This window comes from Heterodontus francisci, chromosome 29, assembly GCF_036365525.1.
Source record: "Heterodontus francisci isolate sHetFra1 chromosome 29, sHetFra1.hap1, whole genome shotgun sequence".
Taxonomy (NCBI): domain Eukaryota; kingdom Metazoa; phylum Chordata; class Chondrichthyes; order Heterodontiformes; family Heterodontidae; genus Heterodontus; species Heterodontus francisci.
Window position 1 is genome coordinate 44,435,029 of NC_090399.1, and position 117,492 is coordinate 44,552,520.

The 117,492-nt window shown below is 46.9% G+C and overlaps 1 protein-coding gene across 7 annotated transcripts; it reads right to left on the reverse strand.

Annotated features, from left to right (window-relative positions):
• Positions 1 to 26,287: 26,287 nt before the first annotated feature.
• On the reverse strand, positions 26,288 to 94,929 carry rxrba (retinoid x receptor, beta a). 7 transcript variants are annotated; one of them, XM_068009707.1, is made up of 12 exons: positions 94,360 to 94,928; positions 75,829 to 75,874; positions 70,026 to 70,252; positions 66,374 to 66,530; positions 64,366 to 64,545; positions 62,949 to 63,112; positions 57,987 to 58,064; positions 41,124 to 41,253; positions 37,198 to 37,330; positions 35,862 to 35,953; positions 30,710 to 30,815; positions 26,288 to 29,738 (listed from the first exon to the last, which is right to left on the reverse strand). In XM_068009707.1, exons 1-12 carry the CDS (start codon positions 94,387 to 94,389, stop codon positions 29,591 to 29,593), a joined length of 1,491 nt encoding a protein of 496 aa, XP_067865808.1. In that variant the 5' UTR covers positions 94,390 to 94,928; the 3' UTR covers positions 26,288 to 29,590. The 7 variants fall into 7 exon arrangements, with proteins under 7 accessions (XP_067865808.1, XP_067865807.1, XP_067865813.1 ...); XM_068009706.1 differs by having other exon boundaries at positions 62,949 to 63,130; XM_068009712.1 differs by having other exon boundaries at positions 62,949 to 63,130; positions 94,371 to 94,927.
• Positions 94,930 to 117,492: the final 22,563 nt, after the last annotated feature.

Here is a 117,492-nt window from a genome sequence, read left to right on the forward strand (position 1 = left end):
CTTCAAACCTACCTCTTTGACAAAGCATTTGGTCAGCAGCCCTTTTATCTCCTTATTTGGCTCAGTGTCAAATTATGATTGATAAAAGCTGATGACCCTCACCACCACTTCTCTCGACTCTTCCACTGTTGCTGCTCTGATGACTGCTTATCCAACATCCAGGACTGAATGAGGAGAAATTTCCTCCAATTAAATATTGGGAAGACTGCAGCCATTGTTTTTGGTCCCCGCTCCAAACTCTATTCCCTAGCTACTGACTCCATCCCGCTCCCTGTCAACGTTCTGAGACTAAGAAAGACTTTTTGCAATCTTGGTATCATATTTGACACCAAGATGAGCTTCTGACCACATATTCGTGCCATCACTAAAACTGCCTATTTCACTTCAGTAACATCGCCTGACTTCGTCTCTGCCTCAGCTCATCTGCTGCTGAAACCTTCATTCATGCCTTTGTTACCTCTAGACTTGACTATTCCACTGCTCTCCTGGCTGGTCTCCACACACACTCACGAAAATATATATACAACAGTGGCATCTACCTGACAATGTGGAAAGTTGCTAAGGTATGTCCTGTTCTCAAAAAGCAGGATAAATCCAATTTGACCAATTACCATCCCATCAGTCGACTCTCAATCATCAGCAAAATGATGGAAGGCATCATTGACAGTGTTATCAAGCAGTACTTACTCAGCACCAGACCTCATTACAACCTTGGTCCAAACATGAACAAAAGAGCTGAATTCCAGAGGACAGGTGGGAGAGACTGCCCTTGACATCAAGGCAACATTTGACCGAATGTGGCGCCAAGGAGCCCCAGCAAAACTGAAGCCAATGGGAATTGGGAGGGAAACTCTCCACTGGTTGGAGTTATACTGAGCGCAAAGGAGGATGATTGTGGTTGTTAGAGGCCAATCAACCCAGCCCCAGGATATCGCTACGGAAGCTTCCCAAGGTAGTGTCCTAGGCCTGACCATCTTCAGCTACTTTATCATTGACCTTCCCTCCATCATAAGGACAGAACTGGGATGTTTGCTGATTGCACAGTGTTCCGCACCAGTCATAACTCCTCAGCATACAGCAAGACCTGGCTAACATTCAGAATTGATCTGATCGGTGGCAAGTAACATTCAGAATTGATCTGATCGGTGGCAAGTAACATTCATGCCAGGCAATGACCGTCTCCAACAAGTTCCCCTCCAAGTCACACACTATCCTGACTTTGGAAATAAATCTCCCTTGGCATTCAACAGCATTACCATCGCTGAATGCCTCACGATTAACATCATTGGCGTTACCATTGACAAAAAACTAAACTGAAGTAGCCATATAAATACCGTGGCTACAAGAACAGGTCAGAGGCTGGGAATCCTGCGGCGAGTCACTCACCTCCTGATTCCTCAAAGACTGTCCACCATCTACAAGGCACAAGTCAGGAGTGTGATGGAATACTCTCCACTTGCCTGGATGGGTGCGGCTCCAACAACACTCAGGAAGCTCGACACCATCCAGGCCAAAGCAGCCCGCTTGATCAGCACCCCTTCAACACCTTCAACATTCACTCCCTCCACCACCGACACACAGTGGCAGCAGTGTGTACCATCTACAAGATGCAGCAACTCACAAAGACTCCTTCGACTGCACCTTCCAAACCCGTGACCTCCACCACCTAGAAGGACAAGGGAAGCAGACGCATGGGAACACCACCACCTGCAAGTTCCCTTCCAAGCCACACACCATCCCGACTTGGAAATATATCGCCATTCCTTCACTGTCGCTGGGTCAAAATCCTGGAATTCCCTCCCTAACAGCACTGTGGGTGCACCTACACCACACGGCCTGCAGCAGTTCAAGGAGGTGGCTCACCACTCAAGGGCAATTAGAGATGGGCAACAAATGCTGACCTTGCAAGCGATGCTTATATCCCATGAATGAATAAAAAAGTACATATACACACACCCACCAACATATACATATACACACACAGAAACACTCACCCACCTAAACACACACATATACACACACCCACCAACATATACATATACACACACAGAAACACTCACCCACCTAAACACACACATATACACACACCCACCAACATATACATATACACACACAGAAACACTCACCCACCTAAACACACACATATACACACACCCACCAACATATACATATACACACACAGAAACACTCACCCACCTAAACACACACATATACACACACCCACCAACATATACATATACACACACAGAAACACTCACCCACCTAAACACACACATATACACACACCCACCAACATATACATATACACACACAGAAACACTCACCCACCTAAACACACACATATACACACACCCACCAACATATACATATACACACACAGAAACACTCACCCACCTAAACACACACATATACACACACCCACCAACATATACATATACACACAGAGACACAAGCACTCATCCACATACACACAAATAAACACACTCATATACACCCACCCACCAACACTACATATATACACACAGACACCAACACTCACCTACACAACACACACATATACACACACCCACCAACATATACATATACAAACATTCACCGACACATACACACGCATAAACACACACATATACACACATCCTCACCAACACATATAGACAACGCATATACACGCCCCTGCACATCCACACACACACACACACACATACACACATATAGGAACAAGAGGAAGCCATTCAGCCCCTCGAGCTTATTTCTTCACTTGATTCAGTCATGGCTGCTCTGTACCTTAACTCCATCTGCCCCCTTGGTTTGTAACCCTTGCCCAATAAAAATTTATCTAACCCATGTTTGAAATTTTCAACAGAAACGCCCCTGACCCCCGCTCACCCCCAGCCTCAACAGCATTTTGGTGGAGAGAGTTTCAGATACACATTACCCAATCTAATTCAGTCAACACATTACAGAGTCTGGTCTTAATGACTACCCTTCCAAACCAGCCTCACTGCCTTAAACACACATGCCTGGAAGTTAGGGTTGGAAATTGGGAGAGCTCTGGAACAAGACAATTCATGGGCGGGGGAGGGAGGAGGGGGGATTCCTGCCAATGTGCTACCACGAGGGAAGGGAGAATCCCTGCAGAATTCGTAGACAGTAGTGAGCACCAGATATATACACACGTGCACCAGGCCAGCCACCTACCCTACTCTTCGATGACTGATAAAGGCCCGTTTTACGAAGGCACATTTCCGACTCGGCGCCCCATCACCAGGAGATGATAGCGGGAACATTGTGTGCCCATTCACCATGATCCTTCATCCTCACGCCGGGCAATCTTTGCATGGAAAATGATTGATCTCCTACCCTGCATCAGGAGCATGACTTCCATCTTATGGTCTCTAGTCAGCGTTGGGTCTTCCTTTAACCCTACGCTTTCTTTGAGGGGTAGGGGGTTAAGTTATCGGAAAGCACTCCCACAGATGATCGCTCATTCTCTGGGGGCCAGAGGGTGCTTCCACCTGCCTAGGTCACAATGTAGTGTGCCCAGGGATCGAGCAGGTTCCCTGTTCTCAAGCTGACTGGGTTTGATCACAATCCCTCACAATCTTTTTTTACTTTATTAGACTGTGACATAGAGATGGAGTCCTACAACACAGCAAGCAGCCATTCGATCCATTGCACTTGGGTCAGTTCTGTGAAAGAGCTGTCCAGTTTAATCCCAAGCCCCTGTTCTTCCCTCATTGTACTTCAAGTTAAGTCCTCATCAAATACATGTCCAATTGCCTTTTGAAATTCCCTGTGGAACCTGATTCCACCACTCATTCAGCTAATGTCTTCCAGATCTGTGTGAAGAAATTTCCCCTCATTTCCTCTCTAGTTCTTTTGCCAATTATTTTAAATCTGTGACTTCTGGTTACCAACCCATTTGCCAAAGCAAATAATCTTTCCCGACATGCTCTATCAAAACCCCTTCATAATTGTGAACCCCACTATTAAATCTCTCCTTAACCTTCTCTGCTCTAAGGAGGACAGTCCCAGCTTCTCCAGTCTCTCCACATTAACTGAACTCCCTTATCCCTGGTCCCATTCCAGTAAACCTCCACTGCACCCTCTCCAAAGCCTTAGCGTAGACCTGAATTGCCAACCAAATTTGCTATGCAGTTAGAGAAGTGGTGCACTGTCTACTATACAACAATCTGTCTCAATTAATGGAAAACAAGTACAGAGAATTACTTTGAATATACAGCACAGAAACAGGCCACTCGGCCCAGTTAGTCCATGCTAGTGTTTCTGCTCCACACGGGCTTCCTCTCACTCCTCTTCATCTCACCCTATCAGCACATCCCTCTATTCCTTTCTCCCTCATGTATTTATCTAGCTTCCCCTGAAATGCAGCTGTGCTATTTGCTGCAACTACTCCTTGTAACAAGTTATTTTGTTCATTCACGGGATGTGAGGGCAGCTGGCAACATGAAGGAACAGCGATAAATTTCCAAGTCAGGGTGGTGTGTGACTTGGAGGGGAACTTGCAGGTGGTGGTGTTCCCATGCATTTGCTGCCCTTGTCCTTCTAGTTGGTAGAGGTTGCGGGTTTGGAAGGTGCTGTCTAAGGAGCCTTGGTGCATTGCTGCAGTGCATCTTGTAGATGGTACACACTGTTGCCACTGTGCATCGGTGATGGAGGAGTGAATGTTTAAGTTGGTGGATGGGGTGTTGTTCAAACTGGCTGCTTTGTCCTGAATTGTGCTGAGTTTCTTGAGTGTTGTTGGAGCTGCACCCATCCAGGCAAGTGGAGAGTATTCCATCACAGTCCTAACTTGTGCCTTGTAGATGGTGGACAGGCTTTGGGGAGTCAGGAGGTGATTTACTCGCCTCAGGATTCCCAGCCTCTGACCTGCTCTTGTAGCCACGGTATTTATGTGGCTGGTCCAGTTCATTTTCTTGTCAATAGTAACCCCCAGGATGTTGACAGTGGGGGATTCAGCAATGGTAACGTCATTGAATGTCAAGGGGAGATGGTTAGATTCTTTCTTGTCGGAGATGGTCATTGCCTGGCAGATGCATAGCACGAATGTTACTTGCCACTTGTCAGCCCACATTCTCACCATTGTCTGGGTGAAGCAGTCACTTTTTTATTCATGGAGGGGATGTGCGCGTCACTGGCACAGCCAGCATTTATTGACCATCCCTTATTGCCCACGGGAAGGTCATGGTGAGCTGCCTTCTTGGCAACTGTGTGGCTCGCTAGGCCATTTCAGAGGGCAGTTAAGAGTCAACCACATTGCTGTGGCTCTGGAGTCACATGCAGGCCAGATTTCCTTCCGCATAGGACATTAAAGAACCAGGTGGGCTTTTCCAGTAGTTTCATAGCCTCCATTACCGTACTAACGTTTTAAAGCAGATTTATTTAATTAACTGGATTTAAATAATATTCTTGCATCTCAACCCTTCTATTCCACAGAATCTCTCTTGTCTGACTATCGTCTTGCAATGGACTTATGCAAAGAGACAAGCCGAGAAATGCTTTCCAAAAAATAACATGACTAATCCAATTTAAATAACTGAGGGTTATTTAAAACTCTCAAAAGAGCAGTCAACCCTATATATATATTACAGAGAATCTACAGTGCAGAAATATCCCAACTAGTCTGTGCTGGTGTTTGTGCTGCACACAAACCTCCTCCCACCCTACTGCACCTAACCCCATAAACATATCCTTCTATTCCTTTCTCCTTCATGTGTTTATCCAGCTTCTCCTTAAATACGCCCACGCGATTCACCCTGTGGCACTGACTTCCACATGCTAACCACTCTCTGGTTCCAACCCAGACTCAATCATGTTATGTCCCTGAATGTTGTGATTGGTAATGAGCAATTAGACGATTAGCCGGAGGAGGAGGCTCCACGTACATCCTCATCCTCAATGATGGAGGAGCCCAGCACGTCAGTGAAAATGACATTCACAACCATCTTCGGCCAGAAGTGCCGATTGGATGATCCATCCCCGCCTCCACCTGAAGTCCCCAGCATCACAGACGCTAGCCAACTCGATTCACTCCGCGTGATATTAAGAAACGGCTGGGTGCACTAGGAGTTTCCCATCCTGGCTTGGAACTATATCGCCGTTTCTTCACTGTCGCTGGGTCAAATTCCTGGAACTCCCTTCCTAACAGCCCTGTGAGTGTACCTACCCCAGACGGACTGCAGCGGTTCAAGAAGGCAGCTCACTACCACCTTCTCGAGGGCAATGAGGGATGGGCAACAAATGCTGGCCCGGCCAGCAATGACCGTATCCCAAAAACGAATAAAAGAATGTCTCTGCTGGCATGAGCGACTGACTTGAAATGGGTTCAGGAAGTCTCAGCCCAAGGCCTAGTGGGAAAAGGGGTCACAGAAAAATAACTGACCTCGCTCAAACATCACAGGACACCTGTAGCAGGTAATAGCAAGTCAACTGTTGAAGTCAATGAGGTGCCAGTCATTGCGGCACTACACCATAAAGACTGAAAGGTCCACGAGTTAATCTCAATGAGTTAGACAAGTGCAAGCTGAGGGTCAGTGGGTAACACTCTCACCTCTCAGTCAGAAAACCGTGGGTTTAAATCCCACTCCACAAACTGGAGCACATAACCCAGGGGTGACACTTCCACTGCCAGGATGAGGGAGTACTGCACTGTCTGAGGTGCTGCCTTATTAGTGAGATGTTAATCTCAGGCCCACCTGTCCTCTCAGGTAAATGTTAAAGGTCCCACAGCATAAACTGAAGAGCAGAGGCCTAGTCCAGTATTTATCGCTCAACCAACATCACCGAAAACAGATGATCTGGTCATTATCATATTGCTTTTTTGAACGCATACTGTTTTTCCGACATGACAAGTGTCACTGCACTGTCATTGGCTGTTAAGTGATTTGGGATGCCCTGGGGTTGAGAAATATAAATCAAAGTCTTTCTGTAGGAGTATCCCAGCCCCTCTGCGACAGAAATCAATGGGAGTTAATGGATCTTGATTGAAACTGGATATTACGCGTGTTGGAGATTGAGTGAGGATGGGTTCAGATTCGGCTGTGACGTCCTCTATGCATCAAACAGGTTGTAGTGGCGTAACACTTGACCAACTGGAAATCACTGCGCCTCTCCCGCAACGTGACTCAATGTTCCAGAAGGCAGTTGAGGAGAAATTATTTAACACAGCGGGTTGTTATGACCTGGAATGCGTTGCCCGAAAAGGTTGTGCAAGCAGATTCAACAGTAACTTTCAAAAGGAATTGGATTAATACTCGAGCGCTATGGGGAAAGAGAGGTAGGGGGAGTGAGACTAATTGGATAGCTCTTTCAAAGATCTAGCACTGGTACGATGGGCCAAAGGAGCTCCTTTATTTTTATTCATTCATTCTCGGGACACAGGCAAGGGCAGCATTTATTCCCCCATCTCTAATTGCCCTTGAGAAGGTGGTGGTGAGCTGCCTTCTTGAGCCACTGCAGTCCATGTGAGGTAGATACACCCACAGTGCTGTTAGGAAGGGAGTTCCAGGATTTTGACCCAGCGACAGTGAAGGAACGGCGATAGAGTTCCAAGTCAGGATGGTGTGTGACCTGGAGGGGAACTTGCAGGTGGTGGTGTTCCCATGTATTTGCTGCCCTTGTCCTTCTAGGTGGCAGAGCTGTACGATTCTATGACTGTGAACCGGCTTACACCATGAGCAAGATTTGAACCAACACATGTGGATATAAGGCATTTCCAAATTACACGTTTATGTGAATTGTTCAGGATAAGTGCCAATGTCTGAAATAAAGTTGTTCTAAATTTATGAAAATTATGCTAAGCCACTAATTTGGAACACTGGGGAATTTTCATTGCACGACCTCAAAATGAGCAATTCCTTGGGTTTTAGTTGGTTGGATGTTGCTGACAGTTTAAAGTTTCCTGACTTTTAATCAGCTCACAAGCCTTGCCCCTTTGGGTTACTTACTGTGACTGCTTACTCCCTTCATGTTTCTCACCCAACCCTCCGGGCATTTGTGTTGTTCATATGCTGTGTTGTTTTTGTAGGCTTCCCTATCAGATGTCAGCTGTGGTTCAGTGGGTAACACTGGTTGTGGGTTTCAGTCCCCCTCTGGAAACTTGAGAACAAAATCCAGGCTGACACTCCGGGCGGAACCGCCCGCTCCCGAGCTCGCTCTGGCTGCCAGGGCGCCCGCCTGCAGGATCGTGCGGAGGCAGCCAGTTACAAGTCTGCTTCCGGGCCCGCCACACAATCAGGAAGGGCGGGCGGGTTCCTGAGGCTGCAGACCCAATCGGACGGGCCTGTCGCCTTGGAGGGATGGCAGCAACCCTCCCCCTGGCAAAGGTGGGCGCTGCCGCTGTCGGGGGAAGGGCAACATGATGGAGGAGCCCTCGGAATAGGTGCCATCTTTAATCAAATAAACGGTGGGCACGGCTGTGAAGCCAGCCCGTGGAGTGGGAAACCCCACCACGGGAATGGCTGCCGCCCACAGCCGCGGCCCGTTACTGGAGGCTTCATGGCCCTCCCAGGCCAACTGCCGGAAAACGGCCTCCAGGCACCTCCCAGGCTTGGTGCTGAGTGGTGGTGGGGGGATGCCCATCCACCACTGGGAAGGTGTGCCCAATCGGTGCACAAATGGACATTTAATTTTGCAGGTTGGCAACCCGCTGCTGCCAGGTGAGTAGCAATGGCCGGTGTTGACCCACCTCCGGGAAAGATCGCCCAGAGACGGGAACGTGTCCGGCCTGCTGGCACGACGCATTTTTCTGGGAATTTTCCTCCCAGTCCTGCCTTGAAGCCTGCACCCCCGCACCCCACCCCCCCACCCCCCCACTCACCCACCCCGCAGTCCCCCTGCCACCCTGTGCAGGATCCGGTAGATTCTGCCCTCACAGTGCAGTATCAAGGGAGTGCTGCACTGTCAGAGGTGCTTGCTGTTTGTGGGAGCTTGCTGTGCATAACCTGACTGCCACGATTGCCACATTATAACAGTGACTACACTTCAAAAGTACATCATTGGCGGTAAAGCACTTTCCCAGTGAGTGACGGGATAATTACCCAACGATTTCCACTCCGGCCGGGACTGGTGACGTCATTATATTCTGCCCCTCAGCATCATTAAACCACCTGAAAGTGACGGCTAGGAATTGTGCAAATAGGTTGCCTTAAACCACGGTGGGGGCTCCCATCTCGGCACGGACCCCTTCCTGAGGGGCAGCGTTAAAAGTGCCAGGCATCCTCTGGTATTTCACCCAACTCACATGTGAACCCAGAGGGTGGGGCCATCAGGCTATTTGACCATGGACAGCTGCATGACTGATCTGACACCACCCTCGTGTGACAACTCCACGTGCACAATCTCCAGCTGGTTATCAGTATATAATGATTGGTGGGGAGGCAGGAAGGGAGCCCAAGCAAAATATTCTTCACCCTAATGGCAGGAAGCACTCGAGCCAGATTCAGCACTCTCCACTGCAATCCTGGCTGAGGTCAATGACTCAGTACAAAGCCAAGGCTCAACCCAGACTCACTGCTCTGTAGCATCATCTTCATTTGCCCATCGAGGAACCACACCCCACTCCACCAAAGAGAATTTGCAACGAAACAGCATCTTTCACACCCCAAGTGACTTCACAGGAGAAAAATGGACATTGACACAAAGAAGGAGCAATTAGCGCACGTGTGATTTCAGTCCCTGTGTTCAGTGGATGTGATTTCAGTCCTTGTGTGCAGTGAGTGTGATTTCAGTTGCTGTGTTCAGTGCATGTGATTTCAGTCCCTGTGTTCAGTGCGTGTGATTTCAGTCCTTGTGTTCAGTGAGTATGATTTCAGTCCTTGTGTTCAGTGGGTGTGATTTCAGTTCCTGTGTTCAGTGGATGTGATTTCAGTCCCTGTGTTCAGTGGGTGTGATTTCAGTCCTTGTGTTCAATGGGTGTGATTTCATTCCTTGTGTTCAGTGGTGTGATTTCAGTCCCTGTGTTCAATGGGTGTGATTTCAGTTCCTGTGTTCAGTGGGTGTGATTTCATTCCTTGTGTTCAGTGAGTGTGATTTCAGTCCCTGTGTTCAGTGAGTGTGATTTCAGTCCCTGTGTTCAGTGGGTGTGATTTCAGTCCCTGTGTTCAGTGAGTGTGATTTCAGTCATGTGTTCAGTGAGTGTGATTTCAGTCCCTGTGTTCGGAGGATGTGATTTCAGTCCCTGTGTTCAGTGGGTGTGATTTCAGTCCATATTAAGTGAGTGTGATTTCAGTCCGTATTCAGTGAGTGTGATTTAAGTACCTGTGTTCAGAGGATGTGATTTCACTCCCTGTATTCAGTGGGTGTGATTTCAGTCCCTGTGTTCGGAGGATGTGATTTCAGTCCCTGTGTTCAGTGGGTGTGATTTCAGTCCATATTAAGTGAGTGTGATTTCAGTCCGTATTCAGTGAGTGTGATTTCAGTCACTGTGTTCAGAGCATGTGATTTCAGTCCCTGTGCTCAGAGGGTGCGATTTCAGTCCTTGTGTGCAGTGAGTGTGATTTCAGTCCTTGTGTGCAATGGATGTGATTTCAGTCCTTGTGTGCAGTGAGTGTGATTTCAGTCCCTGTGTTCAGTGCGTGTGATTTCAGTCCTTGTGTTCAGTGAGTATGATTTCAGTCCTTGTGTTCAGTGGGTGTGATTTCAGTTCCTGTGTTCAGTGGATGTGATTTCAGTCCCTGTGTTCAGTGGGTGTGATTTCACTCCTTGTGTTCAGTGGGTGTGATTTCATTCCTTGTGTTCAATGGGTGTGATTTCAGTTCCTGTGTTCAGTGGGTGTGATTTCATTCCATATTAAGTGAGTGTGATTTCATCCGTATTCAGTGAGTGTGATTTAAGTCCCTGTGTTCAGAGGATGTGATTTCACTCCCTGTATTCAGTGGGTGTGATTTCAGTCCCTGTGTTCGGAGGATGTGATTTCAGTCCCTGTGTTCAGTGGGTGTGATTTCAGTCCATATTAAGTGAGTGTGATTTCAGTCCATATTCAGTCAATGTGATTTCAGTCCCTTTGTTCAGTGGGTTTGTTTTTTGGTCCCTGTGTTCAGTGGGTGTGATTTCAGTCCCTGTGTTCAGTGGGTGTGATTTCAGTCCGTATTCAGTGAGTGTGATTTAAGTCCCCGTGTTCAGAGGATGTGATTTCACTCCCTGTATTCAGTGGGTGTGATTTCAGTCCATATTCAGTCAATGTGATTTCAGTCCCTTTATTCAGTGGGTGTGATTTCAGTCCCTGTGTTCATTGGGTTTGTTTTTTGGTCCCTGTGTTCAGTGGGTGTGATTTCAGTCCCTGTGTTCAGTGGGTGTGATTTCAGTCACTGTGTTCAGAGCGTGTGATTTCAGTCCCTGTGTTCAGTGGGTGTGATTTCAGTCCCTGTGTTCAGTGGGTGTGATTTCAGTCACTGTGTTCAGAGCGTGTGATTTCAGTCCCTGTGCTCAGAGGGTGTGATTTCAGTCCTTGTGTGCAGTGAGTGTGATTTCAGTCCGTATTCAGTGAGTGTGCTTTCAGCCACTGTGTTCTGAGTAAAGCCTGGGTCGGGTATAAAATTAAAACCCGACCCGACAACAGCCAACCCGAACCCGACTCGGGCCCCAGTCCATTAATTTTATTAAGTGCCCGACCCGACCCCGACTCATGTAGTCGGGTTTGGCCGGGTAGCCAGCCTTTATTGCAGAGTGCGGAGTCCGTATGGCACGTTTTCGACCTTGATGTCCTGAATGTTCATTTGAAGATTACTTTCTGGAGCAAAGCAGCACTGTCCATGTCCAGGCCAACCTGAACTGAGCCTGAATGCTGGGCCCGGAAGAGAACCTCTGTCCCAACGCGAACTCGACACTTGTTGTTGGGTCTGGTTGGGTGGCCACACTTTAGTTCAGTGGGTGTGATTTCAGTCTTTGTTCAGTGGGTGTGATTTCAGTCCCTGTGTTAAGGGGATGTGATTTCAGTCCCTGTGTTCAGTGGGTGTGATTTCAGTCGCTGTGTTCAATGGGTGTGATTTCAGTCGCTGTGTTCAATGGGTGTGATTTCAGTTGCTGTGTTCGTGGGAAAATTCCAGTCCCTATGTTCTGTGAGTGTGATTTCAGTCCCTGTGTTAAGGGGATGTGATTTCAGTCCCTGTGTTCAGTGGGTGTGATTTCAGTCCCTGCGTTCTGAGAGTATGATTTCAGTCTTTGTTCAGTGGGTGTGATTTAAGTCCCTGTTTTCAGTGGGTGTGATTTCAGTCCCTGTGTTCAGAGGGTGTGATTTCAGTTGCTGTGTTCGGTGGGTATGATTTCAGTCCCTGTGTTCAGTGGGTGTGATTTCAGTCCCTATGATCAGAGTGTATGATTTCAGTCTTTGTTCATTGGGTGTGATTTCAGTCACTGTGTTCAGTGGGTGTGATTTCAGTCACTATGTACAGTAGGTGTGATTTCAGTCCTTTTGTTCAGTGGGTGTGATTTCAGTTCCTGTGTTCAATGGCTGTGATTTGAGTCGCTGTGTTCAGTGGACGTGAATTCAGTCCCTGTGTTCAGTGGGTGTGATTTTGGTTGCTGTGTTCAGTGGGTGTGATCTCAGTCCCTGTGTTCAGTGGGTGTGATTTTGGTTGCTGTGTTCAGTGGGTGTGATCTCAGTCCCTTTGTTTTGTGGGTATGATTTCAGTCACTGTGTTCAGTGGGTGTGATTTCGGTCACGGTGTGGCTGGGTATGATTTCAGTCCCTGTGTTCAGTTGGGTGCGATTTCAGTTGCTGTGTTCAGTGGGTGGGATTTCAGTCCCTGTGTTGAGTGGGTGTGATATCAGTCTCTGTGTTCCGTGGGTGTGATTTCAGTCTCTGTGTTCCGTGGGTGTGATTTCAGTCACTGTGTTCAATGGGTGTGATTTCAGTTGCTGTGTTCGTGGGAAAATTCCAGTCCCTATGTTCAGTGAGTGTGATTTCAGTCACTGTGTTCAATGGGTGTGATTTCAGTCGCTGTGTTCAATGGGTGTGATTTCAGTCGCTGTGTTCAATGGGTGTGATTTCAGTCGCTGTGTTCAATGGGTGTGATTTCAGTCGCTGTGTTCAATGGGTGTGATTTCAGTTGCTGTGTTCGTGGGAAAATTCCAGTCCCTATGTTCTGTGAGTGTGATTTCAGTCGCTGTGTTCAATGGGTGTGATTTCAGTCGCTGTGTTCAATGGGTGTGATTTCAGTCGCTGTGTTCAATGGGTGTGATTTCAGTCGCTGTGTTCAATGGGTGTGATTTCAGTCGCTGTGTTCAATGGGTGTGATTTCAGTTGCTGTGTTCGTGGGAAAATTCCAGTCCCTATGTTCAGTGAGTGTGATTTCAGTCGCTGTGTTCAGTGAGTGTGGTTTCACTCCCTGTGTCCAGTGAGTTTGATTTCAATCCGTGCGTTCTTTGGATGCGATTTCAGTCGGTGTGTTCAGTGGGTGCAATTTCAATGTCTGTGTTTAATTTGTTTGAGTTTAGTCAGTTAGATTCAGTAAGGCAGAATCACTTGGTGCAGCAGTGATCTGAAGTCAGATATATTTGCTTGCCTTATAGACATTGTGCTCTCAATCTCGCCCTAAGTCAGGTGATAGTATGTTTTAGTACTTTTGGCAAGCAGCTGATATGCACTGCAGGAGTTCAGTATTGTTACATGCATTTCAAGCCAGCTTGAATCTGCTGCTATAATGATTGTCTTGACTGCTTAGGGAGTAAGAGGTTGTTTCTTGTGTAAAGTGCTAAAACAGTTGGTGCCATTTCCTCTTAACTCATTTATAACCCCTTCTCAGCTGCCATCACTGCAACTTGGCCACTGCACAACACGGGCTCCCAACCGGCTCCCTCTCCATTAATGAAATACGCAGATCCCAGATCAAAGGGGGGATCAGCATCATTTACACTGACCTTTCACCTCTGGGATCCGAAACGGATTATGGGCTCTGGAAGTGATTGACGGTCTCCTTTCGCCGTTGGGACTTCTGTGACCTTCCATCTTTGGAATACGGTTTCAAAATCTAGCCCCAGCCACAGTGCACTGGCTGCAAGTAGCATTCGTGAAGTGATTTCGGGAGGACTGGGAATCCAAGCTGCACATAATTTGTGTGTGTGCGAAAAGGGAAGGTGATGTTTTGAGTGGAAGTGCTTCACTCGGTCACGCTTCCACCTTATGCCGAATGACTCAACAGCATTCAGTTCAGGAAAGTTGCATTTAATCTGAATAATCAATGAAAAGGTGGCTGCCTCACATCACCTCTCAGTAACATTGGAAGAAGCCTGTCCATAGGAAGAGAATTGTCAGTCAGAGCAGCCTGCTCCCAGACTGGCTCCCTGGTCTCAGCCGGGAGCAGCGGTGGGGACGTGACATTGACTCTCGAGGGCTTCAATGGGGAAAGGGAACATTCAGGCAGCCTGTGTCTCAGTGGTTAGCACTCTCAGCTCTGGGTCGAGTCCCAACTCCAGACACTTGGGCATATAATCCAGGCTGACAATTTATGGAGTGCTGCACTGTCCACAGTGGCATCTTTCGGATGAGACCTTAAAGCGAGACCCCGCCTGCCCTCTGAGGTGGACGTAGAAGATCCCACGATATTTGAAGGAGGGCAGGGGGTTTCTATTTATCCCTCTACCAACATCACTGAAACAGATTACCTTGGACACGATCACATTGCCGTTTGTGGGAGCTTGCTGTGCGCAGATTGGCTGCTGAGTTTCCTGCATCACATCAGCGCCCGCACTTCAAAAGTACTTCACTGGCCGCCTAGCGCTTTGGGACAGCCTGAAGGCGGGAAAGGCGCCATAGAAATACAAGTTGTTCAATCTTATCCAGCCAGCCCTGCTCGCAGGTACATGTGGCCGAATGGCGAGAGATGGAGGAGCAGATTTCTTTTTTTTTTATTCATTCATGGGATGTGGGCGACGCAGGTCAGGCCAGCATATATTGGCCATCCCTAATTGCTCAAGAAGGTGGTGGTGAGCTGCCTTCTTGAACCGCTGCAGTACATTTGGGGTAGGTATACCCACAGTGCTGTTAGGAAGGGAGTTCCAGGATTTTGACCCAGCGACAGTGAAGGAACGGCGATATAGTTCCAAGTCAGGATGGTGTGTGACTTGGACGGGAACTTGCTGGTGGTGGCGTTCCCATGTATTTGCTGCCCTTGTCCTTCTAGTTGGTAGAGGTCGCGGGTTTGGAAGGTGCTGTCTAAGGAGCCTTGGTGCTTTGCTGCAGTGCATCTTGTAGATGGTACACACTGCTGCCACCATGAGCAGGTGGTGGAAGGAGTGAATGTTTGTAGATGGGGTGCCAATCATGTGGGCTGCTTTGTCCTGGATGGTGTCGAGCTTCTTGAGTGTTGTTGGAGCTGCACCCATCCAGGCAAGTGGAGAGTATTTCATCACACTCCTGACTTGTGCCTTGTAGATGGTGGACAGGCTTTGGGGAGTCAGGAGGTGAGTTACTCGCCTCAGGATTCCTAGCCTCTGACCTGCTCTTGTAGCTATGGTATTTATATGGCCACTCCAGTTCAGTTTCTGGTCAATGGTAGCCCCTAGGATGTTGATAGTGGGGGAGTCAGCTATGGTAATGCCATTGAATGTCAAGGAGAGATGGCTAAATTCTCTCTTGTTGGAGATGGTCATTGCCTGGCACTTGTGTGGCACGAATGTTACTTGCCACTTATCAGCCCAAGCCTGGATATTGTCCAGGTCTTGCTGCATTTCTACACGGACTGCTTCAGTATCTGAGGAGTCACGAATGGTGCTGAACATTGTGCAACCATCAGCAAACATCCCTACTTCTGACCGTATGATTGAAGGAAGGTCATTGATGAAGCATATTTGACTGTGACATTCCTGACTGTGGATGAAGAGCCGGTTGTTGTTGAGGCTCATTGGCGAATGATGCACCAAACAGTAACCTGCACCCACAGGAATGTTACCCAGAGCATGGCGGGGGAGGGTCGCCACCAGCTCCTGGACGTGGCCAGTCCAGGGGCAGGAGGGGTGGTCGGAGATGGTGCTGGGGTTTTAAAAGAACAGGCAACGAGGCCCTGGAGCTCAAGGTACAGCAGGTGTCACCTGTCTTTCTAGTCCGAGCACCAACTCCATGTAATATGCAGCACAGGAGGCCATTTGGCCCAAAGTGCCTGTGCTAGCTCTTTGAAAGAGCTGTCCCATTAATCCCACTCTCCTGCTCTTTTCCCATAGCCCTGTAAATCTTCTCTCCTTCCAGTATTTACCCAATTACTGAATCTGCTTCCGCTGCCCTTTCAGGCCATGAGTTGCAGATCACAGCTCACCGTTTTTTTAAAAACTCCCCTCTCCTCTGAATCTTTTGCAAATGATCACATCTGTGTCCTCTGGTGCCTCTTGCCATTGGAAACAGTTTCTCCTTATGGATTATATCAAAGCCCTTCATAATTTTTAAAAACTGTTAAACCTCCCCTGCTCTAAGGTGAACAATCCCAGCTTCTCCAGTCCCTCATCACTGGTATCATTCCGATAAATCTCCAAAACTCTCTCCGTGGCCTTGACATCCGCCACAAAAGCACGGGGTGACCGAACTGCAAAATCACTAAACGAATAAAACACACACACACACACACACTTACAGGCAGCTTTAATAGGAGCCGAGAAGCTGCCAGCAGTGCGAATCTGAGACAGATTCCCCTTCCCCAGAACACACCGCTCACACCCTTATTTCATTTTTCCTTGCTTTGAAGCAAACGTGCAGAGGGTTAATGGAACGTTGTCAACAACCTGAGAAGATGCTGAGCTCAGCCACCAGTCGACCAGCCCCAGTCGCACTCAGCTCGGTCCGCTCCCATCCCATCCCATCCCATCGCTGGTGTTGTGCTGCAGCCTTGTGGGCATTGTGAGGATCTCAGCCTCAGTCCCTGTGCAGCGAGAACCCTGGGATCCAGACGGACTAGATGGTTATTCAGCAGGGCTGGAGCTCAGTTGCAGAGTCACTTATGGCACAGAAGGAGGTCATTCAGCCCATGGAGTCCATGTTGGCTCTCCATGGAGCTATCCAGTCCTGGGTGACGGTCAGATTGGAGGTGGGGGGGGGGGGGGGGGATTGCGGGGGTTGGCTGGGGGTCTGTGGAACAAGCTCACACACCGGTTGACGCAATGCCGAGGGCTGGCAGTCACTGGTCACGATTGCACGAGCTGCCCGACATCACAGACTCTCAAACTGACCCTTAAAATAGCAAAACCGTCCACAAATACTGCAGAAAGGGTGCAGAGAGGGTGCTGAGAGCACTTCTACACATTAAACATGTCACATTAAGACATGGTCATTTTCTCTCCCTTCTCTATACCACTCCCACCCCTCCTTCATAAAGCACCCTTTCACCCACTCTCTCCCATTTCCAGACAGACTCTGGGCAGCCTGATCCCAGAGAGGGGATTAACCCTTTCACCCACACTCTCCCAATTATAGACAGGTACCGGGCAGTCTGACCCCAGGAGAGATTAACCCTTTCTTGCTCTCCTCCCACATTGAGAGATACTGGGCAGCCCAACCCCAGCCGAGATTAACCCTTTCCTGACCATTTGCAGTTAAGGCTGCTGTGGGAAGCCAATTTGCGGAATCCATGGCCAACCTGCAAAGTAAACCCTCAAACCGTCATGAAGACTGTTAAACTCAGCTTTGTCAATAAAATGAAATAGATTGGTGAGGGTTGACCATATTAGAAACAAAGCAGGAATTGTGGGTCAGGAAAACAGGACAAGTTAAAGGTTTTTTTTTAAATTTATTTAAAAGTTTTAACATTTTACCGCTCTGGTTAATCAGGGCAATAAGCTTCCGACTGCCTTCCGGACAGTTTCAGACATCATCGTGAATGAGGCCATTCAGCCCATTGTGCCTGTGCCAGCTCTTTGAAAGAGCTACTCAATTAATCCCACTCACCTGCTCTTTCCCCATACCCTGTAAATATTTCCTTTTCGACTATTTATCCAATCCCTTTCTGAAAGTTATGATTGAATTTGATCCCACTGCCCTTTCAGGCAGCACGTTCCACATCATCACAACTCGCTGCGTTTTAAAAAGCTCATCGCCCCGCTGACTCTCTTGCCAATTACTGCCAATCTGTGTCCTCTGGTTACCGACCCTCCCACCAGAGGAAACAGTTTCTCCTTATTTACTCTATCAAAGCCCCCAGTCATTTCGAACACGTCTATTAAATCTCCCCTGAAAAGCCTCCTGAGGTCATGGCAAGCACTAAACACACACACACACGCCCACCCACGTCTTGTCTATACCTTTCTCAGTGAGATCCTCCTTTAAATCTTCTCAAGAATAGCGAGACTCTCAATCCTTCCTCTTTGGCCTTGAAACTTTATGAATTGTTCTCCCGTTCTTTGCAGATTCGCCAATGCACACATTGTCCTTTCTGGAGTGTGATGCCCGAGTGTGATAGCCTGATAGGACTAGAATACAAGGGAGCAGAAGTTGTGTGACAAATATTCAAAGCCCTGCTTAGGCCACACCTGGAGTACTGTGTTCAGTCCTGGAGACCACAGCTTAGGAAGGATATACTGGCCTTGCAGAGAGTGCAGCATAGCTTTAACAGAACGATGCCTGGACTCCAAGGGTTAAATTGCGAGGCACGATTACACAAACTAAGGTCATATTCCCTGGAATTTAGAAGGTTAAGGGACGATTTGATCAAAACTTTCAGGAGATTAAGGGGAGCAGATGGAGCAAAACTACTTCTGTTGGTTGGGGAGTCTAGGACGAGTGGACATAGTCTACAAACAGATCTGTCAGCAGTGAAGTTACAAAACACTTCTATACACAAAGAGTGGGAGCAGTTTGGAACTCTCCATCAAACAGCAGTTGATAATAGGTCACGTTAATTTGCATCTGAGATTGGCAGACTTCTGATCACCAAAGGTGTTAAGGGATATGGGACAAAGGTGGGGATATGCAGGTAAGTGACAGATCGTCCATGATCTCATTGATGGAACAGGCTCGAGGGGCTGAATGGTCTCCTGTTCCGATGTTGCAAGAGGTTGGAATGGTGCATTGGAAAGCTTCAATCGCTCTGGCTGTGTGCCTCACCCTCCCCATCTGGCTGTGTGTCTTCCACCAGCCTGCCTGTTGCATTAGATGCTTTCCCCCTCCCTCAGTTGCTGCACGGAGGTTGCTAAAGTCGAAAGGTGGGCTTGTGAAACGTAGACTGTGTGTTTTTACTCAGCCAACCTACAGTGCAATTATACATCGCCCGTCCAACCCGGAACAGAGCTACATATACAATTATTGCTTACAGCTCAACAACGGCTTGCATTCATATAGCGCCTTCAGGCATCAGCCCCGGCTCAGTGGGTAGAACTCACGCTTCAGAGTTGGAAGGTTGTGGGTTAAAATCATACTCCAGATACTTGAGCACAACATCTAGGCTGAAACGTCCAGTGCAGTACTGAGGGACCGCTGCACGGTTGGGAGGTGCCATCTTTCGATGAGACGTTAAAACGAGGCCCTGTCTGTACTTTCAGGCAGATATAAAAACAGGAACTTACCTACAATGATAGATTGGAGAAGTTTGGACTGTTTTCCTTGGAGAGAAGGCTGAGATAGAGGTGTTCAAAATCATGAGGGGTCTGGACAGAGTAGATAGAAAGAAACTGTTCCCACTTGTGAAAGGATCGAGAACGAGAGGGCACAGATTTAAAGTAATTGGTAACAGAAGCGAAAGTGACATGAGGAAAAACTTTTTCATGCAACGAGTGGTTAAGGTCTGGAATGCGCTGCCTGAGAACATGGTGGAAGCAGGTTCAATTGAAGCATTCAAAAAGGAAATTAGACTGTTATCTGAAAAGGAAGAATGTGCAGGTTCATGGGGAGAAGGCAGGGGAATGGAACTGAGTGAATTGCTCTTACAGAGAGCCAGTGCGGACACGATGGGCCGAATGGCCCCCTTCTGCGCTGTAACAATTCTGTGAGCCCTTGGTGCTACTTGAAGAGCAGGGAGTGCTTCCTGGTGTCCTGGCAAAGATTTATCCCGCAACCAACATCGTCCAAAACAAAAAGATGACCTGCTTTATCACATTGTTGTTTATGGGAGCTAGTTCTACCCAAATCGGCTGTCGCTTTTCCTACATTAGAGAAACACTTGAAAAGCTCATCAGCTGTAAAGTGCTTCGGGACGTCCTGACGTTGCCAAGGGTGCTATATAAATGCAAGTCTATCTTTCTCTAATGTAGTACGACATCCCAAGGTGCTTCACAAGAGCATTAGCAGACAGAATTTGACACCGAGCCACGTAAAGAGATATTAGGACAGGTGACAAAAAGCTCGGCCGAAGAGGTAGGTGCAAAGTGCGTCTTACAGGAGGAGAGCTAGGCAGAGAGGTTTAGGGAGGGAATTCCAGGGCTTGGGGCCTAGACAGCTGAAGGTACATGGCGGGGCAATTAAAACCAGGGATGAGCTTGAGGGCAGTGTTGGGGGAGCGCAGAGATCTCGGAGGGAAGAGGGTACAGAGATAGGGAGGGGGCGAGGCTTTGGAGGGATCTGAGCACAAGAAAACAAGGTCAGTCACCACTGGCAGCTATGCAGGTAGCAACTGCCCTGCAAGAAGCTCGTCACACAGTATGAACGGGCACTGGGTTTAAGGTCTTCTCGTCTCCTCTCACACTGGTCTGTAGTAGACTGACGACATCCTGTTGGAGTTCAGACAAGAGTCTCAGTACTGGCTGGCCTTTTTTCAGGGTGGCAGGGCCAGGTGGTGAGCCGGTTACCTCCGGCTTTGAGGGAAGACATGTCTGGGAGATGGGAGACAGGAACCAGGTCAACCTGCTTGGGATGCCACTCAAGGTGGCCATGCTGCTATGGTCGACCAGTTAGCCTGGCTCAGGACCGGAAGCAGGAGGGTTGTACTGACTCCACCCACTAGCCGCCCGATCACCCTGCAAGCCAATGCTGTAATGAAATCACTGACTCATCGCAGGCAGTGGCTACAGCGACCCCATTTTTAGCTGCGTCATTAATGTTTCCTAGCATTTTCAACACATACAGGAAAATGTCCTTGAAAAAAAAAAATTGCATTTCTATAGAGCCTTTCACAGAAGTGCTTTGCTTGCGAAGTGCACTGTTTTAGCGTGGGAAACGCGGCAGCCAACGCACACACAGCAAGATCCCACAAACAGCAACGGGATAATAACCTGATGATCTGCTTCTCGTGATGGTCGAGCGATAAATATTGGCCGGGGCACTGGGGAAGAACTCTCCTGCTCTTCTTTGAAATAGCGCCTCGGGAGCATTTGCGTCCACCGAGGGAACATAAGAAATAGGTGCAGCAGGAGGCCATTCGGCCCTTCGAGCCTGCTCTGCCACTCAATAAGATTATGACGGATCTTAATGAGGTCTTAGCTCCACTTTCCTGCACCCTCCCCCCACCCCCCCATAATCCCAGACTCCCTTGTAGTTCAAAAATCTGTAACTCAGCCTTGAATATATTCAATGACCCAACCTCTACTGCTCTCCAGGGAAAATAATTGCAAAGATTAACAACCCTTTGAGAGTAGAAATTCCTCCTCATCTCCATCTTAAATGGGAGACCCCTTATTTTGAAACTGTACCCCCTAGTTCTCCACAAGGGGAACCATTCTCTCAGCATCTACCCTGGCAAAACCCCTCAGAATCTGAGATGATTCAATAAGATCACCTCTCATTCTTCTAAACTCCAGTGAGTACAGGCCCAACTTGCTCAACCTTTCCTCATAAGATAACCCCTTCATCCCAGGAATAAGCCGAGTGAACCTCCTATGCAAGTAAGTCCCTCCTTAAGTAAGGCGACCAAAACTGTACACAGTACTCTAGGTGCAGCCTCACCAGTGCCCTGTACAGTTGTAGCAAGACTGCCCTACTTTTACACTCCATCCTTCTCGCAATAAATGGCAACATTTCATTTACCTTCATAATTACTTACTGTACCTGCATGTTATCTTTGTGTGATTCATGTACAAGGACACCCAGGTCCCTCTGTACCACAGCATTCTGCAGTCTCTCTCCATGTCAAAACATGCTGCTTTTCTATTCTTCCTGCAAAAATGGACAACCTCACATTTTCCCACATTATAGTCCATCTGGCAAATTTTTTACCAACTCACTTCGCCTACCTATATCCCTCTGTAGACTCTTTGTGTCCTCCTCACAACTTGCTTCCCCCCCTACCTTTGTATTGTTAGCAAATTTGGCTACAATACACTCGGTCCCTTCATCCAAGTCATTAATATAGATTGTCAGTAGTTGGGGTTCCAGCACTGATCCTTATGGAGCTCCACTGGTTATAGTTTACCATCCTGAAAAAGACCCATTTCACCCATCTCTCTGTTTTCTGTTAGCCAGTCCTCCATCCATAGAAAATAGGAGCAGGAGTAGGCGATTCGGCCCTTCGAGCCTGCTCCGCCATTCATTAAAATCATGGTTGATCAGCCAACTCAGTAACCTGTTCCCACTTTTCCCTCCATGTCCTTTGATCCCTTTAAACGCAAGAGCTATATCTAACTCCTTCTTGAAAAATACAATGTTTTGGCCTCAACTGCTTTCTGTGGTAGAGAATTCCACAGGCTCACCACTCTCTGGATGAAGAAATTTCTCCTCATCTCAGTCCTGAAAGGTTTACCCCGTATCCTTAGACTATGACCCCTGGTTCTGGACTCCCCCGCCATCAGGAACATCCTTCCTACATCTACCCTGTCAAGTCCTGTTAGAATTTTATAGGTTTCTATGAGATCCCCCTCACTCTTCTGAACTCCGGCAAATATAATCCTCAATCTCTCCTCATACGTCAGTCCCACCATCCCAGGAATCAGTCTGGTAAACCTTCGCTGCCACTCCTTCCTTCCATATTACCCCCAATACCATGAGCTCTTATCTTGCGTTGTAACCTTTTGTGTGGCGCCTTATCAAATTCCTTTTGGAAATCCAAATACACTACATCTATTGGTTCCCCTTTATCCATCCTGCTTGTTACATCCTCAAAGAACTCTAATAAATTTGTCAAACATGATTTACCTTTCACAAAATGGGTGGCACAGTGGCGCAGTGGTTAGCACCTCAGCCTCACAGCTCCAGGGACCCGGGTTCGATTCTGGATACTGCCTGTGCGGAGTTTGCAAGTTCTCCCTGTGACCGCGTGGGTTTTCGCCGGGTGCTCCGGTTTCCTCCCACAGCCAAAGACTTGCATGTTGGTAGGTAAATTGGCCGTTGTAAATTGCCCCTAGTGTAGGGAGTGATAGGGAATATGGGATTACTGTAGGGTTAGTATAAATGGGTGGTTGTTGGTCGGCACAGACTCGGTGGGCCGAAGGGCCTGTTTCAGTGCTGTATCTCTAAATAAAATAAAATAAATAAAACCATGTTGTCTCTGCCTGATTGTATTATGATTTTCTAAATGTCCTGCTGCTACCTCTTTAATAATGGATTAAAGCATCTTCCCAACAGATGTTAGGCTAACTGGCCTATAGTTTCCTGATTTCTGTGTCCCTCCTTTCTTGAGCAGAGATGTTGCATTTGCTGCTTTCCAATCCACTGGAACCTTTCCAGAATCTAGGGAAGATTACAACCAATGCATCCATTATCTCTGCAACCACTTCCTTTAAGACCCTCGGATGCAGGCCCACAGGTCCAGGGAATTTGTCAGCCTTTATTCCCATTACTTTTCCTCTCGGGATAGTGATTGTTTTAAGTTCCTCCCTCCCTTTTGATGAGACGTCAGTTAATGTTTCAGTGTATATTCCCCTAGCATCGATCACCATTCAGCAACCAAGGCAGTAAAAAATTGACAATGATCAAAAGAACACTCACACACTCTGCATTTCCTCTAACCATTTCACCAACAAACGCAGTGAACACGAGCATCAAGATCACAGATCCATTACCACCCATCGCTCATTCATTAATCACTGCAGTTCTCCACATCTGGATTCCCAATTCGCTGCCTCGGAATTCCCGGTTAGCCACATCTGAATTTTCAATTAGCTACAACTGGCCGGTGGCCAATGCAATGGACAACACTGGTGCAAGTGGAAAGAAGGCCACGGCTGGACACGAAGCAGGATGTCTACCAGGGCTCTACTTCAGTTGTTCACCTCTCAACACTTGCCAGTCTGGGACTTTGTGCGGGGGTGGGGGGAGGGGGGGGGTGGCGGTCAAGCAATTGGGGTGTGTCGGCTAGGATAACATGCACAATTCACACCAGACAAGCAGAACAACCCAGCTACGTGCATCCCCCCAATCAACCATTGTGATCTGTTAGTGCAATTGATGAGTTTTTTAAAAATCCCTTCATGGGATGTGGGTGTCGTTGGAAAGGCCAGCATTTATTGTCCTTGACAATTGAGTGGCTTGAACAAAGAACAGTACAGCACAGGAACAGGCCATTCGGCCCTCCAAGCCTGCGCCGATCTTGATGCCTGCCTAAACTAACAGCTTCTGCACTTCCGGAGCCCATATCCCTCTATTCCCTTCCTATTCATGTATTTGTCAAGATGTCTCTTAAACGTCGCTATCGTATCTGCTTCCACCACCTCCCCTGGCAGCAAGTTCCAGGCACTCACCACCCTCTGTGTAAAAAACTTGCCTCGCACATCCCCTCTAAACTTAGCCCCTCGCACCTTAAACCTATGTCCCCTAGTAACTGACTCTTCCACCCTGGGAAAAAGCTTCTGACTATCCACTCTGTCCATGCCACTCATAACTTTGTAAACCTCTATCATGTCGCCCCTCCACCTCCGCCGTTCCAGTGAAAACAATCCGCGTTTTTCCAACCTCTCCTAATAGCTAATGCCCTCCAGACCAGGCAACATCCTGGTAAACCTCCTCTGTACCCTCTCCAAAGCCTCCACGTCCTTCTGGTAGTGCGGCGACCAGAATTGCACGCAATATTCTAAGTGTGGCCTAACTAACGTTCTGTACAGCTGCAACATGACTTGCCAATTTTTATACTCTATGCCCCGACCGATGAAGGCAAGCATGCCGTATGCCTTCTTGACTACCTTATCCACCTGCGTTGCCACTTTGTGACCTGTGGACCTGTACGCCCAGATCTCTCTGCCTGTCAATACTCCTAAGGGTTCGGCCATTTACTGTATACCTCCAACCTGTATTAGACCTTCCAAAATGCATTACCTCACATTTGTCCGGATTAAACTCCATCTGCCATTTCTCCTCCCAAGTCTCCAACCGATCTATATCCTGCTGTATCCTCTGACAATCCTCATCATTATCCGCAACTCCACCAACCTTTGTGTCGTCCGCAAACTTACTCATCAGACCAGCTACATTTTCCTCCAAATCATTTATATATACTACAAACAGCAAAGGTCCCAGCACTGATCCCTGCGGAACAACACTAGTCACATCCCTCCATTCAGAAAAACACCCATCCACTGATACCCTCTGTCTTCTATGACCGAGCCAGTCCTGTATCCATCTTGCCAGCTCACCTCTGATCCTGTGTGACTTCACCTTTTGTATCAGTCTGCCATGCGGGACCTTGTTAAGCCATTTCAGAGGGCAACCACATTGCTGCGGGCCTGGAGTCACATCTAGGCCAGACCAGGAAAGGACGGCAGATTTCCTTCCCTAAAGGACATTAGTGAACCAGATGTGTTTTTACAACAGTCGGCAATAGTTTCGTGGCACAATTACTGAGACTAGCTTTCAATTCCAGATTTTTATTAATTAATTGAGTTTAAATTCCACCATCTGTCTCGGTGGGATTTGAACCCCTGTCCCCAAGACATTAGCCTAGACCTTGGGATTACTAGTCCAGTGACATTACCACTACGCCACTGTCTCCCCCGTTCAGCTTCAACAACATACACTTTGATGCCATCCAGAACAAAAGCTTGATCAACAAGCCATCAAACATTCACTCCCTCCACCAGTGGTGCTAAATGGCAGCAGTGCGTACCAGCTACAAGATGCACTGCAGTAACTCACCAAGGCTCCTTTGACAGCACCTCCCAAACCCGCGACCTCTACCACCTAGAAGAACAAGGGCAGTAGACGCTGGGAACACCGTTACCTCCAATTTTGCCTCTAAGTCAGACAGCGTCCTGACTTGGCAATATATCGCCGTTCCTTCAGTGCCGCTGTGTCAGAAACCTGGAACTCCCTTCCTAACAGCACTGTGGGTGTACCTACACCACATGGACTGCAGCGGTTCAAGAAGGCAGCTCACCACCACCTTCTCAAGAGATGGGCAACAAATGCGGTCATTCCAGTAAATCCTTCATCCTGAGGATGTATAACAAATAATCAGACACTCTTTGAGCTAATACTAATAATGCAGCATACAGGTCAGGCTACAATAGTTTTTTTTTAATGGGTTTGGTAGCAAAATACAAGTCGAGAAACATCACGATGTTATTATTTTGTAAAACATGCTGCAAATACACTCTGTGCCTTAGCAAATCAAAGCCCCCTGCAAAGAACAGCTGATATAATAGTTTGATTTATCAAAGAGATTTAAAGGAAAAGATAGCCCATTTCTTGCGAGTTCTTTACAGAAATAGAGGCCTTGTTATCAGTCACTAGCCTGAGTACGCAGGCTGCTGGATTTGTCCAGTCACTCTCCGGATTAAAGTTCATCAGATGTGGGATGTCAGTGTTGAGGAAAGGAATTCAACTCATTTCAGGCAGTCAGTGACAGCATCCAACAACACCGCGGTCAGGTACAGCATGGGTTAGATACAGAGTAAAGCTCCCTCTACACTGTCCCATCAAACACTCCCAGGACAAGTACAGCACGGGGTTAGATACAGAGTAAAGCTCCCTCTACACTGTCCCCATCAAACACTCCCAGGATAGATACAGCATGGGGTTAGATACAGAGTAAAGCACCCTCTACACTGTCCCCATCAAACACTCCCAGGATAGATACAGCATGGGGTTAGATACAGAGTAAAGCTCCCTCTACACTGTCCCATCAAACACTCCCAGGATAGATACAGCATGGGGTTAGATACAGAGTAAAGCTCCCTCTACACTGTCCCCATCAAACACTCCCAGGATAGATACAGCATGGGGTTAGATACAGAGTAAAGCTCCCTCTACACTGTCCCATCAAACACTCCCAGGATAGATACAGCATGGGGTTAGATACAGAGTAAAGCTCCCTCTACACTGTCCCCATCAAACACTCCCAGGATAGATACAGCATGGGGTTAGATACAGAGTAAAGCACCCTCTACACTGTCCCCATCAAACACTCCCAGGACAAGTACAGCACGGGGTTAGATACAGAGTAAAGCTCCCTCTACACTGTCACCATCAAACACCCCCAGGATAGATACAGCACGGGGTTAGATACAGAGCAAAGCTCCCTCTGCACCGGGGTTGCCCAACCTTTTCGGGCGGAGGGCTGCATTACGATTTTTGCTCGGCCCGGGGGGGCCAGTGAGCGAATTTCTAAAGGTAAAGGCATTAAAAATTTATCTAACCAATAAAAACAACAACAAATGTGCATTTATTTTTGTGAAGCTTAAATTAGAAGACTAATTTATTGACTTACTTTCTCGTCACTATACTGAAAACAGATTTCGTGACATATCTGGCATTGTTTTTAGTTGTATAAATAGTCAATCTTTGCTCGCACACTTGATGTAGCAATGCAGAGTATTCTAGACTGATGTCCATCTGTCAGGAGAGACCTTGATCTCTCTCCCCGCGCTTTGTTTGTGTGTGTGCGTGTGTGTCTCGTTCTCTCTTCCCTCCTCTCTTCTCTCTCGGACTAGGGGACACAGATTAAAAGTTTTGTGCAAAAGATGCAGGGGGAATATAAGGAAGCACGTTTTTACGCAGTGGGTGGTAATGACCTGGAACTTGCTGCCCACAAGGGTGGTGGAAGCAGAGACGATCAATGACTTCGAGAGGAAGTTGGATGGTCACCAGAGAGAAATAGACTTGCAGGGGATTGAGCCAGGGATTGATTTAGCTCCATGAAGAGCCGGCATGGACTCGATGGACAGAATGGCTTCCTTCTGTGCCGTTAGTAAATGATTCGACTCTCTCCTCTCTCTCTCTGTTCTCCCTTCTCTCGGTCTCCCTCACACAGTTGCAGAGAATGGAACGCTCCTCGTAAGTTCTTTTAAGAGTCAGTTCTTTTTAAAAAGATCGGCATCAGTTTCACAGCTGACAGCCGCTGACATCGGAACAGCTGTTTCCCAACGGACCAGGGTTTTCTGGCGGGCTTTTTAAAGAAAAAACAGAACCTGCCGGAAAACCCGGAGTCTGTTGGGAAACGGCTGTTCTTGATGTCAGCAGCTGCCACCTGTGAAACTGACAGTGATTTTTTTTTCAAAGAACTGATCTTTTAAAATAACTTTAAAAGAGTGTTCCACTTCTGCAACTCTGTGAATCAGTAGCTGTCACCTGTGAAACTGACAGTGCAACAGATTAAAGCCGGACTGACAAAGGGAAATTTCTCATCTCCAGTCACGGTGAGGCCCCGGGAACAGTTCAGACCCGCGGTCGGATTGAAAATTGTAACAGGCTGCATCATGGCCAACCCTGCTCCACACTGTCCCATCAAACACTCCAGGACAGGTACATTACGGGGTCAGATACAGGGGAAAGCTCCCCCGACACTATCCAATCAAACACTCCCAGAAAAAAAAGGGGAAAAAAGGGTTAGATACTGAGTAAAGCTCTATATTCTATCCCATCAATGTGCCTGAGCTCCAACCTCTGAGGTGTGCCGTTCACTGATAATGTCACTTCCTCATGCAATTAACGCTGCCCGCCTGTGGCCCTCTCAGGATTACGGCTGCAGCCTAATCGGACTGGTCCCCTCTGGGCCCCTCACAGCCACTGAAGATGTCTGCCCTCTTGCTCTGGATTTAAGCCCAGGTGCCAGATGCCAGCTCATGCAGACAGCTGCAGGTGCTAAGTATTATCAGCACTTACTTCCAAAATATACAGGCAGGTTGATATTCATCAATCAGCACCACGACCATCCCTGCTACCCACACCCCACCCCCGCACGATGCCCCCAGTTTGTGCAGTTCTGCAGTGAGAGCTAAGCAAGGCTCGGTTTGATTAAATAGAAAGAGGAGGTTGTCCCACGGAATCTGAAGAGCAGGAAGACACCCGGCCGCTGGACCTCCTCGGAGAGAATGAGCGACAGGGCGAACAATGTAATGGGGAGAGGGGAGTGTGGGTTAGCGGAAGCGGTAAGATCGGCAGTCCCGCGGGTACAGGTGGCGGGACGAGCGGGTCGATTCCCAGATCTAACAGCTGGCAACATGTCAATGTGGTTCCTGGGTAGCAGCCGCCCCTCTCCCGAAAGGAGCCACTCGGCCATCACTCCGTTTCCACTTCGCAGCACCCTCGTCGTGTTGCCGTGGTCGCCAGGTCAGGGCATGGCTGTCTTTACAAGATGGCAGATGGAGCGAGAGGTGATTGTCCCGCTCTCGGGAATTCACGGGGAGAGCGCAGACACGGCCAAACATCCAACAACGCTCTTCAGTACGTCTTGGAGGACGGGCGTCGGGCCTGGCTACTGGCTGGTTTCCTCCCAGTTCTGTCCTGTTTCGCTCCAGCATGAAACACCCCGCTCCACCCCGCCTCGCCACACCCTCCCCCTGCTCACGGGCAGGGGGCTCAGGACAGCTGGTGAGGAGCCTCCAGCATCTCCATGAGGAAGGTGTCGATGGGAGTGTCTCCAATCAGCTTGAAGAAGAAGAGGTGCTCCAGGCACTTGAGTCCGATGGAGCGCAGGGCGGGCAGGCGCAGGAGAAGCTTGGCGAACCTGGCAGGAGGGTGGGGAGACAGGAGATAGAGTACAGGCTCAAGGTTAGCACTCAGAGCAGGCCCAGCACACACATTCACATCCTGCAACCTGTACCACACTCACAGATACCTCAAGAGACCCACTGCCATCCTGTAGCCCGCCCAATCACCCACACCTCCCAATAAACCCACTGCCATCCTGCAACAACCCCAATAACCCACCCCACTCTATAAACCCACTGCCATCCTGCAACAACCCCAATAACACACCCCACTCGATAAACCCACTGCTGTCCTGCAACAACCCCAAGAACCCACCCCTCCCAACAGACACACTGCCATCGTGCAACAACCCCAATAACCCACCCCACTCTATAAACCCACTGCCATCCTGCAACAACCCCAATAACCCACCCCACTCTATAAACCCACTGCCATCCTGCAACAACCCCAATAACCCACCCCACTCTATAAACCCACTGCCATCCTGCAACAACCCCAATAACCCACCCCACCCCCGATAACCCCTCCCTGCCCCCACTCGATAACCCCTCCCGCCACCACTCCAGAGCATCTCCCAATCCCAACTCGATAACCTTTCCCCGCCCCTTCTCAATATCCCCTCCCCGCCCTCTCTCGATAATCCCTCCCCGCCCCGTCTCCATAACCCTTCCCCGCCCCCTCTCAAAATCCCCAGCCCCCCCCCCTCTCGATAACCCCTCACCACCACACTCGCCCTTGATAACCCCTTCCTCCACATTTTGTTGCTCCCTCAGCCCCACCTTGCACAGTGAAGCTTGCCGCAGCTGAACGTCAGGTGCCGAGGCTGTCGGGCAAATTCAGGCCCCTGGCTTCAGGTGGAAGAGAAGGCCTTTAGATGGCTGGATCCCAGCAGCTCCAGAAGGGGGATAAAGCTGCAGAAGCACACCGTGCACACAGCACCGTTGCGTGGGGAGCTGCTGGAGTGACTCAGCGCGGACTCTCACTCACCTGCCAAGCTGGTCTGGATATTTCTGTTTGCAGTAAGATTCGAGTGAAGCATAAACCTTCTCCCGGAGAATTTCCACCTCCACCGGATTAGACAGACCTTTCGCATCTACGTGACAAAAAGGAAGGCGTGGTTAGGAACAGACATCACGGATCCACAACCTTGCTATTATCTTTTAATGCAGCTGACTATTTGTATCTTCCTCCACAGGCTCAACCTCCCATATTCCACCTCTAGCCTGTGTCAACATAAATGATATCAGCCTTGGATCATAACTGGCTCCAGTGTCCCACACAAAGTTTGTGTTTTTCTTCATTCATGGGATGTGGGCACCATTGCCCATCCCTAATTGCCCTTGAGAAGATGGTGGTGAGCTGCCTTCTTGACAACTGAGTGGCTTGCTAGGCCATTTCAGAGGGCAGTTAAGAAATAACCATAAACAAGAAATGCTGGAAACACTCAGCAGGTCTGGCAGCATCTGTGGAGAGAGAAGCAGAGTTAACGTTTCAGGTCAGTGACCTTTCGTCAGAAGGGTCACTGACCTGAAACATTAACTCTGCTTCTCTCTCCACAGATGCTGCCAGACCTGCTGAGTATTTCCAGCATTTCTTGTTTGGGTTTCAGATTTCCAGCATCTGCAGTATTTTGCTTTTATTTCAGTAAGAAATAACCACTTTGCTGTGGATCTGGACTCACATGTAGGCCAGACCAGTTAAGGATGGCAGATTTCCTTCACTAAAAGGCACTGGTGAACCAGATGGGATTTCGCGATGACGGTAGCTTTATGGTCACCATTACAGAGACTGGCTTTATTCAATTAACTGAATTTAAACTCCCCAGCTGCAGTGGTGGGATGTGAACTCATGTCTCCAGATCTTTAGTCCAGGCCCCCGGATTACTAGTCCAGCAACATAACCACTATGCTACCGTTCCACTCACTCACCATCACCCCTGTGCTCGCTGATGTACCTTGGTTCTCAGTTCAGCAGCACCATGATGTTATCATTACTGAATCATAAAATATTACAGCACAGAAGGAGGCCATTTGGCCCATCACGCCATGTCAACTCTTTCGAAGAGCAATACATTTAGCTCCATTCACCCTCTCTTTCCCCATATCCTGATCAGCCATGATCATAATGAATGGCGGAGCAGGCTCGAGGGGCTGAATGGCCTACTCCTGCGCCTATTTTCTATGTATTCATTCCAAGTGTTTATCCAATTCCCTTTTGAAGGCTATTACTGAATCTGTATCCACCAATCCATCAGTCAGAGCCTTGTTTTCCAATCACTCCATGCCCTCTTCCCGATCTCTATATTCTCCTCCAGTACGACAGCCCTCCGACATAGATTAGAGAGTCATTATGGCACAGAAAGAGGCCATTTGGCCCATCGAGTCCATGCCGGCTTTTTGGTGAGCAATTCAGTCACTCCCACTCCGCTGCTCGATCCCCATAGCCCTGCAAGTTTATTTCCCTCAAGTGCCCATCCAATTCCCTTTTCAAATCATTGATCGTCTCTGCTTCTACCATCCTCGTGGGCTGCGAGTTCCAGATCATTACCAAACGCTGCGTAAAAACGTTCGTCCTCACATTCCTCCTCCTGCATCTCTTGCCCAAAACCTTAAATCTGTGTCCTTGTACCATCAGTTAACGGGAACTGCTTTTCCTTGCCTAACTTATCTTAACCGGTCATAACCTTGTACACCTCTCTCAAATATCCCTTCAATCTCCTTTGCTCCAAGAACAAGAAGCCCAGCTTTTCCAACCTAACCTTGTAGCTAAAATCGCTCATCGCTGGAACCATTCTAGTAAATCTCCTCTGCACCCTCTCAAGGACCCTCGCATCCTTCCTGAAGTGTGGTGACCAGAATTGGATGCAATACTCCAGTCGGGGCCTAACCAGACCTCTATAAAGGTTCAGCATAACTTCCCTGCTTTTGTACTAAATGCCTCTATTTCTGAAGCTCAAGATCCCATATGCTTTGCTATTTACTCTCCCAATATGTCCTGCCCCCTTCAAAGATCAATGCACGTGAACCCCAGGTCCCTCTGTCCCTGCACACTCTTTAGAACTGTACCCCATTAAGTCTATTTTGCCTCTCCCTATCCCTTCTGCCAAAATGCAAAACCTCACACTTCACTGTATTAAATTCTATCTGCCACTTGTCTGCTAGCCTATCTCTGTTCTGTTGCAGTTGATTTGTATTCTCCTCACTGTTTGTCACACCTCCAAGTTCGGTATCGTCAGTAAATTTTGAAATTCTACTGCGTATTCCAAGATCCAAGTCATTTACATATGGCAAAAAAGCAGTGGTCCCAGCACTGACCATTGGGGAACACCACTGTCTACCATCCTCCAGTCTGAAAAACAACCATTCACCACGGCTCGCTGTTTTTTGTCCTTAAGCCAATTTTTTTCCAAGCTGACACTGACCTCCCAACTCCATGAGCCTCAATTTTGTTAACCTGCCTTTTATGTGGTACTTCATCAAACACTTTCTTAAAATCCATATAAACAACATCCACCGCATCCCCTTCATCAACCTTCTCTGTTACTTGATCCAAAAATTCAATCTGATTAGTCAAGCATGATCTGTCTTTTACAAATCCATGCTGGCTCTCTTTAATTAACTCAAACCTCTCCAAGTGCCTGTTGATATTTTCCCGGATTACTGTTTATAAAACCTTAGCCAGCACTGGTTAAGTTGGCCTGCAGTTACCAGGACTGTCCTTACACCCTTTCTTGAATAAGGGTGTCACATTTGCCACTTTCCAAACCTCTGCCACCTCCCCAGTACCTAGGGAAGACTGGAAGATTATGGCAAGCCCTTCCGTTATCTCCCCAACTTTCTGGGATGCAAGCCTCCAGACCAGGTGACTTATCCACACTAAGCATACCCAGCATTTCCAGTACATCCTGCCTATCAATTTTCACCCCAGTCATTACCTCTACTATTTCCACTTCAACAGATACTTTGTCAGCATCCTCTTCCTCAGTAAACACCGATTCAAAGTACCCATTAAGTATATTAGCCTTGCCCTATGCCTCTAAGCATATACTAACCTCTTTGTCTCAAACAAGCTCCACTCCACCTCTTGCTACCCACTTACTATTTACATACCAGTAGAAGATCTTTGGGTTTTCTTTTATGTTGACTGCCATTCTACTTTCATATTCTCTCTTTGCCAGTCTTATTTTGCACTTCACCTCTCCTCTCAACTTACCTGGTTCTCACTTGAAGAATTCACCTGACATGCACCATACATCATAATCTCTACCTCCCTCGTCATCCAAGGAGCTCTGGCTTTGCTTCCCCTATCTTTCCCTCTTGTTGGAATGGTCGTAGCTTCTATATGCTGGCGCGCATCTTCCTGCTAATATAGTTTAAACTTTCCAATTCTGGCCTCTTCAGCGTTAGTGCTCATGGCTTCAGCTGCCAATGCCCGATCTCTGGATATTGCTCCCTAAACCTCTCTACCTCCCTTTCCTCCTTTTAGACTGTCCTTAAAACCTATCTCTTTCTTGTCCTAATATCTCATGTGGCTCAGTTCAAGATGCTATATAAATACAAGTTGTTGTACATATGTGGCATGTGTAAATATACGTAATATACACATGTACAGACACTGGGTGAGTATAACACAAGTATTGGCTGTGATGCCCTTCACACTTGGCCTGACAACACTGACTAATCGTGGACAAATCAATCCAAGGAGAGTCACGTATCAGGGGAGCAAGATTGACAACAGACAGACACTGCCCGGGGCAGAGAGAAAAACAGACAGAGCGAGATAGAGAGAGAGAAAGAGACAGACAGACAGACACAACCTGAGAGAGAGAGAGAGAGAGAGAGAGAGAGAGAGAGAGAGAGAGAGACACACACACACACACAAACAGGTAGATACAGCCCGGCACAGACAGAAAGAAACAGGCAGACACAGCCCAGGACAGACAGAGAGAAACAGGCAGACACAGCCCGGGACAGAGAGAAACAGGCAGACACAGCCCGGGACAGAGAGAAACAAGCAGACACAGCCCGGGACAGAGAGAAACAGGCAGACACAGCTCGGGACAGAGAGAAACAGGCAGACACAGCCCGGGACAGAGGGAAACAGGCAGAGACAGCCCGGGACAGAGGGAAACAGGCAGACACAGCCCGGGACAGAGGGAAACAGGCAGACACAGCCCGGGACAGAGGGAAACAGGCAGACACAGCCCGGGACAGAGGGAAACAGGCAGACACAGCCCGGGACAGAGGGAAACAGGCAGACACAGCCCGGGACAGAGGGAAACAGGCAGACACAGCCCGGGACAGAGGGAAACAGGCAGACACAGCCCGGGACAGAGGGAAACAGGCAGACACAGCCCGGGACAGAGGGAAACAGGCAGACACAGCCCGGGACAGAGGGAAACAGGCAGACACAGCCCGGGACAGAGGGAAACAGGCAGACACAGCCCGGGACAGAGGGAAACAGGCAGACACAGCCCGGGACAGAGGGAAACAGGCAGACACAGCCTGGGACAGAGGGAAACAGGCAGACACAACCCGGGACAGAGGGAAACAGGCAGACACAGCCAGGGAGGGAGCAAGAAACAGGCAGACATAGCCTGGGTCACAGAGAGAGCGAGAGAGAGCGAAAAGAGGCAGACACAGCCCGGGTCAGAGAAAGGAAGAGAGAAAGAAAAAAAACAGGCAGACCCAGATAGGCAGGAAGACACAGCCCAGGATACAGACAGACAGGCAAACACAGCCCGTGACACAGACAGACAGGCAAACACAGCCCGTGACACAGATAGACAGGCAAACACTGCCCGTGACACAGATAGACAAGCAAACACAGCCTCTGATACAGATAGACAGGCAAACACAGCCTGGGACACATGAGACAGGAAGACACAGCACGGGACAGACAGATACATTCGACCTGCTCGCATCCAGGTTCATTTCCACAGCCTCTGCCTGCACGGAGCAGTGAGCTGCCACTTAGTGACTGAGACAGATCTTCACACTCACTGCTCTGCTCTCCCTGCCAGCATGTTCTAACCCTACCTCCCACTGAAAGAGGAAATCATCGTCTGCTGCTCCATCACTAACACTGTGTACCCAAGTGCAGCTCGATTTGGCTTTGAGGGTTTGTGGGTTTCACGTACCGGGATTGAAAAGGATAATCGCTCGAAGGCAGCCTAGCTCCGTCTTGTCCATCTGCATGTCTCTCATCTTGGAGACCAACTCGGTCAGAACCCTGGGAGACGGCGAGAGGGGAGGAAATATATAACAGGTTATAAACTGTTGACCTGCAAATCTATGCACATGCCTCCTCTAACCCCACTTTAGCGACCTGCAGTCCATCACAAACAGTAAATGACCTATTCATCCCAGGTACAGTGAGCTTCTTGTCCTCAGGATGAGGGATGTTCGGGCTGGGGAATAATACATTTTCCCATGTCAGGCCCAGTGTCAATGCTGCGCTCCCACAGGGCAGGTGCAGCATGGGTTAGATAAAGAGTAAAGCTCCCTCTACACTGTCCCATCAAACACTTCCAGGCCACGTACAGCATGGGGGTTAGATACAGGGTAAAGCTCCCTCTACACTGTCCCATCAAACACCCCCAGGACAGGTACAGCACGGGGTTAGATACAGAGTAAAGCTCCCTCTACACTGTCCCATCAAACACTTCCAGGCCAGGTACAGCACGGGGTTAGATACAGAGTAAAGCTCCCTCTACACTGTCCCATCAAACACTTCCAGGCCAGGTACAGCACGGGGTTAGATACAGAGTAAAGCTCCCTCTACACTGTCCCATCAAACACTTCCAGGACAGATACAGCACGGGGTTAGATACAGAGTAAAGCTCCCTCGACACTGTCCCATCAAACACTCCCAGGACAGGTACAGCACAGGGTTAGATACAGAGTGTCCCATCAAACACTTCCAGGACAGATACAGCACGGGGTTAGATACAGAGTAAAGCTCCCTCGACACTGTCCCATCAAACACTCCCAGGACAGGTACAGCACAGGGTTAGATACAGAGTAAAGCTCCCGCTACACTGCCCCCATCAAACACTCCCAGGACAGTAACAGCACGGGTTAGATACAGAGTAAAACTCCCTCTGTATTTCTTCCCGAAAAACATGTTTTAATTCAAACCTCAGTTGAGCAGCCCCTTACTGTATAAATGCAAATTTAGCATTTCCCAGGTTCGGCAGTGTCTAGCTGAAACTTCCCAGTGAGATTGGTAATTATGGATAATAATGTTTTGTGTTCAGAGTGTGGAAATATATATATCCAGACAGGGAATTACAAAGCCATCAGTCCAGGCTGCATTATGATTTAGGTTCCAGAGATGAAAAGTCAGTGTTTGATTTACTGCATCCTGCAAGAACCTTGCACAGTTGCACCTAGCAGAACACACTGTAAAGCCCATGGTACCAGTTGCCACATCAAATGCACCCCCTCGCCCTCCACCCCACCCCACCACCGCACCTGTCGAAGATGGCTCCAACCCCTGCGCTGTGAGCACTGTTGCGATGCACGTGGAGTCCGGTGGCGAGCAGGATCCCATCCCTCACCGTTATTGATCGATGTGAGAACGAGGCGATCAGAAGCTCGTTCCAACCTGAAAGGATGAAACAAGACACAATATCAACAAGCTGCTGGACACCAAGAGGGAAAGGCAAGGACCGTAACTGCACGCAAGTCCAGATTCATTGCACCATCTGCTCCGAACATGACTCCGTCTTCCCCAGGACCTAAGAATGCTGCAACCTTCACCCTTTTTAAATTCAAATCTTGAATCGATCACTAACTCCTGATATACCTGCCCTACCCTGTCATTTCAACCTTGGTGCAGTGTCTAGAACTACAGACTGTAGGATTTTACCTAAGTTTCTCACGGGAAATATATCGGCCGTTCCATCATCGTCACTGGGTCACAATCCTGGAACTCCCTCCCTAACCACACTGTGGCAGAACCTTCACCACACGGACTGCAGTGGTTCAGGAAGAAGGCCCAGCACCACCCTCTCAGGGTAACATGGGATGGGGAATAAACGTCAGCCTTGCGAATAACGACCACACCCTAAATGAATAAATCAAAGCGACTGCCATTCAGTCCATCCTGCCGGTGTTGGCTCTGTGAAGCAGCTGCCCAATTAATCCCAATCCCCCAACTCTTTCTCCAGAGTCCTGCAAATTTTTCGACTTGATTTATTCGATTCTCTTTTGTGAATCTGCTTCCAGTGTCCTTTCAGGCAGCACATTTCAAATCAGAACAATCCAGGGTAATAGAAAACCCACTACTCCATCTGTCTCTGACACTATAACAGACTGAGACCCAGTACCCCAGGGGAAACCCCCTCCCACTACTCCATCTGTCTCAGACACTATAACAGACTGAGACCCAGTACCCCAAGGGAAACCCCCTCCCACTACTCCATCTGTCTCAGACACTATAACAGACTGAGACCCAGTACCACAGGGGAAACCCCCTCCCACTACTCCATCTGTCTCAGACACTATAACAGACTGAGACCCAGTACCCCAGGGGAAACCCCCCCCTACTACTCAATCTGTCTCAGACACAGTAACAGACTGAGACCCAGTACCCCAGGGGAAACCCCGTCCCACTACTCCATCTGTCTCAGACACTATAACAGAATGAGACCCAGTACCCCAGGGGAAACCCCCTCTCCCACTACTCGATCTGTCTCAGACACTGTCACAGACTCAGTACCCCAGGGGAAAACCCTCTCCCACTACTCGATCTGTCTCAGACAATGTAACAGACTTAGACCCAGTACCCCAGGGGAAACCCCCTCCCCCACTACTCGATCTGTCTCAGACACTATAACAGACTGAGACCCAGTACCCCAGGGGAAACCCCGTCCCACTACTCCATCTGTCTCAGACACTATAACAGAATGAGACCCAGTACCCCATGGGAAACCCCCCCCCCCCACTACCCGATCTGTCTCAGACACTATAACAGACTGAGACCCAGTACCCCAGGGGAAACCCCGTCCCACTACTCCATCTGTCTCAGACACTATAACAGAATGAGACCCAGTACCCCAGGGGAAACCCCCTCTCCCACTACTCGATCTGTCTCAGACACTGTCACAGACTCAGTACCCCAGGGGAAAACCCTCTCCCACTACTCGATCTGTCTCAGACACTATAACAGACTTAGACCCAGTACCCCAGGGGAAACCCCCTCCCCCACTACTCCATCTGCCTCAGACACTATAACAGACTGAGACTCAGTACCCCAGGGGAAACCCCTCCCCCACTACTCTATCTGTCTCAGACACTGTAACAGACTGAGACCCAGTGCCCCAGGGGAAACCCCCTCCCACTACTCTATCTGTCTCTGACACGATAACAGACTGAGACACAGTACCCCAGGGGAAACCCCTCCCCCACTACTCTATCTGTCTCTGACACTATAACAGACTGAGACCCAGTACCCCAGGGGAAACCCCTCCCCCACTACTCTATCTGTCTCTGACACTATAACAGACTGAGACCCAGTACCCCAGGGGAAACCCCACCCCACTACTCCATCTGTCTCAGACACTATAACAGACTGAGACCCAGTACCCCAGGATAAATTCCACCCCTCCATCACCCAAACCATCTTGGGTCAGACTGCAGCTGCCGGAGGCTCCCAAGTGTCATATTCAAAGCTCACTGCCCATCAGCTCGACTCGACATCTTGGAATTTAAAACAATTTCAAATCCCTCCATAGCCTCACCCGTCTCTATCTCTGTGATCTCCACCAGCCCCACAACCCTCAGATCTCTGCTTCCCCCAATTCTGGCCTGTGGAGCATCCATGATTTTAACTGTATCAGCCGCACCTTCAGCTGCCTGGGCCCTAAGCTCTGGAATTCCCTCTTTTAAGATACTGCTTGAAACTTCCCTCTTCGACAAGCCTTTTGGTCACCAGTCCGAATAACTCCTCGAGTAACCATTCTTCAAATTTTAATCGATAATCGCTCCTGGGGAGGGGTCTTGGAAAGTTTTCGCTGCATTAAAGGGCACTATATAAATTCAAGTTGTTTTTGTTACCATATCCCTGCAGGCGCATGGAATCGCCATACCGTCCAAGTCACACATCACCCATCACGGGAATAGATCTCTGTTCGTTCACTGTCGCTGAGTGAAACCACATGGACTGCAGCTGTTTAAGAAGGTGGATCACTACCACCTTCACAAGAGGCAACTGAGGATAAATGCAGGCCTCGTCTCTGACCCCGACAGCCCGTGAATCAATGAAGGAACAGTTAGAATTAGAATTAGAACATTACAGCGCAGTACAGGCCCTTCGGCCCTCGATGTTGCGCCGACCTGTGAAACCATCTGACCTACACTATTCCATTTTCATCCATATGTCTATCCAATGACCACTTAAATGCCCTTAAAGTTAGCGAGTCTACTACTGTTGCAGGCAGGGCATTCCACGCCCTTACTACTCTCTGAGTAAAGAAACTACCTCTGACATCTGTCCTATATCTATCACCCCTCAACTTAAGGCTATGTCCCCTCGTGTTTGCCATCACCATCCGAGGAAAAAGACTCTCACTATCCACCCTATCTAACCCTCTGATTATCTTATATGTCTCTATTAAGTCACCTCTCCTCCTTCTCTCTAACGAAAACAACCTCAAGTCCCTCAGCCTTTCCTCGTAAGACCTTCCCTCCATACCAGGCAACATCCTAGTAAATCTCCTCTGCACCCTTTCCATAGCTTCCACATCCTTCCTATAATGCGGTGACCAGAACTGCACGCAATACTCCAGGTGCGGTCTCACCAGAGTTTTGTAGAGCTGCAGCATGACCTCGTGGCTCCGAAACTCGATGCCCCTACTAATAAAAGCTAACACACCATATGCCTTCTTAACAGCCCTATTAACCTGGGTAGCAACCTTCAGGGATTTATGCACCTGGACACCAAGATCTCTCTGTTCATCTACACTACCAAGAATCTTCCCATTAGCCCAGTACTCTGCATTCCTGTTACTCCTTCCAAAGTGAATCACCTCTTTCCAGGACCTTGGTACAGTGGGCCCCGCCACCTGTTTCAATATTTCCTCCTTCCTAAAATCTTCAGTCTCTCAAAATGGACGTGTGGCATTACCCACGCACCATTTCCTTCTCTACATCTTGTCCTGACACTGCCCTTCCTGCACCGTGTACTGATGATGTCTGCTGGAGGACAGTGCATTGCGAACATTCCTGCACCCTCCACCCCCCCACCCACCCCGGTGGCCAGGACAGTGCGTGACACGAGCCAGCCGGTCGCACTGGCAGGTTATACTGAAGTGAAGCAGTAGGCCCCAGCAGGCTCCTTCCCCAGCGCTACTCACCGCCACCCCCCCCCCACCCCCCACACAGATCCAATTGCTCACCTGCCCTCAGCAGGATAACCTGATCGTCCAAAGGGAGCTCTGAGAAATGCGGGATCCGCTTTGCCCACTCCACCAGCGTGAAGAGCTGCTTGTCCGCAGCCTGGCAGATGTTTGTCACTGGGTCGTTGGGCTGTGGAAGGGAGTGAAAGACACGTGTGGTTAATACAGCGTCTCACAGCGCTTCGTGCAAGTGAGTCACCTTTAACCTCAGGACGCCCCGACATGATTTACAGCCAATTCAGTATTTCTTCTGAAGCACTGTCACTGCTGGACTGTCGGAAACGTGGCAGCCATCCTGTGCACACCTTGGTTACCACAAACAGCAAAGAGATCATGAGCAGATCGTGTTTTTTTTTAAAGTGATGTTGGTTGACATTGGCCAGGGCAGTGGTGGGGGGAGGGGGAACTCCCCCTCTGCTCTTCTTCAAAACAGTGGCCGTGGGATCTTTAACAGTCCCCCAACGGGGCGGGCAGTTTAATGTCTGCTCTGAGAAATGACATCTGCTGATTGTGCAGCGTTCCTTTAACACTGCACTGGGATTCTGTTCCTCACGCCTTGAACCTAAACCCACAACCTTCTGACTCAGGGAAAACTGCTACCCACTGAACCATGGCTGACAACCAGACAAAATAAGAACATATTACCCCCCGCCCCCATCTTTCTCTCGAGTCCGGCCAACCGACAGGACGATAGTCTGCGGGACTTGAACCTACAAACCTTCTGCTTCGGGGGCATGGGTGTTACACACTGAGCCACAGTTTGGAGTACGCCGACCCACTGGGACCAACACACCCAGGCATTCTGCACTGGCGACTTTCTACAAAGGCACGGAGGTGAACAACCGGACAATCCCCAGAGATGTTGGCTGAGGAATGAAGCAACGAATCTTACATCAGAGGAGGTTGCCATTCGGTCCATCAGGCCTGGTGACAGCTCTTTGGTACACCTACCCAATTAGTCCCACTGCCCGACTCTGTTTCCATAGTTCTGAAAATCCTTCCTGTTCGAGAATTTATCCAATTCCCTTTTGAAAGCTCCGACTGAATCTGCTTCCACAGCCCTTCCAAATCACTTAGTCTCCCTCTCTGGTCCTTCTGCCAATTATTTTAAATCTATGTTCTCTGGTTACTGACCCTCCTACTGCTCGGCCTCGGTGCAGCAGCAGGTATGCACTCGGCTCCATCGCAGAGAGAATGAAACATCACCACAGGACAAGATTCACCAGGAGGCAAACTCAGCCGCACAACTTCAAAACCAAGCAGCAATCTTCAAATTCGTTTAAACCCGTTACTGCTTGGTTACAATTATCTAACGGGGCAAAGACTGATGAAGCTTCCAGACTGGAGTACTGGCTACAAGAAGCTACTCAAGGGGTGAGAGAACTGAGTTGCTATCAGTAGATACACAGTGAGTAAAACTGGGTCAAAGGGGTGAGATTCCTGAGTGACAGCGTGACAAAGGGGTAGACTGACATCAGTAATATAGTCACTAACACAGGATACTGGGGAAGGTGTTACTGAGTGACAATGAGGAAGCTGGATCAATATCTCTGGAGATTAAGCCCATAACACAACGCACTAAAGGAGAGTGTAGAGGGAGCTTTACTCTGTCTCTAACTTTGCTGTACCTGTCCCAGGAGTGTTTGTTGGGACAGTGTAGAGGGAGCTTTACTCTGTCTCTAACCAGTGCTGTACCTGCCCTGGGAGTGTTTGTTGGGACAGTGTAGAGGGAGCTTTACTCTGTATCTAACTTTGCTGTACCTGTCCCAGGAGTGTTTGTTGGGACAGTGTAGAGACTCTGTACCTCACCCCGTGCTGAGAGAACCAGGTAGATTCTCAAGCTAGCTCGATGTGCTAAAAATGCACATCTAAGAAATATTAACATGGTGTAAAAAAAGTCCCCCCACCTGTCAAACATGCATAGAACAATAACCATGCCCAAATACGTGTTAGACCATCACCTAGTTAACAAACTTCCACTGCTGGTGCAACCTTCATGCAAGTAAAACCCAGAATAAGATGCAAACACTCTCTCTACCAGCTGGATGGGGCCTTTGCAAGTTGTAGTCTTCAACCTGTAGGGCAACAGCATAAAGCTGCCCACTGGTGAACACTCAACCATAGCCATGCTTGTTTTGGGGAGTGGAGAGACTTGCACTCACTGTAAGTGCTGCAGTGAGGAGAGGAGGAGAGCTAACGGAACACTATACTGCACTTGACCGTGCTGAACGAGTTGGCATTGCTTGATATTGACACTGAAGACATTAAATGAAGATGCTCCTTCATTGGCAGCAAAATGGTAAATCTGCCTTTTGTACATGGGTGTGCAACCCACCCAACTGCAAACAGAGACCAACCTATCTGCAGTCATCTTTGTGTTCACATTGGAAAATAGAAAGAGGAGGAGATTATTCAGCCCTTTCAGTCTGCTCTACCGTTAATCAATGAGATCTGATCTGCAGCTTCACTCCATCTACCCGCCTTGGCTCTATAAATCCATTTCTGTTGGGTGTCAATGAGAATGTGGGACGGTGACCCAATGACAGATCCCAATCAGACTCCACAGCATGCCGATGGCAAGTGGTGTCAGATCCATCCTGCAGTCTGGCTTTACACCTTCTGTCTGGGCTTGGCACCCAGTTCAGTTTGACGCAGGGTTTCAAACATGCGCAGCTAGCTGTCCGATGGCTTTGCAAGCACTTCATCAGCCTCACACCGAGTCTTCAATGTTACATGAAGCCAAACTCCAAACCCTGCTCACTAACTTCCAGTAAACATGACTGCGGGCCGGAGACACACAGCATGTGAGCAAATACCTGCACACTCAGAGAAAGGGTTCCTGGCTGGCAACGGTGGTCAGGCACAGCCTGCAGTATAACTGCAGCTACTCAGCTTGCTGTTAGTAGACCAGTAGAGAAGAAAAAAGGCACAAAGGAAGTTGCTGCAATCTCTGTCAGTACGAGTGAGTTGCCAGAGTTCATAACCTCAACTCTGTAACTCACTCCCGGGTATCCATTATTCTATATATAAACCATCTCAACCCCTCGATTAGATTCCAGTCTGTAACTCACACCTGGGTATCCATTATTCTATATATAAACCATCTGAACCCCTCGATTAGATTCCAGTCTGTAATCACTCCCGGGTATCCATTATTCTATATATAAACCATCTCAACCCCTCGATTAGATTCCAGTCTGTAACTCACTCCTGGGTATCCATTATTCTATATATAAACCATCTGAACCCCTCGATTAGATTCCAGTCTGTAACTCACTCCTGGGTATCCATTATTCTATATATAAACCATCTGAACCCCTCGATTAGATTCCAGTCTGTAACTCACTCCTGGGTATCCATTATTCTATATATAAACCATCTGAACCCCTCGATTAGATTCCAGTCTGTAACTCACTCCCGGGTATCCATTATTCTATATATAAACCATCTCAACCCCTCGATTAGATTCCAGTCTGTAACTCACTCCTGGGTATCCATTATTCTATATATAAACCATCTCAACCCCTCGATTAGATTCCAGTCTGTAACTCACTCCTGGGTATCCATTATTCTATATATAAACCATCTGAACCCCTCGATTAGATTCCAGTCTGTAATCACTCCCGGGTATCCATTATTCTATATATAAACCATCTCAACCCCTCGATTAGATTCCAGTCTGTAACTCACTCCCGGGTATCCATTATTCTATATATAAACCATCTCAACCCCTCGATTAGATTTCAGTCTGTAACTGACTCCTGGGTATCCATTATTCCATAGATAAACCATCTCAACCCCTCGATTAGATTCCAGTCTGTAACTCACTCCCGGGTATCCATTATTCTATATATAAACCATCTGAACCCCTCGATTAGATTCCAGTCTGTAACTGACTCCTGGGTATCCATTATTCTATATATAAACCATCTCAACCCCTCGATTAGATTTCAGTCTGTAACTGACTCCCGGGTATCCATTATTCCATAGATAAACCATCTGAACCCCTCGATTAGATTCCTGTCTGTAACTCACTCCTGGGTATCCATTATTCTATATATAAACCATCTGAACCCCTCGATTAGATTCCTGTCTGTAACTCACTCCTGGGTATCCATTATTCTATATATAAACCATCTCAACCCCTCGATTAGATTCCAGTCTGTAACTCACTCCCGGGTATCCATTATTCTATATATAAACCATCTGAACCCCTCGATTAGATTCCTGTCTGTAACTCACTCCTGGGTATCCATTATTCTATATATAAACCATCTCAACCCCTCGATTAGATTCCAGTCTGTAACTCACTCCCAGGTATCCATGATTCTATATATAAACCATCTCAACCCCTCCATTAGATTCCAGTCTGTAACTCACTCCTGGGTATCCATGATTTATAGATAAACCATCTGAACCCCTCGATTAGATTCCTGTCTGTAACTCACTCCTGGGTATCCATTATTCTATATATAAACCATCTGAACCCCTCGATTAGATTCCTGTCTGTAACTCACTCCTGGGTATCCATTATTCTATATATAAACCATCTCAACCCCTCCATTAGATTCCAGTCTGTAACTCACTCCTGGGTATCCATGATTTATAGATAAACCATCTCAACCCCTCCATTAGATTCCTGTCTGTAACTCACTCCTGGGTATCCATTATTCTATATATAAACCATCTCAACCCCTCCATTAGATTCCTGTCTGTAACTCACTCCTGGGTATCCATTATTCTATATATAAACCATCTGAACCCCTCGATTAGATTCCTGTCTGTAACTCACTCCTGGGTATCCATTATCCTATATATGAACCATCTGAACTCTTAAATAATCTCTCTTTGCGAATCTCACTGCCCAGACCATTCTGCTTAGTCTAAGACCCTATGACGTTTTGACAGGAGAGTTATAAATAATTTAATTGGTCAAGATGAAATGCTATGACACTTCACAGAAACCCTCAGACATGATGCACTTCAGATACAAAATGCAATAACATGCAAGTCAGAGAGAGAGAGCATGTGTGTGTGCGCGAGTGACAGTGAGTGAGAGAGCGTGCATGTGAACAAGCCAGAGGGAAAACAGTGCCAGTGACGCACAGATAAAAGTGGGAACCAGTAGGAGTCGGAGAGAGCGAGCCGGAGGGAAAACAATGCCCGCGGCCAACAGATAAAAGTAGCAGTGGGGAGTCAGTGGACAAGAGCGCAAGCTTGAGGGAGTCAGCTTGAGTCAAGCAGAGCACTGGGAGAGCAAATCGACAGGAAAAAAATCAAGGAGTGAAGTTACAGGACAGCAGATAGGTGATTAATTGTTCGGAGAGCCCAGAGGTGAAGAGCGCGCAGCTGATGGAGTTAGGGGACAGATCAGCAGAGCGAGCGTGAGCAACAGGGAGCAAGGTAAGAACAGTAAAAGCATCGTTAGTGCAAGGGAGGGTGCTAACTGGTGAGTTTTTTTTTAACAATTCTTCAGTTTATTTCTGCTAACTTAGTCTAATAAATTGAGGCACGGCGGGGTTCCTCAGTCCCATGGAGTGCACACCCTGCTCCACGTGGGAACTCCAGGACATTTTTCATCTCCTAGACAACTACATGTGGAGGAAGTGTCATCAGCTGGAGGAGCTCGAAATCCACGTTTTGGAGCTTGAGGAGCAGCTGGTGTTACTGCGGTGCATCTGTGATGCTGAGAGCTACGTGGATAGCATGTTTCTGGATGTGGTCACTCCACAGGTTGAGTGCGCAGACAGAGAGGGAGCTGGGCAATTGCCAGTCAGTCAAGGAGGACCAGGCAGGTAGTGCAGGAATCGTCTCAGTGCATCTCGCTGTGCAACCTGTTGTGAATACTAGTGAGAATGATTGTTCCTCTGGGGAGTGCAGTCTGAGCCAAGTCCACCGCACCATGGGTTCCTGAGCTGCATGGGGGGCAGGAGGAAAGCAATAGTGATAGGAGACGGTGGCCTAGTGCTAATGTCACTGGACTAGTAATCCAGAGGTCCAGGCTAAAGCCCTTGGGACCCGGGTTCAAATCCCACCACAGCAGCTGGTGGAATTTAAATTCAATTAACTAATAAAAATCTGGAACTGAAAGCTAGTCTCAGTAATACTGCCATGAAACTATCATCAATTGTCGTAAAAACCCATCTGGTTCACTAATGTCCTTTAGGGAAGGCAATCTGCTATCCTTACCTGGTCTGGCCTACATGGGACTCCACACCCATAGCAATGTGGTTGACTCTTAACTACCTTCAGAAATGGCCTAGAAAGCCATTCAGTTCAGGGGCAATTAGGGATGGGCAACAAATGCTAGCCGGCCAGCAATGCCCACATCCCATGGAAGAAAAAAAAAAGTTAGGGAAACATTCAGAATCCAGAATGGTATGTTGTCTCCCTGGTGCCAGGGTCAAGGATGTCACTGAGTGATGCTGCAGAGAACTCTGACAGGGGGAGGATGAACAGCCAGCAGTCATACCAATGACATAGGAAGAAAGAGAGATGAGGTGCTGCAGGCAGATTTTAAGGAGCAAGGAAGGAAACTAGATTGGGAGAGACAGATAACACTAGTGTAAGAAATAATAAGGTATTAGGTGGGGTCAGAATAAGAAGGAATGTAATAAGGCCTACATTAGATTTAATGTGATGTATGTGAATACACAGAGTGTGGTAAATAAGGTGAATGAGCTGAAGGTGCAGATAGCCATGTGGGACTATGACAACATGGTAATAATGAAGACTTGGCTCAAAAAAGGGCAGAACTGTGTACTAAATATTCCTGCGTACAAGGTGTGCAAAAACGATAGGGAAGGAAGGAAAGGAGGAGGGGTGGCAGTATTGATTAAGAATAATATTACAGTTCTGGAGAGAGAGGATGTCTTAGAGGAGTCAAGGACAGAATCTATTTGGTTAGAATTAACAATAGAGATACCATTACATTGCTGGGTATATTCGATAGGCCACCAACTAGTGGGAAAGAAACAGAGGAACAAATTTGCAAGAAAATTACAGACAGGTGCGAAAACTATAGAGTAGTTATAATCAGGGTCTTTAATTAACCCAACAGAGACTGGGATCATAATAGTATAAAGGGCAGAGAGGGATAGGGGTTTCTAAAGTGCATTCAGGAGACTTTTCTACATCAGTATGTTTCCAGTCTAATGAGGAAGGAGATATTGCTGGATCTGGTTCTGGGGAATGAGGTGGGTCAAGTAGATCAATTGTCAGTAGGGGAACATTTAGGGGACAATTGATCATAGGAGGTTCACTAGATTGATTCCAGAGATGAGTCAGTCTTATGAAGAGAGATTGAACAGTTTAGGCCTTTATTCTCTAGAGTTTAGAAGAATGAGAGGAGATCTAATTGAGATATATAAGATGATTAAGGGGATTGACAAAGTAGACGTAGAGAGGATGTTTCCTCTGGTGGGACAATCTAGAACGAGAGGCCATAGTTTTAGGATAAGGGGTAGCAGATTTAAAACAGAGATGAGGAGAAATTACTTCTCTCAAAGGGTCGTGAATCTGTGGAATTCACTACCCCAGAGTGCAATGGATGCTGGGACATTGAGTAAATTTGAGGAGGAGATAGACAGATTTTTAATTAGTAATGGGTTGAAGGGTTTATGGAAAATGGGCAGGAAAGTGGAGTTGAGGCCAAGATGAGATCAGCCATGATCGTATTGAATGGCGGAGCAGGCTCGAGGGGCTGAATTGCCTACTCCTGCTCCTAGTTCTTATGTTCTTAAGGTTGAGGTTAGCGATGAAAATGGACAAGGAGCAATCCAGAGGAAAAATAATTAATTGAGGGAGGGTCAACTTCATTGGGTTGAGAACGGGATCTGGCCCAGGTAAATTGGAATCAAAGATTGGCAGGAAAAACTGGAATTGAACGACGGCTGCCTTTAAAGAGGAGATAGCTTGGGTACAGTTGAGGTACATTCCACAAGGGAGAAAGATAGGACAAACAAAGCTAGAAATCCCTGGAATACAAAAGAAATAGAAAGTAAGGTGAAGCAAAAAAAGGGTGCATATGACAGATGTCAGGTTGAGAACCAGGCTGAATATGGAAAGAAAAGAATAAGAGCAACAGGGAGAGTATAAGAGACTGCAGCTAACATATAAGGGAATTCAAAGTCTTCTATAGGCATATAGAAAGGACAAGTAGGGTTGATTAGGGACCAAAAAGGGGATTTACACATGGAGGCAGAGAACATGACTGAGATACCAAGTAAGATGCTGCCATTGCAAGGTTCCCAGGTGGTCTGTATTAGGACACCTACAGTTCTAAAAGGAGTGCAGGAGCAGAGGGACCTAGGGATATATGTGCACAAATCATTCAAGGTGGCAGGGCAGATGAGAAAGTGGTTAATAATCCTAGGCTTTATAAATAGAGGCATAGAGTATGAAAGGAAGGTGAACCCTTATTAAATACACATTTAAAGAACAAAGAACAGTACAGCACAGGAACAGGCCATTCGGCCCTCCAAGCCTGCGCCGATCTTGATGCCTGCCGAAACTAACACCTTCTGCACTTCCGGGGCCCATATCCCTCTATTCCCTTCCTATTCATATAGCCTCAACTGAAGTATTGTGTCCAATTCTGGGCACCACACTTAAAAAGAGTGCAGAAAGGTTTACGAGAATGGTCCCATAAATGAGAAACTTCAGTTATATGGATAAATTGGAGAAGCTGGGGTTTTTCTCCTTAAAGAAGAGGAGGTTGAGAGAAGATTTGTTTGAGGTGTTCAAAATCATCAGGGGTCTGAACAGAGTAGATAAGGAGGAACTGTTCCCAATGGCAGAAGGGTCAAGAACCAGAGGCCGGATGGTTAGGATCTGCAATGCACTGCCTGAGTGTGTGGTGGAGGCAGATTCTATCGTGGCTTTCAAAAGGGAATTGGATAATTATCTAAAGGCTTCGGGGAAATGGTGGGGGAGTGGGACTAGATGAGTTGCGAGATGAGCTGAGTGGTCTCCTTCTGTATTGTAACTATTCGATGATTCTATTGCATAAAACCTTACATAATTGTTATTATGGACAGACACTCTCCTCTCCCCATTCATCTTTTCTGCTCATTTTCCAACCTCTCTGCGACCAGCTAACAGTCGAGGAGACTGACTCTTGAGAAACATCCTGCTGCCCATTTGCCAATGCTCCTTCTGTCCAAGCCACACCTCCGTAATCACAGCTAGCAGGAAATGGAAAGTTGCATCCTAAATACCCCCAAGCAATCTCCCACCACTGCTCCTTCCCACCCCTCTCCAACCCCACCCCCCCCCAACCTACTCATCAATCTCCTCTGTAACCCCTGCCCATGTCTAGCACAATGAGCTTTGCAGCTTCACTGAGGTTTCTCTAGCTGAAACCCAGTAACAATGGAGAGAGACAGTCACACACTCAACTCTGTTGGACAGAGCCCTGAAGTCAGATTATCTGAACCGAAGCATTAATCTTTTGATTGATAGCTATCCAGAACACACTAATTTCCCATTTCCTTGATGAAACAACTGTGCAATGTCAATGAATCCATGAGTTCAATCTATTGAGAAAGAGGAGAGAACAAAGAATCTCTCCCCTGCTTCCACCTTTGTGGATCCTGCACTTTGAAACCTCAGTGCTGCATTAATAAATTGTTCAGGGCATCTCCGCACTTGATGCGTTACAAAAGCATTAGCTCTGCTGGAAATCAGAAGGAACTGCTCTGAATCTAAAAGAACCTGAGCGCCCCTCATCCTAGGTGTGACTGACTACAGGACAGTGTGAAGAGATTTCACCTAGTTTGGGGCCTATCCACATTTCCCAGCCACAGTCCCAGGCCATGAAAGCCTTTGCATTGCTGGATTTTCCCCGTTTCCTCTGGTATTCTACTTTTCACATGTACACCTCCTCTGGACTCATCTTCTATTCTTTTACCTGCCCCATTACCACCCCCTTTTTGCCTTGTACCATCATCACTTTTGTCATTTAATCACTCCTGCCTTCCACCCTATCACAGACATTACCTTTTGTTCAAAATCATGAAGGATATGAGCAGAATAGACCAGGGAGAAACTGTTCCTGTTGACGGAAGGGTTGAGAACCAGAGACGACATGGGGGAATACGTTTTTTTACGCAGCGAGTGGCTAGGTTTAGAATGCACTTCCTGAGAGTGTGGTGGAGGCAGATTCAGTCATGGCTTTCAAAAGGTAATTGGATAGTTATCTGAAGAGAAAAAATTTGCAGGGCTACGGAGGAAAGGCAGGCGAGTGGGACGAGCCGAGTTGCTCTCACAGAGAGCCGGTATGGACATGATGGGCCAAACAGCCTCCCTCTGTATTGTAACCATTCTATCATTCTTTCTCCTCTTACTTTTCCCTGCCTCTGTACTTGCTTAAAACCTGTTACATCTCTAACATCTTCCAGTTCTGATGAAAGATCATTGACTGGAAACATTAACTGCTTCTCTCTCCACAGATGCCGCCAGACCTGCTGCATATTTCCAGCATTTTCTATTTTACTTCACCCAGTTGTTGAAACCTTAGGACAGGAGGTGGCCATTCGGCCTATCATCTCTGTGACAGCTTGTTGTTGTTGAATTAATTGACAATACCTTCCCTCACCCATCACACTGGCGACCACGCTGAGCAGATGAACAATATGCTCGAACAGGTTGATGTTAAGAGGGAGGATGTGCTGGAAACTTTGAAAGACATGAGGACAGATAAGTCCCCGGGGCCAGACGGGATAGACCCAAGGATATTACGGGAAGCGAGAGAAGAGATTGTCGCGCCTTTGGCGATGATCTTTGCGTCCTCAATGTCCACTGGAGTAAAACCAGATGATTGGAGGGTGGCAAATGTTGTTCCCTTGTTCAAGAAAGGGAATAGGGATAACCCTGGGAATTATAGACCAGTCAGTCTTACGACGGTAGTGGGCAAATTATTGGAGAGGATTCTGAGAGACAGGATTTATGATTACTTGGAAAAGCATGGTTTGATTAGAGACAGTCAGCATGGCTTTGTGAGGGGCAGGTCATGCCTCACAAGCCTTATTGAATTCTTTGAAGATGTGACAAAACACATTGATGAAGGAAGAGCAGTGGATGTGGTGTATATGGATTTTAGCAAGGCGTTTGATAAGGTTCCCCATGGTAGGCTCATTCAGAAAGTAAGGAGGCATGGGATTCAGGGAAAGTTGGCTGTCTGGATACAAAATTGGCTGGCCCATAGAAGTCAGAGGGTGGTAGTAGATGGTAAGTATTCAGCATGGAGCTCGGTGACCAGTGGTGTTCCACAAGGATCTGTTCTGGGACCTCTGCTCTTTGTGATTTTTATAAATGACTTGGATGAGGAAGTGGAAGGCTGGGTTAGCAAGTTTGCCGATGACACAAAGGTTGCTCGAGTTGTGGATAGTGTGGAAGGCTGTTGTAGGTTGCAACGGGACATTGACAGGATGCAGAGCTGGGCTGAGAAGTGGCAGATGGAGTTCAACCTGGAAAAGTGTGAAGTGATTCATTTTGGAAGGTCGAATTTGAATGCGGAATACAGGCTTAAAGACAGAATTCTTGGTAGTGTGGAGAAACAGAGGGATCTTGGGGTCCATATCCATAGATCGCTCAAAGTTGCCACCCAAGTTGATAGGGTTGTTAAGAAGGCGTATGGGGTGTTGGCTTTCATTAACAGGGGGATTGAGTTTAAGAGCCGCGAGGTTATGCTGCAGCTCTATAAGGCCCTAGTTCGACCACACTTGGAATATTGTGTTCAGTTCTGGTCGCCTCATTATAGGAAGGATGTGGAAGCTTTAGAGAGGGTGCAGAGGAGATTTACCAGGATGCTGCCTGGACTGGAGGGCATGTCATACGAAGAAAGATTGAGGGAGCTAGGGCTTTTCTCATTGGAGCGAAGAAGGATGAGAGGTGACTTGATAGAGGGGTACAAGATGATGAGAGGCATAGATAGAGTGGATAGCCAGTGACTTTTTCCCAGGGTGGAAAGGGCTATCACCAGGGGGCATAATTTTAAGGTGATTGGAGGAAGGTTTCGGGGAGATGTCAGAGGTAGGTTCTTTACACAGAGAGTGGTGGGTGCGTGGAATGCACTGCCAGCGGTGGTAGTAGAAGCAGATACATTAGGGGCATTTAAGCGACTCTTGGATAGGTACATGGATGATAGTAGAATGAAGGGTAGGTAGTTAGATTGATCTTCGAGTAGGTTAAAGGTTCGGCGCAACATCGTGGGCCAAAGGGCCTGTACTGTGCTGAAAAAAAAAAATATCCTCTGAGCCCTTGTTCCCACTGCAAGGTCTGTCAGTTGTGCATGTTATCTGGAGACTTCTCCCTTCAAGAATCCTCTGAGTGGAGGGATCATCATTCAGTTATAATTTACAACAACCTCTTCAACCACAACTAATATCCAAATAGCATTCTACTGAAGTTCAGAAATCTTCTTTCAAACTACGCACCCAGCACTAGCTGGTGTGCTAAAACAGATTAACGAGTGGGTTTAAACACCAGGCGTTCACTCAAACACTGGCGTACAATTAGATCTTAAAATTCTCATCCTTGTTTTCAAACCCCTCCGCAGTCTCACCCCTCCCTACCTCTGTAAGCTGCTCCAGCCCTACAACCTTCCGAGATCTTTGCCCTCCTTCACTTCCGACCTCTTGAGCATCCCCGATTTTAATCACACCACCACTGGCAGTCGTGCCTTATACTCTGGAAATCCCTCCCTAAACTTCTGCACCTCTCTAGCTCTCTTTCCTCCTTTAAGACATTCCTTAAAACCCACCTCACACCTCTCCTACTAGCCCATATGCTGCTCAAGGTCAAATTTTGTTTGATAATGCTCCTGTGAAACGCCTTCGGATGGTTTAAAGGTGCTGCATAAATAGAAGTTGCTATCACCATTAGACATCGGAATTTATTCAGACTCTAAAGCAGAATTACTAGGATATGTTAGTCCCAAGTAGTAAATAAGGAGCAAGAACTGGCTGCAGTGAATGATCATATCCTGGCTCCAAGAGTCCAACGAGTCCCCACTTAGGAAGTCTGCTTGAACAGATAGCACAGGCTCCATCTATGCAGTCATGGTTTCCACAGAATCAGACAGACCACGTCATTTTCTTTTCGCTTGTTCAACCTCAACATAGAAATGGCAGAGCAGTACAAAATATCGGATGTGACTCAGTGAGGAGGCCAGCTGGGAAATCCATAGTACCAAGACTTTCTCCCATCTCATTCTACTGGATCAAAAGATACTAATATTGGACAGTAGGCCCGTTTACTCATGTCATAGGATGGCGATTTCCAGGAAGGGCCGTCAAAGTCAGGACACTGGGCTTATTTGAGAAATATACGGTTACAGGAACAGGAGGGGGGTAGGGCTGGACATTCTGGAAGGACACATCAAATGGGCCCAATGGAGGACTTCATCTGAACCAGTCTTGCAATCCTACACTTCAAACGCACTTCAAAGGCAGTGTCCTGCTCAATATTTATCCCTCAATCAACATCACAAAAGCAGATTATCTGATCATTATCACGTCACTGTTTGTGGGAGCTTACTGTGCGCAAATTGGTTGCTGCGTTTCCTGCAATACAACAATGACTACACTTCAAAAAGTACTTCATTGGCTGTAAAGCGCTGTGAGATGTGCAGTGGCAGTGAAAGGCACTATATAAATGAAAGTCTTCCTTTCTTTTTATGTCCTTCGGTCATGAAAAATGCTGGCTAAATGCAAGATGAATATGAAAGGGTTTCTGGGGGAGGCCAGAACTCGGGACGACAAATATAATAGTCACTAATAAATCCAATCTGGGACTTAGGAGAAACCTCTTTACCCAGCGAGTGGTTAGTATACGGAACTCTCTGCCACACAGCATGGCTGAGGAGAGCAGCATACATGCATTTCAGGGGATGCTCGATAGCTACATGAAGGAGAAAGGAATGGTAAGATATATTGATGGGGTTAAGATGAAGAGGGGTGGAAGGAGGCTCGAATGGAGCATAGACACCAGAGTGTTGGGCTGAATGGCCTGTTTCTGTGCTGAAAATACAACATCATTCCATGGCAGACTTGCCCAGCAGATACAACCCCTTAAGTAGGGTGCATACCGTTAATGTGATGTGGCCATGCAAATGTGGAGCAAATGCTGATGTTTCTCAGTGGTCAGCTGCAGAACATATTAAGATACATTCTACCACCCGCCCTGGGCCGTGCCTAGAAATGGGTTTCTTCAACACTTTGTTACCAGGACATTACCGCTTCCACTGTCTCCCCTCTTCAGTTCTACTGCTATAAGACACCACTATCCTGTAGTCATCAACTGAGTCCCTCTCCCCAGAGGTGAGACTATGTCGCCTTGATCACTATAGACAAATAGAACTGGGCTACAGCTCAAGATGGAAACTTTAAACTGGGGTCTGAATGCTAAGCAGACAGAACCAAGATGCAATGCTGAAAGAGCAGCAAGGCCACCTCCCTTAAAATGTAACAAATATTGACGGAGATCAGATGAAATGAGAGGTTTGAAAGATGAGACACCAGCTTGTGCAAACACAGCTACTGGCCAATCTCATTTTACAGAAATCAGTCAGGAAGTTCTTTATTTAAATGAAATGGAGAAACTTTAGTGAAGGGTTCATGGCTGCAACGCAGGACCTTTTATCTTTGTTTCTCTCTCTAAGCCTCTGCTCTGTGTTTTTCACCCTTCCTTTCAGATGGGAGCTGGTGAGTGGGGCTGCGTGACCTGGACACAGGCCTACAGGCTACATTTTCCAGTGGAAAATGTGGCACTCTTGGGGCTTCCTGCCCAAACTCAACCATCAACGGTGCTTTCCCCCACTCCGTCACCCCAACCATCCCTCTCCTCCAACCCCCTTCTACCACCATTTTTAGTGAGAGGGACTCACTATTCCTACCTCCTCCTTTTGAACTACACACAGACCCTCTTCCACTTTGCTCTACCAAGCTTCCATCCACTCTTCCCTTGAATAACTGAATCACACCCGACGCACCACCCCCCCCGTCCCCCTTTCCAGGTTGCAGGGCGAGAGAAGAGAGGCCCACACATCCTCTTTTGCTGCTCTATTGCACCTCCCATTTCCACTCCGAGATATATTGATTACTTTCAAAATTCAAGCAGCCTGTTTTTTTTTCTTTTAAAATGGTAAATTAGCGTGAGGAAACACTATTTATCTGCATTTCTTCCTTTCTTTTCCTGCCTCAATGCTGGTTACAATTAGAACATTTAGAATTTCTGCACGGAGATAAGAAGACAATTTCTGTTTGCTCAAAATTCAACTTGTTCTTTTTGAAAACTGAACGAATAGTGACGAGGAAAGACGTCCCTCTCTCTCTCAGCTCATTACACTTTCTAAAGCTTATAGAAGGCAAGACAAAAGCTACAACAAGTGTACAATCATCAGCCTGTCATTTTGACTTTACACTGACAAAACACATTCCAAGAGAAACTTCACCTGAAAAAAGCTCTTGAAATTTAGCCTCAAGCTATTCCTCTAACATTTTTGAAAATGGAGTAGAAACCGCTTTAAGCTGAAGAAAAATATTCAGCATATTATGCAGCTGCATCCGGAGAAAATGGGTACCAAATGCACATGCGAAGGCTGGCCAATCTCCATTCAGCTAACAGAATTACAGCCAAGTGCCAAATCCAACCCCAGGCTTTTGAGGGAGGCTGAGGCCGACAATTTAAAAACTCCAATCAAGCTATTAAAATACACAAATGTCAATTCAATTAATAAATGTAGCAATCAGTGTGAAATATGTAATTTTCTTGGATATATTTGGAACATTAGAAATTTTGGCCATAAGAAAATGGCGGATTAAATTGTTTCCAGAAAGCGTTTGGAGTGATTCACTGGCAAAAGATAATGCAGCAGCAGCTGTAAACAGACCACTGTTAAATTAATGTTGGAAATATCATTAAAATGACAATTGGGGCGTGAACGTTTTGCCCTGGAATGAATTCCTCAAAGAAATATTTGCATAGCAGTTTTCACCAGATTGCAGTGCCCCAGTAGGAATGTTACGAAGGTAGATATATACTTACACAAAGACACTTTATTTATAAATCACAGTTATGTTAAATTCAGATACCTGCCTCTCACTGTCTGGTATGTAGGACCTCAAAAGCCTCAACGAATAAAACACTTATTTCGCTGTGTCATTAGCAGCCAGCTAATACAACATGCATTTTTTTTAATTATTGAGAAATGTGTGGCTTATCTTCCCTAAAAAAACAATTTAATTTGCTGCTGTTGGGAGGCGGGGGAGGGGGGAGGGAGGGGGAGGCGGGGAGCTGGGAGCGGGAAGCAGGAGGGGGAAGCGGGGACCTGGGAGGGGGGGACCTGGGAGGGGGGGGGGGGTGAAGTGGGACCAGGGAGGGTGAAGCGGGGACCTGGGAGGGGGAAGAGTGCGGGGGAAGAGGGCAGGGGAAGGGGGGACGTGGGAGGGGGAAGTGGGAGGGGGAAGCCGGTGAGACATAAGAGGGGGAGAGGAGTAGAGGGGAATTTGGGGGGGGTGAAAGAGAGCCGGGAGGTAGTGGAAGCGGGGGGAGGGGGAAGCCAGAGGGTCATAAGAGGGGGAGGTGAGTAGAGGGGAATTGGGAGGGGAGGGGTGAGAAGATGGGCGCGCTGTGGAGTTGGGCTGTTTGTCATCAGCAGGGGTCCTTGCGATTAACAGTTGGGCATAGAAATGGCCACCCATCCTGTAACGCCCCCACCAAACCTTTGCACATAGATTTGAAAACATAACTAGCTAGTTGAATAGACAACCCTACCTTGCAATGTAGTACTGAGAATCCAACCATCCCTGCCCTCCCCCTCAGTTACTGCAACAAAAAGAGCCATGCAAGAAAGGGAGTTACTTTTTTGGCTGTTATCACACGACGAATGACTGTGGCTTGGGGCTCGGCGTCAGCGAATACTTGAGAAATCGCATCGATCTGATGGCAGAGAGACGGAAGTTAGGAGCAGATCGGAAATGGGATTAAACACAAGTTAAAAGTCAGGACGAGCGGGCACATCGCGAACGGACTCCCGAGGGTAGCCCTTTGGGCGGGTGCTGCCAACCAGGGGGCAAGCTCCCAGCAAGAGTGGCAGGAAATGCTCCTTTGATCCGGTTCGACTCTCTATAAGACAGCGCAGTTCCCGACGGAACTGCCTCTGTCGGGCCTGGATGGGGGTGGGAGGGCAGATAGGAAGGGAGAGGAGGTGGGTGATCGAAATCAGAGGCCTTCCCTTTGAAATCAAATCCCGGGCACCCTCTTAGCTGATGGAAGCTGTGCTTTAGGAACGATGAAAATAGGGGCAGGGGTTAGGCCCTTTGAGTCTGCTCCGCCAGTCAATAAGATCACTGCTAAACTCCGCCCTCAATTCCACCTTCCTGCTCTATCTCCATACTCCTCCATTCCCTTAAGAGCCCAGAAATCAGTGCTGATTACACTCAATGACTGAGCATCCACAGCTCTCTGGGGTAGAGAATTCCAAAGATTCACAACCTTTGAATGAAGAAATTTCTCCTCATTTCAGTCTTAAATGGCCGACCCCTTATTCTGAGACTGTGACCCTGTGTTCTAGATTCCACAGCCAGGGGGAAATATTTTCGCATCATCTACCCTGTCAAGCACTCTCAGAATTTTGTACACTTCCATGAGATCACCGCCCAGTTTTCTAAACTCCAAAGAATATTCTACTCAGGTCTCTCCTCACAGGACAGCCCTCTCATCCAATGAATCAATCTGGTGAACCTTTGTTGCACGTCCTCCAAGGTAAGCATATCCTTCCTTTCGTACAGAGAGACCAAAACCATACATAGTACTTCAGGTGCGGTCTCATCAACAGCCTATACAACTACAGCAAGACTTCCTTACTCGTCACTCCAACAGCTCTGATGCTGCCCCATTGGCACCGTAACATGGGCAAGCCTTGCTACTGAAGGACATTCCACTTGGTGTACTGACTTGGGGACTGACAGTGGGGAGCTTGCTGTAGGAGGGATCCCTGTGTGTTAGACAGTCCAATCATTGGTGGAGACCTTTGGGGCTGGAGGAATGGGGTGGGGGTGGGGGGAGATGGAGGGGGGGGGGGGGTGGGGGAGAGAGAGGAATCAGAGGTGCCACATAGGCAGCAGCGGGAGGCATTGCAAACAGCAGGTAAAGCAAGCCTTCAGACGGGGGAAAAGTCAGGACGCTCGCAAGACAAAATCCGGGCGAGCAGGAAGTCGTGCTACTGACAAAGTGGGGAGGGGGCAGGGGTTGGTGGACAGGGGGTGATTTTTCTCCCAGGGTGCCGGGCAGCCTCATCAAAGATCGGGGTGAAAAGGAACCTCGCATCCAAGCACAGGAACACAGCAGGTGGGGCAGTGCAAGTCTGAGGGGTAGTCCTGCGAAATCAATGGGCTCGATGAACTACAATCTGCCTTGCTGGGAGATCAATGAAGTGGCCTGCTGGGAGCCAATGACAGATACATACACATATAAATAGTGAGATGGGTAAATGTTACCAGAAACAGACATTGCCGTGCAGCACTCCTGTTTTCAACAGTAACAGTATGTAGAGTGCAGATCAGCTGAAATCTAACCACATGGCACATCTGTCACTGTTTTGCCTCAGTGGGTATGTACACCTGCTCAGGGTGGTACTGAAGCACAGGGGTCAGAAAGCCTTGGGTTGAAATCCCATCCAGCAGCATGCACGCAAGTACATGTATGTAAGTGCTAGTGGGTGTGCAAGTGTGTAGGCACCAGTCAAGATTTCCTCTCGGATGAATAGTGATTGTGGAACAGGATGTGTTCCTAGTTCAGGTGGATGTAAGAGAGATCCCAGGACGCTATCAGAGCTGGGAGGCACTATTCCCCCTTCAACCAATAGCACCACCATTGATCTCAAGCCATTTGTGGGTTCTCGTTGTGCAAAAGTTGCCTAAGTACATTTGCCTGCCTAATAATATTCTCTGGACTTCCAACATAATTAACTGGCTGGGAATCCTGAGGCTAAGACAGGGGCATTTTAACGAAACTGCTTCCTTTTTATCTAATAGGTTGCCAAGAACTTTAAACAGTACTCGTTGAATATATTCAAGGCTGAGTTAGACAGATTTTTGATCTACAAGGGAGTTCAAGTGTTATGGGGAACAAGCAGGAAAGTGGAGTTAAGGCCACAATCAGATCAGCCATGACCTTACTGAATGGCACAGCAGGCTTGAGGGGCCAAATGGCCTACCCCTACTCCTATTTATGTTCTTATTATACTCCAAATCTGGCCAAATCTTGTACAGATTCAACATCACTTCCTTGCTTTTGTATTAACACCACTCCCTTCTATAAACATTAAGGTTTTTAATATCTACACTCGCACCATTAAATATTTAAGTATCTACATTCCTGCGTCTCCCTCATCCTCCACTCATTTAAGAATCTTACCATTCACAGTATACTTCCAATCATTTTTCTTCACCCCCGCCCCGCCCACAAATGATACACTGAACTGTCGCTGCCACCTGCCTGCCCACGCCAATCACCTGTCCATGTCAAGAATACAGAGCCTCTAGCTCAGTTTCAAAGCTCAACACATTTCCTGCCCTGACTGGATCCAAGTAATTGAAACAAATTGAAAATGAGAGGGTTCCAGCACAGATTCCTGGACAGTATTACTCACTATCCATATTTCACCAGCCCGGCCAGCTGAACTCTTCCCTTTCTGGCCTCTGTCTATCTACATTCCATTCTATGCCACCCACCTTCATTTTCATCAGTTTCTCATGTGGCATTATGGATTAACTGGCTGAGAGAGCACACACCCCAACTCCTCTACCCAAAAGCCTCAATTAAAGCAGTCCAGCAGATTGACAACCCCCTTTTTAACCCGAAACTTTCCCAGCGTAAACGGGCTTTTCAGAGTGTAACTCATACCTTTCCCAGCGACCACTGATTCTATCCCAGGTCACGGATCCAGGGCCTGGAGTTTCCACTCGATTGTGCTGGGTCTTTCAGGGCGATTCTCCCAATGTCGGCTTAACCAGCCCAAAAGATCACAAAATTTGTCGAGCGAATTGCATTCAGCGCAACTCGAGTTTCCACCATCTTTTGTGCTAGCTTTAAAAACATTATGTTGTCCACATCATTGGCCACACCCTCAGTTTCAATTAATCACAGTTGGGAATTTTGCTCCTTTGCAGGCCTTTGAGGAGCAAGGACACTTCATATGATTTGAACAGGTTTGAATTTTTTATTAAATTGAGAAAGGTACTGGCACCCCAACCTAGCTGGAAAATAGTTTTGTATATTTTTTTAAAAGTCACTTTTAGTAAGTTAAAACAGGAGTTCTCACAGGTCGTGGTGTACAGTGATTAAAAATGCTTACTTTTTGTGATAAACCCATTTTCAGCTGCATTAATCAAACTTCAAGTTATGCAGCAAGACTTGGACAATATCCAGGCTTGGGCTGATAAGTGGCAAGTAACACTCACACCACACAAGTGCCAGGCAATGACCATCTCCAACAGGAGAGAATCTAACCATCTCCCCTTGATATTCAATAGCATTATCATCAATGAATCGTCTACCATCAACATCCTGCGGGTTACCTTGACCAGAAACTTGACTGGACCAGCCATATAAGTACTGTAGCTACAAGAGCAGGTCAGAGGCTAGGAATCCTGCAGTGAGTAACTCACCTCCTGACTCCCCAAAGCCTGTCCACCATCTACAAGGCAGAAGTCAGGAGTGTGATGGAATACTCTCCACTTGCCTGGATGGGTGCAGCTCCAACAACACTCAAGAAGCTCGACACCATCCAGGACAAAGCAGCCCACTTGATTGGCACCCCGCCCACAAACATTCACTCCCTCCACCACCAACGCACAGCGGCAGCAGTGTGTACCAAATAGAAGATGCGCTGCAGCAACTCACCAAGCCTCCTTCAACAGCACCTTTCAAACTTGCAACCACTACCACCCAGAAGAGCAAGAGCAGCAGGTGCATGGGAACAACAGCACCCTCTCCCACCTGCCCCAATTCCCAATCTTTTCCTCTCCCATTCGGCCCAGTCACACTGCTTTCCCACTCCCACCCGACTGGCCACTTCGACAGACAGAGCTTGGTTGCTGTCTCGACTCAAATCCAACACCAAGTCTAAGGCCATGTGGACAGGACAGGTCAGAGCACTGGGACATAAGCAGCATTGAGGGGGTTCTGCTTTCATTCCCTGGTGGTGAGGGAGCCACAATCAACGGCTGTAACAATGCGTCAACGTACTTTAATAAAACCAAAAGACCGGTGACAGCACCCTGTGAAGTGTACCAGCACCACCAGCATTCTGACCAATGCGGAATGCAAGATTTTCAACCCTGGCATAAATGTCCTGGCCAGATTTGGACCAGACACACGACCACAGTCAACGTCGATAGGAGACAGTGCGGGATTCATTCTCGCCCTCCTAAAATCAAGACCAAGCCAAATGGCAAGCTTTTCCTTTCAATGGCCCTTGGAGCCATAAATTGACCACTCTCTGCAACTGAATCCTGTGAGGCAAACCAGGCGGAATGACAGTAATAACTAGAGGAACTGAGTGGTGCATGAGATCTGATACTGCTCTTCAACCTCAGGAAGCTAGCTTCCTATGTGCCGCAGGGACTCCCCCATCGGAATGGCACTATGGGCTGAGTACTGCTTTGTCCCTATGTGCTGACCTGCTGGTTTAGGTGGGACAGGCAAAAGCCTGATCTTTCAAGGGCAGATGCGAGTAGGATCACAGCCCAGAGGACACACAGTAAGCACAATCAGCCCCAGCCCTGGCCTTTGCCTCCATCCGCTCCACACCACTCTTACCGAGGTCACTTCACTCCCCGCCCCATCTGCCTGCAGCTCCAGTTTCTGCTCCACGGCAACCTCAGCTTCCAGAATTTTCTCCACCGGCATTTCGTCGTTGACCTCGCTCGTGGACTCCACCTCTTCGCCCCTCTCTCTGCTTCTCTGTCTCTCCTCCTGGACGGCTGGGGAAAGGAGCAGAGCTATTGAATTGGACAGGAATACACAGCGAATGAGTTAGGGCAACGTGTACATACTGGGGCAATGGGGGTGGGGGAGAGATGGGGAGAGGAAGGAGGGTTGGGGGAGGAAAGTGCAAATGTGTGACTATTGTGCGGAAACGACAGCGAGCTCGGTTCGTTGTGTTCAACATGGTCAGACAGCCTGTCAACATGCGGTGATCACACCTGAGCAACCAGCAACTGGGTAACGTACCAGCGGGCTCCCAGTGTCTGTGGAGCTACGCCCTAAACAGGGGGTCAACGCTTGTATGAAGACAGGGCAAAATAAACTTTCACATCGATGTAATTACATTAAAAAAATAGGCTCACAAGCTAAGCTAGAGATTTTAAAAAGGTGGATTAAGCCACAGCAGAAAGAAACGAAAGGCACAAATTCCTACAGTGCCATTAAGGGTGTGAAATGAAGGGTCAGCTCAGGGGAAAGAGCTCAATACAGCGTAGTTCAGGACATATCAGTGGGCCAGTGTTCTGACATCGCAAAGGCTTCATGACCACGTGAGCAAATGCATCCTTCTCAGGTGCTTGCAAGGTCCTGCCAAGGCACAAGGACCAGTTTTGCCTCGGAGTCTGAAGAACGTGGGTTCAAGTCTCACTCTCCAGGGACTTGAGTGCATAGTCCAGTCTGCGCACCCACTGCAGTACCAAGGCAGCCCTGCAACAGTCGGAGACGCCATCTTTCTGATGAGACACTAAACCCAACGGAGGTCCCATCTGCTCTTGCGGGTGAACATAAAAGAACCCCTGGCACTATTCCGAAGAGGAACATGAATAGTTCTCCCACAGTGTCCTGGGCTCATATAGATATACTCCAGTGATCAGGCAGTGTGCAGTTGGTGCAGTACAAGCATTGGGTTAAGAAAGGGGGTGGGTGGGAGTAGGGAAGTAGCCTGGTCCACCCGCCTGAACCCCGTGACCGACTGGCACCGCTGGAAAGGGGCGCAAGCGAGGACGCCGGTGAGGGCAGGGTTGACACTGAGGGCCTCCATGCCCAAGCAGCATGCTGATGCCCACTCACGGCAAACAGATACTTGAGTGGGCAACCGCAAATCGGAAAGATTGGCGACTTCAGGGAAAGGTCGGGGGAGGGAGGGGTGGGGGGGGGGGGGGGGGGAGGGAGGCAGGATAGGTAATAAAACAATTACACACACCCCCAGATCATTCCCCACCCCCTCCTCTCTCTCTGGAGCCCGGCCTACCTTCACGCTTCATGCCCGAGGCCAGACACTTCTGGTAGCGGCAGTACTGGCACCGGTTGCGCTGGCGCTTGTCAATATAGCAGTCCTTGCTGTCGCGGCAGGTGTAGGTGAGGTCCTTGCGCACTGTGCGCTTGAAGAAGCCCTTGCAGCCCTCGCAGCTGTACACTCCATAGTGTTTGCCTACAGACAACAGATAGGTCAAAAGTCGGGTTAGCCTCTCCAACGGGTTTTGGCCAGTGCCGTTAATTATTTTCTGGAGATAAGTGGTCCCAGTGCCTTAAATTTAGGAGTGAGCTTCCCAGTATTTAAATAATGGCATAACTCAGTAGTCTTAACAATCCCCTTGTGATCTGAACTGGATGTTGCATGTTTGCTTATTTAATCCCTTTGAGGAGCACACACTGCTGTGATGAGGCCAAATACAAACTATTATTTATTTCACAGCGAGGGAAAATATAGAACATAGTTATCACCGGATTTTCTTTGCTCATTCCGTACGACTTCTGATTTGTCTTAACGCAAAACACCAAACACGCCACGCTTCCCCAAAACAGTGGGATGTCTCCCTTGACGTAACATCTAACTGCTGCCCTGCAATCTAACTGTCTTGGCCCTTGAACTGATGCTTTTCTTTCTTGTCTCCCCCTGCTTACAGCTGCATGTGAAGTGAGGGTCTGTCACATTGCCTGTCAAATGCAGGGATGCAGTGGCTTTCCAACGCAATGGGTGTGAAATGTTCGTCAATTACTGAGAGAGGTTAACAAATTGGTCAGTTGCAGTCAGTGGGGAAACAAAGCTAGCTCGCGGGCATTTCAACCACTGTTGCCTCAGTGCCCTTTATTGTCAACTGTGTGAATACACGATAAAGGCCTGCTCGGGTATAAAATTGAAACCCGACCCGGGCCCAACCCGACCACAGCCAAGCGGAACCTGACCTGGGTCCGAGTCCTTGAATTGTTTCTCACACCCAACCCGACCCAACACGAATATCGTTCATCTGTTCCAGAAGCAGGCTATTCCTGCAGATGGAGTTGTGGGGAATCATGGGTGAGCCTGATCCCGTGAGTTCCCAGAGGCAGCACTGTGCAGCCCGACCTGACCCTGAATGCTGGACTCGAATTATATAGACCCGACCCCAACCTGACACATGTAGTCAGGTCTAGTCGGGTTCGGGTTGGGTAGCCAGGCTTTGATCGACGATTATTTTAAAAAAAAACAATATTTAAATTAACTTCCTTCCCCTCAAAAATCCATTGTGAAAAAATGCTGCAAAAATCTCGAAGGATTTCAATGTCGCTAACAACTCATCTCACAAACAATTATACTCCAAACATATGTACAACAGATCAAATATGTGTGACAGACAAAGTCATGGGGCAACGCACTTCCATTTTAACTAACACCCCCTCCGGTTTTCTTTCTCTCCCCTTCCCTTCACCTGAAGAGCCGTGACACCCCCGCCCTCCCGCAACCCCCTGCCCCCCACTGCCACTACACTGTCATTCTGAGTGTAGCTGAACTCTGGTACCTCAACTAAGTACTCAGACTTCATGCGGAGCCTACAGAATATTGGCAGGCTCTTCTACTACAGAATGCATCACGGTAAAGAACTAAAGGCCACAGTCATTTCCTGGGGGTTGCTAGAAAGCCAACCGGAGAAGGAACCCAGGTTGATTGACTGTGAATGTGGAACAAGGACACAGTGCTAATCGTGGTACTTGACTGTCACACTTGCTGAAATGAGTTAATTCAGCACAGACCAGAATCAAAAGTACCTTCAAGAAACTAGGTGGTGCCATTCAACACAGTACTTAATGGTAGGCAACCAACAGTGTTGATATAAACCATCTGAACCGCTCAATTAGATACCAGTCTGAACTCAGGCCCAGGTATTCATTATTCTATATATAAACCATCTGAACCCCTCGATGAGATTCCAGTCTGTTCCTCACTCCCAGGTACCTATTATCCTATATATAAACTGTGTGAATCCCCATACACACTTTACCTGAAGACCTGTCTCCACAAATGGCACAAATACGTCTCAAGGACAAGGTGGCAGAGCCAGCTGGGTAAGAAACAGCTTGGTTCATCCCCAATGACGACTGGACATCATCAGAGCTGCTGACAGCATGCAAACCCGACATATTCGCTGTGGAGTTGATCTGAAAACAAAGAAACAAATGTCAACATTACTCTTTTGTGCGAAGAGAATGGTGGAAAACTCTGCGTGAGACTATATTTTATGATTCTTTTTGTTGGTGGTAGTGGTGGAGGAGAGCGGAAGAGAGAGGTTGGCTGCTATCAATATCAGGTAGCATTTTGGAAACCACACAAGGACTAGTGTGGACCAGCACCTAAACAATAGCCTGGCTTTGATACAGTAACGTGCTTGACAAGCTTGTAGATGTTACAGATCAACAATGGAATTCCCCGAAACACAGGTTTCCAAATAGAATACCGCGACTCACTGTTTTCTGTCTTTAAGGCAACTTTTTTAATCCAATTGGACACTAACCCTCCTATTCCATGAGCCGTAATTTTGTCAATCAACCTTTTAGGCGATACTTTATCAAACGCTTTCTTACAATCCATATAAACACCATCCACCACCACATTCCCTTCATTAATCTTCTCTGTTACTTAATTAAAATATTCAATTAAATTAGTCAAGCATGATCTGCCTATTACAAATCTGTGCTGGCGATTCTTAATTAACTCAAATCTCTCCAAGTGCATGTTGATTTTTTTTTCCCCTAATTATTGTTTCTAAAACCTTACCCACCACTGATGTTAAACTGGCCTACAGTTGCTAGGACTGTTACACTCTTGCTTGAATAAGGGTGTCACATTTGCCACTCTCCAATCCTCTGGTACCTCCCCCAAGTCTAGAAGATTTTTTTTTATTCGTTTATGAGGAGATGGGCATCGCTGGCTAGGCCAGCATTTATTGCCCATCCCTAATTGCCCTTGAGAAGGTGGTGGTGAGATGCCTTCTTGAACTGCTGCAGTCCATGTGGGGTAGGTACACCCACAGTGCTGTTAGGAAGGGAGTTCCAGGATTTTGACCCAGTGACAGTGAAGGAACAGTGATATAGTTCCACGTCAGGATGGTGTGTGGCTTGGAGGGAAACTTGCAGGTGGTGGTGTTCCCTGCATCTGCTGCCCTTGTCCTTCTAGGTGGTAGAGGTTGCAGGTTTGGAAGGTGATCGACTTTGTAGAAGTTCGAAACAACTGAGTGGCTTGCTAGGCCATTTCAGAGGGCATTTAAGAGTCAACCACATTGCTGTGGGTCTGGAGTAACATGTAGGCCAGACTAGGTAAGGACAGCAGATTTCCTGGGACATTAGTGAACCAGATGGGTTTTTACAACAATAAACAATGGTTTCATGGCCACCATTAGACTAGCTTTTTAATTCCAGATTTATTAATTGAATTCAAATTCCACCTTCTGCTGCTGTGGGATTCGAACCCATGTCCCCAGAGCTATAGCCTATATATAGCTATAGAAATTAGCCCTCTTCCAATCTAGTTGTTCTACCTTATGTCGTTCCTTGCTTCTCTGCATTGCATGTCTAAACGTTATGATACAATGATCACTCTTACCCAAGTGCTCCCCCACAGTCACTTGGTCCACTTGGCCCACCTCATTTCCCAGGTTAATACCTATTCCTTACCCCAAGTTTGATCCATTTCTTCTGATCCCACAACCCTTGATATCCTGACCCCAACCAGGTAAGGTTACGCTGCCCCAACCTTATTGCACACAAGAATCCTACAGCTACCAACCAGAGAGGAAGCGTGCTTCAATTTGGGTTAAATAGGTGGATCTGCAACAGGAAGTGAAAGGACAGTGGTGCTTTAAACATGGTCACCCTCTTTTTCCCCAACCATGTGTTGAAATGGCTCCAGTGGGCTCGGGCATGCTCCAATACCATGCCCACGTAGCTATTCCATTGAGAGCTATGGTAGACTGTTGGCAGATAGATCGGTATGGGAGAGAGAGCAGAATACAGCTGACTCTAACCCTGCCCTCACAGGAATCCAAACACACGCGCAAACTTCCCAGTAGGGGGGAAAAGCGATCTGCAACACTGGCTGGCCAGTGACCGTCAGCCCCCACCCGCCAAGACAAGAAATATTGAGCCCAACCACGGTATCCCTCACTGCCAGATCAGATCAGCACAGGCCTGAGGAACCAAGCCTGGGCCCTACTCATCTGGCTCAATTTAGGTGGTGCTTAGCGAGGAATCCATAAAGACAACAGAGAGACAGGCCATGTTTCCCAACCAGTCCATGCCGTCCTTTGCCTTCCACATCTGCTTACCTTGTCTCCATATTCCTTCACCCACTGAACCAACCTCATCTTCAACACTGACATAGTTTCTGCCTCAACCACCTAACCCTGGAATTGAATTCCACAGCCCCACAACTGTGTGCGTGTCCGTGTGCGAAGAGGTTGCTCTGGCCCTCTAAACCTCAAATTTATTCTTAGATAAATAATTGAAGGAAAACCATCTACAGGACTGTGAGGAGTGGGACTAATTGGATAGCTCTTTCAAAGAGACAGCATGGGTACGGAGGGCCAAATGGCCTCCTTCAACCGCTTATCAACTGAGGCCATTGGGGTGTCTTGGGATAGCAGTCTATCCAATTAGTCCAACCAACATTGGGACTGGGGGAGGCCATTTAGCCCCTGGAGTCTGCTCCACCACCATTCAATAAGATCATGGTCGAGCTATATCCTAACTCTATATAACCGCCTTTGCACCACATCACCTTTGGTGAACAGAAATCTATCAATCTCAGCTTTGAAATTAACAACTGATCCAGCATCGATTGCCATTCGCAGAAGAGAGTTCCAAACATCGGCCATTGTGTGTGTGTAGAAATGTTTCCTAATTTCACTCCTGAAAGATCTGGCTCTAATCTTTAAACTATGTGCCCTAGCCCTAGACTCGCCAACCAACGGAAATAGGCAAGACAGAAAGAAACTATCAGTTCCCCCTCTATCTGGAGAGGCCACAAAAAAGATTTCCCGGAACTGTGAGGTTAAACCTTTCAAGAAAGGATAAACGGCCTGGGTCTCTTTTTCCTCTTGAAAATAAAAGATTGAGGGATGACTTACTACAGGTTAAAATTATGAAAGGTTTTGATAGAATAGACAGAGAGAGAGTGTTTCCATGTCAGGGGAAGAGCAAAACTAGAGGCCATCAATGTAAGATAGTTACCAGGAAATCAAATCGGGAATTTAGAAGAAACTTCTTTATCCAGACAGTGGTGAGAATGTGGAACCCGCTACCACTGGGAGTGGTTGAAGGAAACAGTACAGATGCATTTAAGGGGAAGTTAGATAAGCATATAAGTGAAGAGGAAATAGAGGGTTATGCCAGTAGAGTGGAGCATAAATACTGACATGGACTGGTTGGGCTCAATGGCCTGCTGCTGTGCTGTATATCCTGTGTAATTCTATGCAATCATAAAAAGCTCGATCAAATCGTTGCCTAATCTTGTAAATTCCAAGGAATACAATCCTAGCCTGTGTAATCGCTTTTCGTACTTTAAACCCCTACACAATCTGCAGTACTTTCAATATAGAACCACTCCTCGCCTGCTGGGTGGCTGGTGACAAGAGGGAGGAGGAGGCAACGCCCGCTCACCTGTGGGCTGCTAATTGGCCCATAGCCCAGGGAAGGGGTTGATGGGAGTGCGGGCGAGCCTAAGGAAGAGCTGATGACCGAGAAAGGTGAGCCAATGCTGCTGGCTGGCGAGTTCGCGGAAGACGAGGCTCCTGACCCGATTACGGAAGAATGCAGGGGCGGTGAGCTGTTCATCATCCGACGGTGCTGTGGAGAATTCACTGAAGAGCTATCAGGGCTCCCACAATCTGCAGAGCAAGAAAACGGGATCAACCTTCACAGTTGGGGAGCAATGCAAGAAACACCTCACCCTTTCATAGTCACACCACAGGTCCCCAACAAGCACAGCTCACCTCACAGCAGCAAAATACAGGACCCCCTTATAAGCATCAGCAACAATGACATACATTTATATAAAAAGCAAAAATGCCAGGAATACTCAGCATATCCGGCAACAACTGTGGAGAGAGAAAAACAGAATCAATGTTTCAGGTTGAAAGGTCATCCACCTGAAATGCTAATTCTGTTTTTCTCTCCTGTTATGATGGGGCTTCTGTATTTTTTGTTAGACCCATGTATTTTAGAATTATGGACATTGTTTTATTTAGGAAAAACAGAAAAGAATTCCATGGATTTTTTTCCACTGGGGTCATTGAAAGCACATTGAGGGGTCTTGTTTGAAAACAACATTTACTGGAAGTCACCTGTCTTCAGATAAATACCCAGTCGGGTTTTATTTTGACTTGGGTGAGATGTTTACGGAGAAGTGACACGTCAAGATTTATAGGGGTCAGGAGGCTTGACTCTTGAGGTATTGCCTTTGATTTCGCTTTGGACAGTGTGTTGGGGTGTGAACTGTTTTGAAGGTAGTTGGAGAAAACCAGCCAAGAGAGCCGTCACCGTCAGCTCACCCTCTTCCATCTTTTTGAGAACTCCCCGAGAATCAAGTGTGAGAAATAGAGAAATTGATGCCTCATTTCTCCTCAAAAGCCTGCCTGGAACCCCAGTTGCCACATTTCTCCTGGAAAGCCTACCAAACTGATCTTCAACGTCACCTGAAAAGATCTGTTCTAGAAAGATCTCAGTGACAGCCGTCGACGCGTATTTGGGACACCAAACCAAAAAGGAACAACTGACATCTTTCCATATCTTCTCTTTTTTCTTCAAGAACTAGCAAGTATTTTGCCAAATTTTTTTTTTGGCTTTTTTTAAAATAACAGAGCTCCAGAGAGAAAACCTCTATTTTTCAGTTAACCAGAGTATGTGTGTGTGTATGTGTGAGAGAGAGAGACAGAACAGCTAAGGTAAAAAGGGAGCTTTCAAATTTCAATGTGTGTGTTAACCAATAACGAAACAATGCCTTAAGTCTTATTTTATAATAAACTGATAATTTTGTTGTTTATTAAAGAAACCCTGGTTGGTGTATTTTATTCTGGGATAAAAAGAAAGAGTCTATGATTGACTGTATTGGTAACTGGGTAAACATTTAAATATATATTGTGACCTGTGGAGAAGTAGAACTGGGGAAAACAGTGCACTCCTCCCACCTTGACTCCACAGATGCTGCCAGACCTGCTGAGTATTTACAGCATTTTCTGCTTTTATTTTTCAGATTTCCAGCATTCGCAGTATTTTGCTTTTACATTTCCATATACCTTTTACATAGTTAAACTTCCCCAGGTGTTTCACAGGAGCATTTATCAAACAAAATTCAATATAATGAGATATTAGGAGAGGTGACCAAAAGCTTGGTCGGAGAGATAGGTTTTAAGGAGTGTCTTAAAAGAGGAAGTGGCAGAAAACTTTAGGGAGGGAAATTCAGAGCTAAGCGACTTGATGGTAGGAGAATTTGCAAACCCCTTCCAGTGGGGTGTTATTTATTGTGATTAGGGGCAGAAATGCAACACCTTGTCCCAGGACCATGTTTTTTTTTGGTGCTTACAGTCAAGGAGAACAAGTTACAGGCACGGGAGAGACAATCCATGAGTCTTTGTAGCTGAGTTTCCATGTGAGAGACTAGCACAGCATCATCAGCGGAGGAGTTCTCTGATCAGGAAGCGACGTGTTTTTGTCTTCACTTACAGCCTTGATAGATTTGTAGAACTTGCTGTCTGACCTAATGCACAAGTAGACTCCTTCCATATCTGCAGGAAAGGTGAAGGTCAGAAGCATGGAGAAGATGATGCCGAACAGAGTGGGAGCTAGGACACAACCCTGTTTCACTCCATTCTTCACTCCGAAAGTGTCAGAAGAGGACCAATCAAACTGTACAGTGCAGTGCATGTGGTCAAGGAAGGAGCAGATGAGACTGAGGAGCTTCGGTGGACAGCCAATTTTTCCCAAAATCTTGTCGAGCCCTGCTCTGCTGGTGATGTCAAATGTATCAGTGAGATCTATGAAAGTAATGTAAAGGGGTTTACTCTGTTCTCTACACTACTCTTGTAGCTGGCGCATGGAGAAGTTCATGTCCACAGTAGATCTGCTGGTACAGAAACTGCACTGTGCTTTCGGGTACACTCGCTCTTCTCGTAAATGGAGTCCTTTAAGTATGACCCTAGCGAAGGCCTTCCCCATGATGCTAAGGAATGAGATGCCCCTGCAGTTGTTGCTGTCTCCTCTGTCGCCTTTGTTTTTGTAGTGTGATGTTTTTGGCATCACACGTCTCCTGTGGAGCAGAGCCTACTTTCCAGCAGAGGAGGAGGTCATAAAGGTGTGGCAATAGATGGTATTTTATGTGCTTGAGCAGTTCGGCTGGGATTCCATCTGTTCGCTAGGCGGTCTATGGCCTTCTTGAGCTCCAGTGATGAGGGTTCTTCAACAAACTCATCCATGACAGAAAGTTGTGGGAGAGAATCGAGTGCAGACTGGGGGATGTCTGACTCACAGGAGTACAGCTCACAGTAGTGTTCGGCCCAGCGGGACATCTGTTGACTTCTGCTGGTGAGTATTTCACCATCTGCGATGACATGGCCAAACGCCCTCTTGATCCTTTCGTACATAGCTCGTAGATTTCTTTGTCACAGGCAGTCTGGATTTCTTGACAGAAGCTGATCCAGTGTTTGTTTGCACAGTATCTCCTTCTCCTTTGCATGGCTGTCTTGGCTACTTTCAGGTCATGTAATGTCTTAATTGTTGGGTTTATGTTGTGCATCATGTAAGCTTTGTTTGCTGAGAGTGGTTAGCAAATTCTGCTACCTTGGGTCCACGGTGACAGACAATCTGTCCCTTGATGCAGAGCTCGATACACACATAGGGAAAGCAGCTTCCAACTTTGGCCAACTTGCGAAACGCACATAACACCAAGCTGACCCTTAGGACCAAGCTGATGGTTTATAAGGCCTGTGTTCTCAGCACTTTGATGTATGGCTGTGAAACATGGGGAAAAAAAGCTCAATAATTTCCATCTTCGCTGTCTGCGGTGCATTGTGGGCATATCCTGGCAGGACAAAATCACAAATGCAGCAGTCCTCTCAAAGGCAGAGCTGCCAAGTGAGTTGGCACTAATCAAACAGAGGCGGCTTCGGTGAATTGGGCACGTCCGCAGGATGGAAGACAGTCGCATACCCAAGGACCTTCTGTATGCTGAGGTAGCCAGAGCCAGACAACCAGTGGGGAGCCCAAGGCTCCGCTTCAAGGATGCTTGCAAGCGTGACATGAAGGATCTAAATGTCGACTATCGCACCCGAGAGTCACTAGCTGGTGAAGGAGGGAAATGGCGACACATCCTGTGGACTGGTGTGCACTACCAAGATGACCAGTTGCTAAAGCAGCTTGGCAACAGATGCCAACATCAAAAACAACTCACAGTATCATTTGGCATTTTCAAGTAAGGGACTTGTGGCAGAACCTGCCTCTCAAGGATTGGCCTTCACAGCCATCAGCAAAGGTGCACTAATGGAAGACACCCCCACCTAAATGGATTGTTTGTTGCGTGTCCATCATCTTTCACAGATGGAAGGATGCCAACCTACTACAAATGCCTTGATGAGGAAGAAGACAGGAGTAGTGCACCAGTAGTGCAGAGATCTTTGGGTTGTAGGGCTGGAAGAGGTTACAGAGCTAGGGAGGGGCAAGATCACTGAGGGATTTACTTGCAAGGAAGAGAAACTTAAAACTTAGGCATTCCTGGAGCAGGAGCCAATGGAGGCCAGCAAGCACAGAGGTGACAGCTAATGGGACTTGGTGCAAGTTATTTACAGGCAGCAAAGTTTTGGGTGAGCTCAAGGTGGAAGACGCGACGCCAGACATCAGATTAGTCAAGTCTAGAGATAACAAAGGCATGCATGAGGGTTTTAGCAGCAGATAGACTGAGGCGGGGCAAAGACGAGTGATGTTACAGAGGCTGAAGCAGGCAGTCTTGGGGATGGAGTGGAAACATGGTGGGGAACTCATGTCAGGGACAAATAGGACGCCAAGGTAGCAAACATTCTGGTTCAGCCTCTGACAGTTACCAGGGAGCGGGATGGAGTCAGTGGCTAGAGAAGAGAGTTTGTGGCAGGGACTGAAGGCTATGCCTTTGATCTTCCCAATATTAAGATGGGGGAAATTTCTACCCATCCAGTCCTGGATGCTGGACAAGCAGCATGACAAATCAGAAGCACTGGAGGGCTGAGGGTGGCGGTGGTGAGGCAGAGCTTGATGTTACATATGTGGAAACTGACACCACGTTTATGGGAGATGTCGCCGAGGGGCACGTAAATCAGAAATAGGAGGAGGCCAAGGATACAGCCTTGGGTGGGGGACACCAGAGGTAACGGTGCAGGAATGGGAGAACAGTCATTGCAGGTGATTCTCTGACTATGACTGAACAGAAGGGAATGGAAACAGGTGAGACCAGTCCCACCCAGCTGGACGACAGTGCAGAGGCGTTGCAGGAGGATGGTGTGGTCAACCATGTCAAAGGCTGCCGACAGGTCGAGAAGGACAAAGAGGGAAAGTTTACCTTTGTCACAGTCACATAGGATATCATTTGCGACCTTGATAAGAGCTGTTTCAGTACAGTGACAGGGGCAGAAACCTGATTAGAGGATTCAAACGTGGTGTTCCAGGAAAGATGGTCACAGATTTGAGAGGTGACAGCAGGCTCTAGGACTTTGCAGAGGAAAGGAAGGTTGGAGATGGGGCTGAAATTTGCAAGGATGGAGGGGTCAAGGGTTGATTTTTTTTTGAGGAGAGTAGAGAAATTTGAAAGGGAGGGGTACAGCACTAGAGGTGAGAAAAGGATTAACAATATCAACTAACATGGGGACCAAGAAGGGAAGCCGGGAGATCAGTAGTTTAGTGGTAATGGTCAAGGGAACAGGAGGTGGGTTTTGTGTCTCCGAGTGAGAACGTTGTGGTTTGAAATTCCACTCCAGAGACTTGAGCACAAAATCTTCGCTAACGCTCCAGTGCAGTACTGAGTGAGGGCTGCACTGTCAGAGGTATTGTGCTTTGGAAGAAATTTTAAACTGAGGCCCTGTCTGCCTTCTCAGGTATACATAAAAGATCACATGGCAGTATTCAAGGAAGAACTGGGAGTGAGTATTCCCTGGTGTCCTGTGCCAATACTTATCCAGCACATAACATCACTAAAACAGATAATCTGGCCATTATGACATTGCTGTTTGTGGGAGCTTGTTGTGTCCTAATTGACTGCCAGGTTTCCTACATTACAACAGTAACTATATTTCAAAAGTAATTAATTAGCTGTAAAGCACTTCAGGATGTCCTGTGGCTGTGAAAGGCAGCTACAGAAACACAAGTCTCTCTCTCCCTCTCATATATGAACTCCCAATTTGACAAGTCAGAGAGGATATCAAAAGAACAGTATGCTATCACTTACTCGAGAAACGTGCAGAGCGTAAGAACTGGCTGAAAGAGGAACTTCCCTGGAAATCAGTAAATTATATGTTAAACTTCATCTGGTATACACACATACAGTATAGCGCACGGTCTAGCGTGGGCGCACGCGCACTGTACATTGCACAGTCTATTACGCACACTGTATATCACACAGTCTATTACACACACTACATCAGACAGTATTACACAGACACAGTACACCACATAGTATATTACATACACTGTACAACAGTCTGTCAGACACCATATCGCATAGTCTATCGCACAAGGTACCTCACAGTCTGTTACACAGTGTACCTCAGAGTCTGTTACACACACTACATCAGACAGTATTACACAGACATAGTACATCACACAGTATATTACATACACCGCATAACAGTCTCTCGCACACTGTATCTCGCAGTCTACCGCACACTGTATCTCGCAGTCTACCGCACACTGTATCTCACAGTCTACCGCACACTGTATCTCACAGTCTACCGCACACTGTATCTCACAGTCTACCGCACACTGTATCTCACAGTCTACCGCACACTGTATCTCACAGTCTACCGCACACTGTATATCACAGTCTACCGCACACTGTATATCACAGTCTACCGCACACTGTATATCACAGTCTACCGCACACTGTATATCACAGTCTACCGCACACTGTATATCACAGTCTACCGCACACTGTATATCACAGTCTACCGCACACTGTATATCACAGTCTACCGCACACTGTATATCACAGTCTACCGCACACTGTATATCACAGTCTACCGCACACTGTATATCACAGTCTACCGCACACTGTATATCACAGTCTACCGCACACTGTATATCACAGTCTACCGCACACTGTATATCACAGTCTACCGCACACTGTATATCACAGTCTATTTCACACACTATATCAGTCTATTATAAACATAGTATATCACACACACACAGTATGTCATTTAGTCTATTACACACTATATCACATAGTCTATTACACACAGATCACAGTCAATTACACACACTGTATATCACACAGTCTATTTCATACACACTGTTATCATGCAGCCTATTACACCAAGCACAGTATAGCAAATAATAAGTGCGAAGTTACCCACTTGGGTAGAAAAAACAGCAAGACAGAATATTTCTTAAATGGTGAGAGATTGGGAAGTGTTGGTGTCCAAAGGAACCTGGGTGTCCTTGTTCTTGTGTCACTAAAAGCTACTATGCAGTGCAGTAAGCAATTAGGAAGACAAATGGGATGTTGGCCTTCATCGCAAGCGGATTTGAGAACAGAAGTTTTGCTGCAATTGTATAGAGCCTTGGTGAGACTGTACCTGGAGTACTGTGTAGTGTTGGTCTCCTTATCTAAGGAAGGATATACTTGCCATAGAGGGAAATTCGCCAGACTAATCCCTGAGATGGCAGCATTGTCTTATGAGGAGAGATTGAGGAAACTGGATCTGTATTCTCGAGCACTTCGAAGAGTGAGAGGTGATCTCATTCAAACTTACAAAATTCTTGCAGGGCGTGACAGGGTAGATGTGGATATGATGTTTCCCTTGACCGCTGAGTCTAGAATCAGGGGACACAGTCTCAGAATAATAGGTAAGCCATTTAAGACTCAGAGGAGCAGTTTCTTCACTAAGAGGATGGTGAATCTTTGGAATTCTCTACCCCAGAGGGATGTGGAAGCTCATTCACTGAGCATGTTCAAGAAAGAAATTGATACATTTCTGGATACAAATAACATCAAGGGATATGGGGTAGTGCGGGAAAGGGTCATTGAGGTAGATGATCAGCCATCATCCAACTGAATGGCGGAGTAGGCTCGACGGGCTGAATGGCCTACTCGCGTTCCTATGTTCCCAGCTGAACATAGTTCTTCAAAGCAGGACACGAAATACGGTGCTAACCCTGGACAGGCACCAGATAGAGGAAAAGGCGTGTGATAACTAGATCCACTTGTGACCCATATTGCTGGCACCACAATTGCAGACAACCCGAGTGTGGAAACTTTTCTCCCTTTCTCAGCTGTTATCTGCTCGGGGTCACGTGCTTGTTTATCAGGGGAAGTGATTCGACTCACCACATTGCCCTGATTTAACAGCAGAATGGCTGCATGCTAACCAGTGCCTCCTCACCTCTTCCCACTTGTTAGTCGGTCTGTTACCACTGTTCTAAGTCATCCAGCAAATCAACATCTTGTGTAGAATTACATTTTCAATCGCACCAGTGGGAACTACTGACCGCAGTTCAACAGCCTCATAGGCAAATGCTTTGTGGGACAGTGTAGAGGGAGCTTTACTCTGTATCTAACCTGTGCTGGACCTGCCTTGGGAGTGTGTGATGGGGACAGTGTAAAGGGAGCTTTACTCTACATCTAACCTGTTTTTTATTTTTGAGAATGAGGGACCTGCCCATTGGGTGAGAATCTAGCCCTAAATCTTCCAGTCGCTCTGTTTCACTCTAGTTTCTCAATATAACAATGGTCAGCACACCTCTGAGCAACCCCCTTGATGCAGAGAGGGAGCTTTACTCTGTATCTAAGCTGCTGTACCTGTCTTGGGAGTGTTTGATGGGGACAGTGTAGAGGGAGCTTTACTCTGTATCTACCCAGTTTGCTTCTCTGAACATTTTCCCTTACCCCTGCTATTCTCCAGCAGTTCCACACGGGAATCCTCCTTCCTGCATCCTCAGTTCTGAATCCCTGACACTCCGGGCCCTCAGGCCTGCTGCAACACATTGCCTTCCTGGAGCTCTGGTGCTGCTCATCCCTCTTTCTCATCCCTCCTTCTCAAAACCTACTATCAGAGGGGATTGAAAAAGCGCAACCTGCATTTATATGGCACCTTTCATGACCTCAGGACGTCCCAAAGCACTTTACAGTCCACGAGGTACTTTTGAAGCGTAGTCACTGTAATAATGCAGTATGTGCGGCAGCCAATTTGCACTCAGCAAGGTTCCACAAACAGCAATTCAGGCGATGACCAGACATTCAGTTTTTAGGTGTTGGCTGAGGATTGTATATTGGCCAGGGCACTCTTCTTCAAATAGTGCCATGGGATCTTTTACATCTAGGGCAGCCAGGGCCTCGGGTTCATGTCTCATCTTAAAGACGGCACCCGTGACACTGCAGCACTCACTCAGAACTGCACTGGGCATGTCAGCCTAGAGTATGGGCTCCAGCCTCCGAGGCCAGAGTGCTGCTATCCACCGAGCCATGACCAGCCTCTTTAGCAGTGCACAAAGCACACAACAGGAGACCAAGGAGCATCATATTAACAGAGGGAAAGCTTGCCGAGAAAGAAAACATGCGGCTAGAGGTGAGGGAAGGATTTCCCAACAACGCGTGGAGCCATTTTGTGTGTACCAGCCAAGAGACCCAAGATACTGACGCGGGGTTGTGAGCTCGGTCACCATTTTCGTCCCACCAGCCCCGCGGATCCTGTTGTCAGTTATTATCCAATGACCAGTCAGAGAAGGATGGCTGGTCAAAGCTCACCCTATCTGAGGCAAACACCTGCAACCAGCAAAACCCTCCCCTTCTTCTCAAAGCAATTTAAATTCATGGCTGAGTAACTTCATACCATAAATTTAACAGGGTAGCTTGATGAGGATACAGCATACCTTACTTCTCGTCCTCATTCCTAGGCGATGTTTAAGTGGTCTGCCCAGCTCACATCTATTGCTTTTCAGTATCACAAAGAGCGAAAGGCATTCATTTCATGTTGGTTCCTTACATGGAAGCCCCAATTTATAAGCAACCGCCAATCTACAAACCATCCCAACGACCATCAATTCACCCCTTGCTGACCCCAGGTCGTACTTATTTACAGGGATTAGACGAGAAGGCCAGTGTAAACACCGCTCCACCATAGTGGCAGAATAATACATTGTACATCACATTAAAAAAAAAGAACTTACATTTATATAGTGTCTTTCATGATCTCACAACATCCCAAAGCGCTTCACATCCAATTAAACACCTCTGAAGTGTAGTCACGGTTATAATGTAGGAAAGGCGGCAGCCAATTTGTGCACAGCAAGCTCCCATAAAAGCAATGTGATAATGAACAGTTAATTTTTTTTTTGAGTAATGTTGGATGGGGGATAAATAGTGGCCCAGGACACCAGAGAGAAGTCCCCTTCTCTTCTTCTACATAGTGCCTTGGGATCTTTTACGTGACCCGAGGGAGCACACAGGGGCCTCGGTTGAACATCTCATCAGAAAGACAGCACCTCCGACAGTGCAGCACTCCCTCAGTACTGCAGTGGATTATGTGCTCAAGTCCCCACGACCTTCTGACTCTGAGGCTTGAGTGTTACTAACCGATATGACTGTAACCCTCCTATTGCTCAAATCAGCTGCCTCACTGAGAACTGCCTTTGGAGGAGAGAGTTACTCCGTTGCTGATCTGACATTGAGAAATCAATTTCTTTTGAGAAGTCACCTTCCAATTCCTGAACTCACAGCAATCGCTGGGCTTTTTCTTTACTGGCCGTTGTGGTCACAATTGAAAGTGCTTTTGTTCTATAACGGTGCAGTCTTGCAGGTGTTCAAATGCAGCGTGTGCTCTGACGGGGACTGAGAGACGCTGAATTCTCCAACCACGGTGCATTCGAAGAAACCACAGCGGGAAGGCTCAGCACGCATACGTACGTGGGAGAGGCGCCAGTAGAAAAAAAATAGACAGCGCGCAGATCAGACCTGTATCAAAGCTGCTTCCGGACTGCTCGGCTCCAACCATAGCAAACCGCACGTGAACACAGGCAGTTTTAATATCGTTTTTTGCATTCAAGGGGCTGCTGGCTAGGTGTGTCTCCCCCACCCCCGTGCCCATTCCAAGTTACAACTGGTATTCATGAAGACTGGAATCACAACTTGCTTTTATAAAATGCCTTAAACATAGCAAAATGTCCTGAGGTGCTTTGCAGGAACAATTAGTAAACACAGTTTGACACCGAGCCACATAAGGAGATATAAGAAATGGTGAAATAAAAGCAGAAGGTGCTAGAAATACTCAGCAGGTCTGGCAGCATCTGTGGAGAGAGAAGCAGAGTTAACGTTTCAGGTCAGTGACCCTTCAGACCCTTCATCAGAACTGGGAGAAGTTAGAAATGTAATTTTGAGCAAGTGAAATGGGGGGGCGTACGGGGGAAGAGGGAACATAGGAAGAACAAAAGGAAACTTCTGTGATAGGATGGAGAGCAGGAGAGATTAAATGACACATGGTTTCATGGTACAAAGACAAAGTGAGTAGTAATGGGACAAGTAAAGAAACAAAAGAGGCATCAAGAGGAGGTGTAAATGACGGGATTCTCAATAGCTGCTGTCTGAAGGCCAAGTAAAGGAAATGAGAGGGAAAAAAAACAAAGAACAAAATGGGGTCAGAGATAACAATCTAATAGTTGCTGAACTCAGTGTTGAGTCTGGAAGGCAGTAAAGTACACAGTCGGAAGATGAGGTGCTGCTCCTCGAGCATGTGTTGAGTTTCACTGGAACACTGCAACAGGCCAAGGACAGAACATACTGTACTGGGAATGTCAGCCTGGATTTTGTGCTCAAGCCCCTGGAGTGAGAATTGAACGCACCACCTTCTGACTCAGAGGCAAGAGAGCTACCCACTGAGCCCCGGCTGGCACCAGTTGAAGTTAAATTCTTCTGCATCAAGTGTCCCGAGCAACAGGGTACCGGGTTTTGATGAGTGCGCAACTTAACCCTCAGCCCACGATCTGATCGCACGTGCCAACTGGGGGCTGGTTTGCTGATGCCAATGATGGGGCGAGCTCTGTGACCTCGACGTGCATTGGCAACTGCCCATCTGGTTAGTGCCTTGAACTCTCCCCCAGTCGACCCAATCCCTTTCAGATTTCCAATTCCACTGCCCTATTGGAGGTGCCAGGACATGTTGGGGTACACGTTCCACAGGAACAAGCTGCTCTGCTTTACCGTCCCACACTGGTCCATTCTTTATAGACAGCGAAAGATGGCATGAAATCCCACCATGGAGGCACATTACAACGCGTGCTCATATTAATACAGAGCTCCCCCAGCCTTCCAGCTGCACAACACTTTGCCTCTTTTGTTCCCGAATCCTGGCCTATATTTACTCCTCAGACAACATCACTAAAACAGATTAACAAATCATCATCTCATCACTGTTCGTGAGAACCTGCTGTGTGTAAATTGGCTGCTATATTCCCTATATTACAAAAGTGACGACACTTCTAAAACATACCTCACTAGATGTGAAGCACTTTGGGACTCCCAAGGTCACGAAAGGTGGGTTCTATCTTACCCTTTACAACGAACTTGACTCAATTGCAGCAGCCTGTCACTTTTTAATTCAGTAACGCCATCTCCGGCAATTAAAAAACATGCCATCACCAGCTAACCACACTGTACGATTACGAACTCTGCAATCCAAGGTGAGATATAGGCCGCTATCAATATACTGGAGGCTTCCGCTTCTTATCAAAAAACACAAACACAGCTAAAAAGCAGCAAACTATATTTACTGCAGCACATGGCCAAGTAATATTTATGCACCTCTGCACTGTATCGGCTGCAATGCATGGCCAAGTGGTATTAATGGATCTCTGCGCTGTATCTGCTGCAGTGTATGGCCAAGTGGTATTAATCTATCTCTGCGCTGTATCTGCTGCAGTGTATGGCCAAGTGGTATTAATCTATCTCTGCGCTGTATCTGCTGCAGTGTATGGCCAAGTGGTATTAATGTATCTCTGCGCTGTATCTGCTGCAGTGCATGGCCAAGAGGTATTAATCTATCTCTGTGCGGTATCTTCTGCAGTGTATAGCCAAGTGGTATTAATGTATCTCTGCGCGGTATCTGCTGCAGTGTATGGCCAAGTGGTATTAATGTATCTCTGCACTGTATCTACTGCAGTGTATGGCCAAGTGGTATTAATGTATCTTTGCGCGGTATCTGCTGCAGTGTATGGCCAAGTGGTATTAATGTATCTCTGCGCGGTATCTGCTGCAGTGTATGGCCAAGTGGTATTAATGTATCTCTGCACTGTATCTGCTGCAGTGTATGGCCAAGTGGTATTAATGTATCTCTGCACTGTATCTACTGCAGTGTATGGCCAAGTGGTATTAATGTATCTCTGCACTGTATCTGCTGCAGTGTATGGCCAAGTGGTATTAATGTATCTCTGCACTGTATCTACTGCAGTGTATGGCCAAGTGGTATTAATGTATCTTTGCGCTGTATCGGCTGCAGTGTGTGGCCAAGTGGTATTAATGTAGCTCTGCGCTGTATCTGCTGCAGTGTATGGCCAAGTGGTATTAATGTATCTCTGCGCTGTATCTGCTGCAGTGTATGGCCAAGTGGTATTAATGTATCTTTGCGCTGTATCTGCTGCAGTGTATGGCCAAGTGGTATTAATGTATCTCTGCACTGTATCTGCTGCAGTGTATGGCCAAGTGGTATTAATGTATCTCTGCACTGTATCTACTGCAGTGTATGGCCAAGTGGTATTAATGTATCTCTGCACTGTATCTGCTGCAGTGTATGGCCAAGTGGTATTAATGTATCTCTGCACTGTATCTACTGCAGTGTATGGCCAAGTGGTATTAATGTATCTCTGCACTGTATCTACTGCAGTGTATGGCCAAGTGGTATTAATGTATCTTTGCGCTGTATCGGCTGCAGTGTGTGGCCAAGTGGTATTAATGTAGCTCTGCGCTGTATCGACTGCAGTGTATGGCCAAGTGGTATTAATGTATCTCTGCGCTGTATCTGCTGCAGTGTATAGCCAAGTGGTATTAATGTATCTCTGCACTGTATCTGCTGCAGTGTATGGCCAAGTGGTATTAATGTAGCTCTGCGCTGTATCTGCTGCAGTGTATAGCCAAGTGGTATTAATGTATCTCTGCACTGTATCTGCTGCAGTGTATGGCCAAGTGGTATTAATGTATCTCTGCACTGTATCTGCTGCAGTGTATAGCCAAGTGGTATTAATGTATCTCTGCACTGTATCTGCTGCAGTGTATGGCCAAGTGGTATTAATGTATCTCTGCGCTGTATCGACTGCAGTGTATGGCCAAGTGGTATTAATGTATCTCTGCGCTGTATCTGCTGCAGTGTATAGCCAAGTGGTATTAATGTATCTCTGCACTGTATCTGCTGCAGTGTATAGCCAAGTGGTATTAATGTATCTCTGCGCGGTATCTGCTGCAGTGTATGGCCAAGTGGTATTAATGTATCTCTGCACTGTATCTGCTGCAGTGTATAGCCAAATGGTATTAATGTATCTCTGCGCGGTATCTGCTGCAGTGTATAGCCAAGTGGTATTAATGTATCTCTGCACTGTATCTGTTGCAGTGTATAGCCAAGTGGTATTAATGTATCTCTGCACTGTATCTGTTGCAGTGTATAGCCAAGTGGTATTAATGTATCTCTGCACTGTATCTGTTGCAGTGTATGGCCAAGTGGTATTAATGTATCTCTGCACTGTATCTGTTGCAGTGTATAGCCAAGTGGTATTAATGTATCTCTGCACTGTATCTGTTGCAGTGTATGGCCAAGTGGTATTAATGTATCTCTGCACTGTATCTGCTGCAGTGTATAGCCAAGTGGTATTAATGTATCTCTGCGCAGTATCTGCTGCAGTGTATGGCCAAGTGGTATTAATGTATCTCTGCGCGGTATCTGCTGCAGTGTATGGCCAAGTGGTATTAATGTATCTCTGCACTGTATCTGTTGCAGTGTATAGCCAAGTGGTATTAATGTATCTCTGTGCAGTATCTGCTGCAGTGTATGGCCAAGTGGTATTAATGTATCTCTGCGCGGTATCTGCTGCAGTGTATGGCCAAGTGGTATTAATGTATCTCTGCACTGTATCTGTTGCAGTGTATAGCCAAGTGGTATTAATGTATCTCTGTGCAGTATCTGCTGCAGTGTATGGCCAAGTGGTATTAATGTATCTCTGCGCGGTATCTGCTGCAGTGTATAGCCAAGTGGTATTAATGTATCTCTGTGCAGTATCTGCTGCAGTGTATGGCCAAGTGGTATTAATGTATCTCTGCGCGGTATCTGCTGCAGTGTATGGCCAAGTGGTATTAATGTATCTCTGCGCTGTATCTGCTGCAGTGTATAGCCAAGTGGTATTAATGTATCTCTGCGCAGTATCTGCTGCAGTGTATGGCCAAGTGGTATTAATGTATCTCTGCACTGTATCTGTTGCAGTGTATAGCCAAGTGGTATTAATGTATCTCTGCGCGGTATCTGCTGCAGTGTATGGCCAAGTGGTATTAATGTATCTCTGCGCTGTATCTGCTGCAGTGTATAGCCAAGTGGTATTAATGTATCTCTGCGCTGTATCTGCTGCAGTGTATGGCCAAGTGGTATTAATGTATCTCTGCACTGTATCTGTTGCAGTGTATAGCCAAGTGGTATTAATGTATCTCTGCACTGTATCTGTTGCAGTGTATAGCCAAGTGGTATTAATGTATCTCTGCACTGTATCTGTTGCAGTGTATAGCCAAGTGGTATTAATGTATCTCTGCACTGTATCTGTTGCAGTGTATGGCCAAGTGGTATTAATGTATCTCTGCACTGTATCTGTTGCAGTGTATAGCCAAGTGGTATTAATGTATCTCTGCACTGTATCTGTTGCAGTGTATGGCCAAGTGGTATTAATGTATCTCTGCACTGTATCTGCTGCAGTGTATAGCCAAGTGGTATTAATGTATCTCTGCGCGGTATCTGTTGCAGTGTATAGCCAAGTGGTATTAATGTATCTCTGCACTGTATCTGTTGCAGTGTATGGCCAAGTGGTATTAATGTATCTCTGCACTGTATCTGCTGCAGTGTATAGCCAAGTGGTATTAATGTATCTCTGCGCGGTATCTGCTGCAGTGTATAGCCAAGTGGTATTAATGTATCTCTGCACTGTATCTGTTGCAGTGTATAGCCAAGTGGTATTAATGTATCTCTGCGCGGTATCTGCTGCAGTGTATGGCCAAGTGGTATTAATGTATCTCTGCGCTGTATCTGCTGCAGTGTATAGCCAAGTGGTATTAATGTATCTCTGCGCTGTATCTGCTGCAGTGTATGGCCAAGTGGTATTAATGTATCTCTGCACTGTATCTGTTGCAGTGTATAGCCAAGTGGTATTAATGTATCTCTGCACTGTATCTGTTGCAGTGTATAGCCAAGTGGTATTAATGTATCTCTGCACTGTATCTGTTGCAGTGTATAGCCAAGTGGTATTAATGTATCTCTGCACTGTATCTGTTGCAGTGTATGGCCAAGTGGTATTAATGTATCTCTGCACTGTATCTGTTGCAGTGTATAGCCAAGTGGTATTAATGTATCTCTGCACTGTATCTGTTGCAGTGTATGGCCAAGTGGTATTAATGTATCTCTGCACTGTATCTGCTGCAGTGTATGGCCAAGTGGTATTAATGTATCTCTGCACTGTATCTGCTGCAGTGTATGGCCAAGTGGTATTAATGTATCTCTGCACTGTATCTGCTGCAGTGTATGGCCAAGTGGTATTAATGTATCTCTGCGCGGTATCTGTTGCAGTGTATAGCCAAGTGGTATTAATGTATCTCTGCGCTGTATCTGCTGCAGTGTATGGCCAAGTGGTATTAATGTATCTCTGCGCGGTATCTGCTGCAGTGTGTGGCCAAGTGGTATTAATGTATCTCTGCACTGTATCTGCTGCAGTGTGTGGCCAAGTGGTATTAATGCATCTCTTCGCGGTATCTCTTGCAGTGTATAGCCAAGTGGTATTAATGTATCTCTGCGCTGTATCTGCTGCAGTGTATGGCCAAGTGGTATTAATGTATCTCTGCACTGTATCTGTTGCAGTGTATGGCCAAGTGGTATTAATGTATCTCTGCACTGTATCTGTTGCAGTGTATGGCCAAGTGGTATTAATGTATCTCTGCACTGTATCTGCTGCAGTGTATAGCCAAGTGGTATTAATGTATCTCTGCACTGTATCTGTTGCAGTGTATGGCCAAGTGGTATTAATGTATCTCTGCACTGTATCTGTTGCAGTGTATAGCCAAGTGGTATTAATGTATCTCTGCGCTGTATCTGCTGCAGTGTATGGCCAAGTGGTATTAATGTATCTCTGCACTGTATCTGCTGCAGTGTATGGCCAAGTGGTATTAATGTATCTCTGCACTGTATCTGTTGCAGTGTATGGCCAAGTGGTATTAATGTATCTCTGCACTGTATCTGCTGCAGTGTATGGCCAAGTGGTATTAATGTATCTCTGCACTGTATCTGCTGCAGTGTATGGCCAAGTGGTATTAATGTATCTCTGCACTGTATCTGCTGCAGTGTATGGCCAAGTGGTATTAATGTATCTCTGCGCGGTATCTGTTGCAGTGTATAGCCAAGTGGTATTAATGTATCTCTGCGCTGTATCTGCTGCAGTGTATGGCCAAGTGGTATTAATGTATCTCTGCGCGGTATCTGCTGCAGTGTATAGCCAAGTGGTATTAATGTATCTCTGCGCGGTATCTGTTGCAGTGTATAGCCAAGTGGTATTAATGTATCTCTGCACTGTATCTGCTGCAGTGTATGGCCAAGTGGTATTAATGTATCTCTGCGCGGTATCTGTTGCAGTGTATAGCCAAGTGGTATTAATGTATCTCTGCGCTGTATCTGCTGCAGTGTATGGCCAAGTGGTATTAATGTATCTCTGCGCGGTATCTGCTGCAGTGTGTGGCCAAGTGGTATTAATGTATCTCTGCACTGTATCTGCTGCAGTGTGTGGCCAAGTGGTATTAATGCATCTCTTCGCGGTATCTCTTGCAGTGTATAGCCAAGTGGTATTAATGTATCTCTGCGCTGTATCTGCTGCAGTGTATGGCCAAGTGGTATTAATGTATCTCTGCACTGTATCTGTTGCAGTGTATAGCCAAGTGGTATTAATGTATCTCTGCGCGGTATCTGCTGCAGTGTATAGCCAAGTGGTATTAATGTATCTCTGCACTGTATCTGCTGCAGTGTATAGCCAAGTGGTATTAATGTATCTCTGCGCGGTATCTGCTGCAGTGTATGGCCAAGTGGTATTAATGTATCTCTGCGCGGTATCTGTTGCAGTGTATGGCCAAGTGGTATTAATGTATCTCTGCGCGGTATCTGCTGCAGTGTGTGGCCAAGTGGTATTAATGTATCTCTGCACTGTATCTGCTGCAGTGTGAGGCCAAGTGGTATTAATGCATCTCTTCGCGGTATCTCTTGCAGTGTATAGCCAAGTGGTATTAATGTATCTCTGCGCTGTATCTGCTGCAGTGTATGGCCAAGTGGTATTAATGTATCTCTGCACTGTATCTGCTGCAGTGTGAGGCCAAGTGGTATTAATGCATCTCTTCGCGGTATCTCTTGCAGTGTATAGCCAAGTGGTATTAATGTATCTCTGCACTGTATCTGCTGCAGTGTGAGGCCAAGTGGTATTAATGCATCTCTTCGCGGTATCTGTTGCAGTGTATGGCCAAGTGGTATTAATGTATCTCTGCACTGTATCTGCTGCAGTGTATAGCCAAGTGGTATTAATGTATCTCTGCGCGGTATCTCTTGCAGTGTATAGCCAAGTGGTATTAATGTATCTCTGCGCGGTATCTGCTGCAGTGTATGGCCAAGTGGTATTAATGCATCTCTTCGCGGTATCTCTTGCAGTGTATAGCCAAGTGGTATTAATGTATCTCTGCGCGGTATCTGCTGCAGTGTATAGCCAAGTGGTATTAATGTATCTCTTCGCGGTATCTGTTGCAGTGTATCGCCAAGTGGTATTAATGTATCTCTTCGCGGTATCTGTTGCAGTGTGAGGCCAAGTGGTATTAATGCATCTCTTCGCGGTATCTCTTGCAGTGTATAGCCAAGTGGTATTAATGTATCTCTGCGCGGTATCTGCTGCAGTGTATAGCCAAGTGGTATTAATGTATCTCTTCGCGGTATCTGTTGCAGTGTATCGCCAAGTGGTATTAATGTATCTCTGCACTGTATCTGCTGCAGTGTATAGCCAAGTGGTATTAATGTATCTCTGCGCAGTATCTGCTGCAGTGTATGGCCAAGTGGTATTAATGTATCTCTGCACTGTATCTGCTGCAGTGTTTGGCCAAGAGGTATTAATGTATCTCTGCACTGTATCTACTGCAGTGTATAGCCAAGTGGTATTAATGTATCTCTGCGCGGTATCTGCTGCAGTGTATGGCCAAGTGGTATTAATGTATCTCTGCACTGTATCTGCTGCAGTGTATGGCCAAGTGGTATTAATGTATCTCTGCGCGGTATCTGCTGCAGTGTATGGCCAAGTGGTATTAATGTATCTCTGCACTGTATCTGCTGCAGTGTATAGCCAAATGGTATTAATGTATCTCTGCACTGTAACTGCGGCAGCGAATGGCCAAGTGATACGAACGTATCCCTGTGCTATCTAATGTGTGACCTCAGAGGCCTGGGTGCTGAGAAGTAAATGGGGTTAATGGATTATCGTTTGCTTCTCTCTTGAATTGATATTCAGTTTTTTGCACTCACTAAGGTGAGGGATTGCAGTACTGGGAATGGCACTCTTCCCCTTGCAGATGCGCAGAGTCAGCATCAAGTGCTCACGTCAGGTCCAGCAAAGTGCAAAACTCCCTCGACCCTGCCCCAATAACAACTCTCCAGCTTCAGCTGCAGTAGAACACCCTGCCTAAACTAGCATAACATTTCTCCCTCATATGTTTACCCAGCTTCCCCTTAAATGCATCTATGCTGGTTGTCTCAACCACTCTACGCTGTAGCGAGTTCCACATTACAACCACTCTCTGGGTCAAGTTTCTCCTGAATTCCCTGCTGAATTTATTATTGACTACCTTCTATTTACAGCCATTTGTTCTGAGCTGCCGCACTAGTGATCACATCTCCATGTCGACCTTATCAAACCCTTTCAAAATCTTAAAGACCCCTTTCAGGTCACCTCACAGATTTCTCTCATCCAGGGAAAAGAGCCCCACCCTGTTCAATCTTTTAGTCAGTTAGTTAGTGTTCAGTGAAGGATTGGTTGGCACTGTTGGAATGGATCGAGAATGTCCAAACCGATTTCACATAGGGCTGAGGAGCAGAGAGAAAAGACTTTCACCTGTCAATCATGGCTGGATCTTAACTCAGCGCCCAGAGTTAGAGAGTGCAAAGAGAGAGATCAGATATCAACGGCATAGTTATAACAGGCGGCAGATCACAATCTCACCTGCTGAACCCTGGAGTTGGCAAGCCTGTGTCACTTCCGCCCTCATATCACAAGCTTGGTAAATGATAGAGATATCATCACCAGCTACCGGCGCTCTCAATAGAGCTCACTTCAAACACATAATCCCCTCTAACTTGCAGGCTATACTGCCAAGCGTTTGACAGCACACTCAAGCCCTGAGTAGAGAAGGTCAATAGATTTGATAGAGGTGTTCAACATCATAACCAGTTTTAATTAAAGTAAATAAGGTCAAACTATGCCTAGTGGCAGAAGGGTCAGTAACCAGAGGACACTGACTTAAAGCAACTGGAAAAAGAATCAGAGGGGAAACAAGGAAACTTTTTTTTTTTTACAAACACAACCACCTGAAATACACTGACTAAAAGGGTGGGGGAAGCAGACTCAATAGTAACTTTCAGAAGGGAACTGGAAAAATACTTGAAGGGAAAAAAATTGCAGGGTGAGGAAAGAGCAGGGGAGTGGGACTAATTGGATAGATCTTTCTATCTAAGAGCCAGCACAGACACCATGGGCTGAATGGCCTCCTTCTGTGCTGTATAGAGTAAACCTCACAAACCACCCCTCAATTGACAGCTTCCTTCAGATCAGCAGAGACACTTTGAGGAGATATAATTGCGCACTAATTGTGGGGAAATTGTTAACTATTTTGCAGAATTCAATTTCTGGGTGACAAGTCCAAAACTGGCACGTTAGACAGCAGTATGTCAAGTGCAACATAGGTCTGCAGTCATGGAAACAAGGAAGGCCGTTCAGGCAGACGGTTCAAAAGATAACTGGGCATGCTGCTGGAGAGACGAGGGAGGGAGATGGCGAGAAGGCAATTATTCTTGCATTATTCTGCCACCAATCGCGGGCGCGGTTTTAAAATCGTGTATAATTTGCGGCTCATTCTGCTATCACTTTCAAACTTAGAGACATAGAATGCTAACAGCACAGAAGGAGGCCATTCGGCCCATCGTGCCCGTGCCAGCGCTCTGCAACATCAACTCACCTAGTCCCAGGCCCCTCCCCTTTCCCTGTAACTTTTTTTCCCTTCTGGTGCTTATCCAATTCCCTTTTGAAAGCCACGATTGAATCTGTCTCCATCACACTCTCAGGCAGTGCATTCCAGATCCTAACCACTCGCTGCATAGAAAGGTTTTTCCTCATGTCACTATTGTTTCTTTTGCCAAGCACCTTAAATCAGTGTCCTCTGGTTCTCGACCAATGAGAACAGTTTCTCCCTCTCTACTCTGTCCAAACCCCTCATGATTTTGAACACCTCTATCAAATCTCCTCTCAACCTTCTCTTCTCAAAGGAGAACAGCCCCATCTTCTCCAACCTATCCATGTAACTGAAGTTCCTCCTCCCTGGAATCATTCTCGCAAATCTTTTCTGCACTCTCTCTAAAGCCTTCACATCCTCCCTAACTTTGTATCCATGCTACCACTGTCCCTTTTATTCCATGGGCTTCAACTTTGCTGGCAAGCCTGTTATGTGGCACTTGATCAAGCGTCTTTTCAAAGTCCATGTACACCACATCAACCACATTCCTCTCATCAACCCTCGCTGTTACTTCAGCAAAATACTCAATCAAGTTAATTAAACACAATTTGCCCTTAACAAATTCGGGCTGGTTTTCCTTAATTAATCCACATTTGTCCAAGTCACTGCTAATTTTGTTCCTGGATTGAGAAGAATGGGCTTCTTTCACATTCTGATAAGACAGGGTACTATGTTGCAAATTTGAGATGAAACTGTTAAGTTGCGTTCTCAAACCAAGTTTTGTTTGACTTGGTGCGGGAGAGGTTAAGGAAGTAAGTTAAAGCAATACAAATTCCAACAGGGTATTCTTTAGCCAGAGAATGGTGAGAATGTGGAACTTGCTACCACAAGGAGTATTTGAGGCAAATAGCAGAATTACATTTAAGGGGAAACTAAGGGAGAAAGGAATAGAGGGATCTGCTGATAGGGTGAGGTGAGTGGGAGGTGGCACACGGACATGGACAAGTTGAGTCGCACGGCCTGTTTCTGTGCTGTAAATTCTGTGCAAAATCTGTCTTGGGATATCTAGATTATTGGGTAAGCTATCAAACTGGCAAGATTCCTTGGACAGGGGCAGAGATGTCACAACGTGTTCGTCATATCAAGAATCCTTGCCTGGCTTTGAAATGTTGGACACTCACAAAACTTGCAGATACACAGACGTCACTCAGAGCTATTCTTGACGACCGAGCTACTTGGCATGCCAGTCAGACATGAAAAGATGGCAAGATCCTTCTAAGTGCCACAATTTAGCAGTTCACACAATCAGGCTACATAGTAAAATTGATGAAAAGCATATTTATGTTTTTAGGTATGAAAGTGTTCTTTTAATCTGAAGTGTTGAAATCTTGCGTGGAGAAGCAAATTGTTGTTGAATATCTCAAGTGTGTTATTCCCGATCTGGTGTCAACGTCACAGAGAATGGGACAGGGGCAAAAGAACCCAAGTTGCAATCTTTGTCCAAAGATTCTGGAAATTATTAAAATTTCTTCTTTTAAAAAAAAATTACAGTTTTTAGGTCTGTTATGCCAATTGTTCGGTTTTACTTCTGTGTATTTATACATCCAGCAAATAAATTTGAATAATAGTTTTAGCCTGAAAGATAACACTGGCATCATATGGCTTTTATGTACCAATGTGGACAGCACTGCATTGCAGGCAGCTCATGCAATGTCAGTACAAAGTATTGTAGCAAACAGGTAACTGCTCACCCTCTGGCACACTGCATCCATTTACAGTACACTCAAGAATGGCCAAAGATGGCAAGGAACTGACTACGGAAACCACAGATACAAACAGAGCTAGGAAACAGCCCTGAATTGGAGATCCTAACTGTTCCTGATTCACCAAGACGTGCAGGCTGCTCTTCCTGCAGGGCCTCTCTGTTCAGCACCCAGGATCAACAATCAAACAGGACCAAATAAAACATCCTGCACCAATAACATGAGTACCAATTCCTTGTACACACAATGTGCAGTGAAGCCCCTAACCTGCCCTGTCCAGGAGAAACCCTCAGCCAGGTCAATACTCTTGGTGTGCAGTACTACCAAAAAGTACACCAGATGCTCAACTGTATGTAGCTACAAGAACCACATGCAATGATGAGACTGAAGGAAGACAGATCCTTTATTGAATCGCATAGCGCAGGAGGCCATTTGGCCCATCATCTCTCAGGGAATCAAGGCATATGGGAGCAGGGAGGAAAGTGGAGTGAAGCCCAAGATCAGCCATGATTATATTGAAAGGCGGAGCAGGCTTGATGGGTCGTATGGTCTATTCCTGCTCCTATTTCTTATATTTCTGCCTGTGCCAGCCAAAAAAAGAGCTATGCAGCCTAATCCCGCTACCAGCTCTTGGTCTGCAGCCCTGCAGGTTAGGGCACTTCAAGTGCATATCTGAAGTTTTTTTTAAATGCAAAGAGGGTTTCTGCCTCTACCACCCTTTTAGGCACTGAGTTCCAGATCCCCATCACCTTCTGGGTGAAAACATTCCTCAACTCCCCTCTAATCTTTCTACCAATTGTTTCAAAGCTCTGCCCCCTGATTATTGACCTCCCTGCTAAGGGAAATACGTCCTTCCTACGGGATCTAAAAGATCCCATGGCACTTTTTCGAAGAGGCACAGAGGAGTTATTCTATGTCTTGAGCCAATATCTATCCCTCCAGCAACATGACAAAAACAGATTATCTGGTCATGATCATAATGTTGTTTGCAGGAGCTTGTTGTGTGCAAATTGGCTGCCACGTTTGCTAAATGACAACAGTGACGACATTTCAAAGGCACGTCATTGGCTGCAAAGTGCCTTGGGGCGTCCCGAGATCGTGAAAGGCCCAAATTAAATGCATGTCTTTTTTTTTTTCTCTGCGTTGATCTAACCCATGAACAAGACCGCCATTGTTTATGCGAACTGGTGACACCATGCTTGGGGAGGATGGTAGAAAGGAAGCACTCAGGAAGTTGAAGAATATGCTTAATATGCTTCCAAGCAACTCTCTCTGTCTAATAGAGTAATATGCAGGATCCACCATGTGTGGGTAACTTCAGCTACACATCCCTGTGTCTAACCCGTTTGTCAGTCTGACTTCAGTGGAGCAGTGGGGATGGAATTATTGATGGGTGTGGGAAATGCTCCTGTGACACACACCCAACAGTAAGGTTTGCTGGAGGCATGACTGGAAGCCCAATGTTACACATTGCTGGCCATTCATTTTTCCCAGTGCCTCAACCCAAGTTGCTGTTTGTGCCGCTCACCTCGTCCTTACCTCTGCTGTTCTCGCACATTCTGTCCCCAGACAATTCCAAAGCTGCAGAAACGTTCACGAGCAGCAAGCCAGCGATTTGAGATTAAAAAGGCAGTGAGCCCCCTCCTCCACGTCTCTGAGCCCCTGCTAGTTCTGCCTTGCTCTACCCATCGGAGTCCCACCCACCCCACCCTTCCTTTATCAAGGTCTCGCTCGGCAATCCCCTGCCCGACTTCCGTGTCGGCCCCGATATCTTGGTCCACTGCCAACCCCTTCACCGCTCCATCTGCACCACCATCTGAATCCAGGCAGCAGACTGTACCTCAGGATCTCTCCCTTGTAACAATCCGTCTGTGACTCTCTCCCCGTGGAGCCTCAGCCTCTTCCTCCTTGGATTGGTTGGTTGGTTGGTCGGTCAGTCTGTCTGTCTCCCTCTCTTGAATGCCTCTCCCTGTTTCTCTCACTTCCCTGAAGTCAGTCTCTCCCCTCCCAGTCAGTCAACCAACCAGTCACTCTCTGTCTCCCTCCCTACCCCACTGTCGCTCTCTCTCTCTCTCCCACCCCCACCCACCCCAACCAGGGTCACTCTCTCTCTCTGTCTCTCCCTCCCTCTCCTCCCTCCCTATCCCAGGATCTCTCTCTCTCCTTCCTTCTCCCTCCCTATCCCAGTATGTGTTTCTCTCTCCTCCCTCCCTATTCCAGGATCTCTCGCTTTCCCACTCTTCCTCCACTCTGGCTCAGTCTCTTTCCTCTCTCTCACCCTCCCCCTGTCATCCCCCCGGCCATTCCTCCTGAGGTCAGTCTCTCTCTCTCTCCACACCCTCCTCCCTCCCTCTGTTCTTCCCACCCCGGGATCTCTGTCTTTCTCCCTCCCCTGGTCAGTTCCCCACCTCGCTCTTCACCTCCCCCGACCTGGATCTCTCTAACCCAGGGTCAGCCTCCCTGCTGGAGAACTGCCGTGGGACCCGCTTCCCCTCTCCTCACCGAATCTCAACCAGCAGCCGGCCCGCTCTCCATACAGGACCCAATCTCCCCTCTCTCTCCCCCGCTCCAGGCCCCGGACTCCTTCTCTAGTTCAAGCGCTAGGCCCCAATCCCCGGCCTCCGGTACCTGCCCCCCCCTCCCAAACGCAACAACAGCTCCGCAGCTTCTGGCCTCTGACCATCAGCCCCTGCGCGAACCGCAGCCAGACCTTCGATTGGCTGGTGAACCGCGGGGCGGGGCCGCAGTGACGTGTGCGTGCCCGCAGGCGCCTTACCTGGGGACACAGCAGCTGGACACTGGGGGGCGGGGCCACTTCTGAATGGGGCGGGGCCTGGAGTCCATGGGCGGGGTCAGTCATGTGGGCGGGGCCGGGAGTCCACGGGCGGGGTCAGTCATGTGGGCGGGGTCACTACTGCTTGGGGCGGGGCCAGTTCTGTCCCTGCCCTCGCTTCCCAGCACTATTTTACAGGCTGGGTGAGATTGTGGGTGAGGGTGACAGTGTATGTGAAACTGAGGGTAAGATTGCAGGTGAGGGTGCGTATGAACCATCGAAACATACAAAAATTACAGCACAGCAGGAGACCATTCAGCCCATCGTGTCTGCACGGGCCAGAAAAACTAGCCGCCCAATCTAATCCCACCTCCCAGCACCTGGTGCATAGCCTTGCCAGTTACAGCACTTCAGGTGCATGTCCATGTACCTGTTAAAAGAATTGACGGTTTCTGCCTCCACCACCATTCCTGGCAGTAAATTTCAGACACCCACCACCCTCTGGGTGAAAAAGGTTTTCCTCATGTCCCCTCTAATCCTTCTACTAATCACCTTAAGTCTGTGCCCCCTGGTAATTGACCTCTCCGCTGGGGGAAACAGGTCCTTCCTGTCTATTCTATCTGGGCCCCTCATAATTTTGTACACCTCAGTTAAGTCACCCCTCAGCCTCCTTTGTTCTAAGGAAAACAATCCCAACCTATCCAATCTTTCCTCATAGCTGCAGCTTTCAAGCCCTGGCAACATTCTTGTAAATCTCCTCTGTATTCTCTCCAGAGCATTTATATCCTTTCTGTAATGTGGTGACCAGAACTGTATGCAATACTCCTGCTGAAGCCCAACCAGTGTTTTATACAGTTCCAGCATTACATCCCTGCATTTGTATTCTATACCTCGGCCAATAAAAGAAAGCATTCCATATGCCTTCTTCACCACTCTATCTACCTGTCCTGCCACCTTCAGGGACCTGTGAACATGCACTCCAAGGTCTCTCACTTCTTCTACCCCTCTCAATATCCTTCCATTTATTGTGTATTCCTTTGCTTTATTTGCCCTCCCCAAATGCATTACCTCACACTTCTCTGGATTGAATTCCATTTGCCACTTTTCCACCCACTCAGCCAAACCATTTATATCATTCTGGAGTCGACGGCTATCCTCTTCACTATTAACTAAACAACCAATTTTTGTGTCATCAGCAAATTTCTCAATCATGCCTCTCACATTTAAGTCCAAATCATTAATATATACCCCAAACAGCAAAGGACCCAACACTAAGCCTTATGGAATGCCACTGGAAACAGCTTTCCATTCTGGATCCAACCTGCCACATTCCCCTGTATCCCGTGGGCTTTCGTTTTACTGACCAGTCTGCCATCGGGACCTTGTCAAATGCCTTACTAAAATCCATGTTGACCACATCCACTGCTTGGGCTTGGGCTGATAAGTGGCAAGTAACATTCGCGCCACACAAGTGCCAGGCAATGACCATCTCCAACAAGAGAGAATCTAACCATCTCCCCTTGATATTCAACGGCATTACCATCGCTGAATCCCCCACGATCAACATCCTAGGGGCTACCATTGACCAGAAACTGAACTGCAGTAGCCATATAAATACTGTGGCTACAAGAGCAGGTCAGAGGCTAGGAATCCTGCAGAGAGTAACTCACCTCCTGACTCCCCAAAGACTGTCCACCATCTACAAGGCACAAGTCAAGAGTGTGATGGAATACTCTCCACTTGCCTGGATGGGTGCAGCTCCAAAAACACTCAAGAAACTCGACACCATCCAGGATAAAGCAGCTCGCATGATTGGCACCCCATCTACAAACATTCACTCCCTCCACCACCGACGCACAGTGGCAACAGTGTGCACCATCTACAAGATGCAGTGCAGCAATGCACCAAGGCTCCTTTGACAGCACCTTCCAAACCCGCGACCTCTACCAACTAGAAGGCAGCAAATGCATGGGAACACCACCACCTGCAAGTTCCCCTCCAAGTCACACACCATCCTGACTTGGAACTAAATCGCCGTTCCTTCACTGTTGCTGGGTCAAAATCCTGGAACTCCCTTCCTAACAGCACTGTGGGTCTACCTACCTCTCATGGACTGCAGCGGTTCAAGAAGGCAGCTCACCACCACCTTCTCAACGGCAATTAGGGAGGAGCAATAAATGCTGGTGTAGCCAGCGACGCCCACATCCCATGAATGAATTTTAAAAAACTACCCTTATCAATCCTTCTCGTTACTTCCTCAAAAAACTCAATTAAGTTAGTAAGACGCGACCTTCCCCAAACAAATCTATGCTGACTATCCCTGATTAATCTGTGCCTTTCTAAGCAGCAGTTTATCCTGTCTCTCAGAATTGATTCTAATAATTTGCCCACCACTAAGGTCAGACTGACCAGCCTATAATTATGTGGCCTATCCCTCGTGCCCTTTTTAAACAATGGTGCAACATTCGCAGACCTCTGTATCCAGTGAGGATTTGAAGATGATCCTCAGCACATCTACTATTTTCTCCCTGACTTCCTTTAACAACCTGGGATGCAATCCATCCGGCCCTGCAGACTTATCCACTTTCAAGGATGTCAGACCCTCTAGTACTTCCTCTCTCATTATGCTTATCGTATCTAATATTTCACACTCCTTTTTAACTACAATGTCTGCATCATCCCTCTCCTTTGCGAAGACAGACCAAAAATTCATTAAGAAAATAAAATCAAAATACTGCAGATGCTGGAAACAAGAAATGCTGGTAATACTCAGCAGTTCTGGCAGCATCTGCGGAGAGAGAAGCAGAGTTAATGTTTCAGGTCAGTGACCCTTCATCAGAACTCATATATCACTGTTAAACTCATTAAGAACCCTGCCCACATCTTCTGCATCCACGCATAAGTTCCCTTGTACATCTCTGATAGGCCCTACCCTTTCCTTAGTTATCCTATTGCTTTTAATATACTGATAAAACATCTTCGGGTTTTCCTTGATTTTACCTGCCAATATTTTTTCATGTCCTCTCTTTGCTTTTCGAGTTTCATTTTTTACTTCACCCCTGCACTTTCTATACTCCTCTAGGCTTTCTAAAGTATTAAGATATTTGTGATCTTCATAAGCTTTCTTTTTCTGCTTTATCTTACCCTGTATGCTTCTAGGTAACCAGGGGGCTTTAGATATGGCCGTACCACCCTTTATCTTTGTGGGGAAATGTCTACACTGTGCCTGTCGTAACCTGCTTTTGAATGCCTCCCACTGGTTTGCCACTAATTTTCCATCAAGTAGCTGCATTCAGTCCAGCGTATGCAGCATGCGATAGACAACTAAGCGGTCCCACAAACAACGGGTCAGATCTAAGCTCTGCAGTCCTGTCACATCCAATCGTGAATGGTAGTGGACAATTAAACAACTAACTGAGGAAGTGGCTCCACAAATATCCCCATCCTCAATGATGGAGGACCCAGCACATCAGTGCGAAAGGTAAGACATTTGAAACAATCTTCAGCCAGAAGTGTCAAGTGGATGATCCATCTCGGCCCCCTCCTGAAGTCCCCAGCATCACAGATGCCAGACTCCAGCCAATTCGATTCATTCCGTGTGATATGAAGAAATTACTGAAGACACTGGATACAGCAAAGGCTATGGGCCCTGACAACATTCTGGCAATAGTACTGAAGACTAGCCGTGCCCCTGGCCAAACTGTTCCAGTACAGCTACAACACTGGCATCTACAGGTAATGTCACTAGACCAGTAATCCAGAGCCCAGGGTAATCCTCTGAGGATATGAGTTCGAATCCCACAATGGCAGATGGTGAAATTTGAATTCAATTAATAAATCTGGAATTAAAAGTTAGTCTAATGGTGACCATGAAACCATTGTCGATTGTTGTAAAAACCCATCTTGTTCACTAATGTCTTTTTGGGAAGGAAATCTGCGAGTGGAGTAGAGAATACAAAAAACATTCCAGTATTAGCTGTAAATCAGGAAGTGGAAGGAAGAGAGGAACTTGGTGAAATTACAATCACCAGGGAAGCGGTACTGAGCAAACTGATGGAGCTGCAGGCTGACAAGTCCCCGGGTCCTGATGGGCTTCATCCTAGGGTCTTAAAAGAGGTGGCTAATGAGTTAGTAGATGCGTTGGTGTTAATTTTTTCAAAATTCGCTAGATTCTGGAAAGGTTCCATCAGACTGGAAAGTAGCAAATATAACCCCTCTATTCAAGAAGGAAGGGAGGTAGAAAACAGGTAGCAATAAGCCAGTTAGCTTGATGTCTGTCGTGGGCTAAGTGTTAGAATCGATCATTAAGGAGATTATAGCTGGGAACTTAGAAAAACCCAAGATAATCGGGAATAGTCAGCATGGTTTTGTGAAAGGGAAATCAGGTTTAACCAATTTATTGGAGTTCTTTGAAGGAGTAACATGTGCTGTGGATAAAGGGGAGCCCATGGACGTACTGTACCTGGATCTCCAAAAGGCATTTGACAAAGTAACTGTGCAAAGGCATAAAGGGTAACTGCGCAAAGTAGGAGCTCATGGTGTGGGAGGTAACATCTTAGCATGGATAGAACAGGCATAAGAACATACATAAGAACTAGGAGCAGGAGTAGACAATTCAGCCCCTCAAGCTGCTCCGATAGAAGATTGGCTGACTGGCAGAAAACAGGGAGAATGCATAAATGGGTTCTTTTCTGGTTGGCAGGACGTGACGAGTGGAGTCCCACAGGGGTCTATACTGGGGACTCAACTTTTTATCATTTATATCGGACTTAGATGAGGGGAGCGATGGCATGGTAGCTAAATTTGCAGATGACACAAAGATAGGTAGGAAAGTATGTTGTGAAGAGAACATAAATGGGATTAGAAAGGTTGGGTGTTGGATGGCCGGCACAGACACGCTGGGCCGAAGGGCCTGTTTCTGTGCTGTATAACTCTAAGGAGGTTGCAGACCAATATCAATAGGTTGAGTGAGTGGGCAAAAATCTGGCAGAAGGAGTAGAATGTGGGAAAACGTGAAGTTATTCACTTTGGCAGGAAGAATAAAAAAGCAGAGCATTTCTTAAATGGGGAACGACTGCAGAATTCTGAGGTGCAGAGGGATCTAGGTGTTCTCGTGCATAAGTCACAAAAAGTTAGTATGCAGGTACAGAAAGTAATAAAGAAAGCTAATGGAATGCTATCCTTTATTACGAGAGGATGTCCAGTCACCAAAATGAGGAAGCTGATGACAGTCTCTGATCCACAACTGTTTTATTGGCAATTCATAGTTCAGTCCCAACATTCCCTTCTGGAATAACTCTCTATCTAGAGGCAACTCCCTCAGTGGGTAAAAACCAGGCCCTTAAATACAAAACTATAATGAGCATCACCTGCTGTCTATTAACACTGAAATGAGTCCTGTTTAATTAAAGGGACCAGCATTTTCAATATTGTCATTGAATACTGTGTGCAGTTTTGGTCTCCTTATTTAAGGAAGGATGTAAATGTGTTGGAGGCGGTTCAGAGGAGGTTTACTAGATACCTGGAATGAGCGGGTTGTCTTATGAGGAAAGGTTGGACAGACTGGGCTTGTTTTCACTGGAGGTTAGAAGAGTGAGGGGAGACCTGATTGAAGTTTATAAGATCCTGAATGGTCTTGAGAAGGCGGATGTGGGAAGGATGTTTCCTCTTGTGGGTGAGTCCAGAACTAGGGGACACTGTTTTAAAATTAGGGGTCACCCTTTAAGGACAGAGATGAGGAGAATTTTTTTCTCTCAGAGGATTGTGCGACTTTGAAACTCTCTGCCTCAGACAGTGGTGGAGGCGGGGTCATTGAATATTGTTAAGGCGGAGGTAGGTAGATTCTTGTTAGGCAAGGGAATCAAAGGTTATCGGGGGTAGACGGGAGTATGAAATTCGAGACACAAACACATCAGCCATGATCTTATTGAATGGCGGAGCAGCTAGAGGTGCTGAATGACCTACTTCTGCTCCCAATTCATTTGTTCGTATGAATGAGTGCGGCTCCAACAACACTCAAGAAGCTCAACACCATCCAGGACAAAGCAACTCACTTCATTGGCATCCCACAAACATTCACTCCCTTCACCACCGACGCACAGTGGCAGCAGTGTGTACCATCTACAAGATGCACTGCAGCAATGCACCAAGGCTCCTTAGACAGCACCTTCCAAACTGGCAACCTCTACCAACTAGAAGGACAAGGGCAGCAGATACATGGGAACACCACCACCTGCAAGTTCCCCTCCAAGCCACACACCATCCTGACTTGGAACTATATCTCCGTTCCTTCACTGTTGCTGGAACTCCCTTCCTAACAGCACTGTGGGTGTACCTATCGCACATGGACTGCAGCAGTTCAAGAAGGCAGCTCACCACCACTTTCTCAAGGGCAATTAGGGATGGGCAATAAATGCTGGCTTAGCCAGCGATGTCCACGTTCCGTGAAAGAATTTTTAAAATTCATGTATGAAGAAATTGTTCAGGGTCCTAGAGAAGGGGTGTTCGTAATATAATGATTTGTAAAGAATATGGAGGCTTTTGATTTGAATTTGTTCAAATATTTTGGTTGCACTAAAACAGTAGAACTTTCTCAGGCTGGTGGAGGCAGGTTTAGGGGCACGGGGAAATTGCAGGACATGACCTTGGGTCAGGACCCCAACGTGATCCCAAACCCTTCCGGCTTTCCCTGGGGTACAGTTGGGAGTGCAGTGGAGAACCCCCATGGTTGAGGCGGGAAACCATTTGAAGAGCTTAAAAGGCAATTAGGAGCGTTTTTGCACATGGATTTTTTTCCCATCAGGAGTTCCACCTTGTGTCTGCAAGCCGGCAGATTGGTGAAGGTGAGTGCACAGCGGCAAGAACTTCCTTAGTGAAATAGAAAAGCTGGGAAGGCTTTGATCCATAACACTGAAGTGCTCCAGCCATGGCCAGGTGAAAGGCTGCTGTTGAAAGCACCGCTTATGTCAGAGTGCGATCACTGCTTGACAGGCGATTGCCAACTACCTAGAAGGCACTTTACCTGTCCAGCACTTCACTCACCTTCAGCTGCACTTCCCTGCTGCCAGGGAACAGTAGCGTAGTGGTACTGTTACTGGACTAGTCATCCAGAGGCCTGGACTAATGCTTTGGGGACATGAGTTCAAATCCCACTATGCCAACTGGGTGAATTTAAATTAAATTAATTAATAAATCTGGAATAAAAAAGCTGCTCTCCGCATTGATGGTCATGAAACTACAGGATTGTCATAAAACCTATCTTGTTCACTAATGTCCTTCAGGGAAGGAAATTTGCCATGCTGACCTGCTCTGGCCTGCATGTGACTCCAGAGGCAGAGAAACCTGGCTGACTCTTAACTGTCCTTTGAAATGGCCTAGCAAATTGCTCAGTTGTATTTAATCGCTACAGAAAAGGTTAATAAGAATAAAACCAGACGGACCACCTGGCATCGTCCTAGGCACGGGAAATGACAACGGCGAAGCCAGCCCTGTCGACCCTGCAAAGTCCTCCTTACTAACATCTTGGGGCTTGTGCCAAAGTTGGGAGAGCTGTCCCACAGACTAGTCAAGCATCACCATCACTGTCACCATTCCTGGTATGTCCTGTCCCACCAGAGGTGGCGGCACAGTGGTATACAGTAGGGAGGGAGCTGCCCTGGGAGTCCTCAATATCGACTCGGGACCCCATGAAGTCTCATGGCATCAGGTCAAACATGGACATGGAAACCTCCTGCTGATTACCACCTATTGCCCTCCCTCAACTGATGAATCAGTACTCCTCCTAGTTGAACACCATTTGGAGGAAGCACTGAGCATAGCAAGGGCACAGAATGTACTCTGGGTGGGGTACTTCAATGTCCATCACCATGAGTGGCTCGGTAGCACCACTACTGGCCGACTCCTAAAGGACATAGCTGCCGGACTGGGCCTGCGGCAGGTGGTGAGAGAACCAATGAAAGGGAAAAACCTATTTGATATCGTCCTCACCAATTTACCTGTCACGGATGCACCTGCCATGACAGTATTAGTATTCATGACCACTGCACAGTCGTTGTGGAGACCAAGTCCCATCTTCACACTGAGGACATGCTCCATCGTTTTGTGTGGCACTACCACTGTGCTAAATGGGATAGATGCAGAATGATCTGGCAACACAAAACTGGGCATCCATGAGGAGCTGTGGGCCATCAGCAGCAGTAGAACTGTACTCAGCCACAATCTGTAACCTCATGGCCTGGCATATCCCTCACTCTACCATTACCATCAAGCCGGGGGATCAACCTTGGTTCAATGAGGAGTGCAAGAGAGCGTGCCAGGAGCAGCACCAGACATACTTAAAAAAGGGGTGTCAATCATGTGAAGCTACAACACAAGATTATGCGCATGTCAAACAGTGGAGGCAGCATGCGATAGACAGAGCTAAGCAATCCCACAAACAACAGATCAGATCTAAGCTCTGCAAGACCTGCCACATCCAGTTGTGAATGGTGGTGGACAATTAAATAACTAACTGGAGGAGGAGGCTCCACAAATGTCCCCATCCTCAATGATGGGGGAGCCTAGCACATCAGTGCAAAAGACAAGGCTGAAGTATTTGCAACTATCTTCAGCCAGAAGTGCCGAGTGGATGATCCATCGCGGCCTCCTCCTGAAGTTCCCAGCATCACAGATGCCAGATTTCAGCCAATTCGATTCACTGCATGTGACATCAAGAAATGTCTGAAGGCACTGGATACCGCAAAGGCTATGGACCCTGACAGTATCCCAGTTGTCGCACTGAAGACTTGTGCTCCAGAACTAGCCACACCCCTTGGCAAACTATACAATACAGCTACAACACTGGCATCTACCCGGCAATGTGGAAAATTGCCCAGGTATGGCAGACAACATAAAAGGGAACCCAAAAATCTTCTACTGGTATGTAAATAGTAAGTGGGTAGCAAGAAGTGGAGTGGAGCCTATTAGGGACAAGGAGATTTATATATGCTTAGAGATGCAGGTTAAGGCTTGAATACTTAATGAGTATTTTGCATCAGTGTTTACCAAGGAAGAGGATGCTGACAAAATATCAGTAGTAGCAGAAATGATAGCGATAATGGCTGGGGTGAAAACTGATGGATAGGATGTACTGGAAAGTCTGGCTATACTTAGAGTGGATAAGTTGCCTGGCCCGGATGCCTTGTATCCCAGGTTGCTAAAGAAAGGAGATGGTGGAAGGACTTTCCATAATCTTCCAATCTTCCCTAGATATGGGGGAAGTGCCAGCAGATTGGAGATTGCCAAATGTGGCACCCTTATTGAAGAAAGAATGTAAGGACGGCCCTAGCAACTATAGGCCAGTTAGTTTAACATCAGTTGTGGGTAAGGCTTTGGAAACAATAATCAGTGAAAAATCAACAGGCACTCGGAGAGACTTGAGTTAATTAAGGAGAACCAGCATGGATTTTTTAAAAAACAGATCATGCTTGTCTAATCTAATGGAACTTTTTGATGAAGTAACTAAGAAGGTTGATGAAGGGAATGTTGTGGATGTTTTTTATATGGATTTTAAGAAAGCGTTTGATAAAGTATCATATTAAAGGCTGGTTAACAAAATTGAGGCTCATGGAATAGGACAGTCAGTGTTAGCTTGGATAAAAAAAATTGGCTTAAGGACAGAAAAACAGCATGTCATGGTAAATGGTTTTTCTTTTAAACTGGAGAATGGTAGACAGTGGTGTTCCCCAAGGGTCAGTGCTGGGATCACTGCTTTTTTGATATATTTAAATGACTTGGATATTGGAATACAGAGTAAAACTTAAAAATATACCAATGATATCAAATTTGGAGGTGTGGCAGACAGGATGATACCAACTCCCTGCAACAGGACATAGATAGGCTAGCGGAATGGGCAAACAAGTGCTCATTTGGAATTTAATACAGAGAAGTGCGAGGTAATGCATTTTGGCAGAAGGAATACGGAGAGGCAATATATACTTAATGGGACAGTTCTAAAGAGGAACGGAGGGATCATGTGGTTCATGTGCCTAGATCTTTGTAGGTTGCAGGACATATTGAGAGTGTAATTAGCAAAACATCTGGGATCTTGAACTTCAAAATAGAGGCATTGAGTACAAAAGCAGGGAAGTTATGCTGAACCTTTATAAAGTTTTGACTCGGCTACAACTAGAGTACTGTGTCCCGTTCTGGTCACCACACTTTAGGAAGTAGGTGAGGGTCATTAAGAAGGTGCAGAGGAGATTTACCAGAATGGTTCCAGAAATGAGGGATTTTAGCTACAAGGTTAGGTTGGAAAAGCTGTGTTTGTTCTCCTTAGAACAAAGGAGATTGAGGGGAGATTTGATAGAGGTGTACAAGATTATGGCAGGTTTAGAGAAGGTAGATAAAGAAAAAATGTTCCCATTAGTTGATGGTACAAAGATGAGGGGCCACAGATTGAAGGTTTTGGGCAAGAGATACAGGGGGAATATGAGGAAGAACATTTTTACACAGTGAGTGGTAATGACCTGGAACTCACTGCCTACGTGGGTGGTGGAAGTGGAGACAATGAATGATTGCAAAAGGAAATTGGACAGGCGCTTGAGGGAAATAAACTTGCAAGGCTATGGGGATAATGCAGAGGAATGGGACTAACTGGATTTCTCATCAGACAGCTGGCATAGACTCACACTTCTCTGTACTAAACTCAATCTACCATGTGTCTGTCGATTCTTGATGCCAGAGTAATTATATGGCTGGTCCAGTTGAGTTTCTGGTCAATGGTAACCCCCAGAATATTGATGTTGGGGGATTCAGTGATGGTAATGCCATTGAACTTCAAGCCTGAATGTTGTCCAGGTCTGGCTGCATTTCTACACCGACTGCTTCAGTATCTGAGGAGTTGCAAATGGTGCTGAACATTGTGCGACCATCAGCGAACATCCCCACTTCTGACCTTATGATTGAAGGAAGGTCACTGATGATGCAGCTGAAGATGGTTGGGCCTAGGACACCACCCTGAGGAACTCCAGCGGTGATGTCCTGGAGCTGAGATGATTGACCTCCAACAACCACAACCATCTTCCTTTGTACCAGGTACGACTCCAACCAGCAGAAAGTTTTCCCCTTGATTCCCATTGACTCCAGTTTTGCTCGGGCTCCTTATGCCATATTCAGTCAAATGCTGCCTTGATGTCAAGGGCAGTCACTCTCACCTCATCTCCTGGGTTCAGCTCTTTTGTCCATGTTTGAACCAAGGCTGTAATGAGGTCAGGAGATGAGTGGTCCTCGTGGAATCCAAACTGAGCGTCACTAAGCAGGTTATTGCTGAGCAAGTGCCGCTTGACGAGAATGTGGAGTTGGGTGATAAGGGTAGGGAGTTAGGTGATGAAGGTAGGGAATTGGGTGATGAGGGTAGTGAGAGGGGTGGTGAGGGTAGGGAGTTGGATGACAAGGGTAGGTAGTTGGGTGGTGAGGATAGAATGTAGAGTGATGAGGGTAGGGAGTTGGGTGGCAAGGGTAGGGAGTTGGGTGACGAGGGTAGAAGGTTGGGTGGTGAGGGAATAATGGCCCACTCCTGATCCTTTATTGTTCTTATAGCTACTTCAGTCCCCTTTAGCAACATGGCTGCCTGCTCTCTCTCCCTCCTTTACCAACATGACTGCCCAGTCTCTCGCTCTCTCTCTTTCCCATTTACCAACATGACTGCCATGTCTCTCTCTCCTTTACCAACATGATCGCCTTGTGTTACAGCCACATAGTGAGGTGTGTGGGTGTTTCCCACTGTTCAACTCCCACCTGATCGCAGCAAATGTTTTTTGTTAGGCTGCCTTTGCTGGCAACGCAACCACTAGGTGGAGCAGTACTAGCACATACACAAATGTAACGTCACTGTCTGCGACATTCAGGCAGCTGCCAGGATTAAAGATGGCACTGCTCAATTTATCACAAAAAAACAAATTCAACCTGAAAATCCCCTCAATGGCTGCCATCGCTGCCTCCATCCCAATCCCCACCAATCCCCCACTCCCTCCTGCCATTGTACTTCTCACTATCAGTCCCTCCTGCGCCCGTCTTCTCACTGTTGCCTTCCATTAAGCACTCGCAACAGCCTCGTCGTTTACCCACCTCCCTCAGCCGCTCGCTCCAGACCTCGCCACTGCTCCCCCTCGCCATTTCCCCTCGGCCGATTGTTCCTCCCTCCTCGCACCCCCCACCACCCCGTTCTCCAGCCGCTCACTTCCCGCTTCAACCCCCCCCTCCCCCCGCCCCCTAGCTATGAGCTCCAGGCCGCGCCGCTTCCTTCCTCTTGGCCACTTGCTCCCATATTCGATCATTCCCCACGGCCGCCCAAAGCACCAAGTTGACATAGGAGTAAGTGGCCGAGGGGAGGGAAGTGGTGCAGCCTGGAGCTAGCGGCTGGGTGGGGGCGGGGGGGGGGGGGGGGGGGTGAAGCGGGGAGTGAGTGCCGGAGAGCCGGGTGGTGGAGGGGGGGGGGGGCGGGGGGGAAAGAGAGGTGAAGCGGGGATCAGGGAACAATCGGCCAAGGGAAGGGGGAGTGGAGAAGTGGCAAGGTCTGGAGCAAGTGGCTGAGGAGGGGAAGTGGCCGGTGGAGAGGAGGGGGGAGTGGGAGAAAACGTCGAGGCCTGCAGTGAGTGGCCGAGGGGAGAGAGCAGCCAGTGCGGCAGGAGCGAGTAGCTGAGTGGCGGGGATTGAGCAGGGTGAAGCAGTGATTGAAGCAGAGATGGTGGGAGGGAGGGCGTCATTGCGTGGTGACATCATGCGCATGCATGCACACATTCATACTGGCAGGCAGGCAAATGATCGCACACATTGATAACGTCTGCGATCGCTCTGCGCATGCTATGTCACTTGTTTTTGTTATTAGGGTTTGTGTTTCTCCCTCCTCATTAAACTCTTATCCCGAAATTGCTGCAACTGCATCCACTCACGCATTCACTTGCGCGCGCACACACGCACACAAGAAGAGACAGATAGTGAGGGAAAGGGGTAAGTGGTTGTAAGTGGGGTAGGTTTTGGGGGTCATCATAAACCTGTTGAATTCTCTCAGAAGTCAAGTTCTCGTTGGTTGTAGGCCTGAGGTGTTTGTAATATTCTCTCTTGGTTGAAAGTTCAGTTGAAGGTAGTGGATCACATCTAATTCACTGCTGTGTAAGTAAAAATGCAGAATTCTACAAAAGGCTGCTTCCCTTCTGGTTTGCAGGATTTCTCCCAGAGCCTTAGCTGGAGACAAGTTTCTTGGTGAGGCTTCTTTCTGGGTGCCCTCTCTCTCTCTCTCTCTCTTTTCAGGGAGATACCATTAAGGTTTGACACCTTTGTCTGTTGGGAGATGTGAATCTTCCTCCCTGTGACCTAGGATGTGGCTACTTCACACCTTCTTTGTTTCAGAAGAACCGTTCAATTCAAAAGTGTCTTGATAGGTTCAGAATGAGACTAATCTGGTTATGATGTTTCCACTTTATACCTTCTTTGTTTCAGAAGACCCCATTCAATCTAGGAATATTTCAGGATGGGTGTAACTGATCCCTCCCAGCTCAGAAGGTATTTCTTTATCCCGATCTAAGAGTTTGAATATACAAAGGCCAGGTTGTTTTCCTTCAGCAGCCATTTTTAGCAGTATTTTCTATTTTTTAAAAAGGTAAAGTCAATTTTTATAACTCTTCAGTTTTAGTCCGTAATTTTTTATCGTCACACCTTTTGTATGCATGACATGGGTTTCTCTCCTTTACCAATATGACTGCCTGGTCTTTCCTTTACCAACATGACTGCCCATTTTCTCCCTCTTTCTCTCTCTCCATCTCTCTCTCCTTCACCAACATGACTGCCTGCTCTCTCTCTCTCTCTCTCCTTTACCAACATGACTGGCCAGTCTCTCCCATTTACCAACATCGCTACCCATTCTCTCAGTTGTGATATTGTTTTAATTGCTTTGTTATGCCCAGTACAATCATATCATATTCCTACTTTTAAAATATGGGTTTTATTCAATATAGACTCTTTGAAATTGATTTTTCCTTTTAAAAGTGGTCACTGTACTGCAAAGATGGCCACCGAAGGTCAGATGACCTGGCCTGTGTATCCAAAAACTGCCTCACTGTCTCAGAAGTACAAAAGGTTATATTTCAGACTAAGAGGTGTCAACTACACCCATCCTGAAAACATCAAGAGACATTCCTGAATTAAATGGGTTTCTTCTGAGACAAAGAAGGTGCAAAGTAACCACATCATAACAGTATGCTATCCATACAGACATCCATAGATAGCCGTGAATTCCACATCTTGGACCATTATGTCATCACACCAGGGGAGAAAGCTATGTGTCAAATAACAGAAATGCTAATGTGATGAATTTTTACCTTAAAAAGCAATTCTCTGGAGAGTGAGGGAGAGATCAAGCAAAATCACAGAAAGCAATCCAGCCAGAGGCTGTGGAAAGAGTTCCAGCCAAAACAAGGAAAGGGCCCTGCTAATTCTACATTTCAACTTGCTGCAGCAGAAAGTGACCACCACCTCCAGTCTGAAGTCTTCACCACTCAACAAATTCAAGACTACAAACACCCAAGCCTGCAACTTTAAAACAGACTGTCCTTCTTAGAAGATTCAACTGGTTTACCATGAGCCATGAGCAGCTACCTGAGTTTAAACTACTTATCCTCTTCCTCTCTATCTATCTATTCTTGTGTATGTGTGTGAGAGTGAATGCGTGTGTGAGTGGTGTCGCTAACATTTCAGGGAAGGAATATTGTTTAATAAATTAATAAATAGTTAATCTTCTGTTTTAACCTATAAGAAAACCTATCATCTGTCTGTTTATTTGACCTTAAAAATACTCAGGGGCTAACTCATAATTTTAAATAAAACATGATTGTGGCCGGTTGGGAGGTGAATAGTGGAAGTCACCCCCACCCCCTTACTAGTTAACATTGCTACTGAATATGTAAATGTGATACAGTAGTTGGAGCAGTATTAGTCAGCAGGTGGCCTGTGTATTGAAGAGTTCTCTGGAATTCTGTTATTCTGTAATTAAGAACCCTTCGTTTGCTTTACCAATCATTGTCATAGTGTTTGGTACATTTGTCTTAAGAACCCAATAACACAATATGGTGGCAGTGGAATACAACAGAATAGCAGTGATGCAGAGGTACTCAACATGTTAGCAGTGGTGATCGACACAGTGGCAGCGATCACAATCGTGACATCGTGGACAACGGCCTCTCCCGTGTAAAGCCATAAAAACCTGAAGAAACACTGAGAATATATGGAAAAAGCAGCAGCTGCGCGACATAGGACCAGATTCGAAAACCATCCTTGAGAATCGGTACTTGGAGAGAGAGTGAGTAATCAAAAGGGGAGATTTTATCGAACGGGTTCTGGTGGAATTGGTCTCAATACAGAAAGCAAAGAGCTGACCCGTAACGGGGCTATGAGACTGCACTGCCATTAAGCATCGTGGTTTTCTGTCCGAAAAGAGCTCTGTGGGTGGAGTCTCCCTGTGCAGAGGCAGAAAGCCCACACTGCAGCCACAGAACTCAGAATGCGGCATAGCTCCAGTGCTGCAAGCACAGTAGACCGGCAATGTTTTATCCTTGAGGGACAGCTATTAAAAAGAAAATAATTTAAGGAGAAAGCTCTAACAAAAGAATTCCTGTGAGCAAGAAGTTTTTAACGCGATGACAACAAAATGTCCAGCTACGAATTGGAAGGTTCTGGAGATCCTTCATGAATTCCAACTATTTCAAAAGTGTACGGAGTTCTGCTTTTTAGAGCTTGGAGTCACAGAACTCAGCAACCAAGCAATAAAAATTAAATTAGGAATTGGCAATGAAGATCTGGCATGGCATCAACACTTCTGGACTTTCAGAAACAGACCAGAAAGACCCATCTAAACTCTGGACAATGCTAGATCAATTAAGAGTCAAGGTCAACTTCAGCGTCCAACAACTCGAACTGCGCAACAACAGCGCAAAGAAACGATTGACCAGTTCATCAGTAAATGTCAAGAAAAAGGCAAAGCTTGCGATTTCTCATATGCAGAACTCTCCGAGAGAGAAATGGAGCCGGTAATAGCATCAATTCCAAAAGAGGCATTTCAAAGGGAGCTGCTTAATAATAAAAAAAGAATATGACATTGACAGTCTCTCAAGGATGTCAGGAAGTTTGAAGCCATAGCTGCAAGCAGGCAATATGTACAAGTGCTTGGAGCAGCAACAACCATAGGTGAGGTAGACAAGGCATCTCGACAGGGCAAGACATACAGCAAGTATGGTCTAATGCACCAGCCACGTAACTGTCCTGCATTCAGAGATACCTGCAAGGTGTGTGGTCTAAAGGGACGCTGGGCAAGACAGTATAGGAAATCTGGCAGTGACGAAGCAGTCAGAAGTCACAGCAAGCCACAGATCAATAAAAAATTAGTTGCAAGAATAAAAGAGAGTTCACCAAGTGCCACATCAAGCACAGGCTTGTCCACAAGGTCGGCAAAGACCTGGACAGCAAAGAAAGCACTGGAAGTGAACAAGCTTTCCATATGGTGACAGTCACACAGCACATGGACACAATCACACAACTGGAAGCCTCCACCACAGTTGGAATTATATGTCGTAACAAAAGTGGCAAGCACAAGCTACAACTGAAGATAGATACTGGGGCAAGCGCCAACATTTTACCACTGCAGATACTCAAGGTCTTGTACCTAGCGAAGTGGGAGTCTACGTTACAGAGGGCTATATTCACCACATATAATGTTTCACCAGTCTGCTGCATTGGAGCATTGACATTGAAGTGCAGATATGGAAATTCTCCCTGGTCACCACAAGTCTTCGATGTTGTTGACACCAAGGGTCCAACAGTAGCAGGACTGCCAGCATGCAGTGAACTCTGGATCATGACGATTCATGAGATCAGTAAAGCGCCAATGCTAGATAATCAAGGCAAGTGTGACCCTATTCAAGATCTGTGACAGAAATACCCAGATAGATTTGACACCATGGGCAGTTTTATAGGAGACAGTGTTCTTCACCTGAAAGACACTGCGGTTCCCTCCATAGATCCACCATGGACTTAAGTGTCCACATAGAGTCATGGAGATATAGCACTGAAACAGGTCCTTCGGCCCACCGAGTCTGTGCTGACCATCAACCACCCATTTTATACTAATCCTACATTAATCCCATATCCCCTACCTCATCCCCACCTTCCCTCAGTTCTCCTACCACCTACCTACACTAGGGGCAATTTACAATGGCCAATTTACCTATCAACCTGCAAGTCTTTGACTGTGGGAGGAAACCGGAGCACCTGGCGAAAACCCACGCGGTCACAGGGAGAACTTGCAAACTCCACCCAGAACCAAACCCGGGTCGCTGGAACTGTGAGGCTGCGGTGCTAACCACTGCGCCACTGCGCCGCTCGGACATAAAGGACAAGCTAAAGGCAGAGCTTGACAAGGTGGAATGTCAATGGATTATTCAGCAACACACTGATTGGTGTAGCTCTATAATCACTGCAATTAAGAAACATGGTACCATTAGAGTGTGCTTGGATCCCAGAAGATTGAATCATGCACTCAAAAGATATCTTTATAGGATTCCTACTTTGGAAAGCTCAACTCAAGGTTTGCTAAAGCCACGTTTTTCTCAAAGTTGGACGTGAAACATGGTTACTGGTCGGTTCACCTTTCCGAAGATTCACAGGGACTAACAACTTGCAGAACATAATTCGGGAGGTATTGCTTTCTATGATTTACCATTTGGTCTGCCAGTGAATCAAGACCTGCTCCTGCAGCATATGGATCGCAAGACCAAGGGTGTTCCTGGCTGTGTTTGCATTGCGGATGGCTTGCGGTCATGGGAAGTACCAAGGAAGAGCATGAGAAGAATCTTCACATTCTAATATAGATGGCTAAAAGAGAAGGTCTCGTGTTTAATAGCAACAAAAATGGTGCTATCAATGTGAGCCATATAAATTTTTTCAATTCAATTTATTCTGACACTGGTATACGACCAGATCCCAGTAAAGTTGAGGATGTACAATCAGTGCCTGCTACTCATGATAAAGGAGATTTACAGAGGTGTTTGGGCCTGTTTAACTTATTAGCACCATACATCTCAGATTTCTCTGAGAAAGCATCATCACTGTGTGAACTTCTCAAGATACACCATTCTTGTGGCACGATGATCATCAGCATGCAATCCATTCATTAAAACAAACACTTTCTGCTGAAGCATGTTTACATTATCACAACTCAAGGAAAAGAAACTGCACTCAAAGTAGATGCTACACAAAAGGGTCTCGGAACATGTCTGTTACAGGAAGGTAGACCAATTGCTTTTGGTTCTAAAAGTCTGTTACCCACTCGAGATATGGTGGTGTAGTGGTGATGTCACTGGACTAGTCATACAGAGGCCCAGGCTAATGCTCTGAGGACATGGGTTCAAATCCCACCATGACAGCTAGTGCAATTTAAATTTAATTAATAAAAATCTGGAATTGAAAGCTAGTCTCGGTAATGGTGTCATAAAACCATTATCGATTGTCGTAAAAACCCATCTGGTCCACTGATGTCCTTTTAGGGAAGGAAATCCGCCCTCCTTTCCCAGTCTGGCCTACATTTGACCCACAGCAATGTGGTTGACTCTTAACTGTCCTCTGAAATGGCCTAGCATGCCACTCAGTTGTCAAGGGCAATTAGGAAAGGACGACAAATTCTGGCCTTGCCAGTCACGCCCAAATTCCATGAAATAATAAAAAGAAATGCACTATTCGAACATAGAGAAATGCTAGGATTAGTGTTTGGTATCATTAGATTCCATACATACCTACATGTGAACATACAAATTAGGAGCAAGAGTAGGCCTCTCAGCCCCTTGAGCCTGCTCCGCCATTCAATAAGACCATGGCTGATCTGATTGTAACCTCAACTCCACTCTCCCGCCTACTCCCAACAACCTTTCACCCCCTTGCTTATCAAGAATCTACCACTGCCTTTAAAAATATTCTGCTTCCACCGCCTTTTGAGGAAGAGAGTTCCAAAGACTCACGACTCTCAGAGAAAAAATTTCTCCTCATCTCTGTCTTAAAGAGATGACCGCTTATTTTTAAATAGTGAAACCCTTGTTCTCCTACAAGGGGGAACATCCTTTCCACGTCCAATAACCATTTGGCAAACGCTTTGTTGTTGAGACTGATCACAAGTCATTAGCAAAGATTTGGCAAAAAATTTAGCATGCTACCGCGACTCCAAGGATTGTTAATGAAAACAGGGGTAAGATTGTGAGGTCCAAAACAAGCCTGGAAACCTCATGGTTACTTCTGACACTTTTTAAAATCATCTGAGGATGTAGTCGTCGCTGGCTAGGCCAGCATTCATCCCTCACTACCCTTGAGAAGGTGACAGTGAGCTGCCCTCTTGAACCGCTGCAATCCTTGGGATGTAGGTACACCCACAGTGCTGTTTGGAAGGGAGTTCCAGGATCTTGACCCAGCGACAGTGAAGGAACGGCGATATAATTCCAAGTCAGAATGGTTTGTGGCTTGGAGGGAACTTGCAGGTGGTGGTGTTCCCATGCATTTTCTGTCCTTGTCCTTCTAGGCGGTAGTGGATGCGGGTTTGGAAGGTGCTGTCAAAGGAGCCTTGGTGAGTTTCTGCAGTGCATCTTGTATGTGGCACATGCTGCTGCCACTGTGCGTTGGTGGTAGAGGGAGTGAATGTTGAACGTGGTGGATGGGGTGCCAATCAAGCGGGCTGCTTTGTCCTAGATGGTGTCGAACCTCTTGAGTGTTGTTGGAGCTGCACCCATCCAGGCAAGTATTCCATCACACCCCTGACTTATGCCTTGTAGATGGTGGACAGGCTTTCGAGAGACAGGAGGTGAGCTACACGCTGCAGAATTCCCAGCGTCTGACCTGCTCTTGTAGCCACAGTATTTATGTAGCTGGTCCAGTTCAGTTTCTGGTCGATGGTGACCCCCAGGATGTTGATAATGGGAGATTCAATGGTAATTGAATTGAATGTCAAGGGGAGATGATTGGATTCTCTCTTGTTGGAGATGGTCATTGCCTGGCACTTGTGTGATGCAAATGTTACTTGCCACTTATCAGCCCAAGCCTGGATGTTGTCCAGGTCTTACTGCATATGGACATGGGCTACTTCAATATCTGAGGAGTCGCGAATGGCACTGAACATTGTGCAATCATCTGCAAACTTCTCACTGCTGACCTTATGATTGAAGGAAGGTCATTGATGAAGCAGCTGAAGATGGTTGGGCCTAGGACACTACCCTGAGGAGCTTCTGCAGTGATGTCCTGGGGCTGAGAAGATTGACCCCCAACAACCACAACCATCTTCCTCTGTGCTAGTTATGACTTAAACCAGTGCAGAATTTTTCCCCTGATTCCCACTGACTCCAGTTTTGCGAGGAGTAGGCTACCCAGCCTCAGAGAGATGATAATATACCATTAGATGTCCAAGTGGACGGAGTAGATGTGGAACTGGAAGATGTGTACAACATTGACCTAATGCGATTTGGATAGAACAAATGGAAAAAGCTCCAAAGATAGATTTCCAGAGATCCTGTCCTCAGGGCATTTTGGCAGCTCATAGTCAGTGAATGACCAGATACCACCCCAACAGCACTGTGGGTGTACCTACCTACAAGGATTGCAGTGGTTCAAGAAGGCAGCTCACCACCACCTTCTCAAGGGCAATTAGGGATGGGCAATAAATGCTGGCTTGGTCAGTGACGCCTACATCCCATGAATGAATAATAAAAAAAAATTGATAAGTTACCACATAAAAGGCTGGTTAAGAAAATTGAAGCTCATGGAATATAAGGGTCAGTATCCAATTGGATAAAAACATTGGCTTATGGACAGAAAACAGCATGTCGTAGGAACTGGTTGCTTTTAAAACTGGAGGATGGTAGACAGTGGTGTTCCCCAAGGGTCGGTGCTGGGACCACTGCCTTTTTTGATATATATAAATGACTTGGATCTTGGAATACAGAGTAGAATCCCAAAATTTGCTGACACCACCAAACCTGGAGGTGTGGCAAACAGTGACAATGATATGAACTGCCTGCAACAGGACATAGATAGTCTAGCAGAATGGGCAGAGAGGTGGCAGATGGAATTTAATACTGACAAATGTGAGGTGATGCATTTTGGCAGAAGGAATAGGAAGAGGCAATATATACATAATGGCACTGTTACAACCAACCGCTCCCGTCAAAGCCCCCAATCAAAAATATACAATTCTGATTGTGGTGGGACCAACGCACTGTTAATTCAATCCTGTCGTTCCACAGATTGGCTAACATATCATTTTAAAACTTTTCAGATTAAAGAAAGATCCAGCCAAATTGTACCATCTGTTAACCCCCTAATGAGGCTAACCAAACCAGGTGTCTTTAAATCAGCAAATTAACTCTTTAATTAAATGAACTAAATTCTTAAACACTACGAATATTTAAAAATAGAAAAATTAGAATCCTGCAGATTTACAGTCCAAAGTTGTCTGAAGTCCTCGCAGAATGTTGTCCGAAGTCCTCGCAGAATGTTGTTCGAAGTCGCCCGCAGAATGTTGTTCGAAGTCCTCGCAAAATGTTGTTCGAAAGTCCTCTGCAGAATGCTGTTCAAATTCCTCGCAGAATGTTGTTCGAAGTCCTCGCAGAATGTTGTTCGAAGTCCTCGCAGAATGTTGTTCGAAGTCCAGCGAATTTCAACAGTTAACGACTTGCAAACATTTTCAACAGAATCAATCTGACTTTAGAGTTTTTGAGGGATAAAAGACTGTCACAGTCCAACTTCCCTTTCTTCAATTTAAATTACCAGAGATCTCTGTCTTGGCTTGACGTTTTAGAATTTCGAGCGATAATAGTTAAACAGACAAAA

What these genes read in the sequence shown, in the direction of transcription:
- rxrba (XM_068009706.1), bottom strand. Translation starts at nt 94,389, where the DNA reads ATGTGCGAGAACAGCAGAGGTAAGGACGAG. An exon ending in GGTTATCCTGCTGAGGGCAG is followed by an intron (nt 37,331 to 41,123) that starts GTGAGCAATTGG and finishes TCATCCTTTCAG; the next exon opens with GTTGGAACGAGCTTCTGATC. An exon ending in GATTATCCTTTTCAATCCCG is followed by an intron (nt 30,816 to 35,861) that starts GTACGTGAAACC and finishes TTTGTCACGTAG; the next exon opens with ATGCGAAAGGTCTGTCTAAT.